Source organism: Pogona vitticeps, chromosome 12 (assembly GCF_051106095.1).
Source record: "Pogona vitticeps strain Pit_001003342236 chromosome 12, PviZW2.1, whole genome shotgun sequence".
Taxonomy (NCBI): Eukaryota; Metazoa; Chordata; class Lepidosauria; order Squamata; family Agamidae; genus Pogona; species Pogona vitticeps.
The window spans coordinates 2,239,175-2,366,827 of record NC_135794.1 but is presented as its reverse complement, the minus strand read 5'-3'; the positions used below and the strand labels follow the sequence as shown (position 1 = coordinate 2,366,827).

Sequence of the window (127,653 nt, the reverse complement as noted above, 5' to 3'; positions counted from 1 at the left end):
TGTAGTCAGGTGGCCGCTAGAGGGAGGAAGGGCCTTCTCAGTCATGACATCCATCTCAGTAGTGCTTTGTTCAGAAAGGGGTGCCTCAGGTTGGATCCTTTTCGTCCTGACCAGATAAAAACATCAAAGGAAAAGAAAGCAGGACTCCATCTATCAGGAGGAGGAGGAAGGATAAGCGCTTGGAAAAGTTTTTTTTTTCTGGATGACAACTCCGAAACCTTTTCAAATAATATCTGAGTACGATTTTATTTTGTGATCAGAATTATCTGTTGGTTCACTATTTGCTATCCTGCAGCATTTCTTTTTGCAGATCAGATTTATGAAAAAAAAAATCTAACCCTGAAAGAAAGGGCCAATAGGGTGGGGACGTACATTTTCCCCAAAGAACTAATTAAGCAAGTGGTTGCCACATAAAGTAGGAAACAGCCCTGTGATCTGATTTACAGTAGGACAAACTCACTGACAGTCTGGATCCAAACAACTGACATTTTTGTTCTAACTTCGGGCTTTGGATACTCAGAATCCACCTGGATCCATGATTAAAGTGCTTTCACATTTAAAGTAAATAGTTAGGCAATGGAAGGCTGAGTCATAAAAGCCTTAATTGGCTAAAGAAGCTACACAAAGTAATTTCTCATCAGAAACGAGTCATATTAAAACAAACAAACAAAACAGCTGCAGTGCTCGGCAGCACACTGGAATATACCAAAGGAATTCCCCAGCATTAGAGATTTACGTAGGGAGGCTAAGAGCTCCACCTGCTGGCCCCTAACAAGCTGTCTCATTTCTCCCTCTCGAACATTTAGCAGGCAATCCTTAGGGTTTCTTCCAAACTCCCCACAATTCACACTATTTGCTCACAGTCATTCCTTTCAGTATGTCCCTTCCCATCATTTCCTCCCTTTCTCCTTGTCCATGCTGTGCTTTAGTATCTTTTAGTGATGCTGCTTCAGAAATAAAACCTTTAAAAAAAAAAAAGTAACATAAACCTGGTTTATATATATGGGGAATAGGAATAAATATTAGATGGCCAAAAATCAAAGCTCTGTGTTTCTGAAGTCTTTACATCCCATTGTAATCCTGCATTTCATTTTAAATATATATTTACAAACCAAAGTGTATTCTTGTCAAAATACAAACTCTGTGTGGTGTGGTGCCTAATGTTCCGCTGGGGTTTCATAAAGGCTAGCTAGGGCTACATGGTGGTGATTTCAGTATGACTATCATGACTTTTCCATTCCTCTTGTTTGTTCCTTGCATTAAGCTCTCTCAACCCTAAAAACCTTCCTTGTGTTTCTGAACAGGCCTCCCAGAACCAAGCCAGGAGACGGGCAAACAGTTGATTAGCTTGTCCTCCAAACATTCCAGGGCAATTCTCGTGTCCTGAAGGCCAGGGATTCCATGTCCTCTGCCTAATGCTGAGCTGGACGTTTTTCACAGAGAAGTTCTAGCTGACCTTAGACAGGGATCCTGAAGCAAAATGGGATTTTTGCCCATGCCTCTGCAAATCCATTTACTCGCCCCTGTGCACAATAGATAAATTTTCCACAGCATGCTGTTAAATCAAATTGTAGGTTTCTCTACTGTGCATAATCTGCTACTCTTAGACAAATTAAAAAAAAAAACACAAAACACATTGACATCACAACACAGGGACGATGGCCCTACACATTATGAGGCACAGAAAAGTGAAGCTATAATGTCCCGTGATCCAGTCAGCTCATAATTGTGCTTCTACATCTAACATTTGAAAAGAGTGTGTGTGTGTGTGTGTGTGTGTGTGTGTGTGAGAGAGAGAGAGAGAGAGAGAGAGAGAGAGAGAGAGAGAGAGAGAGGAGTCTTCTTTCCTATCTTGAACAAGAGGAGGAACTTCTACAACTTTCAGGGCCACTTCTTCCTGCTCATAAAAAGCCTACTGATCCTCAGTTACTAAGACAACGACACTAGCCTTTGCTCAAAGGATATGAGGCAGGAACAGACATGAGAAATGAGAAGTGGAGAAAATGAATGGAAAAACAAACAAACTTGCACCCAGGTCATTACATTTCAAAAGCATACATTCTGTTATGCTTTCCTGGCACATACATTTTGTGCAGAGCTCTACATATAAATAGTCACCACAGCAGACAGCTAACAACCAAAAAGGAAGTCACATTTTTGAGGTAGCTCCTGTAAGGATAGTCCACCTTTTTTCTCGTAGGAATGGAAAACACTTCGTGAAAGCCAAAAAACAAGCACCTCATGGAAACCCATAAAGCAGCTCTTTGGAAAAATCCTCTAAAGAAAAATCAAATTGTGTTCACTCAACACCGGACATTCAGCATCTGGAAACTCAAGAGCCACTGCAGTAGCAGAGTTAGTTTCCAGTTCATCTATAGTCTGCAGCAGGAGGCAGGTTCTGGTCCAGAAAGCTCACCCCAAAATTTCAGGCTGCCCCCTTTCTTTAGACGCAAGCCAACCAAGGTTTACAGCCAGCATAACCTAAATGAAGAAGAAGCCAATGTGGTCAGACTGCATGCTCTTGATGAAGACCCATCAAACCCAGCCCTCTCAACGTAGCAGCTAACCTAATGCCTCTGGGAGACACACATGAGGAAGACCTAAGGGCTCCAACCTCTTCTCCATGTTAGTCCTCCTCAGCAACTGGCGTTCCTAGGCATGTTGATTCTGGGGGTGGAGGAAATGTATACCCATTGTGACAGTAGCTATGGATAACCATTAGCCTTGTCCTCCATGAATCCAGCATTACAGTTGTCTGAGCTGGAGGCTGTTGCAACCTCCTCTGTCAAAAAAATCCCACAATTTAACTGAATGCCACACACAGACGTGTGTTCATTTGTCAGTCCATAAAGATGATTCACTGTTGGTCCCAAAACTATCCTCTGTCATGGTCCTTCCTCAAAGGTACAAACAACACCAGTGATTAATGCACCAGTTTCTAAGTCTCACATTTCCAATGTGTCGCTTTCTTTTTAAGACAGCTTTGTGTAAGGCTCATCTCTTGCCTTGGTTCGTTTCTTGGTGATGAATCCAGGAAATGGCTGTCTGAGCAACATTTCCCCAGCACCATAGGAAGTCCAGCAAATTTATCTTGAGTCATCTGTGTACTTTGGGACAAATGGAAAGCACCCACTTGCTGTGTTATAAACAAGGCTTGCAAATAGAATGTCAAAACACAGGGCATAAAAATGAACCTCATTCATTAGTTGAGCAGACCTTCACAAACCTGGGTATTCATAAGCTAGGATAAGCTGCTGAGAAGAGCTGGCTGGATGATAGTAAAATGAACTCTGCCAGATGGTTCCCCTGTATGCAAGACATGCAAGAAGGACTAGAATGGGGTGAGCCCTGAGCAGCTGCATCAGGTCTGAAAGCTAGCTTTCTGCTCTGGGATGTTCCAGAGGGTGTATAAAATGCCCCAAACTCCAAAACAGGCAAAAGATGGAGCATGAAGTGGCTTTTCCATTGTCCGGTATTTGTTTGTTTGTTTATTATTTTGGGCCATTTAATTGTGCAGGGGTGAGTTATTCATAAAGCAAAATCATCACTCTTGGAGACTTCCAGCAGAAACACTTCAACTTTTTTTTTTGCCTGAAAAAAAGGAGGAGGTGGTGGTGGTGGAGATCCAGGAAGGCCACCCAAATAGTCACCAGAAGAACAACACAAGGCAGAGACCATTTCCTGCAGCCTAAAATGTGGTTTACAAATGCAAAATGGCATACCAAGATGGATTCTACCGCTTCGGATTGCCAGCACTGTTTGTCACATTTTATTGTTTGCCCCTTAGATTTGCCCGTGTGTGCCAAACGAGTCAGATGATCTTTTCATTCCAAACAGGAATTTTTAAAAGCCATCTCTGGAAAGTTTTCAGACATGCAACATTTTGACGTGGTGACCCAACCTATATAAAGTACTGTACATTTGTATATTAAACAGGTCAGTTAAATTCTTCAAGGTGAGAGTGGTATAAATAGGTGTTGTTAAAAAAGGCTTGCTGTTATGTTAAACTAATTAGCCACTAGTTCAAAACATCAATTTCATCTGCTGCATGGTGAAACCAAGCCTAGTATACCATTCCAAAGCCCCACCAGATTTCTTTGTAGTGTCCCCAGTTTATAATACCTTAAAAACTCAGATCAGGATGTGCTTTTCCCACATTGGAGAAATCCAAAACATATCAAAAGGAAAAATATTTCCCCCACCCCATCTCTGCTCTGTTTCCCATTTATAAACATGTAATCTTTAAATGAAGGAAAGCAACAACTACCCTAAAACAACTAAGTTCTTTATGGAGATGTTTTTCTCCCCTCTCAGTCAGCAATCTGAGCAGGTCATCTGATCATAGGCTTGATGCTAATTCATGGGGCCTTTATCTACAGTGAATTAGAAATCCTTCTGGCACCACTTTAATAACAGCTTAGCACACAAGACATCAAGGGAATATTCCACATGCCAGACAGAACCTTCCCAGTAAAGCTTAAGGCCAATTAAGTAAAACTATTGAGCACTCCCTCTGTCCTTTCAAGTGGGCATTTCTCTCCAGGACCTCCCTTAGGAGAATGTGTGGGAGGAATCTGAAAAGAAGCACAGCCAGCTCACCACTTTTCAGTGATGCATATTACCACAGTGTGGGGTGGGGGAATAAGACCTTCCAGAACCTACGGGGGTGAACAGATGTCAAGGAAAAGGTGTGTTTCCTCTTCTTACAAGGTATCCTTCCTCTACTGCCTGAGATCCTTTTACTTTGAGATTTCAGATATTATTGTTATTTTATACACCACCCTACAAGGCTAAAGCATGCTCTGGGTGGTTTACAACATAATTATGCAAGGACAGCTTTGCCTCCCACCAAGCTGGGAACTCACTTTACTGACCTCAGAAGGATGGAAGGCTGAGTAAACCTCAAACCGGCTACCTGAGCCTGTTGGGATCAAACTCAGGTCATGAGCAGAGACTTGTGCCACCAGGCATGGTTTCTAACACTGAACTCGCAGAAGCTCTTCCCTCTGGCCCCCCATCCCAGGATGCCATATTGTCATTTTTCCAGTTTAGAAAGGTGCTCATTAGCAGCCTATTCTTCCTATATAAGTACATACTGTATTGTCATTCCTTTCATGCAGTGCCAGTATGAATACACACCTTTCCACCAGGTGGCATCAAGCAACAAACCAAGCTGTTATGAGGAGAAGCACCATTGATGCCTATCCCAGCTTTTGTTCTTCCTCTAATGTTCTTTGGTCATAGATTTATAAAGGCCAGAACACATTGCATCAGACACTCACTCCCATCTCTCAGTGCTGGTCTGCAGCCAGTGAGAGCCTGGGCTACTCTGAAGGGGGACTTTTCTGGTTCCATTGCAATATTATTTCTGGTATTTCATTTTTCCCCACTGGAGAAAGGATCACTACTGACATGTATTGTGTTAGGGAAACTAAAAGACCCTGGGAGACCATGAGTAGTGGGAGCTGCTGAAACCTTTTCTTGGTCTATGAAAACTGCTTTTACTATATAACAGAACACCACAAGGGCCTGCAGAAATCCAGTAAGATGCTACTAGTCATGGAGAGCTTGAACCTTTGGTATTTTGTTTCAAGCCACAGCCATATGTAGGCTGGGTGGAAGGGAAAGCAGAACCATGTGGTTTTTACTCAGAATGTCCAATTTCTCGAGTCACAAAGAGACTGTTAACCAAGATATGAAAGCATTTTTCCTCTCTCCTCTGATGGAAACTCCACCCTAGCAGAGATTTCCTCTTAGGGTTACTTACAGTTGCTATGTTTAAAAAAAAAGGGGGGGGGAAACCAAATATTTTCAACAGAACAGAAACAGCTTTATGACTCTCAGGGGTCTGCTCTAGACCACAACCTTCAACCTCAATGCTTTGATAATTCTGCTGTTTACAACTGCTAACTCTCAATTCCAGTCTACTCGACAAGCTTCCATCTCTCCCTCTCCGAAGCACTCTCTTCTTCACCACTGCAGAGTAACTGGCTCTCAATTCTGAGTGATAACTACTAATACTGTAGTGGAGTTCCACTGGCATACCAACCATACTAAAACATTTTAAACTGTTCTACGATAAATACTGTGAAGAATGATATATAAATATACTGTATGGGACAGTATTGCATATGAATTCAGGCAAACAGGTATTTTACAAATAAGTTATTTTTATTGAATTGTTATCAGAGCTTCCCCCATTTCAAACAATAGAGAAGGCAATCACACATATTACAGAGCTATCAGTAACTTGTAGAGGTCTTTCATGAAAGAAATTAATTACAGTTTTATAAAAACGGTGACAGTATGTAACCGGCGGCGGGGGGGGGGGGGATTTGAAACAAAAGCCAGATTTAATAACTATTGCAAAAATCTGGTTTAGTGCTTTCATATTTTACAAAACATCAATCCAACTGCTAAAAACATTTTCTTGCACATCTTCTCAATCAAAGAATGGAATGTATAAAAATACTTAATTTCAACTGGAAAGAAGATTGCACATAGAAAAAAAATTCAAGGACACACATACCCCATGAGAAAAGAAACATTCTCTACCTGTCCTTGCTATTCAGTGTTTTTGCTTCTTGTAACATTTCTTTTACAAGTAGCTTAAAACACTTTGACCTGAATCCAAAGAACTGCAGGAGCAATTTCACATGCACTTTGAAGGTCTGGACTTGAGTTTCTCAGACATCAATCACCTTGTGATGCTTCATGGCAAATGTCTTTAGAATTTGAGAGGAGTTTCAGAAGCAGTGTATTTTAAAACAAATCAACACAATGAAACAACAACGATTCAGTTTCACTCAGGCACGTATGTTGGTTTTAAGAGGATGGATCAAGACCTCAGTTTGTCTTCACGCAGCCTCTTGCATTTTTCTGCTTGGCATGGGAGAGAGAGCTTCACTTCTACCCAGCTGAAAGAGGAAGCAGGCAAGATGCCAGCAGAGATCAGCTCCTTTGGCCCTCCCTCTGGTGAGCCCCTCCCCTTGTCTACTGTGTGGGTAGGAAGATGACCACTACAGAATTATCAGAGTATCTGCATAAATCTGGGCCACATGTATTTTTCAAGGGCTCAAGGCATTGACTCTGACCAAGGGCACATTCTGAAGGTAGACAACTCTCCTTTCGATGAAAAGATGTCTTTGCTCTTCACCGAGGATTATTTCTTACGTTTTTTGAAATTAGACTCACCTTGGAACAAACTTCATATTAACTTAGAAATAGAAATCGCACATACAGTTGTTTTGCAAACCACACCTGTATCTAAAGGGTTGTGGAAATGTGATAAGCGAACTACAACGTATGCACTGTTTTGGTCATAGCAAGACATGTAAGGCAAGTTCCACAAGAATTGTTGGAGACAAAGGCTGAAATCCAGCAGTGTAACCTATGCCATGTGAACCTGACAATGTCATCAGCTGCAGTAGAACTTTTGGCATTTAAAAGGTTTCTGATTCTTCCCCCTAAAGGTAATGAGACTCCTATCAGATCCCTTTTGTTATGGAGAAGCCATTATAGCTTAAGATGGGGGAGGGGGGTCTTTAATTTCTAAAATCACTGCTGTGAGGATGACTGAGGTGATGGTGATTTTTCAGAATCTACGATATGCCTCCATCTCATGGTCACCAACAGCTTCTCCCTGATGAAAGGGATTCCAAGGGAACTTCACAATTAGAAGGGCATTGGAAATCTTTTGCATTTCCAAGAAAACGTTGTGGCTAATTACAGCATCAACCTTATGTTATTTAAGTTATTCTGCTGGATTTCAACCTATCTGCTAATAACAGATGGCTCTATCAGCTAATAACAGGCACATGAATTCAGGCATGGAGGTTGGATTCCCCAAGGACAACAATGGTCCTCAACAAGGACGCAGGAGTATCCTAAGCCTTACTCGCAGGATGCCCACGGATGCTGTCCTGTCTAGCTTCCCTGGTGATAGTCCTGCTTTGTTCTCTCACTTTTTCATTCTCCTTTCATATTTAGCATTAGCTACTGTCCCAGAAGTTCTCTCTACCTTTAGCTGGGATGCTCTAACATCATAACACAATACTTATATTAGCAACTTAGTTTTAATTGCATTGATTCCAAGAGGAAACCTGACAGCTAACTTGTTGAAGGGGCTTTGGGAATTGTAGTATCTACGCAATGTCTGTGAAACTCAATTGCATTATCTCAGACATCACTGATTTCTGCAAAGAAATTACAGTCACCAAGACTGAACCAGCTGACAGCAGATATATAATTTTCAAACTGAGGAAGTACATGTGCTCTTGAGTGACTTCCAGAGACAATTTCAGCAAGAGGTATAGCATCAGACTACTTTTCTAATTTACTTTGGATGGCAGTGTAAATATTAGAAAGGGATCACTGGGCCTAAAAAAATTTAATACATGTGGCTCTTCTGGTGTTCCGGCAACCGTCCACATGGGGCCATATTCACTTTGTTCAAAAACGTTTATAAGATGATGACAGAATCTAAGATTAAAGGGAGCTTTTATAATGAGATTCTAAAAACTGAACAGGGATACGTATCTAAAATGATATGTTACATGTCATGTCTAGAGTGCATCTTGCCTGAAGAGGCAAGCCCCCTGCCTCCATTAAAACTCCTCGTTGCCACAGGTCCTCCATTATCTACCTAATTATTATGAGCCCCTTCAGTTCTCTTTCCTTTCATTGAAGGTTCCAGCTGCTCTGACAGGCATGAAAGATCTGTGGGTTTCAAAACCATTTGCCTTTAAACAAAACACAATAAAGTGGACTGAACTGTAATATATAATTAGCCAAACTGTAAGCTGTCTCTAGAAATTTATACAGCAGCATCACAGCCCCCCAATAAAGTTTTAACGTTGGTGAGATCACACTGCTGTAGCTCAACAGAGATGGCCCAAAAGCATATGCACAGCAGTCATTTGTACTTTACCTCCTATCTTCCACATTTTCTGGTGACAGGCTCTGAAAGATGACCCAGTACAAGCTACCTCAAATTCCAGTGCTGCCATTGATCACTTGGAATTTAAAAAGGAAAGTGTGGAAATGGGGAGATTTGTTATCTACTGAATACCAGAAGTAGCAAAAGGAGACCAAAACATAAACTAAATCACAAGCAAATGTAACCATTTCCAAATTTCAGCTTTTTGTGATCTTAAGGAATCCGGGAATATGGATTATACTCCTTTTCTACTTATCTATGGTTTCTACACATAATTAACTGAAATTTTACCACTGAAACTTGAATTCCAGATTTATAACCATTTACAAAATTTACTGTTGTCAAAGAAATAGTTAATATTCCTCATGATTTAACAGCAACATCTGAATTTCTGTACAAGACAATATATCAGTAGAACTTGATGAATACAATCATTAATACTGCCTAAGAGAAATACTTTTGTTTCATTCCACAAATACAGTCCTATATTTCCCTTTCTTTGTGATAGAAGAAATGTTAATGTTTGTTTTCTCCAGGTATCCTCCCTGCTTCCACTTTTTCTTTTTTCAGTAATCTTGTGGTGAGATTTGCAAGCAAATCTTTTTCAATGAATCTGTATTGTTGTGGAGGAAATGCATGTGGAGTCATTCAGAAAGCTACCTGCTCCATGGAGCTTTGTTGTAGAAATTGAGCAGATAAAATGAATAACTAAGATTGAAGAAATGATTGATTTTACAGTGATATGATACAATTCTCCTGGAGAATTGTATTAAAGGATGTCCACGTCCTTTAATTTTATTTTTTTTTACTACTAAAAGATAGTTGCAGGCTTTGAAAAAGTCTGCAAATTCTCTTCACACAGAGAGGATCTGGAATGAAACAATGTGCATGCTATATGTAATATGAATCTATCCAACATATTTAAGGGATAATCCAACAACCCTTTTCACAATGGGGCTGGGAACAGAAGTGATTTCGTTCTATGTTGTTTTGTCTTGGCAAAGTCACGTTAAAAGTCTCCCATAAATTATATGACAAAAATGTCTTATAAAAGATTGCATACAGAAATAAAAAGGGGATGAAGTGTATTTGTACCAAAATATACAGACCACAATATAAAGCTTTTCGATAAAAATCATTCTGTATTCCAACCGTCAAGAGATATTGGCATACATCGATAAAGAGCATTCAAAATGTATTGTAACATTTACAAAGCTTTCTTCACTAGATTAGTACTACCACACTTCCCACATCAACCTACTAAAATGACAATAACTCTATAATAAAGGCGCAAAATATTGCTTTGTAGCATATTTTGAAAATAATATAAAAATAATTTCTGTATTATAATTTAAACTTGGCTTGGAAAATTCCAACATAATACAGCATTTTATGTCTACAAACAGAACACATTTACAAATACCTTTCTTTAGGGGATTTTTGTTTTTTAAAAAAATGTAATATACTACTCCTTTCTTTGTTTAAAAAAAGAACAATCATGTACACAGAAAAGCAAATGTGCAAACAAGTCACTGAAGTCATTTAAATTCTATACCATGTTCTATCCGGCAATACAGTAATTCTACATGATTTGCCATACCTTCAAATGAAAAATAGCACAGTTTAGGTTGCAAAAGGTTTAAACGTGGCCTGAGCTGAAAAGCCACTTACAATCAAGGTCAGCTATTATTTTTCCTCTCTTGCTGTCATCAAAAGAACATGCACATGTCGTTAGAAGGGAAGGTATAAATTCCCCACCTCACAATATAAATAATTCTTTCATGATACAGTTAACTGGATCCAGTGGAGCTTCAGGTCACAGACATTGAAATCAGTGAGACCTAGTTTAGTCAGTCCCACTCAAGTTAAAACTACTCTAAGTATGACTCTGTCGAATCAAACTCCTTATGCATACTTTTAATCCACATTATACATTTTTGGAAATAAATATGTACCGTACATATGCATATTTTTGGGTGGGGACCTATTAAAATGCATGACTGCCATCTAACTTCAATGAGCAAAGAACTTTGTACAAAGGATAAATTATATCATTACAGGGTCTTCTGTTTTGAACACTAATTTCTTTCCCCTGTATTAAGTGTGCCATGGCTTGTCATTATTTCAATCCAATGATCAGCACAGCAATGCCATGACAACAGTGACAAGAAGGTTAAAAACATCAAGCTGCTTACGCTTGAGTAATAACATAGCAAGTAGCAACAATGATGATTAAAAACAAGAAATGCAGACTTCTTGTGTCATTCCTATGAAAACATCCTTTCAAATTTGGATCAAACATTCAACAAAATGTAAGTTTTGGAGAATGGACCCACAATTTATTCCTTTATGAATAAATTATACAAATTGAATAGATTTGCACAGATTCTCTTCATTTGCCTGATTTATTATTCAAATTTAAATTTTGCATAAATAACTCTGGATTTTCCAGTCACAGTGTGTGGCATAGAGTTATACAGCCTTCTCTCTGACTTTTGAACTTTTAGCAGGTATTGCCAGTACACTTTCAAGTATATCTTTGTTCCCTAAAGGTGAAGGGGGAGGGGAGCAAATATTCTTATCAAGGCGAACTGTGTACCTAACACCACATTTCACACAATTATCTTGCACAAAATTGCACCACAGAGAGGGGCCTTGGTGATTAATTTGGAAAAGTCCATGCCTCTTATAAGCATTCTGCGTGTCCTTCACTCATCTGATGATTAAATTTCTTATTTATACTGAGCAACTATTTTTCAGGGAGAGAGATTCATGCAAATTTGCAAGCATAGAGAATTCAGCTCACCAGGAATATTGGTGGGGTGGGGAAGGGCAGTGTGCAAACTGAACAGAGCATTTTGCCTGGACAGTTTCTGATCTTTCTTTCTTTTTTTTTTTGCTACTCATTTTAATGAAAGACATGTCTTTGCTCACCAGTCATCTTATAACATAGAAAAGGTATGTGCCTCTTTTCAACGTAAGAGGAGCACAGAGCTGGACATACCGCCCATTTTACTGGACATAAGGCATGCATTATCTGTATCATATTAGTACTGGTAAGTCCTTTCCTAAAGGCATGATTTAAACTGAAATGGATTGCTGCTGAGTTTAATGAACGTTTAATTAGAGCAAGGCGTTTGCACTGTCTTTGGATTTCAGAACAGAAAGAAAATACCCTGCCCTTGATTTGAAAGAACAACGAGGACCTTGGAGTAATGCAGCAGCAGCAGAGAGAACTCCTGCTACCAAGCCTTAAAGTTTGCTTGCAGTGCTTACGGACATCTGCGAATTTTCTGCAGACCTGCTTAAACCCACCCACAACACACAACACAAGTTATCTGTAAACACAAATATATCACAATTTATGCATTCATTAGCCCTTTTTAAATACTTCTTTTAAACGCGTGACTACAAAGTGTGGGAATGCTTATGTAGTATATATAAGCTATTTTCTCAATAATCTTTAGCACAGACTTTTTGTTCCACAGAAGAGCAAACATTTTGCATATTTTCTTGTCTTTGAACAAGTTTTGGATTAGTAGTTCGAACAATTTAAGTAAAACAGCCTTCTTTCCCAAGCATATATTTTTCCTGATGCCTATTAGTAATACATAGGTATACATTATGTTTACCATAAAGCATTTTTATTTGCAAAAACATCACTTCCCTCCAGAACAATTAGCACATTACACATTACATTCAACTGCTGTTCCATGTTTTGTACTTCCAATGCACCTTAGAATGGGCACAGTCCTGTGGAAGACCTTTTGCACAAGTCCCCTATCAGTTTGCCTGAGCCCTGATGGGCTGTTCTGTGGCTCCTATTCAATTCTATCGAGGTTCTGTAGATTCCCTCAAGAATATCTGCCTATGTTTTGCTTTAATAGAGCCTATGAAACACCATACCTACAAACAAAATTTGTCTTTGCACAGCCCTGCTTTCCTGACTTATAATTACCCTCCCACAAACCCATAGCCCTTTATATACTGAATTGTCTACAATATATATCCCCTATCAAGTGATCAACCCACAAATCACTGGCACAAGCAAAAAAAAAAATGCAAGGCTGATTGAAGGGGAAAGGGGAAGAGAGAATATGAATAAGAGGAAGTTCAAGCAAAATAAATTGGCTTTCAAAATTAAAGGACAACAAAAATATCTCAAGAACAGAAAATTCTACCTATACTTAGTTCATGATGTTGACAACTATACAGTTTTCTCTGATTCCGCCTCTAAGGAACAATAAACCTATCTACTAGAAGAGACAGAGAGGAGCAATGTCTAGAAATGCAGATGGTATGAATGCTCACAACTCCCAATTCCCTTGTCCTTGGCAGGGCCATTTAACAATGAATGCATGAGCCACCAGATCATTGCCTTAGGCCATCTTCTAGCTGATCCTTACTGTGGTGGTTCAGCATAATGATCAGCAATGCTAACTGAGTAGAGTTGTACACAACTTAACGACTAAACAACAACAACAAACTTACCCTGAGTTGGGACCCCACAGGTTTGACCAAGAACTATATATCTGAGCCTAACATATGGTATATGTCTGGATTTCAATGCTTTATTCAGGCACAGAAAGCAATGGGTATGCATCACTGTTCTCTACAACTGGCTAGGTATAGCATGAATATTGGAAAATTGACCTTCAACCCTTTTATGGCCAAAAAAGTAATATCTTCTGACTCTCCACTTCAACCCCATACCTCAGCAAGTTCTAACTCTATCAACCAAGAATGGAACTGGCCTTGGCCTCATGCCTATCTTCCATAGATGAAGTGGAAGGAGTGGTCCTTAAAGCCACATTTTTTTTCTGAGATGCTCTGCTGTTTAACTACATTCTCCTTAGCCTTGCCTTAAGACTTTGTTTGCATGGTGCTACCACATATAAACGCAGATATTTCAATGATTATGCCTGAAGCTAGAATCAGATTAAAGCAAGGCTGCCACTGCACAGTTTAGGTTGCTACTGATTTCAACAGATAATCAGGGCACTTGATAGTCTATTTCAAGGCAGAAGTAATCTTCAGCAAGTTTTTTCTTCAAAATGATATAGTAGAAAGATGTTCAGCTCTGCTCTCCTGATGAGAACCGCTTTATTTAAAAAATAGTATACCACCTTGTGAAAATTATTTTGCAAAAAAGCTTTTCATCCAAGATACACTGTACTTGAACCAAAAGGGAAGCAAAAATTATTAATAGTAAATTCCTCATGTCTACTTTCAGCTAAAGAAGTATTCATAGGAATATGAAAAGCTATTCCTACACTAATATATTAGTAATCACTACTATTTGCTTTCTCCAAACTCTTTTTCAAAATTTTCTTGATTTTTCTCTCTGTAACAAATACAATCACAGGTAACTCCATCTGATACCACAGATTTCTTTGGCCAAAGAAATATAAGGAGCAATTGCCACAACTAACCTCAAATATTTTCAAGACACTGCAGTACTGCTCAAAACTGTAACATCCAAGACACTTATGTGTGAATCACATCTAAGGTAACAGGAAGTCGGATTTACCCAGCAGTTGCCCACCCAGTTGGTTTTGCACCTTGATTCTAAAGTGGAAGCACAGACAGGGCAAGGGAAGAGTCTTTCCAGAAGGAAGGAAGGTGCCCCTTTCCTCTGCTTTGAACTAAGTGGCAAAGCTGGAGACTGCAATGCCAGGCAATGCTAATAACAGCTGACCCACTTTCCTGGAATGACTTCCCATAACTGGACAGGGACCAGCTGAGTTGTAGCATTCCTGTACACACCCTTGTAAGATCATATAGGAGAGTGCCCTTAAGTGTGGTAAAACTACTTCATGGGGTAGGGGTGGATACTAGTTTAGAAAGACCACAAATTTTGTAACATTCCCAGAGATACAGAAACTACAAGCCTGGATTCATGAAGAGCTATCGCCTGATAATAGTCATAAGACTAATATCACCTTGGGGAGGCCTTGCTTAGAAAAGTATAAAAATATTTTAAGAAAATAATAAATAAACAAAGGTACTACATTGAAATTCTTCTTCAGAGGTAAGGAGGAGCAGGTATCGCTTCATTTTGTATTTAGGCAGGACTTCATGGTGGTCCCCACTACAGTTGATTTCAGTGTGAGATGAAGAATTGCAAAACTAAGACAATTACTATGTATTCCAGGTGGTTAAAATGAAGGGCAAAATATGAAGTGAGGAATAGTCATGAGTGATTTTTCCTTCAAGTTTTTATTATGTATAGAAATTAAAAGGCAGTGCCCTAAATACAGGGCATTCCTAGTGAAGAGCTTTCTTAATAAAAAGAAAGCCCATCTTGAGGGGTTCAAGTATATTCATTCATTCATTCATTCATTCATTCATTCATTCATTCATTCATTCATTTCATTCCATTTATATACTGCCCAATTAACGCAAGCACTACTCTGGACGGTTTAAAAGATTAAAACTTTAAAACCCTCAAAAAAACAAAAAGAGTTGGTTATCAGGAGACTAACATATTGTATTACTTCCTCCTTCTCCTTTCATCAGGCCTGACAGGGTCCATAGCAATGCAGTTAATGATGGTGAATAAATTGAAACTGATCCAAATCAGAGAACTACAAAACTGCTGATTGTGGGAGTGACAGATGACATTGGAGGACTTTTCAATATGGCAGGCATATTAGTCCTTGGTGGGCCTTTCTGTTTTTAAGTTTCTGTGTATTCTTTTTATATCTAGGCAGAGTACACATATAAAAGGGAGAGGCCCTTTTTTTCTGGATAATCCTATTTGGTGTTTACACAGGCAGCAAATGGATTGCAAGGAAAAGAAACAGAGAGGAGGAGGAAAGCAAAAAATTGTCTCTGTTCATTCATGCCAGCTCCTAATGAGATGGAAGTACTGTGGATGTGAGCCGCCTCTGTCCAGATAACAAGTTTCAATGAATTCTGTATGAGGCAGCACTCACCCTGAAAGGCCAGATCTACACATTAGGTGTCCTTCTGAACTCTGTGCTGTATGTGGAGTTATAGGTGGCAGTGATGCCTAACAGTGCCTTTTATCAACGTAAGCTGTATCACTTATTTCTGTGATCTTATATTTATGTGATAAAACTTGCCTCAGTTCTTCATGTTTTGGTTAGGCCCAGAGTTGACTACTACAATGTGCTGCATGTGGTGCTGGCTTTGAAGACGGTTTGTGAACTTCCTCTGGCACAGTCGTGGCAGTCTGTGTCACTGTAATATGATCCAGACATTAAAACCACATTACACTGATTCTGTAAATGCTGCATTAGCTGTCTATTACCTTATGGGCCAAATTTGTGGTGGTGACATATTACCTTTCAAAGCCCGTCACATTCTATGATCAGGTTACTTGAAAGACTGCTTATGTTCATATCATTAAGGTCAACGGCCAAGGCTGTGCTCATATGGCCCCAAGGAACGAACTTAGGCTTGCTAAGACAAGACTTCTTCAACACTGTCTCTAAATTTATGAAACTTCTTCCCTCTCTGTCTTCCAGGCAAGCACTAGGAACATATTAATTTCAGACTACATTTAATCAGATTAACTTTGAGTTTAATCCTACTGGCCCTAGGGTTTTGTTTTTTGTTTTTTCACATCTTGGCTGGCAAAAGTGGTCCAAATGTATTCATCATTTCATTCAAGTATATTTGCAATTTGTATCATTTTTCCTACTCAACACTTCTGTGTTGTTACCATTATTATTGCTATATGTTTTTAACTGATTTTACTCTTTATTGCATGCTAACTTGCTAAAGTAGCACATTTTGAAATGGGACTGAAATATTTTTAAATGAACAAATAAATAAATAAATAGATTAGCATTACACTTAAGCAGTATTGGAACCATGCAAAGACAATTCCAGAAACTGGGGATTATTCAGTTTATTTGACTGGTTTCCAAGTCCATTGTGAACACTCTCATCTTAATTTGAGTCTTTGCCGTATCATTTAATTTGAACTTCGATTTAACACTTTTTAATTTCTAGCATTCATTGTGGAAGGCCAAAAAGTGTGTGCTAATGTATGTGCAAATTTACAGCATCCACTTTCCCTTTTCTGCAGAGGAATTAACTCCACATTTGGATCAATGAATAATAAAGATGCAAAGTTTTGACAGCATACATCAACCTGTTGTTTTCAACAAGCAGAGCCATTAAACTGGTCAAAACTGTCAAGACAATGATATGGTCAATGAGATACAGAATGCCCTGCTGTGCAATGTGCATTAAACAGCTGAGGAACAACATGTCTGGCAATTTATGGCTGCAGTTGTTTCCCTGCTCCTCTGTCAAACTGCTTATTTTCAAATATTAGAGATAAAGCCTCATCTTAAAACTAAATGCCCCCTTTCTTTAACTAAAAATTGGCCAGTTTGAGGATGGCCTTTTCATGAATCCAGATCTTCATTTGTGTATCTGTGGAGAAACAGTAACACTAAAATAATATATATGCTTATAGCAAAGATGTCAGTATGTCAGTATGCAAAATTACTATTCTTTCCCCCTTTAAAAAAAGAGGGCAACTATGAAAAGTTAAATTTCTTTAACTGCAATGGCTCTATAGAATGAGGCAGACACAATCTTAATACAACACCAGATCTCCAGTTATTATGACTTTTTCCCTATCTTTCTACTACCTGAGTGATGTCAGTGTAAATTCAGGCACCATTAGTAAAATTTTGACCACACGTACACATAGCACTGACAAAGGAGTAAACAACCTTTCAGCTTACCAGTGTATGTAAAAAAGACAACCACAAAATGGAAAATAATAAACCCTTTATGATAAATTATCCTTGTTTTTTCATCGCTAGACTTTTCTATCCACAGATTCCCTTTTCCTTCCTCCTCTAATCCACTGTCATTTACTTATGTAAGGAAATTGAGGAAATAGTCTTGGAAAGAGCTCCACTGTCTTTAATGCCGGTGGCCTTTATTTTCTCGCTCCCGGCATTTCAGTTCCTCTTTGTAGCAATAGGAGCAATAGTTTTCAGTCTCTGGGCGGCCATAGAAGGAGCAATTCTCTTTCTTGCAGCGATTTTGCTGGAGAGAATACATTGGGCAAACTGTGCTCCTGCCTCGATTTTTATCATTGTTTAACCAGGTCTGAGGTGCCTCTTCATCAGCATATTCTAAGCAGTCTCTAATGTCACTGGTATTAAACCCATTGGTATATGTTTGCGACTTGTGGTCCGTAGGCATGGCATAGGACAGTGACTCCACTGTGTTGACAGTACGAATGCCTGCTATCCGGGCTGGGCTATAACTCTGTGAAGACAATGACCGATTCTGCTGGGGATATGTGGCACATGTTTTTAAGGTGCCAACTACTGGCTTATAAGTATCATCTTGGAAGCTTGATGGTTTAGCATTGACATCATGCAAATGGATGACACTCTGCCTTTGAACAGGGGGTGTATGGCTATAGTGGGCAGATACTGGAATGGGTACACTTTTCTTGGCACCATTACTGGGTGATGAAAATGACCCTGGTATGGGACTACTGCGGTCTTTAAACTTTAAAACCAGTTGAGTTGTATGGCTTTGAGGCAAGACTGGTGATGCCCTTCCCTGAGGAGATGATTCCAGCTTCTCTTTTGAGTATGCTTCTTGTTCTAGTTTCCTACATGAGGACCCACTGAGGGTAGCCTTCTTCTCTGCTTCTTTCCTCTTCTGCTCCTGTTCAGCACTAAAGCGCTCCTGGGCACTAGTCAAGTAATATCCAATCATCTCCTCATGGAACTGATGTCGATGGCTGGTTAGGAGAAGGCCAGCAAAAATGAACTTGCGTTCCCCTTGCATGGCAGCTCTCAAAATGTTGAGGCTCAGCTTCACATCAGTACTGTATTTCCATGGATCTGACTGCTTATCTGAAGGGGATTTAGAATTCATTTTTTCAACAGGGGAGACACTTGCCTTCTCTGTGGGAGAGGGAGTCTTTTCAGAAGGGGAAGTGCTTGCAGACTGTCCAGATTCCTCTTTGCTTCCTTTGCGGAACTTGGACTTCTTCTCCTTCACCTTCTCAATGATCTCCCCATTTTTGCCATTTCCTGAATTTGCTCTGCTCATTTTGCCATGCACTAGTCCTCCAAGCCCACCCATATTCTTCTTTAGCTTGATGCCTAGTGTTTTACTGAAACTCCCAAGTTTGTTAGCAACCGAGTCGGCTCGATTTTTTTCTTTATCCTTCCTTTGTTTTTCCTTCTCCTTCCCATTTCTGCCATTATTGCCATTAGAATTACTACAGATGGAATCTCTGTCGGAGTCCATGGAATCAGCAAGAGATTGAACATCCTCTCCTGCTGATGCAGTAGGAGATTCTGGCTGAGCAAGAGGAGCCTATTAGGAGAAGCAAGTAACAATTAGAAATGATTGGCATTCTTACACAACAGTTTGCCTCTATGAGAGGCAAATATGGTACTATAGATATTTCAGGATGTTAACATTTGAAAAATGAGAGAGCTATTAAAAGCACTGCTCCACAAACTAGATTAATAGACTGATAGACAAAGACAAGAATGTTAATTAACAAGCAATCTGATCTTTGGAGGACATTTTCTAGATCTTGGTTTCCAGTAAAGTGGCTTGCCAAATTTCTCATTGAAGTGGTCTTTCAAGAAATTTTTTGAAATTAGAGCTGATACACAATGTAAATGCCCGAATGCATACAAGATGGTGACAACTGAAAAGGAAAATAGTGAAGAAATTTTGGACAGGTTTTTATATATGAAACCTCAGAGGCCAATGTGGCATGAGGTTAGAGAGAATCAATATGTTCCTCATTATAACTCTCTGAGAACTGATTCACAAGTTAAGAAGGAAATTTCTGCAGTCAAATCAGCTTGTATTCTCAGATATTTCAATAAAACATATTACTTGGTTCATTTGCCTGATGTATCTGAAGACATCTTAAATCTATTATTATTTGTTTGCTCCTGCTTAATGCTTGCAGGGAGATTTTTTTTTTAATTACAGATAGGCTAATTAATAGAAGAGCATGTCTTGATGACCATCTGGCCACTCCAGTGAGATCTATTGTGTGTGATAATGCTCTCAATGTTGGATATATTTCATTTTATTTGTTATTAATATAACAAAATATAACAAAAACATAAATGACAAGAAATCACAACTCAAATATACAGTGTAACCACCATCGGGAATATAAATTTATATATATATATATATTCTCAATAATACATTTCATCTAAATTTGTATCATGTGCCCCCTCTCTTTCCAAAAATATGATGATTCTAGATAAGGTTTCCAAATCCCATTAAAACTATTTTCCTGCAATAATCCTTTTCTGACTTTCAATTCACAAGTTAATTTCTCATTAATAGCTAGATTCCACATCTCATTATACCATTCTTCCAATATTAATTTATTATTATTTTTCCAATTCCTTGCAAAGATCAGTTTCCAAATATATTTAACAATGCTAACACTGGATATCTTCATATATCTGTTTCTAGAATTTCCTTAATCTCACTAAATACATTCATCTATTCCTTCTGTCTCTCTTCACATGCCCACCACATGTGATAGTATGTTCCCCTTTCTTTTTTATGTCTCCAACATATAGATGATAACTTTTTATTCAAGGTATTCAATTTCATTGGTGTTAAATACCTTCTCCATATTACTTTATAAGAGTTTTTCTTTACCCTGACATATTTTTCATTATTCCTTTCCCCCAGATCCTCTTCCGTACTTCTTCACTGATTTCTTTATTTAAATCTCCTTGCCATATCTTTTTCAAAACTATTGTTTTATATTCATTCTCTACTAACATCTTATATATCACACTTATTATCCATTTTCTTTGAATATTATCATCCATCTCTTCCCTCTTTTCAATCATTTCTTCAAATTTAGTCATCCCATATATTCTCCTTCCTTCCCTTCCATCCCTCCATTCCTTGGTCCAGTTATCTAACTGTCTTACATTTAATCAGTGTGTTGGACTCATTTTAATATAATCATATTGGATTTACCTTAGTTTATTTTTATGTTATATGTAAACCGCCCAGAGTAGACATGTTCTAGATGGGCAGTATATAAATCTAACGAATGAATACATAAATAAATAAAATACACAAAATAATCATACACAATCCACAAGAAAAACTGGATTATTCCAGTTGCAATTCACTGGATATCTGGAAAGATATGTGAGGCACCTTCAGAACAAATACTATGACATGGTAATATGGTACAGGAGTGAGTTAGGTTAGTAACAGAAAAATGTGGGGGGAAAATTTAAAGCCAATCTTTCCTGGTCAATTACAACAAATAATTCATGCTTATATATCTTACAATGTGGAGTACAATGTAAGAAATTTTCTTTGTAGCCTTAGAATTTTTCTTATAAATTCAAGCTAAAAAAGCCTGTATTTCTTTGCACAATTCTGTTCACCTATTTACCAAGAGGCAATAAAATTTATTAATACTGTGGAGGGAAAAGTATCATTAACATGTTTTTCTTCTCAAATTCTGTTACTGAAGCACATGCACCACTAGATAGCCTTCCTATCATGCAGAAGTACTAGGAATTACTAGGACATAAACTGACACACAATTATCTGAATTTTGACACTGCTGAGGCAATTGGTCCTAGGGAAACAGATTAGCTTTGTGGTTGATGTGAATGCTCATTTGATGTGACCTATGGAAGTGGGGTGAAATTGTCCTCCCATTTGCAACAAGAGCAGAAATAACTGGCTTATTTTAACATGGCTTCATAATGTCCTCATACAGCCAACATAATTGTAGAGCTATGTATATTGAATATACATCTGGATTTTTATGCACACTGCAGACTGAACTAGATGGCACTGTAATATCATCACACTAACTAAATGAATCCTGATTTGATGAAAGTGTGTATTCAAGAATTAGACCACCATTAAAAAACATGCTACAGTGACTTCTCAGAGGGGTAATAAACAGTTGGAAATAGTGCAAAAGCTACAGCTTTTGAGGGGAGGGATTTTGGAGAACATATTCATAGCCCACAATGCCATTTTTCATGTACTAGTAATATGTTCTTAAAAACCTAAGATGGGCCTTTCGGATCAGATCAAAGGTTATCTAGTCCATCATCTGTTTTCACAGTGACTAAGGAGATGCCTATGGGAAGCACACAAGCAGGACATAAGCATAAGAGCATGTGTCCTACTCAGGTTTCCCAGAAACTGTTCAAGAGAGAAATTTTTCCCCTAATATTAAAAGTAATAGCCATTGACAACCTCACCTTTCACAAATATTTCAAATATCTTTTGAAGATGTCTAAGTTTGGCCATTGCTGCTTCCAACAGGAGTGAATTATACAGCCTAATTATGCACTGTGTGAAAAAAAGTTCTTTAAAAAAATCTGTTCCAAGTTTCCTGGACCCCCTCATTCCACATTACATCTGGTATACATCTGTTTTGTGGAACTATTGGAGTTTTCTGGTATTTGGGCCTGAGCTCACACGTTCCCAAATGCAGAGCAGGACACAGACAAAGAGAAGAACCAACTGTGGTCTATAGCTTTCCCCACAGACCAAGAGTAATAAGGTTAGCTTGTTACTCTTTTGTCTTGATCAGAGCAAGTTCAGTTTGGCTGTCCTGATGGAGCTGGATTGCAGTATCACATTTCCAGCTAAAGCAGGCTGGAAGGACAGCTATTATGGTTCCATAACCTATCCTGCATATGTGGTTGTTAAAGTACTGTATACCTAATAAATAATGGCAACACCTTACTATTGCTAATATGAACATTAGAGATAAGATAGAATTTGCTTTCTTCTGCCTTGGAGAAAGATTTTCCAAGCATGGGTGCAGAAAAGTCTCTTCAGAGGTTTACTCAAAGGCATATGAAATTAGCTACAAGATTAGAAGTAGGAAAAACAGTGAGAAAGAAACAGACTTTTAACATCTCATCGTAACGGACTAGAACTTGTCATTCTTCCTGTTGTTTTCCGCTGTCGTTTTCATATACTTTTTTTACATACAGCCTAATACTATGTTACTACTGTTGTTGCAATGACTGGCACAACAGTGCAGGGGCCTCAGATACTCTCCTTCTTGTACATCTTTCTGTCCCCCAAAGGTCCCTTATAGAGCACACAGGTTTCCCTCAAATGCCAGCACACAGCAAATAATGAAGCACAGATATGACGCAATATTTTGTGTTAAGTGCAGGAAGCCAAGCGCTGGGTCACCTGAGCTCTTTCATTAGTTCTTTTGTAGGCACAGACTCTCAAATTACATATACAGAGTAAAGGGGTTACCCGTGTTTCTGACGGTATGCGTATCCAGGTTACATTCATGTAACTGTGCAGAAGATTAAGTTTTGCCTCCAGAGACAGAATCAAACTGAGAAAAAAAGAAAGAGAGGGGAGACCACACCATATAGTTACTGGAAAAGTACAGCTATAGACCATGCATCCTCAGTTAAGAGAAACAAGAAGGACATCATCTTGATATTATCTGGGCAAGAGCACTTTCAAACCAAGCTCCCCACTGAACAGGGTCTCTAAAAAAAACAGGCTAGGAAAAACAAATCAATTATCTTCCCTCCTGGACTTCCCATGGACAGCAGCCCACCCCATATATATATGGAGTAAAACTATACAATCAATTAACTAAAATCCACAAGCTGTAAAATGTCTCCAAAAAAAACCAAAAAAAACCCTGAATGGAACTATTTCTTGTGGGAGTGCTACAAAGAGGAAGGCTGCCCAGGATCCTGAGTACACAGAGGTCCTGAAGCCAATTTGCTGAATTCTTAATGACTAAAAAAAAAGTCTTACTTGGCCAGCTTGGAATTATCATTGTCATCCTTTCCCCACTCCCAGTCTTTCCCTGGATCAACAGCAAAGTGCAAAGGCAGTAACTTGTGTTCAGAATCAGTCAGAGGAATCACCGCTGAAGAAAAGGAGAGAAGATCAGATGTGAAGTAATTAGTTTATCTGAGAAAGGAAGAAAAATAAGAAAAGCCTGAGGAAGAGAAAAAGAGTATTTCAGACACACAGTCAAATAAATGGCTGTATTTAACACTTATGCTCATGTTGTTCTCCAAACAATGCTCTCCTACATTACTGTTAAAGAAAAGAAGGGATCAGTCACCAGAGTTGGCAATGCACTTATCTTTAACTGACAGGCATTTTGTTGACCAATCTATTGCCAACATTTTCTCTTATATTCTTCTATTCAGCATTATGAGATAATAATGACCTATCTGGCAAATGTGAAACATTTATTTATTTATTTATTTATTTATTTATTTATTTATTTATTTATTTATTTATTTATTTATTTATTTATTTATTTATTTATTTATTTATTTATTTATTTATTTATTTATTTCCATTTCTAGCCCGCCCATCTAGTCATATAGCCTACTCTTCATCAGGCTTACTACTACTCTATCCTAAGCATGTTACAAAAGCAATCCATGTTTTTCTTCAGGATACATATCAAGATAAAGACAGATTCAACAACAACAACAACAACAACAACAACAACAACAACAACAACAACAACAACAACAACAACAACAACAACAACAACAACAACAACTGAAGTTAACACTATATTAAGTGAAGATCCTGCTAGGCAGGAAATGAGTCTGACCTGCCTGCTCCTGATTCAGACACTTATCCCACTTTTTTCACTTGCACCACCACATCTTCACAGGCAATGCTCCTACTGATTCCCATTCTGAGACAGGCCAGAAACGCATCCATCAGAAATTGTGCCTTCTCAGCACTGGCACCAGCCCTTTGAAAAAGGCTTCCAGTTAAGCTGCACCTGGCCCCCTCCCTCTCTACTTTCAATACATTGCTAAAAATTGTGCATATTAAAAAAAGTTATTAATAGCATCTAACTAACTTGCCAAATTTGTCCTACCTGTCTGATCATTGCTGCCACTTGTGGTGTGTTTGTTTTATGCTGTTTTTACTGATTTGTTCTGTTCTTATTCATTTGTGTTTTTATTATTATTTACCTTTATTGTTATATGATTGTATTTGCTTTATCTGTTTCTTAACTCCCTAGAGTAGTGTCTTGCACTAATTAGGTGGTATATAAAGTGGCAGGAACAAATGAATGAATGAATGAATGAATGAATGAATTTTTTACCCCCAATCTCATTCTGATTAGAGTCTGACTCTAATCCAAGAATCATTCCATGAGAAATGAGCCAGAGCACTGGTCTTACAAAAAGAAAAATAAGATGAAACAGCCATTTACCCAAGAGAAAGGATGACAGGCCAGACCTGTTTGGAAGACATGTTTCTGACAGACTTCTACACTTCATCTTTCCAAACACCACTGCATTTGCTTTTTGCTCACTATTGAGTGGGTAATAGCCAATACTTACTTAAATTGTCATCTGATACAATTTCAAATGGTTCCTCATCATTACTCAGAATGCAAAGCAATTACAACAATTGCATAGTGAAAATCACTTTGGACTCAAAATAGACATTTTGTTACTGCCCAACTCCTACCCATACCAAGCACATGCTATGAATTCAGGGTGGAGAGAAAATAAAATCCTGTATGGGCACCAACATTTCCTGGGAGCAAAGAATAATTAATAAGACACCATTGCAGGAAAGCAGTTTTGTTTTTCATTAGATATGAAGAAATCCATTTGACAAAGAGTAGAAAAGCAGCAAAGAGTATCCTTTCCTGTGCTAAGAAACACTGAGTAAAAAAACAACAACATTCTGTATCCAGGTATACTACACTGTTTGGGGGCTTAAAGGCTAAGGAGCAATCTTACACCCTCTAGTAGTTTTTGTAACACTGAAAAAGTGATATAGAGGATAATGTGATATAAACACAAATTTGTGCAAAATGTATTACAATTGAATACTTGATTCTGACTTAAATCTTGAAGTTGGATATCACCCTCATCAAACTATTTTTCAGAAATTGCCACCTATATTGCTAAGATGTTTCCCAGAATTCTTACATTTTGTTTTCATCACAGTTTTGTGTCATGGGTCAACACCATTCTTCATGAAAAAAGACTCAATCAAATCACACTACTGCTGACAAGCACTAAACCAAATAACACTGCTTCTGACATGTGGAAAATCAAGCATCTTACAATCAGATAGAAAAAAAAGGTAACAAAATATTTAACAGTTGGGGAAGAGACAATGATGACTATGTTTACATTTTGTTTTCAGATCTTCAGCATTCAGCATGCATTATATGCATTGAAATATATCAAACAGAAATTTCAGAATTTACAGAACATCCTCTGACAACTCGCACACACAGACTGGTGCATTCAGCAGTTATGACATCCTCTGACAACCCACACAGACAGACTGGTGCATTCAGCATTTTGTAGCATTAACAATATTCCGCTAGGTGGCATCAGAGGACCCAGTTTTTCCACCCACTCTAATTTAGACAGCAAACATTGGGAGGGCCCAACCACTTGTAAAAGCAACTCAAATCAATTGCTTAGGGTGTTATCTGAGACACAGCAGTTTATATGATATAGTAAAAACAATGCAAAAGCACAGTGTAGTTGCTTCAGAAACAAAACTGTTTACTGTTGTGCCTAGATTTACCCAGCTTTTTGGAAAAAGAGGCTGTTTTAGAAGGGTTAAGCAGCAGAAAATGTTCGGTGGCACAGCTTTCACATTAAATGAAATATTTAATCTTTAGCAGACTTTTTCTACTGCCTCCTCTCCTTCAAATACATAAGAGGACCCACATTTCAGCTTCTTTACACCACAATTTAAAAATGCAAATCAGAAAGAAGTGGTATGGGAGGGAAGGGCTACCCAGCCATTTACTTTCCTCATGAGTATCTATCTGACTAAATCATTCTCTTCGCACTGTTGCAACCTCCATCTCCAGCCTCTTCCCAGAAACAGCAGCTGGTGGGTGGCTCTTCCTGAAGAAAAGTCACCAAGGTATGTTTTCTTACCCAGCTGCTCCTCCACTCCAAATTACACTTTTCAATTTTTGTGTTTAACAGAAAATCCATGGGGGTTATTCAAATCCATAGTTTAAATAACAGAAAATGTGTGTGTGGGGGGGGGCAACCTAGAACTTCATGTTCCTCCCAGACTGACACTTTTTTACATCACTAACACTTTATTCACACTTGTGAAAAAGTAATATTTTTATTCAGTCAGGAAGTGAATTTTCAAAATTGTGGGAAATTTTGCACTTGGGGTATGCATGAATCTCATCATGCAGGAAAAGGGCATTTTTCCACAATCTTAATCCCATGTATAAATTTGAAACACTTAAGTTGAAACAGGTTTAAAAGAGAGAGAACGAAGAGAATAAATGTACACGTTCTTGTTAATATTATTTTAATAAATATAATATCAGCCAAAAGCTTTTCAAATGGAAGTCCTGAATTTTCAAGATTCTAACACTTCATTGCTCCATACTTATAATATGAATTGTCCATTCCAAAATATAGGAGAGCATTCACATTAGCTCACTTTAATGTATTGCCATCAGCTATACTAGATGGGCGATTTAGGGAAATTCCATTTAATGACTGAATTTGTCCTTGTGGAAATGGAGAAATCGAATCAGTTGAACATGGTATTTTTCACTGCAGAATGTATGAGGATTGTAGAAAGAAGTAAATCTCTCCACTAATAAGTGTCTCTCTGCACAGTAGCCCCACAAATTTGTTACTGTCATGCTTAGAGGGTGTGTCCACTTATATTACTGACAGTCTAATTTTTTATTGATTGCTATGAGAACTAGAGAGAAAATGAGGAAAGGTCTTTGCCTGCTTGCAAAAGGACAGCAAAGATGGGGCCATCCTGGCCTTCTGTAGGATGGGATTTCAGAGTCTAAGAGCAGCGACAAAGAAGGCTGTCTCCATGTCCCCACCAAATGCACCTGACAGGGTGGCAGGACCAAGAGAAAGGCTTCCAGAGTCATCCATTGAGTTCTCTGGCTCAGTAAGAAGTCAGACCTAGAGCTCAGCCTAACTACTGCCCACCTTGGCATTTGTGATTATTGGTAGAAGTAGGAGATGTGACAAAGAGAGTCTTCTATGCACAGCCATTACAGGAGCACCTCCTTACCTTGAAGTACAGCTGCCAACTACCGCTATGAAGAAGCTGTATATTAAGAAAGCCAATGAAAAAACTATGTCCACTGGAGAAAATACTAGATAGATGGGTAATTAGCAGCCTAACTGTTACCTCCGGGATATTTCCAGTGTGATTCTGAAAACATGTAATATGTTTTCCAGGCAAAGCAATTAGTCAAGAACTTCTTGAAAGTTTAGTTTATTATTATTACTTAAGTTTTAATTCAAGAAAATGGACACAAGTAACAAGAGATATGATTGGACTACAATTCTAATTATCCTTAATCATGGACCATACTAACTGTGGAACAGTTAGTTTTGAAATATCTGGAGGGCATCACTTTGGGGAACCTTGTCCTAGGGATATTTTCTATCCCATTCCATCCCATAACTATGAAATTATTGTCTGACTTACAATGAAACATACTGTATTCTCAATGATGTCCTGTGACATTAAAGCAGTAAAGAGACATTCAAAGAGACTTTTTTAAAATCTGAAAACAAGTGGTATTAAAAACAGGTTCACCTACTATATTTCCAGCTGTGAGGTTGCTGCTAAAATATGCTGGAACACAGCAAGCAAAACAAGGTAGCAGGCAACCTTATCTATGTAAATGTACCTGAAGGTTCATTTGAAACCATGGAAACTCAACAGCAGCTACCAGTTTATCTTATGCATTTATATGTGCCTTCACAGAGGTAATTACACTAATCAGTTAAATACAGTTGAGTAGAAGAATTCTCATCTCTGAGTATTAGCCAACAGTCATAGCTTCAAAGCTGTACAGATCAATGCAGTAGAACTAAATTATGTTACATAGAAGATAAATTTTAGAAGTGCTACATGTCTTTTAGCAAAGCAGTATCAGCGTCAAAAAAAAAGTATAGGCTTATCTATACCATTTGAAGAAAGATACAGTTTGGGATTTTTACTTGAGAGCTGCATTTGAATGTGAGTTGCTGAATACTTTGTTTACTAGCAAGAGATGAACCGTTCCAGTCAAGGCTGAGTTCTCATGAAGACTCACATTCCTAAGGCTGCAAACAGGCTCAAATACATTAGGAAGTACAATGCATTTTCTGCCCCATTTTCTGCTTTCTTTGGCATCTCCCATAACCTGCCAGGAAATATCTAGTCTTCCTAAACAGAATTGGAAATGTCTACTGACCAGGCAACCCACAATCACGCATCTCTTTCATTCATAGTGTCTCCTTGTACTGCTGAAATCAAAGAATGCTTTGAGCAATGCTGGGAGTGCAGCCATCACATTTATCCATTTATGGGAAACCAGTCCCTTGATAGAAAGAGTTACTTGTGCCTTTGAACTGACAAATCCATGAATAAAGGCTTCTAGGAATAAATCAGCTAAAACACCATGATTAAAAGAATTTCAGCACAGCAGTTGCTTACTTCATAAAGCAAGGTTTAGAAATCAAGAGGCTGTGTCTGCTTTGCTCAGGAACTACATCTTCAAAGAAAACAACTAGAAGTAGGTATACAACACCTTAATATAGGATTTCAGCATCTTCTAAAAGCAACAGTATACAGTTATAAACAACAAAATGCTATCTCTCAGTTTGGACTTTACTTTGCAAGATGACTGTGTTCAACCATACTACTGCATGAAACCACAGGGAAGGACAAAGAGGATGCAAGTGGAAGGACAAAGAGGATGCAAGTGGAAGTACTACTGATGAAAATCAAAGACTCACTTTGGTGAGAATCCTACCATGTTTCCCTGACAGGGTCTTTTATTAATTTTTGCTCCAAAAACATATTAGGGCTTATTTTCAGGGGATCTTTCATTTTTATGTACAACAATCTACATTTGTTCAAATACAGTCATGTTATCTTCTTCTGATTGCTGCACAATGGTGGAGGGTAGGATTTCACTTAACTAGGACTTATTTTTGGGGTAGGGCTAATATTACGAGCATCCTGAAAATCATACTGGGGCTTATTTTCAGGTTAGGTCTTATTTTCAGAGAAACAGGTAGTGAAACTACTTTTATAGTCCTAAAGCTTTGACTGGGACACTGTTGGAAAGCATTATTTGATGTCTCACTGTTTGTGTTTAAATTCTCTAAACAAAATCAATCCTGAGCTGAATTGAAACAAAAGGGCTCCTACATCTAGTGCTACATATACTATATGGAAGTGGTTACGAGGCATAGAGTTCCTGAGAATTTAAGCTTTCAATAAGCAAAGAAAAAAGTCATAAAAAAAACTCTTACTGTTGTGAAGATGTTAAAGTAAGATGTTAAGGACCACCTTTTTGTGTTACCTCAGATTAGCCATGCTATGCCCAAGCCTTTTCCCTCATAGATTACTGAATCCTGGGCTAAAGTAAGTGCATACAGTATGCATATCCATCTGCTCTGTTTTCCCCTTCATTGAAAAGCAGTTTCCTTTCTTACATCACATACCTTGTTCCCTCTGTTGATCTTTTTGCTCCATAGACACAAGAGCAGAAAAATGAGCTTGATCGTAGGCAAGGACTAGGGGTGAACAATGACATCGGTTAGGCATGACTTCCAAAGGCAAGTAAATTCCACCGAATGGAATTGGTGCAAATGCTGTGAACAGAAATCAAGGTTTTGGAAATAAGGTTTAAAACTGGGGATACGCAGCCTATAAAAATGTCATGTCCTTTGATGCTGATTTTTATTTATTTATTTTACACCAGCACCTCAAGCTATTCAGTGATGACAATCCACAAAGGAACAAACTAGAACACAATCAGGAAGTCCTTAACTGAGGGCTGAGAACTTATGACCTAACAAATCAAATGTAGTCTTTTGGTTTACCAGGAATATACAATGTGACCCATCACGCTGCTGAACAGTCATTAACATAATCTGGGAAATGATTTGGATATTTATTTTCTTTAAACCTTTCAATGCCAGCACTGAATCCACTAAATCACAACACACACAGTACAACAACAAAGCAACAGCTAAATCCCTTAATTGTTAATAAACATAGGTTGGAATATTTGAGAGAACAAAAATCTTAGCATAGGGCAAGAAGAATTGCAATGTGGATGTCAAAAAAGTCTCCAGAAGGAAAACATTCCATACTATTATTAAGAATACCTCTCTTTTTTTTGCTATATTATGGACCTGAAGGGCCTCAACAGAAGATTCTAATGGACACGGGCCGTTTAGTATGAGAAGAGGCACACCTTCAGATACTTGAATTGTTTAGAGAGGGAAAAGGAAGTTCCATCACTGTGAAGTGGATCCAGAAGCAAACATTTCTTTTAAGAGTGGTGCAGTATACATAAACTTGATCATACCAGCCAAAACTGTAGGAGCTACAAAGCAAAGGTAGGAGCTGCGAAGGACCAAAACAACATGGTCAGGGAGAAACTCTCAAGACAGCACTAGGGGATATTCTACCACAGTTTTAACTATTACTCATCTACACAGTGGCTCTAAATTCTGCTTTCACCATTGTGAGCAAATATTTCATCTACACAGCATTAGATATTTTACCCTTTGAACATTGCAGTTTAACGTAGTTTTCTTGAGAATGGAATGATATGGCTCATATCCAAGAGATGTACTCACCTTCTCCGCCTGAGTCTCGTAACATTGTATCTGCAACAACAACAATTGGTCGCCTTAATATATGCGCTAGGACAAAAACATGGAATTCCTCTAGGCTCTCATACACTGGATCTTCAGAATTGTCAACTCTAGAAAACCGAACATAGAGAAATCAGAAGTGAAGATTTGTTTTTAGTCCTCTTCTTACAGTTACTTATTACACTGAACTATTTATTATCTATATTCCCCACATGCAAAAGGTACATAAAAACATGTAACATCTTTTTACAACACAACTCAAGCACAGACTGAAAATAAAACCACATTTAGCTTGAAAGGCTGTCTCAGGATGGATTTGGATTTTACTGACTACAGCATGCTTGCATTTCTGTGGGGGTGGGCTCTTCATGTCATACCCATAACATTTGCTGATCATGTGGTTCTGTTCTGCATCAATAATCCTTTCTGTAACTCTTCACGAGAAGGGGAAATATCATTTAAAAGCCAAGCTTTGATTTCAACATATACATAACTGACAACTTCCACGTTTCTCAGTACTGGCTTAATTCTTGTACTGTGTTGTTAATATATGAGCAGTGACAGCCAAGAGGAGCACTTCTTAAGCTGTAGGATAAATTCACATGTGCCTATTCATCACTGGACGATTGCATCTGACTATATGGACTGGCTCTACAATGTCTTTGAAATGATATGAGGCTACGTAAGAGTTTTCAGCTGTAGTATCTGATCTGTCATGACTTATTCATGTGTACAAGCCATCAGCAGATCCGGCATCCATCAAGTGAACTGCAGAATCTAGAACCCATCAAGTAAACCATGAATTAACCTTCAGGATCCCTGACTGCCAGGTTTGGGGGAAGAACAGAAAAGAAAAACTATCATCCAAGCTATGGCCTCCATCTCACTGTTGAAACAACTGGATCAGATATTCTTTTTTTAGATAGCCCTAAATTTGACCCAACTCCGAGAGGCAGTGGAAGACAGGAGGGCCTGGTATGCTCTGGTCCATGGGGTCACAAAGAGTCGGACATGACTAAATGACTAAGCAACAACAAATCTTCCTAGTAACTGTGTGAACATCACGCCAAGTCTACTTCTTGGTAATTCCAAACCACGGGGGGGGGGGGGGGGAGGTAGCAAAATCAAAACTCAGGAATGCAATGAGGAAAGCCAATTTGAGATATAACTTGCTTATATTCATGATCATGATACAATTGCCACCAATGTTGTTTCTTTGTATGTTTATTTGTTTTCCCCTGCCTTTTTCCCTAAAAAGGACACAAGGCAGCTTACATCCTTAAAAGACAGTAATTAAAGCTCACAACAGTATACAAATACTAAAAAGGATCAAACAAATACCACACTAAAAAGCAGTAAACAAAAGCAACACCAAAACACATTCAACCCAGCTAGGTACAACAATATATTTAAAAAACCCACACAGGCAGCCAGTCACTAAGGGAAAGCTTGCCTGAACAGTGGTCTTTGAGATAGCTTGGGTCTATGCCATTTAGAGCTTTATAGGTTAGAACCAGCACTTTGATATTATGCCCGGAAACAGATCGGCAGCCAATGGAGCTGCTGTAACAGGGGTGTATGAGCACTTCTATTAACAGTTCATCAGCCAGTCACTTGCAATGTCAGAACTGGGAGATTGACACACAGAAGAATTCTCTAATTCTTCAGCATTCTGAGAGCTGATAATAAATGTATCTTCCTTCCTTTCTTTCCTTCTTATTAAAAACATGTTTTCTCATAGAAACAAAGCAAAACAAGAAGCCTAACACACAATGGCAAGCTAGTTAAGTTCAAAATCCTTTATTCCCTCCTTTTATGCTGAGCTGACTTTGAAGCTAATACAACTTAGGATGCATCAAGTTTGTTCTGGCACCAAAGAAAATTGGCTCATCTATAATTCAAAGGCAGATATGCAAATTCTCCTCAGCAACACTACAGTGAAAGAACTGGGACGTTCAATGTCTAAAAGTGCTCTGGGAACATTCTGTGTTGAGGCATTTCCGTGTCTCAGATTGTTACCATGAATCCTGGCAAAGAACTGCAGTCTCTGGATCAATTTCAGATTTTCTTGTGATATCCACATATACATCCTCAAACATTCAGTTCAAGAATCAACCAATACATGATAGGCAGCAGGTAAGAGAGACAAATAAGGTAAGCAAGCCTCTTCTGAGTGGAAGGATCAGCCAACAAGTGGTGAGTTACTCTAGGAAGGCCTTCACTTCATTCTGATCATAGACTCATAAATAAATTGAGATGCATCATATTTTTTTAAAATCTGGATTAAAAAGTCAACAATCTTCCATATTTGTTTGAGTGTTGTCAGCAACAGATTATGGCTATAAGTGATAGTGAAAGATCTGGCAAAGGGGATGAATGGAGAGAGAAGCCTGCACAATCCCTGGTGAGGGGCAGTTCTCTACCTTAAGGAGAACTACACTTTGAGAATTGTAGAGTTACATAGATGAAATACTGATATATATATATCCGTGAGTGTACCATCACTCTGATTTCTGGAGGAGAAAAGCTGTCAGAAGGGACTTCTTTAAAGAAGAGTTCTAAGTTCTAATTGGAGTACAACTAGCTGTGCAAAAACCTAAGTTCATGAGGCGTGAACTGTCTGAGAAGGACAAAATGAGCCTGAAAGAACTGCTGATAAGGACATGAATACAGAAACAGTATGAATTAAGGTGCCCTCCTCTAAGCAAGGGAAGAAAACCCATAACCACACAGGAAAAAGAAGTAAAATCAAAACAAGGCACAAGGCATTATTTTTTTAATTGATGATATTCATACTGTACATACAGTATTCACCTTAATACACAACTCTTCATACGATATTATAAAACATGTCACTTGTTGTTATTGTTGTTTAGTCATTTAGTCATGGCCAACTCTTTGTGACCCCCTGGACCAGAGCACGTCAGGCCCTCCTGTCTTCCACTGCCTCCCAGAGTTGGGTCAAATTCATGTTGGTCACTTCGATTGACACTCTCCAACCATCTCATCCTCTGTTGTCCCCTTCTCCTCGTGCATTCACACTTTCCTAACTAGCAGACCATTAAAGCAGGAATAGGACTTGTCAACCTACTTACCCACCACCAGTGCCTCCATTTTTGCTGAAATGAGTACGTGGTTCACTTGAAGCCAACTTCAGCAGTTCATTCCATTCCCGCTCCCATTCTTCCTCTGTATAAACTAACCCTGACTAGGAAAGAGAGAAAAAAAATTGAGAAACAAGACAAACACAACACTTTCAGCATGGTCATCAGGCACTTTGATTTGTGTCTTCACTTCTTAATAGATATCTTGCTTAAATTGGTATCAATTTTTTTCCTGAAAACTGAACGCACAGCTGCTTCAGATTATTTATGATATTCCTGTTAAAATAAAAATTAATTGATCAGCTTTAATTAAATATACTATGCTGCTTTAAATTAAGTTTCCATACACAGTCCTCTTAGATGTCTCTTATGAATTTTCTTTTGGAATCAGCATACGAGAACAACAAGACATGCTAGGGTGCAATTTTCTCCCTTCTAATTCTACAAGCTTTCCAGCACCACTTTCAGGTTTTCTTTGAATGATTGTTTGACTGATACCAAACTATAACACACAAATAATCTATATTATGTCTGGTATTTTATGCAGCCTTACACAGGATTACATCAGCTGCACACAGAAGTAATTACATCCCAGAAAATTACACTATCTCACATTTTCAAATTTGTACTTTTCAAAGGAGTGGCCATATTAGTCTGCACAAAGATATTATACCCCAATCCAAATCAAAAACAAAAAAAAGCAAAAGAGAAAAACATAATGGCACCTTAAAGACTAATGGCTGTATTTTAATGCAAAATTTTGTGGATCAAGTCCACTTCCATAAACAGAAGAATGACACTATTTGACTATCATATTTAGATAAGGCTCCATGACGAGGAGAGGATGTAGATAATATACAAAGTGAAAATTGTTTGTTACTAAAGGCTATCAGGCTGTGAATAATGTCAGTTATCAGTCTACAAGGTAACAATAGCAAGCGCAACACAAGTGGCAAACTGTGAATTAATGTAGCATTTCACACTTCATAATGAATTAAGAACCCTTGACTGATATTCAGTCCTTTTAAATGGGTCTCCATATATACCATATTTCAGCTGTTTCTCTCTTTCACGTCTTATTTTGTACTGGTCTTTCTCCCCTCCATTTGAGGTACATTGATGACATTTTTAGTTTCTGGGGCCACAGAAAAGAAGCTCTCGAGAAACTCCATCAGGACTTCAGCAACTTTCATCCTAAAGTCAGTCTCAGCCCAGGCCAATCTACACAATACCAATGTATAAATATGCCAGTCATATAGTCTCACTCTTATGTCTGAGGAAGTAGAATTGATTCATGAAACTCACGTTAAAATGTAGCAGTTAGTCTTTAAGGTGTCACGACATTTTTGTCTCCTGTTTGTTTCTGTTTTTTGTCTGATACATTTTCAAATAACTTACCGTTATACATGAACTATGTAAAATGAATGTTTGTACCTAGAATGATGTTAACACTGATCTGCAGATTCTTTATGTTCTTCATAACTTGAAAAATGTGAGACTAAACCAATAAAATAGATTTCTGATATAAAAACCACAGTAGTATAATCATAAGGGAGAGATACAGTGATCTGGCCTGGTATTTCAACCATTTTTATTTCCAGGTTATGGTGGGTTGCTTTGTGATAGCTAATGATGTACGAGAAAAGCATTCTGCACATACTCAGATATTATTTACCCCTGTTCTCTCAAATTCATCAGTTAGCAACCCTGGCATTTATAAAGGATGTCAAAATAATGCAACTGTAAACACATTAAAAATTAGCACAGGGTTAATTCTCCTCTCTTTATTGTGCAGAAATATAAAGAACACTTACTAAATTCTTCATTCTCAACAGTTTTGGTTGCCTTAACATGAAGTGACATTTCAATGAGGAGCTTTCAAACCATGCAAGATTTTTAACATCTTAGCAAGTTAAGGGGCAATGTTTTGTTTTGTTTTATTTTGGTCTGGGTTTTCATAATTTGTGCAAACTGTCACTGCCCAAAACAGGTGTCCTTTGTCTTTGAGAATCAAAAGAAACACCCACACAGCTGGCACAGAACATTTTGATGATTGTTAAAAGAGTTGCAAACACCTCCTCTGATGTGTCTAATCCTTAAAAGCTGCAACTATCATCTTTTTGCACATTTTGCATTAAAGTGTTATTTGTACGATTTTGCTTAATTTGTGTGCAAATTAGTTCTCTCTTTTCTCATCAAGAGTACCAAACAATATCTTACCCTCGAGTGGGGTGAAAATTATTTTTTGGGTTCTCATCCTCACACATGAAGATGATATAGGAATTCACTTCCCTAGTACTGTACAAACCTCCTTATTCTGCTGCGTCTGCTGCCACCTCCACCTCCTCTTCAAGGCTTCCTTTTCAGCCCCACTTCTCATCATAGTGTACAGTGCTTTCCGTAGCACAAGGTCTCTGTCATGAAACCCCCACATTCCTAAATGAATGGAGGAAAAAAATACAGTGAAGTTACAAATTAAGTACAACCCCTTGCCCCAAACTGCAACTATTGAAAAGAAAAAAAAGAAATGCAACAAGGAAAGTTATATCTGGCTGTGCCACAAATCATTTGCATTCTTCTCCTAATTAGCATCTAATAATTGTCACTATTTTAAAGTTTTGAAATGGATGGATAAGGGGTAACCATTTAACTCAAAGGAAACTAAAGATTCTCCTTAAGAAACTTGCTAGAGAATTAAAATGTCTGTAATGATTCAAGAACCCACAAACTTGCTGTGACCCACAAGAGAGGAAAGAATATTCTTCAGAATCCAGCCCTTCATAAAAACAAACAAACAAAATATAGAATTCATAATATTTAAATTCTAGAAATATAAACACGGTATTTTATGTTCTAAGATAAGGAAGAGAATTATCTCAGTACAATGAAAGAAACGTTAGATTTTGAAATATGCAGTCCCCAAAACTGGAAACAGTGGGGTTTGAGGCACCACTGTATTCAGATCTCTCAGATCCTTGCTAAACATGAGGCTTACAGGCTCCTTCTGGAGTTCAGAAGTACTAAGAGGAACTCTCTTAACAATATCTTTTAACAGTGAGCTATTTCGACTTCCACGCCTTGTCCAGATGAACTTATTTTTTTCTGAAGAAAAAAAGGGTGAAAAGTAAAACATAACTTGTGCTAGTGTTTCAGAGTGGATTACTATATTAGAGGACCTACCCAGAGAAGCTGCATGTAACAGGCAGTTTCCATCACCCGTTGTTGCCAGTGGAAGAAGCCGCTTACAACTTGTACACACTGTGGACCACCAGTTAAGACGACCTGATTTTAAAAAAAACCAAGCAGGATCAGTTTAAATTAAGGGACATACTCCATCCTCCACTAATTAGCTTGGGGTCAAGCTAATTTCAGAAAACAATTTTATGATATAGTGGGGAAAATCTTATTGTGTTTTATAATATGTTATAATAATGTTACACAACATTAGTACCATGCACAAATGGAACAGTGCATAATGATCAGAAATAAATAAATAAATAAATAAATAAATAAATAAATAAATAAATAAATAAATAAATAAATAAATAAATAAATATAATACAAAGTAAATACAAGGTTGCATTTGGTAGGCAGTGTAGTGAGACATGTTTTCCTGTTTGTCTTGTATCAGCTTACAACACCACCAGTGCCTCTCAGGTTACATTTACTTTGCATCAGTCCTTAGTTCTGAAAACACCACTTGCTGAGATAACTAATATCTCCATTTCCTACTGAGTTAATTATTTGATTCTTGATGTATCTAATGCATCCTACGAAAACATTGTTTTAATTCAAGATTAGCTTGGCAAAAAAATAAAATAAACTGAAGAACGTATATCCATTGTAAATGTAATTATTAACAGTTTCAGTTATTAGAATCAGTCTGTAATATCCACATATATTCAAGAAGCATATTCCTTATCTAAATTAGGTGTACACTTGGGAAGCATAATTTAAAAGGTGTTGGACTGCCTTTGGAAACAAAAGATAGCAGTCTAGAATTAAACTAAAATTACAGTCATTGTTCAGTCTGGAAAGATCAGTTGTTAAGTAGAATTATAAATATCGATTATTATATTAATTATTCATCACAAGCTCTTGGCTGTCTTTTTTGCTCATTATATGTATCTGCATCCAATATTTTTATAAGCAAAAAATGAAGGACTTAACATGAATAGTTTATCTCAAAAGTCCTAAATGTTCAACATTACTGTGTTTTGATGCTGGGAAAATGTGTTATTATCCTTTTGATGCTGAAAAAAGTATTCTTTTAAAAACAGTTCTAATCAGAAGTACTGTAATCTAAAGCAATTCACCATTAACATTTTTATGTTTGAATATGATGCTCAGTTCCCTAATCACTTGTAATATGCCCAATACTTAAGACAAAAAAACACCAGTGTGGAAAAATCCTACACCAGCATCACACTATATAGTAAGGACCAGCAATAACAGAAGTGTGGCTGTACTTTACACAAAGACCAAGTAGCATTTTGATATTACAGCATAGCCACTGCAGTCTGACTATGAATGCACATAGTCAGGCTTATCCTAAGCTGCCCAGAGTAGACGTTGTCTAAATGGGCGGGGTATAAATTGAATAAATAAATAAATATAAATAAATAGTGATACATCTTCCACAAAAAGGACTAGCATAGAAAAAAGGCACATCTTTGATGTGCCTAATGAAGTGAATCTAATTCTGCAGCAAGGTTGTTAACTTGCTCCACTGCAAGTGTGTGTTCTGGTTTTTTCCAAAGCAGGTGGTGTCTCCCATATACAGCAGAGAGCAATACTTAATTTCACACTAATTTGTTGAGTCACATCAAATGTTCACTCTAGTTCCAACAGCCTCCATACCACACAAGCTCTCATCAGGTCTCTCCATGAATAAAATCAGGACTGCCATCAGCCAGGCATTAAAGGTCATGACTGGACTATAAGATATCATTGGGATCTGTGCTATCACTATCGCTCCTACACATTTCAGAGGGCTTCTTGGGTGCAGTGAGGGACTTAACAGTACAACAGGTGTCTAGGGACATGCAGTTTATAGAGAAGAGCAAAACCAATGTTATCATGCTATTCTGAACGCACATGGGTACATAGACACTAGGTTTTTTACCATACCATGTTCTGTAGGTGTACTTCAAATTATGTAAAGTAACAAAATTACAGGAAAAATAACAGAGAATCTTATGATACCTTAAAGACAAATGGGTTTTATTTTACAAAATAGGCTAGAGTCCACAAAAGGTTTTTGGTTTTTAAAGTGTCACAAGACTCTTTGTTATTTTTGTAACAATCTACTACATGCTAACAACTTTGTAATTACAGGTCACTTTCTAAGGAACGGCCAAAAATGTATAACTGATTTTGTTCAAAGGTCCCTGCAGTCTTGGCTAGACAATGAAAGGAATTCAGGAAATCATTAGCTATGCCGGAACACAAGCTGTCTCCTGTATCTTGACCTACTGGAAGCTTTTCTAAACTGACCCTTCAACAAACGTTCCTTCTCCATTCCTGGCAGAACTGTTGCCAATAATATCTGTGGCTGCAGCATACTAAGATTTTGCCAAGACAGAAGAACAACATGACACTGTACAAAGGTATTTTAATCTCTTACTTTGACCAATTAAATTATTTAGATATTCTCCCACAATATGATTTTACAAAAACTGCAAGAACATGATTAATTTTTTTTCCAGGGTCCTTCTAGCTTAGAATTTATTTTCAGTCAGGGCCAGACAGATACTTCTGAGATTGTTAAACAGGTAATTAGGACAATGCACACCTACTACTAACTTCCAACATCCAATCCTCTTTAGTATGCTGTTCAATGCATAAGAACTGCTTTGGTTCTATTCAACCATCATGTTAACCCATCACTGTACCACACATCTATCACTAGTTTATTTGGATTCTGGTGAGAGAGGATGCAGCCTTTCCAGCCCCCCATTATTTGACACTAAGGAAGTCTGCAGGAAGTTCTTGTGATGCCATGCAATCTTGAAAACAACATATCTGGGAGGCTACATAAAAATCATTTGTATAGGTTATGCTTTGCATGGCACATTTGTGCATGTGTATAATGACATTTCAATAATCTGATGAAGGAGAAGGAACAAAATGCAAACCACATCGTGATATATTTCCTTAGCCAAAGGAGAGTTAACACTGTGCTTACTACTGCATGGTGAAGAAATTCTTACTCTTGTGAAGAACAGTCTACTTTTAAATCAGATTCATTGTTCATTTTAAGTTCTGAGAAAGAGAGTAAATGAAAGAGGGAATGTGGAAGAAAATGTGTCATCTTCACATTTTCATAATTTTATGAGCTTATATCATATCTTTCTCATGCAGTGGTTTCTTTTTAGCATAGTGAAGGTGCATTTTAGCTGTTCTTTTTTGTATTATATTATTTCAGAAGTGAAATGATACAATTGGTACACAGTATTTAAAACTTCAGATTTGTTTCTACTAGAAGCATCTGGTCCCCAACAATAATCTTACTTTAAAACAGAGTGCACCATAAGTGGTCAAGACATCTAGAAACTCACATCTTCACTATTTACCCACCAGCTTGTTCTAAAGCAATCATGGTTGCCTGCTCAATTAAGTCTCGCTCAATGAAGCTCCTAAAGTCTTCACTGTAAACACTAAGATCAGGGAGCTGGAATGTGTAGATGGGCATCTCCAGTGGAAAATGTTCATTGTTGCATTCACTGGCCACATGGGATCGAGCAAGAGAGACTATTGCTGAGCTGGCATGAGAAATTCCTCTAGAGAGCCTCTTTTCTGTTAAAAAAAAAGAAAGAAAAGATGGACAAAATAAGACTTACAATGCAAAATTAAACAAGTTTACTCAGAAGCAAATTGAATGTAATGTGGGCTTTTTTCAACTAAGCATTCTGTAGCCTCAGGGTATTCAAGCAACCTTTTATTGGTGAAGAAAACTATCTCCTCTTCTTTCAGTTCTATATTTTTAAGTTAGTGAAAAAAGAAGTGGAATTTGCAGCCCTTCAATTTCAGAATTATGATGGGAATTGTAGTCGAAGCACACCTGGATTACCCAAAGTTTGGAATCACTGATTTAGATTGATGCTCAATTACTTTAGGGTAGGACAATGTTAAATCTTGCCTTCCCAGCTAACCTGGAGCCTCCTGCTTCTCTGTTCTTTAAGTGGAAGGCACAGACTTGTATTTTTAAAGGGTTTGGTTTTGACTGGCTGTTTTTATAATATAAGATCATCTAATGCAGAGATTAGCTGGTGTTCAATGACCTCAAAGAGCTGTACATATTGAACTCTGTGATGTATGGTTGTTGTGAGTTTTTTGGGCTGCTTGGCCATGTTCTGGAGGTTCTTCCTAATGTTTTGCCAGTCTCTGTGGCCGGCATCTTTAGAGGACAGGAGCGAGAATTCTGTTTGTGTTCAAGTGAAATATATATATATATTTCCTAGTTTTACTAAGAAAGAAAACCCTCCACAAACACTTAAGCACTCTCTCAAATCTAGCACTGGTGGTTCTGGGAAGCTGTTCAACACACACCATCAAAAATGCTGCTAGAGTTTTTTTATTTTTATGTAAGATGGTGAAGAAAGGTACTTACTTCTGTAAAAAATTGTTTCAAAGAGTAACCATAATTTTCTAAAGCACCAGATACCTAAATCCCAGTATATCTTTAATAATTATACAGTGTTTTCCCTTTCCAACTTCCCTAACAGATAAAATAGAATTCATCACAGAGTACCCCCTGGCAGCACAGCAAAACATCAGACATCAAACAAGCCAAGTTTCACTTTGATGTCTGAATAGTTGAGACAGAAGTAACCATCATACTCAAATCTAGAGACAGGTGCTGAGCTTCTTTCCTTGTTTTGTCACCTTGGATGGCATGTACAAAAACACAGCTTCAGAAAATATAAGCAAAATTATTTGCAGTAAGAGCATACCTGTCGTTTTCTAGCAAAAGCAATAAACCTGATCAACTGATCTTGATTCGTGAAGGCCCAAGTGAAATACTATGATGTAAACAGAGTCTAGCACCACTGGACTTAGCAGCAAGTTGTCTGTGAACCCCTGAATGACTCATTAACTTTAAACACTCCACAGCATGGCCTAAGGCTTTCAGATAGCTCATAACATCAGATCACCTGAACCAATATAACTGAGAGCATGCCTGGCTCTTGGGACCTTACTATTGTACTTTGAGCCAGCAAATGACTAGCTATTAGCTTTCATGGACTTCTATTTATTTCTGCTTTTCTCTTTCTTATCTTTGCAAGGCTGTCTGAATTCTCCTCTCCAGGAAATAAAAAATTTCCTGGAGAAGAGTGACAGCTCAACATAAAAAAATAAACTAAGATCATGGCCACTGGTCCCATCACCGCCTGGCAAATAGAAGGGGAAGATATGGAGGTAGTGACCGATTTTACTTTCCTTGGCTCCATGATCACTGCAGATGGGGACAGCAGTCACAAAATTAAAAGACGCCTGCTTCTTGGGAGGAAAGCAGTGACAAACCTAGACAACATCTGGTCCGCATAATCAAAGCTATGGTTTTTCCAGTAGCGATGCATGGAAGTGAGAGCTGGACTATAAAGAAAGCTGACCACCAAAGAATTGATGCTTTTGAATTGTGTTGCTGGAGGAGACTCTTAAGAGTCCCCTGGACTGCAAGGAGAACAAACCTATCCATTTTGAAGGAAATCAACCCTGAATGCTCACTGGAAGGACAGAGCCTGAAGCTGAGGCTCCAGTACTTTGGCCATCTCATGAGAAGAGGTGATTCCCTGGAAAAGACTCTGATGTCGGGAAAGTGTGAGGGCAAGAGGAGAAGGGGAGAGACAGAGGACGAGATGGCTGGACAGGGTCACCGAAGCTACCAACATGAATTTGACTCAACTCCGGGAGGCAGTGGAAGACAGGAGGGCCTGGCATGCTCTGGTCCATGGGGTCACGAAGAGTCGAAAACACCGAATGCTATGTGATAGCAGTTACACAGAAATAAGATTGTTGTTGTTCTTGTTTAGTCATTGGTTTTTTGATGTTGAGCTTCAGACCATTTTTTGCACTCTCCTCTTTCACCCTCATTAACAGGTTCTTTAATTCCTCCTCACTTTCTGCCATCAGAGTGGTATCATCTGCATATCGGAGGGTGTTGACATTTCTTCCGGCAATCTTAGTTCTGGTTTGGGATTCGTCCAGTCCGGCCTTTCACATGATGCATTCTGCATATAAGTTAAATAAGCCGGGGGACAATATACAGCCTTGTCGCACTCCTTTCCCAATTTTGAACCAATTAGTTGTTCCATATCCAGTTCTAACTGTTGCTTCCTGTCCCACGTATAAATAAGAAATAAGATTGGCACTGATTAATAATAATTATGTGAAATCAAGTAAATTTGAATTTACAGCGACCCTCACATGGTTTACTAGATAGAAAGTGGTTTATCAATCCCTCTTTCTGGCAGTACTCCAACACACTGCAGCTTGTCCAAGGACTCACAGGTGGCAGGACATTTAATCACATCAGCCACATGCATGTTGGGTGATTTTGTTTGGCTCCCCTCCCGGGAGTTACGGTGGGCGATCTCTCCTGATCACTGGCTCCACAGCAGCCCCTCCAACCCACTGAGCCACACCAACATTCTCAATGGGTTTGCACAAGTAGAATTCTAACTTTGTTAACATTAGTAGCAACTAATATTATGACTTTTTAAAAATGTCAGAATTCTGTTTATGGAAATCCACTAATCAGTCACACAGACATAGGCATACTCACAGAGCATGGGGACCTACCCTGTCACACGGATGAATTTGAGGCTTTTGTTAGTTCGTTTGTAAATGTCAATAGTCTATGTATACCACAAACATCTAAGTAAACTGCATAAAACGAAAAGCTCTAATCTTCTAAATAATCTTTAACTGTCTGTCGATTTGTATTTTTATGGCCATGCATTCTTTGCTGAAAAATCTTTGAAAATTAGGGGCAAACAAGGTCTTATATCACAAAATGTAGCTACTCGCTAGCCATATACAAATGTTGGTATCCACACAGACGCACTGTGAAACTTATCAGTTTCCAGTACAGAATGTCCAGATATTTCCCTGGGTCTGAGGGACTACCAGATAGTCATTCATCCCAGCCACTATCTTCAAAGGTTGGACCAAAAAAAAAATAATCCTGCCAAACCACAAACTATAGTAGCTGCATAATTTATATTACAAAATGGTGTATAGCAGCTCTTTGCCTATCAGAAACCCAAAGTAGAAGTGCCTTACCTTGAGCAATATCATCCTGTCTTTGAAGAGATGGCCGTTCATTCTTGTTCACCTGTTGGGAAGGCTCTCTTTCCTGATGCTGCTGCTTGGGATATTTCCCTTCATTGAACACTTGGGGTAGGTTGGCTGTATGAACCTGCCTAAGTTGCTCATAATCACTGAGAGCTGCAGTCAAATCCCAGTTTTTGCCTAAAAACAAAGCCAGAAAGAGTAGCATAAAAAACTGCTAGATGCATACGTGTCCAGGTTTTGAGTATGAATCAATGGGCAATTACAGTGCTCACTACGTAATCTAAAATTAAAGTTCTCATACCAAGACACCAAGTTCCAAACAGACCATTTTAGATTATCATCCAAGTTGTAAATTAATAAACTCATACAACTATTATAAATAGATAGCAAAGCTGAGCACTTTAAGCAGTGCTTGGCTGACAGAGAAGAAGACATACTGGCCACTTTCTGTAAAGCAGTCAGTTCTTTCGTAACTGTCAACTAATTATTGGATGGTATTATTATGGATGGTAAATGGCAGTTCATGGCTTCATAAAGAAATTGTGCATAGTCCATTCACAATATTTAACAAGCCAATTCAGCAAGATCCCAAATGAACAATTTAATTTTTTTAAAAGTATCTATATTATATACACTTACACAAGTAAAAATCCTTATAAAATATGTGAAAAGGGCAAAAAGGTCATGACATAATTTAAAGCACAGTATATTTAGCTTTCATTTCATTCTCTAGTTCATTTTTCTATTTACCTGGTTCACTGTCTTCATACAATTTTATTCAAATATCAAAATAGATTAATTCATATGCTGAAGTTGAACTTTTAAAATGCAGTCAGTTCAACCCTTCTATTGCAATTCAGTGTACTAAAGTACTAATAAAAAAGCAATAGTGAAGTGCTGATTATACCACCATCTTCTTAATTCTTCACAGTGAAATCAGATTTTGATCCTATAAAATGTTTGACCAAATGTATTCTGAACACACAGAAATCATACTGACATGAGGGCAGACTACAATGGCTAAAGTTTCTCTGCACTTTAATTAGAAAATGCACAACTAGAGGTTGGTGGGGAGGAGGAAGAAAGGTGGTGGAGGCTGCTACCTTCATTCCAAGCTGGTCTTCTTAAGTATAAATTTTAGGATGTCTAGTATTTTCTTTAAAAAATTTCTCTGATTCATTGATCAAGAAGAATAAAAAAAGCGGCAACATCTAAAATTCCCAGAGTTAATCCCGTACGTATCCCTAATTTATTTATTTATTTATTTATTTTATTTATATCCCGCCTATCTAGTCGCGAGGACTACTCTAGGCGGCTTACAACAACGTTAAAATACAATAAAAATAAACAACCAATACAAAAACAGGTAAAAGAGAAAAAAGACAATAAAGAGATAAGAAAATCAAAAAATAGTTTTATGAGAAGGCCTGCCGAAACATCCAGGTCTTTAATAGATTCTTGAAAGTGCCCAGCGAGGGAGCTCCGCGAATGTCAGGAGGTAAGTTATTCCACAGGCGAGGAGCCACCGCCGAGAAGGCCCTATTTCTTGTTTTCTCTTTCCGGGCCTCCCTCGGGGTTAGGCTCCTCAGCCTCACCTCCTGGCTCGCCCGTGTGACCCGGGTAGAACTTGGTGGGAGTAGGCGTTCCGCCAAGTATCGAGGCCCTAAACCGTTTAGGGCTTTATACGTAAGCATTAGCACTTTGAAGTCGATGCGGAACCTGATGGGCAGCCAATGCAATGCGGCCAGAGTGGGCGAAATATGTTGGAATTTTTTCACTCCACTAAGTAATCTGGCCGCCGCATTCTGCACCACCTGTAATTTCCGCAGCAGCCTCAAAGGAAGCCCCACGTAGAGCGCATTACAGTGGTCTAATCTTGAGATTACGAGCGCATGTACTAAGGTGGTGAGCGCCCCCACTTCCAGGTAGGGCCGCAGCTGGGCTATCCGCCTAAGGTGAAAAAAGGCGGTGCGGACCACCGATGCCACCTGTGACTCCATGGAGAGCACCGGGTCCAGATGGATCCCCAAGCTGCGTACCCCATCCCTAGCAGGGAGAGTCACCCCCCCAAAAGAGAGGGAGTTACCCAAATCCCCGACTGTGGGGGGGCCCACCCTCAGCACTTCCGTCTTGTCCGGGTTCAGCCTGAGCCCGTTCTCCTGCATCCATTCCAGTATAGTCCCCAGGCAGCGCTGGAGGCACAGGACGGCTTCTCCTGCGGTTGGCAAAAAGGAGATGTAGAGCTGCGTGTCGTCCGCATACTGGTGGCACGAAGCTCCACACCCCCTGATGACCCCACCCAGCGGCCTCATATAGATGTTAAATAGCATTGGGGAGATAATCGACCCCTGTGGAACCCCACAATTGAGGCTCCACGGGGCCGAGACCCTCTCCCCAAGCTGGACTCTCTGGGGGCGGTCCTCCAAGAAGGAACGGAGCCAGGACAATGCCAGGCCACCTATTCCCAACTCGGAGAGCCTCCCCAGGAGGATACCGTGGTCAATGGTATCAAAGGCCGCTGAGATGTCGAGGAGGACCAACAGGGACACTTTACCCCTGTCGGCCTCCCTCAGTAGGTCATCACACAGGGCGACCAAAGCCGTTTCTGTGCCGTGGCGCGGCCTGAAGCCCGACTGGAATGGATCCAGGGCATCTGTTTCTTCCAAGAGCGCCTGAAGCTGATCGGCCACCACCCTCTCGACTACCTTGCTAAGGAAGGAAACATTGGCGACGGGCCTGTAGTTGCCAATTTCGTCCGCCGCCAAACTAGGTTTCTTCCTAATGGGCCTAATGAGTGTGTCCTTCAGGGCAGATGGAAATCTGCCCTCAAGGAGAGACCCATTTATAATAGCCGTGGCCCACTCCGTTGTTAACGGCCTGGCCGCTTTGATTAGCCAGGCCGGGCAAGGGTCCAAAGAGGAGGTGGTGGCACGACAGCGATCAAGCGCCCTGGAGACAGTATCAGACGTAACAGGCTGAAAGGTGTCCAAAATCACCGGGCAAGACGGAGCGCTGGACATCTCAGCTCGACTCACTGTACTCAAAAAGAGACTGCAGTGTTCAATTATGTTCATGCAGCCAGCATTCAGCTATGAATATGTTTGTATACTTGGAAATTATCTTTCAGTTAATACAGCCTCAAAGAGCAAAATATTACTGGTTGTTTATATAAGTGTTCTACCTGCAAGGAACTTTTTCTTCACTGACTGGTCTGCCAAGGAACCCCAGTCTTGTAAATGATTCTGGGGCATCATCTAGGCATACACTCCTTGCATAAGAACCCAACCAGTCATGTTGAATTTCCTCACTGCCCTGCTGGAACTGACAGTATGATGCAGAACACAAGCAACACTTTCCTGCTGCTGTATATTGGATAATATTAGTAAGTTGTATATGCTATTGAACTTAATGTCAATCTTTGGATCATAGAACTGTTGTTATTATTCAATCTGTTTTAAATAACAATGATTAGAAAAAATTCAGACATAATTCAAATTGTGGGTTTTTTTGGGTATCTATTAATCTGAAAATAAATGGATCTTTTAGAAGCATGTCTATGCTATAACAGTCATACTACTACTATCATACGACGACAACTACTACTACTGATAACAACAACAACACCATCATTATCTAAAGCTGTTTTTCAACACACTTAATGAAGGACACTCTATACAGCCCTCCAGCATGTTTTTATTAACACCAAATTTGTCCTTTAGTTGATTTAGGCAGGACGCAGGTCTCAGTCATTCATATTAGGGAACTCTTGTTCACTTCAGTGGGCTATGCACCAGAGTGAGTCCTATGATTTATATTTTATATTTGCAAAGGCTTTTATGATTAAACAACCCCACAGGTGCTGATAATTATGGCCATTTGAACCATGATCATTAATGCTTGGTACTCTCTCATCCTCTGAACTGCAAAATAATCTTATTTTGGACTTTGTGAAGGAGTGAAGAAAAGCACAGCAGCCTGAAGTGAAATTTCTCTGAAGCAAACTTTTTTCTCCATCAACGAGTGGATGAAATCCTCTCCATTTATATGACAGGTTTTTGGAAGGAAAAAACACACACATTGAAATACTGTATTAAAACTATCATCCTTTAATGTTCTCTTCCAGAAAGATCAGATAAGTCAGCAGGGAAGGGGAGATTCTTCTTTCAAAGCCATTGTACCAGAAGTGGCTCTCTTTATTGAGCATAGGGAGAAAACTTGAAGTGTAGGATTGTTTCCTCATAAAACAGTCTAGTGGAGCAGTGCTAGGAGATATATGGGATAAAATAACCTCTGCCAGAAAAGCAAATGACATATGAATAATTCTGGGCTTTGAAATGACAGGATATTAGCTTTCATGAACGCAGAATGACTCTGATTCTCATCTTCTGAACCAGGGCATTATTTACACCAGAAGGATGAAAGAAGTTAACAATCTTTGAAAGGACTGTCAAAAATCACCAAATTTTCTCAGCACATGCTCTTGAGAATGGCATCTTCACAAGCAGGCTGGCAGTGAGGTAATCCACAAGGCCTGTTTAGATTCTGACATTTCTTTCAAATGGCACTTTCTGAAATGGCAGCTGACGTCAAGCAATTAAGTTGCTTTTTCAAGCCATCATTATCCAAAATGTTACTTTCATTTGGATATGGAACTGTCACTTAACCCTAGCTATCACCGCCCACACCAGTTGCTGCTCCTGTTCTTCCTGTTGTTGTAATTGTCATCATCATCATCTTTCTCATTTCTCAGCATTGCTGTTTTGGGGATGGACCAAAGGATCAAGCCTAAAAATTATGAATCAAATCCTAAAAATCTGTGGAGAGATATGTTTGCAAAAATCACTGATTTTTGGATTTCAGGAAGCAGCTATTTGCAATTGTTTTAAATTGGTAACTAAGGGGAGGAGGACAGCCTAATTTTCCCTCCATATTGTTTTAATTCCTTGTCTTTATGTGTGATCGTTTGGCAATTTCTGAACTTTTTGTACTTTAGGGGTAGCTTGTTGATGGAATTGTAACTTCTATAAGATATGTTTTTTCTTTGTTTATCAAAAAGTATAATACTTAGCTTTCTAAAAGCAATGTTTTATCCATGGTAAGTTGCTTTTTCCAGGACAGTACTGTGTTTTCATTTTGTAAAACTGGAGGTGGTTGGAATTTGAAATATGGAGGAAAAGATGTGAGTAATGAAGTAGATTTAGCAAACTGCTGAAAAATGATATTTGCAACTGTATTATGCCTGCACATAGAACCCACTGATGCTTGCTTAGGACATCTAGTTGTGAAATGATGAATTGTTTCTTTGGATTCATGACATGACAGGTCCTACATAAATCACTTATACCTTGTTTTATAATTATTTTTAGATAATATTTACTGCAAAGAGATTGCAAATTGGAATCCCTCAGTTTCAGCCTGAAGATGACCTTAGCCACAAATTTGATTGTTACTTATCAACATCATAATCCAGAAGGTAACTGACATGCTTTCAGTTACAGTTTTGTCATCATCATAATTAAACATGTGGTTCTACCACCCTGGACAATGTTACCATATAGTTGTACTGTATATCATCCTATTGGGTACAGACAACATTCAGTGCACGAACCTGGTAAATTCAGTAAGACTTTTGGTTGTATAATGCACAGATTTAATGCACTACCTTTCTATTCATGCTTTCACATTATTATCTTTAGATAGAATTTAAATGTAACACTATTCAGGTAAGTGTTCAGATATGGGAGATGTGTGCTATTTCTTCCTTTGGTCATGGAGTTCATCTGGGTCTCTAAATGCAAAAACATTTATAGCTTCAAAAATCAGCACCCTTGACTAAGATGTCATGTCTGCTTCTCAAGGGGGAAAACCAATTTATTCTACTTAAGTAGCAAATGATCTCCAGTGTTTGCTATTAATTCCACACAGAGTCATGGGTATATTAGAAAGGTTGTACCTATTAAATATGTATTCATTCAAGAGTATGCAAAGATGGAATATCCAGGTTTAACTATTGTTGAGTCAGTTCACCTGGCTGTGTTCATTTTAGCTCCCTTGTGATTTATGAGCAGCAAACCGGACCTACCTTGATTACACAATATATCAAGCTGGAGGTGGATAGTAATTATTCTGATTAGCAGTAGTGATAGAGATGGTTTAGCACAACAAGAACAAGAACATTAATTTATTTAGAAAAATGTTTTCATATAAAAAATTTAAGAAAGCTTCTATAAGAATTGGGCATTCAATAAGTTTGTCAAGATGTAATATCCATCACAGAACACAACAGGTATGAGAGGAACAGATTACTGACTATAGGCTATTTGGTCATGTGTATACTCACCAATTATGTTGTTATTCATCAATGTATATTCATCAACTGGGGAAAAATTAACTGAATTATTCTGAACTGTATTTTAGCTAGGTAAATTATCACAGTGCCATGAGTGAAATGTAGGGCCAGAGTGCAGGAAACTGTACTGCATTACCTCTGTTCCACTGGAACATACCACAATCCTCTGCACATGGATGAGATATGGAAGGAATCTATTATGGGGCTGGGGAGGGAGACCTTTAAGGAGAAAGGTGGGATAAAACTATTTTAAATAAATAAATAAACCACGCCTGTTCCACAGAATTGTATTGGGCTATTTAACAACTAAGAAATCAATACAAAATACCTGAACTTAAGCACTGAGAACACGGTTCCCTGTTTAATTGATTGTGTCTTACTTCTGAGCTTGTAGTAGTTCACAAGCTCATAAAACTATAAAAAATTACACTAAAACATGCTAAAATTTAAAAATAAATAGTAGAAAAGTCAACACAAGATCAAAACATCAGCCTAAGGACTCAATTTATTAAAAAGCCTCATCAAGCTGGGCAAGCGTCCATAGGTGCAACTCTACAGAAAGCACAATTAAAAATGTAAATGATAGTTTCACAAAAATGGATGATGAGGATATATTGAAAACACTGTGAATCTTGAGCTTACCTTCCAGCAAGTCTCTTGCCAGACCTGGTTCTGCACCTGTGGACTGAACAAAGTCTGACAGGACAGCGTCCATATCAAGAGTCATGGGATCATGTAGAGCTGCTGCCACATGTGCAGCAGTGGCTGGATTGAGCACCAGGCTACAATACATCCATCTGTGAAGAGATAGCAATAAAGCAACCATTTAGATAAAGTTGCTGAGAGATGTCAAAAAGAGCTTCTTAAGTTTCATACAGTGGAAAACCATATGGCACAAACAGTACTACATAACTGCTACTATTAGTGGTAGTAATCAGAGGCTGTAGTTGATGGTACGTAAGAACAACTACTTGTAGTAATGCTACCACTTCTACTTAGCAGTCATTAACAAACACCCCACATTGGTGGGCACTGTATGTAAAAATCAGAAGAAGCTTTGCCCATAGGATCACGATTTCATTATTATTATTCTATTTGGCGCATCCCTGCCTGGAAGTTCTGTTTTCACTGGATTCCAGGTTTTCTTCCATCTCCTCTGAAGTGTGATGATTGCAACCATTTTCCTCTTTCAAAGTAGAATTGCTGCTATAAAATTTCTCACAGGTTTGCTGTGGATCTCCATGGCCTTCCTCAGAAGCAACTGGTGATGATATCTTTTGTGTCAGAGAGCATAACTTCACCACACTACTACAGAGCTCTGTCAGGGAATGTTGTTTGAGTATGACAATTACAGCAATCATAAGAAGGAAAACAAACACTGCTCCCAATGCAATTCCCAGATAGCTGCTTCTCATATCTAGCTTTATATGCTGACCTGCTTCATTAGTTTGGATGACAGCCTTCAGGGGCAAACACTACAGAATCATATTATCTCATTGTAGCATTTATTAGCTCATTTTTTACATCACAATAAAGATCAGGAGTAACCTGACAGCATACCAGGTCAGTAACAGTAATGATAGATACATCCTCTCGCTTCTCTGTCAAAGTGTTCCTACTACCTGGTGATGAAACATAGAAATAGAACTATATACTTTTAAGGCAAAAGTAGCCATTTGTTTGAAAGTCACATTCCGGTGCACTTGGCATGACAGCTCTGCTATGACTCAAGGTCTAACTACTGCCACCACACTGCGTTAACAAATATTTATTAACAAATTCAATACCCATATTGTGTAAAAAGGCAGGACCTTCTTCTTTTACACAGGATTGCTTTCCCATGTTAGAGCAGGGACGCAGTTTAGAGATAATCCTTTAGCCAGCTCTCATGCCTGAAGTCTTGGTGGCTCAGATGGCTTTTCAGCAAGCTTGGCTGCTAATCTGTCTACAACCACCAGTTACATTTAAAGACAGGAAGAATCCAGCTATGGTGATTTATATTTTACAAACCTCCAAACTGGAATACTGCAAGACCAGAACATGAAACTGCCCTTGAAAATGATCTGACAGCTTCAATAAATGCAGGATGTACTTATAAGATTGTTAGTGGATGAGTCCAGATGAGATTGTATCACACCAATTCTGAGGCAACTGATTTGTTTGCATATTTGCTTCTAAAGTAAATCTAACAAACTTGCTTTGACCTCTGAATGGCTAAAAGTTTTGGGGTGATAGTTTGTGTGTACACTTTCTACATATGAGGTGGTCCATAATTTATCTCCTTTGGTTTTACTCATAAGAAAGGGAAATCAATACTATTTATAAACGTTTGTGAAAAATGCAACAGAAAACACGGATAAAAAACAAATGGTATTTCCAGCAATTCATACTTTTAGTTCACTTTAATTATTTCTTTTAATCATATTCACTTGAGACAAATACATTGCATATTGTCTTGATTTGCACAATTTACAGGCAAATCAAACAGATCTGAAAAAATACAATTTTTGATATTTTCATTCGTGCAAAAATTAATGTAATATCACTCTTCCCATACAGAAAGCTGAGAAGAATGCAACAGCCTTGCTGTAGGACTCCAATAGACAATCTAGTGCAGCATCCTCCTTACTGCAGTTGAAAATCAGATGTCCACAGAAAATCAACATATATAGCTGTCCTTCTCAGTGAATAAATATTATAGAAAAGCATAAGTAAGCATAAAACGTCTGCATTTACCAAAAAATGCATAGGACATATTATATGAAATGCAGGCTTGCTAGACTGTTGCATATATATCCAATTAGCTGTATAATGAATTTTGTGCAGATATCGGTCTGAAGAAGTAGGGGATTCTGCTTCTCATCTGTAATGATCTGGTTGTTCACAGCTCAAGCTATGCAATGTGTGCTCAGCAGTTTAGTCAGTTGTCTCTACAATGTAACTGCTGCTGAGAAAGCCAAATATCAGACAAGTATTTGAGAGAGACACACTGGATGTCTTCAGGTATTAAATGTTGTCACAGCCTTATGAAGTGTCAAATGACAAATAGAATTTCTGGTCTTCCTCAGCTAGAATTCTTCTTTTTTACATTCTACTTTATTCTGCCTTTTTCTGAACCTGCTAGACATACCTAACAGGTTACCTAAACATGAAATTAATTGAAGTCAGCATTTTAGTACATTCAGGTTACTAAGGGCTTTGCTGGCAAGAATCCAATTGGTGATTTATCCTTGCTTAAATGAAGTGGCCTACTATTGCACTCACAAATCACCACTAATTAATAAGGTGTTGATACATTCCTGGGCAAGCATATTATCATGCAATTAGATATGCATGCCTAGAAGCAAAACCAACACTTCATTAATTAGTGGCAATCTGCCACACTTTCTTACACCATTTCATTCAGGTAAGCAGAAATCACCAATTGAATTCTGTTTCTCACCTCCAGTTCATATTGTTTTCATGACTATTAGTCTAAGCCCCTTAACAAGAAAGAATGGGATATCATATCTTAAACATTTTTAAAACTTTTTTTAATCTCTATGCCTTAGGAAGGATGTACAAGACCATAATGAACTAAACAAAGTATTCTCATTGATCAATAAATACCCTACAGCAGACTGATATTCTTCCAAAACACTCTGAACTTTGTCATCTCTACAGTTCATTTATCTACCTGAAGTAGATAAATAACAAACCCAGGCACCTTATATCATACTTTAAATCAATGGCGTAACAAATCACTGTTTTATTGTACCTTCCGAACCTAAAACAGTACTAAGCTTCTACACAGAAATATGCATGGAGCCCAGTGCTATATGGATAAAATATAGTTTAAGACAGAAAATTAGTATGCATATATGATGTAAGAAAGGGTACAGGCAAAAGTGCTGGTTCATGAAGAACCTATGTCTGACAAGGTGGACTCGTCCCCAAAAGCTCACATTAAAATATAATAGTTAGTCTTGCAGGTGCCACATATTTTTGTCTTGCTTTGTTTCTTTGGTTTTTACTTGATAAGCTTGCACAAACTATCATGGCTACCTCTCCTAAAACTAACACAGGTAAGGCTCAAGACATTTTATCACAGTTTGTGACCACATATGCATCAAATATCATGTCTTTATCTTCTTATCCATAATTTATGCACTGATATTTTAACTTAAAAACAAACAGAAGCTGTCTGAACCTACTAAAATCAGTGCACTTGTTCAAAGTTGAGCAAAGAACATCTGGAAAAATGATTGAAGCTATATTTAAGTGGTTCGTTTTACTTACTTTAAGTGGATTGTAAGTAACAGTTCTGTTTAGAAAGCATCAGAAAGGCTTCATATCACTGCTTTTCAGTGAGGAAAACAATTCATTCTCATCCCAGCAGAGTAGCTGACTAAGTTGTGTCCCCTGAGAAATCTGTAAAGAAATGGAAGGTTTGTGATAATGAAATTCTACATGTGTCTGAATTACAGTGGTCCTTTCCAGCCAATCTAATGCTTAGTGTATGTAATGTATTTACAGTAACAAATATGTAGGCTACAGGGCCCAGGAACTGACCATGAGAAGTATCTGGAATAGTGTCACCTACGATAATTTTGAAAATCACCAACACTTTCCTATGCACCTACTTCTTTGCTTAATGAAAGCAACAATTAACTGACGTGCCTTTTGCACAGTGAGATAGTACTTGAACAACTTAGACAGGTGAGATAGTGTAAAGCAGCAAAAAGATACAAAAAAGACAACAAGAGAAAACCACATCCCAGCCTTTTTTTGGGTAGCTTAGCTTACATTTATTATAACTGTGGTTCATCAAACTGAAGAGCAAAGAAAATGGGTTATGATGTCAACAGCAGCTCTCTCTCAGTTCCACTGCTTGTGGCTGAAGATATATTGTGGCTGGCTAGCTCTTAAGATGTATAAAGACAAAAATTCATTGGTGTACATTTTTCCTTGCTTAGTTCAGGCTCAGGGTGACTCCATCACTCTGAATGAGCTCGCATGATGTCACAATGAACTTGTTGTGTTCATTTCTGCTCCAGAATGCTCTAGAGATATTTTGATATGTTTGTGTTTTTTATCCTGTCTTTATCCTATATTTGTTTTCTTTACTGGCCCTATTTGCCTGCATTTTTAACGGAACTGCAAGATAAGAATATTTTAATGAATAGATAAATAGAATTATGAAGAAACTTCCCCCCTTCACAGATTAGGGCTGTGTATAATGCCCCTTCACGGATTGCTGCCTTGTTGTGGCAAAGGGGCTTGAGTCATTCAGAAAAGCTATGGGCTATGCCATGCAGGGACACCCAAGATGAAAGGTCATAGTGGAGAGTTCTGACTAAATGTGATCCACCTGGAGCAGGAACTGGCAAGCCACTCCAGTATCTTTGCCAAGAAAACTCCATGAACAGAAACAAAAGGCTAAAAGATATGATGCTGGAAGATGAGCCCCTCAGGTTGGAAGGTGTCCAACATGCTACTGAGGGAGAGCGGAGGACAAGTACAAGTAGCTCCAGAGCTAATGAAGTGGTTGGGCCAAAGCCGAAAAGATACTCAGCTGTGGAAGCATGTGGAAGTGAAAGGAAACTCCAATGCTGCGAAGAAAAATACTGCATAGGAACCTGGAATGTAAGAGCTATGAACCTTGGTAAGCTGGATGTGGTCAAACAGGAGATGGCAAGAATAAACATTGACATTCTGGGCATCAGTGAACTAAAATGGAAAGGAATGGGCAAATTCAATTCAGACGATTATCATATCTACAGTGGACCCTCGACCTGCGAAGGTCCCTACTTACGAAAATTTTGAGGTACGAAAAGCTCTGGTCGCAAAATTTTGGTTTGACTTGCAGCTGGAGCTTCGACCTATGAAAGGCAGGGGGAAAGGGTGGGAAATTCAAAGCTGCCCCCACTGTCCTCTGCCTCCCATTCCTGCTACCTTCTGTCTCCCATCCCTATTGCCCTCTGCCTCCTGTCCCCACAGGGACAGGAGGCAGAGGGCAGTGGGGATGGGAGGCAGAGGGCAGCAGAGGGAGTTTGGAAGCCCAGGAAGCTGAAAGCCAGCAGCGGGCACAAAGCAGCTTTTGGCTTCCCAGGCTTAAGTAAACCTACTTACATTTAAAGCTGCTAGGAAATTAGTATCTCCTTGTATCATTGCTGTATCCTTAAATCAAACGAACTACTGTAACAGCAAACACTGATAGTAAGAGTAAGACAGGAATTAAAACAAATAATAAAGTACAAGAAGAAATTTGTCCACTCAGCCTTACCAATCCATAACAAAAAGCCTGTGCATAACTAAAAGCTTCCATTCTTTATGAAAGGCTACTGCAGAAAAGTAATATGCCAATCTTCGAAATAAAGGCTGCAAATCCTTTCATTCCATTGCTCTCACGTGCAAGCTTTCACTGGTATCTAATTTGAATACTGTCTCCACCCAAGGTCGACAACCACTGATCTAGCTATGTTCTCTCCTCTCTTTCTTTCTAGCATGTGTGATCACCGGTATCAAACCAAAGCAGCAATTGTTGGTGTTCCATGTCACTTGGGTGGCAATCCATTTCAGTGCTATGAAATTAAACTGTCCTGGGGAGTATTCCCCATCTCCCCAGGAGAGGAGGAGACAGGAAAGGACTCTCCCCCCCCCCCTGAAAATCCAGTGCTATGCCACTGCCCAAGAAATTTTTAAAAAACTGATGGAGAAAAACAATTTTGGTTTCCGTTTGTTTTTCAAAGCTAGGCAGTGTTTCTCAAACAAAACCATATGAGGAAAACCTTAAATGGTAGGTCAACTTTCATTACTGACAGCTCTAGTCTGTGACAAGAATTTCACCAACACTCTTCAAACACATCAACTGTGGTGGGAAAGGAAGGAAGATGTGAGATCTTTGAACAATGTATATATTCAACTCATCCATACAGGGTCTTATTCTATGCTAGATTTAGTTGTTAATAGCTGATTTCTTTTGACCAAACTCCGGGAGGCAGTGGAAGACTGGAGGGCCTGGCGTGCTCTGGTCCATAGGGTCACAAAGAGTCGGAGACGACTAAATGACTAAACAACAACAAATTTCTGCCTCCTTGCCCACTCAAGGGCCCAGCTCTGCCAACTGCTGCTCCCACCTATCCAGTACCTAACACAATAAACATATTTTTATATACATATAAATATACATATTTTAACATTTCAGTTCAGAAGTCGGATTTAAATACTGTACTGTATACCTTATAGATTATTTTGCATTCTGCCATGAAGCTTGCAGAATGAGCTTTAGATGCTATCTAAAATAAAATGAAGGCTCACAAGGTACTCAACACAATACAAGATGCTACAGAAATTTTAAAAGTAATGACAAATGCCATAGATTCTGCCAGACTTCAGAACAGCACAGTTGCTTTAATCAACAGGAACTAATAAAAGCAAAAGAAAAATGCATAAAATCATGTTAATTACCATTTAATAAATATCATTTCTTCAAAGACTCCTACGAAATCAACAATTCTCCAAATAAAGGATTACAATGAGCTAAAAGAAGAGGCACAAGAGGATTGCCATTTACCATTTTATTATCAGATGAAAACTGCTATGAGAATATTTGTTTCTTCATTGTGCCTGTTATAATGTGCAATACAACCACCAACAAGAGACTTGGAAGCACAAGGATATCTCAACAGTCTTGTTTAGGAACAAAACTTGAAATACTTTGTAACACTAACACATGAACACAGCAGTTACTATTATCTGGAGAGGTCCTGTGTAAATTCCTGTGCTGAGGGGAATATGACACTCTTCTCAAATATTCATTAAATAAGTGAGTTTAAAAATGCCTACAGTCTGAATGGCCACCTGCTGGAGGAGGTGGGACTGGGAAGTACCTAACACAGATTTAGCTGTTCATGCCCATCTGCAGTGATATGTAAAGTATACAATATTGAATTCTAGACCTGAAATTGCTTCTGGTTTGAATCTTCAATTCTGGGAGCCTAGAGAGGTGACATGGGGAAAAACTAATAGCTATTATCAAAACCTAGCATTTAGTTTACAACCTTCTATGCTCAGTTCATTTTTTTTCCTGATCTGCAAACCTATGATTTCTAATCACTTCCTGGCACTGTATCAGAGGAAGACAGCAAACCTGCTTCATCTGTACTGAAGCTGTTACTGAAGAGATAACCCACTGAATTACTGCTGAGGTCAGGAAACCTCTTCCTAGGGAAGGTAGTCTATTACACGTCAGTGCCATAGGTCTATTGGGCTCCAAAACCACATTTAGAAACTTAAAAAATTCTTATCAGAAATAAGCTTTTTGAGACAGGCAAAAAAGTTTACTACAACAGATAATACAACAATCTAAATGCTGCAGAAAGACGCTTAATGATTCAAATGTCACTTCTTGTGATTACTGCAAAATATTTGTGTAGGACATGATAGCTTCTCAGAGGCACAACCCCCTTTCATAATCTCTTCTTGAGCAATTTAAGCTTGCACTGCTCAAAATGATATATTTCTGATATATGATAGCCATCCTTTGATTTAAAGGTGATACTATGAACACTTCACCATATTAGCCACAGAGTCCTCTGAAACAGAAAGTAGTTGGCATTTTCCTTCTTTTTAATTGCACATAAAAAAACAACATTCCACATGATCAGTCCCATAAAGTTGCTAAATTAAAATAAAATCTTGGTAACATTTGTTTTACTTTACTACATTAATGTAGAGAACATCTAATAAAAACCTGACAGTTGCAGGGGAGAAAAAAAGAAGTAAAAACCATCTACATCTTCAAACACAATAAAAAAAAATTCTTTCTAGTCTTTGTTAATGTATTCAGCCTTCAATGAGAGAAGAGAAGATACAGATATCTTTATTATTCAAAAACTCCATGCACAGTCAAAATTATAACACCACTGACTGGTATTATATAACAGATACAAGTTTTAACCAAATACCTAAGTATCTGTTAAATATTGACGCAGTATGTATGCTCTTCCTAAAATTGCTGTTTTTTTGTAGCTCTGATGGTGTGATTTCTGAGATCTGCAACTGCTTACAGTACTGTGTAAAATTCCTTGAGATTATTTCCAAAGCCCCAATGACTATGGGGACCACTGAAGTGTGATTCTTCCAGAGGCAAGATATTTTGATTCCCAGGTCTCTGTACTCTGTTAGTTTTTCCAATTCTTTATTTTCAACTCTGGCATCCCCTGGAAATGCAATGTCAATGATACAGACATTTCTTCATTCTATTACTACTATGTCTGATGTGTTATGTTCAAGGTGTTTGTCCATTTGGATCTGGAAATCCCACAAGATCTTGATTTCCTCATTTTCTGACACCTTCTCTACCTGATATTCCCATGGGTTTTTGGAGGCCGGCAAGTTATATTTTTTGCATAATAACCAGTGCACTAGCTTTGGCATTCTATCATATCTAACTTTGTAATCTGTTTGTGCAGTTTATGGACATTCACAGATGAGGTGTGACATGGTTTCATCTTTTTCATGGCAGAGTTGACATTTGCTGTTAGCACTAACTCCTTGGATCTTAGCTTTCATCATGTTGGTTTGGAGTGCTTGTTCTTGTGAAAGATCAAGCCTTGAGTTTTTTTCTTAAGGGTCCCCAGTTTTAGCCATGCCCATGTTGAATTATGATCATGCTTTCCATCAATATTTCTCAGGTATTGTCCATGTAGTGGTTCATTTTTCTGGCTGTTTAATTTCTTTTCAAATTGTTTTTTCTTATACTGAGCCTTTGTTTCTGCTGTTTTCAAAAATATTCTCCATTTTCACTGCTTTCAGTAATTTTTCTCTGCTTGTACTGATATAATAATTTAGGCTTCTTTTTTCTTCCCCTACTACCTCCTGTATTTGCAGTAATCCATAGCCTCTGATTTTTCGTGGTATATATAATCAGTCCACATCACTTTTTGGATGTAGTGCATGATACATATTCATAAGTTCCCACGTGTTTCAATCCAGGTTTAATTCATTTTGGGTCCAATCTATTATTCCAGGTGGGTGTCTATTTACTAGAATTACCCATGTGTTTATGGCTTTGATTGTATATCCACCATTGATTTTCCACAGTCTTTTGATATATTCCCTTTCTATCAGTTCTTTTGTGTGCACGATGTTATCTACTTTTAGTATTCCAAAGTATTTATAATTTTCATTACTTGATAGTGGTGTTAAAATATCACAATTTTTAAAATCTATTCTATCCTGGTTTTGGATCTTGCCACGTTGTATAGACAGAGTTGCACATTTGTCAATTCCAATTTTCATTTCAATATCTTCATTAAACAGTCACACTGTGTTTAGCAGTGATGCAAACTCTGTGGAACTTTTTGCATAATGTTTTAGGTCATCCATGTACAGTGGGGTCTTGACTTGAGAACTTAATCTGTATTGGAAGGCGGTTCTCAAGTCAAAAATTTCTCAGGTCAAATCTGCATTTCCCATAGGAATGCATTGAAAACCATTTGATCCGTATCTGCTCTTTTCCGTCCATAGAAACTAATGGGAAGCTGCTATTCTGCCTTCGACCACTAGAGGGGGATATTTTGTTTCTTTTTTTCTTAGGTCAAGAAAGGTTCAGGGAAGGCAGGGAAAATACAGTCCAGGCAGGACAGTACCAGGCAGTCTGAAGACTGTCTCCCAATCCACTCTCTAAACGCTGGGAGGAGCGAGGAAGCAGACAGGCACCCTCTTCACTGGCCAACAGTTAACTGAAAGTTCACATTTTGCACTTTCCCTGCCTCCCACGTGGGTTTTTTTCAGTTCTTAACTCAAATCTAAGTATGTAAGTCAAGTCAATATTTTCCTATGAGAGCGGTTCTTAAGTCAAAATGTTCTTAACTCGAGCCGTTCTTAAGTCAAGACCCCACTGTATAACAGATGACTGATTTTTTTCCTGCTTGCTCTGAAATGTGGTGGCCCAATCTAGTTTTATTTAAAATTATTAATTTGGGGATTTATGAGGTGTTAAACAGCAGTGGTGGCAAAGAATCCCATCAAAACTTTCCTCTTTTGATGCTAACTTTGCCAATTTCTTCACTATAGGCAATTAAGACAGTTTTCCATGTTTTTGAGGAACTTCTGAATATTTTTACTAATCCCAAATTACTACTCCCAAATATCTGTTATAAAAACATTGACTGGTATTATATAACAGATATTTGGGAGTAGTAATTTGGGATTAGTAAAAATATTCTGATTGCCTGCGTGTGGTATTTTTGAATTATAAATTCTTAGATCTTATAATATCCAGCAGGGCAACCATGCTAGTCTGTTACTGTAAAAACACCAAAGAATTGTATAGCACCTTAACAATAAACACATTTTATTTGGTATAAATGTCTGAGAACTGTAGCCCACCATCAGATTCATGTGACTGGGTATCTAAAAGATTATACTTTTCCATAGGAAAATGGAAGATACTTTGATTATTTCTGGAGGACCTCTACCAAGCCCCGCCCCATCCAGCCCATTTTCTTATGTTCAGTAAGTGATGATCATAAAGGGGGATTTCTCAGATGGGTCACCACATAATATTGAGCACTTGTTTTACTGACTGGTTTTATTTTTTGATGACTATCCTAACCTGCAAAACTGACTGCAATTTACATTTTTTAAAAGAATATCACAGTATAAATATAACTGTTTAAAACAGAAACATGGTGCTACATTTCAAGATTTTTCACTGAACCATTTTTCTCCTTTCACTCACCTCAACCACTGCTATCTCCACCTTCATATTTTGATTCCATCTAACTTACCAAAATGTTTTCCAGTTTTCAAAGCTCTTTTAATATTCATGATTTAAGCTTATTACTAAATATATCCACTTTCCCATTAAAAAGCTTGTCATTTTAATGATTTTATTCAAAAGTGTAATTTTGAGATACCATTGTTTAGAATGCAAGGATAAGTCATCACTTTTGTCATACTAATATGTCCTTGCTTAATGTGACAACATATACCAAAATTTGATATTAAATAAATAGTAGAACCTTTCTAAATGCCATGACATAAAGAAAATATGTACATGTATGAATTCATGAAAACACCTTAGTAATTTAAATCAAGTTCAAAGACACTGGCAATTCATCAGTTCCAAACTCAAATGTATCAAATATTATTCAAGTTCATATTTTTGTGAAATGAATGAATACTCTTAACATGATGCATAATTTCCTTTTATATACTTGAAAAATCAACAGTTATGGCTGAACATATGATAGCCTTGTATCACTAAGGTGAGTCAATTTCTGAATATGGGTCCTCAAATTCCTATAGCTCCTCCATCAAAATAAGAGTTTAGCAAAATAACTTCAGGATACAACCCTGTAAAAGTATCAACACTTGTAACTAAGTTCTGTAACACCTTTCAAATGATCATCCAATGAACTGGAGGAATATAAAGGAATTTTAAAAAATAGTAGCAAAACAATTTTCCAACAGAAAGTATTTTGTCAGTTGCTGAGTATTTTCTATCAACAGAGACTGTATTATTCAGTATGATAAAGGCTCAAGATAAACCCTCTTTGGTAGTTTCTCAGATATATACATTTTAAAAATGTACATTGAGACACAGAACTATGGAAGCAATATTATTAAATATTGTTATTTGATTTAGAAAACAACATGTTATGCTACATGTTGAAAACAATATTTTTTCAAATAAAGAATGTGGAAAAACAACAACACCTAATTGGCCAAATGCCTATGTCTATGATTAATTTTTGAGCCTTATATATAACTAAAAAAAATTGCAAGTTTCTACAATTCTAGAATTGCTGTGTCCAGTAATTCTAATTTACTCACATGTATAATCTTATGCAATTGAAGAAACACACAATCATGTTATTTATTTAAGCCTAAGGAACAACACTGGAAAGCAATGGGTAGCTAGCTTCAGATGTAGTTTCATTAGTGGGTGTGAGGGGGAAAAAAACCCAGTTAATATGCCAAGAAAAAGAAGAAAAGTGGCATTATATAAACCAACAAAAGAAAGGATGCAGCTGCAAAGTTGTTATCAAGGAACCTCCTGAGGCGCAAAGATAAAACCTGCCGTAGGGAGCTTGGTTTAGTAGCAACTATTCACTCTTCATTAGATGCATTGTTTTTGGTGTCCGGAAAAGGAACCTTCAACCTTTTCAAATCTGAGAGCCAGTAGCCACTCTACCATGCAATATGGCACCATTTTCACTGCTTTCCCTTCCCATATTTCTCTCTATTCAATATAGGAACCCTGCTCTACAAGAGCAACGATCACTGTAACCAAACATCCTGCTTTCCACTGTGGTCATGACCATGCTGTTACAAAATGGTTGCAGGCAGTGACCATTCTCTTGCTCCTGATTTTTTTTCACACCCTCTGCATCTAGTATTCAATAACACCATCCCTTTTAATATGGGAATTCTATATAGCTCCCTTGGCTATGCCAAATATACTACTATTCTGTTGTTTTTCTCCTTCTCTTAGAAACCTGAAATAAAAAGGAAGTGATGGTAATGACACTGTTGCATCCTTTCAGAATTAATTCTCTGTGTTAAACTCAAATAAACCTTTCCATTAATTACACCTGCAAAGTGGCCTAGTGTCATTTCTGGTTATGCCCTCCTACCCACTGGGATTACATTAACCTAATTTCCAGCCACTATGCAGCACATATCATCATCACTATCATTACCATCATCACTACTACTATACTGCATCTACTAATGTATTTTACCTAGTCTTTCCACCAAAAGACACTGCTCAAGTCAGCTTACAAAGAATAAAACATATAAAGCCAAATCTAATCTAAATGACACCACATTTCCTTCAGCCCCTCAGTCCCAATGCAGTAGCTAGCAGCAGTTCAAGAGGCAGGGAGCTGACAGCCTTTATGTTGTGTACATGTATAATTTTGGGAAACATTACATAGAGGTAAGGAGATTGAAGGTACAGTACGCAAACATCAATATAGCTTCTTAGTTATATAAATTGCAAAAAAAAAAAAAAAAAAAACACCTAGACTACCCAACACTAGGCTGAATACCCATGCAGGGATTGATATACTCTTGTCCCTGGTAGGTGGTAAGATACAGTCACAGCAGCAACCACAGAAACACAGTGATACAGGAATCTTCACCAGCTTACTGCATATGAAAGGAGATTAGAAAACAGCAGTCAAATGTTTGAGCTTCATAAGGGAAGGGAACAAATATGTTTCCCTTTTTGTATACATGATCAAAACCACTGATGTCAGGAACAAAAGAAAGAGAGATCCCAGAACTTGCAAACACCACAAAGCAGTTCTTTGACCATTAAACCAAAGTACTGGTCAAGAATCATACACATTTGCAGCACTCATAATGCTTACATCATAAATGTCCAAGAGTACAGGGGTCTTCAGAGTGCTAATCAAATGAAACGAGTTACATTCACATGCTGGGGGTTTGTATGTGTTCAGGATCAAACTGAGAGTACATTCCCACATTAGAAAAGAATGTGATTTCTCCTCACCTGGCACAAATGAACCAACCAACAAACATGCTGCATGAACAGATACTTGTGGTTCATGAAAGAGCATGCCAGTCTGCCCCTCTGGCCTACATCTTCTCCTGGCAATCACAGTGACTAATCCTCACACACCTCTCCAATATTGTTTACCAAATATTATCCCAGTGTAACCCCTCCCCTTTCAACTCAACCCCTCCCTCTTCAACTGGCTATAGCATCCCACTCAGAGGGCTTATCCCTTCCTGGTTCAGGAAACTGAATGTATAGAAAGAAGATGGGCCACTTGTCCTGCACTTGTCAAATTTCCTGCTTTAGAGTCCCAAAGTGAGGATAAAGTGAGACCAAGATCATACTACAGTGAGGAACAGGGACTGCTTTCTACCAGAGCAAAGCAAAAACAAAACAAAACCTGGGAAAATCAATGTTTTATTGAACTACAATGAAAAGGTAGGATATTCTAAAAGGAAGACACATATAGGAGAGAATAAATAAATAAATAAATAAATAAATAAATAAATAAATAAATAAATAAATAAATAAATAAATAAATAAATAAATAAATAAATAAATAAATAAATAAATAAATAAATAAATAAATAAATGCTTATTTTAAAAAGATATGGGAGACTAAGCACCAGCTTGCAGATAGTTTGGTAAAAAATAATGCATAGCAAGCTGCCAGTACCTTTCAGGTTTTAGGTACAGAATTTACAGTGTACAGTAATCCCAGATATACTTTCTCCCATTTAAACAGATGGTACAGCTACACCACATCACTAAACACTGTAGTAAACAATCAGGTTAAAAACAGCCACACCTATCTACCGATTTCATTATTTTATAAACAAATGCAAAAGAAAATTATCTCCTGGGGAAATCAGTCAGTCTTGCAAAACTGTCTAATTTAATTTTGTACAATAAAAGAAGCAGTCTTTGAGACTGATCTCTTCTAAAATTTTAAAAGTAAAATGCAGAAAGGTATTGAAGTTCCTAGCTGGAACTGGAACTTAGGCAATCAAGCAAATTTGAGATCAAAGGTAACTTGTTTTTATCTTTGTTTTTAAGAACGAACAAAAAAAAAAACCACTTCCTTTCAGGTCACATCCCTTAATTGTGTCTGTGCCTACTATTTAATCTTTGCCTTATTCCATGAATATTTTAAATTCATAACGGCAGCGGAAAGGAACATAAGAACCAAGTGAGCAGGCCTATACTAAGCAGATATTGGTCTATAAAATTCTATCTATATAGTCAACTCTGCACTGGCTACTACAGCTTCCTCAAGTTCAAAGATAGAGGTCTTTCCTAGTCCTACATGGAAGTGGCAACGATATAACACTGGACTTTTTGTATGGAAGGTATGTCTTCTAGCAATGAACTATGGCCCTCACCATTCTTTGGATGTGCAGAAAAGGTTAAAATTATACCTGCATAAGGAAGTCGCAAACAAGTGTGACTAAGTTTTTAAAAGAACACATATATATACCCTGAGCAAAGTGAACTGTAAAGGCAAAACTGTGGCATTATTTGTACAATTGCATTCTCTCCTAGAATACAGCAATTTCTGGAATACTGCATCAATAGTAATTTGCTTTAGCACAAAGGCAAAAGCAGGCTTTGACAATCAATCAAAAAGCACACCCTACAGCAGCAGCAACAAAAACAGCCAAAAGTGAACACCATGCAATTGTTCAAAAGAAAATCAATGTGGACAAAGGAACATTTAAGAGCCATTTCCTAGAATCTACCTTAGATAATTATGATATTCAACCTCACCATGTAAATTCTAAGAGTTTGGTATAGAAGCAAGCCAGGAAGGAAGGGAGATACAGTAAAAGAAATATCTAAGACATACTATCTTCCATATTGCTACGTTTTGAACAAGGGGCCTACAATTCATAGGAACCTAACAGATCATGTGCACATGCAATACAGTATTCTTAATACAATTCACTCCCAGTTTCACTATATTCTGATTTTCAACAAGTCACAGCTTTAAACCAGAGAATGTTTGGTATAAATGCTGAGCAGTCACCAAACTTCTTTAGTAGCCAATATTGTCATTCTATCTTTGTGTAGCATGTAGCAACTTTTGAAAAACAAGATACTGTACTGTAAATCTCTAAAGTGAGGCCTAAATAGATTCTGAGGAAATGTTGCAAATTTCTGTCACTAACTTGCTAAAATGTAATTCTAGAAGGCTAGCAATAAACACAGGAAAACTTCTGTATTGAAAAAGAATCTTTGTAAACCATGCTGCAGATGGAAAACATCCTCGTTTTACATATTTTCCCCTGAGCATCTTATACAATATACACAGTAGCAGAAGCCCATTAATGCATGCAATAATTTCTGTTATCACTGTTACAGATTCTTTTTAGTGGTCTGCTAACAACATCAACATTACTCCATGACATCTTGACGGACCTTGTCTACATGCCCATGATTTAAGGCAGCTATGTTGGCTGATTTTAAAACCATGTATCGGTCTTCAGAGAGTTCTAGAAGATTTCTAAATTAGGCACCAGGTGAAAAATTCCACAGCCAGGTTTGGAAGATTGATTGATTGATTGACTGACTGATTGATTGATTTGCTGCCTTTCTCCCCATATTATGCAAGCAAAGAATTCCAGTATCAACACCTGGCTGTCAAGTACTTCCAACTTTCAGTGGGTTTATCCTTACAACTTGATTCAAAAAACCACTTGTCAACAAACAGCCAAGAAAATCAGACAAGGAAGAAAGGCTTGGGGTTGAAGGATATCCCCAGCTCATCTCCCATGTGAGGCCTATACTTAATGTGATATTTGTGATAGTATCAGGATTTTCAGGTTTTCTTCCCCATAGTCATCTGCTAGACTAAAAACCTACAGAAAAGATTCTCTTAGCTCTCTGAACCAGGTGTTTAGTGCAATGGAGCTGCACAAGGGATGTGTGGAAGCTTCTTCCATAGATGTAATTACAAACTTGGATATAGGCCCAAATCTCTGATTTAAAAACAAAACAAAACAGCATTCCATCATTTTTCTTTTTGCTAAAGAAAAGGCATGAAATCATAGAAGTGCTTTTGCATATCCAAGAACAATAAACAAGCCAATCTAACCCATAATACTTGACAAATACCCAGAAATTAAATAAAAACTAAGAAATGGTGCTTAAAACAAAAATCCACAATATCTTAGAACTTTTGGAATTACCTTTATAACATCTTATTATGAAAAGAAATGTTTTGACATATACATTGTTCAAAAACCACAGGAAAATATGGAACAGTAGTCCTTAATTTTAAATTCTTTGTAAGTCTACTAGGAAGTTAACTTGTCCCTCCCAATGTTTTGAGATCTACTACTGTTAAACTGAGATAGATTTTACAGAACAGAACAAGTTGTACTAATGAGCTGTTCACAGAAATTATAACAGGTTAGTGGTTTTAAAAGTGCTAGAAAGCAAAAAGTACTGCTCTGTGGGCCAGGAAAATACTAGCCATATAAAAGTTGCTTTGGGACTTTCCTGATGCTAAATACCAGCTTTTACTACAACAAATGGAAATCCATTCATTCAAAAGCAGCTCACAACACACTGATAGATAAAATTCACTGGCTGAAATCCTGTTGCACAGCTACACATGTATAACATGAAGCAGTAGAAAATATCATGGTAGGACAAAACATTCATGAAGAACTTCCACAGATGTGTCACACAACAGTCCCACTGCAAACTGCATGATCGACTGTGCAATGCTGGCTGCCTACACATAAGGCACACTTCTGCAGGTGTACCTTTTTGTTACACGAACCTGAACAAGATTTCAACCATTAACTTATATAATGAGGGAGAGCAAAAATGTCCTACAAGTGACAGTGGTGGCAAGAAAGAAAAGGCCAAAATAGATGGATCCATCATTACACGTGGCTAGGGACATTCCTTTTCCATTCACTTCCCCTCATTCCCAGTGAACTTCTATTCAGCTTTCCTTACATGTTTCCTACAAGAAAGAAGAGGTTTGCCATTCACTAAGCCTCAAAAGGAAAGGAAACTGGTGAGCATGGAATAGAATTTGGTGAAAGAATTCTATATTAGAGGGTGGTTGAGATACCAGCAGCAGATCACACTTCCACAATTAATAGGCTATGTGCAATCTGCAAGCTAGCCAAAAGTGAATTAAGGAAAGAGGGGAGGAAAAATTCTCAATGCAAACCAGGATGTACATTAAAACTTTTAATCATCTGCAACTATATTTGAAGAAGCTATTGCTTCATTGGCATGACCATAAATTGCTAATCTTAGTTAGAATGCAATGTATTCACTGACCTAATTTAGCTGAGCAAAAATTGAAAGACAAGGAAAAGTGCTAAATCCAGATGTACCACATTTGTGCATGTCTGCTTCACAGCACCGAACAGAAACAGACCAGCACTGTTATCTTATTAAATCCAATATTATGGTGAGTAACATAACATGTATCTTAAAAACTTCAAGCTCAAGAACACAATGCAAAATGTACTCTGAACAGCTATAATAGTAAGACTTTTGTGTCATGAAAGCCTTGTAAATATATTTTGAGGAGACAAATTAGCAGACTTGCTTGCTTACAGAAGATCTTCACTGTACATCGTGGCAATATACAGTACATACAGTATAGTGATTTGAAATGTTATACATTAGCTAGGTCACATTTCAAATCATCATCATCGGCCCTTCATTGGCATAATAAAATAAAATATTATGCTTCATTGGCACAATAAAATAAAATAGTAAATGGGGAAGCTGTAAACAAATAAAATCCAGAAAGGCGAGGTATACTGTAGAAGATAACATAAACAAGTGTAAGACCAATGATCAAATAAGATGCAGTTGACTAGATTTGGATAGCATCCTTCTTCTCTGAATAATCAGTTTCAAGAAAATTGCTACTTTCTCTGATGTATTAAGAGTCAAGCCTGAAAGAATTTACCTAACTTTCTCCAGATCTTCCCAGCCCTCCCTCTTCTTAAGGAATCGCTCCAAGAAACCAGAAGGAAGGTCCTCATAGAAGGGACAATACAAGATCATATGTTCAAATCAAGCTTTGAAGGAGTATAACTCGTAACTCCAAAAATAAAAATTAACAACCAAAATCATCTTGTGTATTACATTAATTTGGAGGCAAATTATACCAGCTTCAGAAATCACTGTTGCCACTGTCTGTAGCACTGTCTGTAGTCTGTTGCCTCCAAAATGTACAATATTTGCATCACACTGGAACAACCACACAAAATGATTTTGACCATTGTAGTTGATTTAAGGAATAAAACAGTATAGTACGTGGTCACTCACATGACTTTCATTTCCATCATAGTTTGTAAGCTACTTTAACATGTGCCCCAATCTCATAAGGGCAGAACTATAGGCCTCCATTCAACTGAAAGCTCTCACTTTCCAGTTGAAGTTTTTTTTTCCCCACAGCCTTCTGATTCTGGCCTAAACTTCCATATTTATCATGGCCAACATTAGAAAAATATCTCAAGATTTCTAGAATCAATTACCCAAGGAGATATGCACTATTTACGTAAATAGTGAAAACAAAATGGGACTTTTCTGGAAATTCACAGGGGGTGTTTAACTGATAAAATCACTCCTTAAATATTTCATTTACCTTGAAAGCCTTATTGGTTCTAAACTTGACAGCACATAAGAACACATTTTGAGTTATATCTAAAGCCCCAGTCATCACATCTGAAACCACTGATTCACTGCTTATCTCCATGATCCTTCCTGGATAAGATATTCAGGCCTTCTTCAGAATAAAAATACCTACAGAGGCCTATGCTGAAGCTTTTTCTTGTGTTGCTCTAAGATTACAGAATATGTTACCTCAGAGTTTTAATCAATTTCCATGCTCACTTTTCTTAGGAACTGGCCTTTTAAAACTTGTGACTGTTTCCTGAAAATTGCATTTATTTTAATTTGTTTTTACAGTAATGACCCCATGGTTCTATTCATTTTTAATCTGTCTAATATGTTTTAACAATATTTCTAATGTATTTTGAAATCCATCATGAATGTTATCATTTAACAGAAAATCAGGGCAGAAACATCATACATAAATATTTGTTCTCTGCTTTCCTGTGTGTTCAGTATTTTGGATTATAATCTAAAACTACTTTGCATTTAAGCATTTGTTTTGTAGTAACACATAGTCAGGAACTGCTTATGGACAGAGGTGATAAAGCATTCAATTCCTCCTTTGCTGGAAGGAGTGGGCAACCTTCAGATGTTGTTGGCCTGCAGCTCCCATCACCACAGCCAGCACAACCAATGCTGCCAGATGACAGAAGCTGCTGTTCAAGCACAGCTAAAAGGCTGCAAATTCCTACTTCAAGACTTGGTGAAAGCAGTATCCTTTGGGGAAATTTGCTGCTATTGCATGGCCTGGTGCTTTAATTCTGCTTGCTTTGGCCTGTTATATTACAATCACTCTCTTGCTTTTCTTTTATAATTCCAAATGCTTCATTAACCATCCTGCTCCCCTATGATGACTCCATTTTTGGACTCAAATTCTGACAGACTCCAGGGAGAGAGAGAAACAAAATGGCAGCATAAACCAAGAAAAAAAGAATTCTGAAATTCAACCCCAGACATTTTAAAGTGCCTAAATGATTATCCTTTTCTCTAGAACATAATCTTGCAAGATATTCAGTGCAACTCAAAATGAAATCACTATGAATCAGATTAAACAGGAGAATTGCACAGCTGAGTAAACAGTGTCAGCTTCCCACATACCCTTTTTATAAATAAATGAACCAAGGAGTACATTTGAGTGAGGTGCACTGCTTGATCAGATTTCCTACAGCAAAAGGGCTTTTTCTCATGTTTTTTGTACAAAGGAACAGACAGGCTACACAAGACATGTGCAAATGACAGAGCATCTTCAGAAGGCAATGTTATTTTCTTGAAGGAATTAAGTTCAAGTTGGGGCAATACCACTAGGGGATCACTAACATATAAGATGAGCTACATCTTTCAAGTTACATATAGGATGAGCAAGATAACTGCCAATTCTTGGTGTTATTTTGCTGTGGATTGATCACATGGCCATTTTTTTGTATTTTATTTAAGAACCTGCATTTCTTTCAGTTCAATCAATCCAACTCTCTGCTTATGATAGTTTCCTTTTAGTAACTTTTAGTGCCTTACCTTTAGTAACCTTTGGTTTCTTGTTATTTATACAGTGCCATCCCTGTAACTGAAGCATCTTAAAATTAGATAAGGCTCATACCCCAACACTCCTACAGACAGTGCAGCAGCAGGCATTCATAAGATGCACAATAAGGCAGATGATTAGCATTTTTATGGACTAATTATTTTCTTATACCTCTTCTTTGTCAACTTCCATATTAGCTAATCCATTCTTGGTAGATTTATATAGAGGGCAAAACCAGGGAATCGATACTTGTGTAGAAGAAAGCCCCACTGGACCTAATTGGACTTATTTCCAAGTAAGCATGCAGTGTTCAGTCATCAGTCTTGAGCAGACATTAGCTCAATAACAGAAATTCCACTTCAGACTGCAATAAGATAGCTAATAATAGTCCGCAGAAATATACCACCAGTACAATATGCACATATAAAATAAATAACTATTTGCTAAATTTCTAATGTTTAGTCTGCGAGTGCCATTTCTTATGTAACATAAAACAGCATTAGCCATGTCTAAAGGTAACAAAAATCTGAGGGAAGCCAGATTAGCAGAAACATAAAAAATGTCAAGAGCAGGGAAGAAGCAGAACCTGAATGAGCCCAAAGAAGGGTGAAAAGTCTTAGGAACCATGGCATAGGGACCAACAGTTGTAGACTAGAAATTAGATGGGAGGAAAATTCAGTTGAATTTCATGATGAGCATTGTTGACTAGCTAGAAGAATGAATGGAAACAATCCAAATGAAAACATTTTGTACCTCTCTCTCTCCACATACATATATACAGTGTGTGTGTGTTGTGTGTCTGTGTTAGCTAGTAGGCATCCTTCAGTCTCAAAAGACTATGGCAGCGTGCTCTGTATGGAGGACTTGGAACAGCGTCTAGTGTGGCTGAGGAGGCCAATTCGAGAGTTACAATCTCTTCCACACTGAAGACAAATCCAATCTGTCCCCTGTCCAGCTCCCTGGTTTTGCTTCCTTTGTGACTTCCTCTTTGCCTCGGCCTGCTGGACAAGGGTCTCTTCAAATGTGTCTGTGTAGATATAGATATACTGGTATGTTCTGCTCCCCATATGCATATACAATAATCATCAGTGTCTTCAAAATCTTTTTTGGGTTTATAGAAATAAAGTTTTGGGTTTCTAGGGGGGAAAAGAACTTATGGAATGAATAGTCTGTAAATATTTTTAAAAAACAAAAATCCCTAAAAAATGGGATTCCTAGAATTATTTTTAAGCTTAACACTGTAAAACAAAAACTGTTTATGTGACAGTTCTAGCTGTTCTATCTGTATACTACATTTCTGGATAGCATATTGAAAGCACAATCAATAAAAACCCCAAATAATTTGAATTGCAAATGTAATGGTGTAATATCTGACACTTTACTAAGTCCCAATCTTCTTACTAGGCAAGGATGCACAACTTGGGGACACATGTGGCACTCAGCCACTCCTTGTGTGGCCCACATAGCCAATGAAACGAGATTTTAACTTTTTCATCCTTGAACTGCAGTCAGAGAAGGCAGGAGTTTATACATATAAGTGGTGAGAAGAGAACAAAAAGAATATGGATAGGGAGGATGAAGAGTATGAACACGTGCATGGCCCCTGGCTCTTTTGATGACACTGAATGCAGTTCTCAGGACCGAAACACATTTGCCCCCTGCTCCAGGAACATAGTTAAAGATTGATGCTGGCACTCTCATTAAAATCAAGCCTTTCCCCAATAGGTTTCATGGAGAACAACCAGCCTGACAATCTCATATCCACTCTATAATTTAAACTGGAGTCCATTTTAGAGCTAATCTACATATCGATTTTGTACAGGTTTACTGGCATTTTCATTTAATTGTATACTGCCATTTAGACTTTCTTATGTATTCCTTTGGAGAGGAAAGAGAATTTGATGAAGATACAAAACATGTTACCCAATGACATAACTGAAACTAAGCAAAACCGAAGGGTCACCTAAGCAGGAGGACATTTTTCCCCACCCCTGTTGCCTCTCTGTCAGTGAAGCCCAAGGCATCCAGTATCATTTCTCTAGCAACCAGCATCATATTTCTTTTTTATCAAGCCATGTCACCTAACTCCTCCTCTTTTACCTCCTGAGCAGATGGGATGCTCCAGCACTGGCCTGCCTGCCTTCATAGCCTTCAGCTTTAACAAGGTCTCCATAGAAACAATTACAGGTGTGACAGCCCTGCAGTTATCAAGACAAGCTTTCAAAAATATCTTAGGATCATATCTGCTAAATTCTCACAAAACAAAGCATGATGCCCTCCGGTCTTTGCTGCTGTATCATGTTTGACATGCATATTAGAGCTCATTGCACTATGCTCTGGATGATTATTCACTTGGACCATAGCCTGTCTGCCTTCTTCCAGTAGTTGGGGGGGGGGAGGACATATGCCCACCTCATGTGCATTCATCTGGTCACCCATGTATGAACATATACACACACTGGCATTTATGACAGATATGGCTCATCAGGATGGGCAAGACCTCCCCTGCAATGCAAGGTCTTCTTAGCCATTCTCCTTTCCTCACAGTATTTGGGAGGGTTGGGGGGGGGGGAGGGTCTCCAAATGCTTGAACGTCAGAAGCTCCACAACTGAGCATAATTTGACCCCAATCTTCCTCCCCCCCCCAAAAGCACACTTGCGCTGACCTTCCTTCTAAAAGCACCCCCTAGGTCCAAGATGACTTGGGATCCTCTTCCCTTACCTGAGCTGGGCAAAGTCAACCACCGTCCACCATCCAAGGCCAGGAACCAATTTCAGAGCCACTTTCTGGGGAGTGGGGGTGATGGAGGGGGCAGAAGACAGAAAGAAAGCAAGGTGTGGAGGGGGGGGAAGTGAGAGAGAGAGAAATGAGGGAGAGAGATTCTGCAATGCAGACTCCTTCTCCCTTCACAAGCCGGGCTGGCTGGCTCTGGGGCTTGCTGGCCTCTCTTTCCCACTAAAAATAAAATAAAAATGAAAGGGGGCGAGGGATGGGGCCTCCCACCGCAGAAAGGAAGCATTGCTTTTCCTCACTGGAAGCCCACCCTCAGCCTTACCCACTGACCTCCCTTCCCCATTTCAGGGGCGCTGCTGGAGCAGGGGGCCCTCGTGGGTGGGGTGGGGTGGGCACCCCGGGAGGGGGGGTTCTTGCCGCTGTGTCCCTCCCATTCCCCCTTTTTATAATGCGAGCCCCGAGGAGAAGAGGGGCGGGTGGGAAGGCCACGGAGCCGGCGACCCCCGGGGTGTGGCGAAGGAGAAGGGCTTGCGGTGTCCGAATTGGAGGGGGCTGAAGGAGGGGGGGAAGAGTCTCCCCCCTCCCTCTCTCCCCCCTCCCTCCCTCCCTCGTCACCTGCCTCCGCGCAGCCCGGCTCTGTCCACCGCCTCCCCCTCCCCACCTCCACATAAACCGCGTTATCTGGCAAGGGGTGCGGGGGGGGGGAGAAGAGAGAATATCACCGAGAAAGAAGGAAGAGAAGGCGCCTCTCACCTCTCCTCTTGGCGGCGGCGGCGGCGGCGTTGGTGGTGGTGGAGGCCGCCCCCCCGTCCGCTTCGGCTCCTCTCTCAGCAGCAGCAGCAGCGGCGGCGGCGCCGTCGTCGTCCCCATGAAGTCACCACCGCGGCGGCGGCGGCGGCGTCCGTCTTCCCCCCCCCCTCCCTTCCCCTCCCGTCCCGCTCGGCTCAGGCCCTCGACGACGGCGCCCCGCCGAGGTGAGGGGAAGGATGAGGAGGGCGGCGGCGGCACCAGAAGCCGGCTTCCTTGTCGCCTGCCGGGGCTCCACCTTCTCCTCACACGGCAGCGGAGACGTCGTGGTGCTGGAGGAGGCGGCTTCCACACGCGCCGTGTGTGTGGGTGTGTGTGTGTGTGGGGGGGGGTGATGGGGTGGAGGAGGAGGAGGAGGAAGAACAGGAGGAGGAAGGATCCTCTCTGCCTTCCTCCCCGCCTCACATTTTTCACCTCAGGAAGGGGCGCTCGCGCGTGCGCCCTTTTCCCTCCCTCCGCCCCCCCTCCCCCACACCACACACCACCCCACCAGCGCCGCCGCCGCCCCTGCCCGCCCGCCCGCTCGCCAAGGGCACCGAACGCGCGCCCGCGCGCGAGCCCCTGAGGGAAGCGGCCGTTGGAACACCTGGCGTGGGGGAGGGGTGGGGGCGCGAAGCCTGATTGAGCGCGCGCGCGCCCTCCCTCGCGCCCCTCACGGCTCTCTCGCTCTCTTTCCTGAGGGGGCCTCACCTGAGGAGAATTTATGTCGGGATTTGCCAAAGAGGGAACCCCCCCCCCCGTCCTCTCTTCCTCAGGACAGTCACACCATTCTTATCATCATCCTCATCATCATTGGCTGCCCAACACGTGGGCACATGTGAAGGCACCCCATCACTATGCCATTAAAAACCATCACCTCTGGTTTTTGGACGTACAGTACTTCCAAGCCTTCCTTTCCTTTTCTATGTTAGGCTGACCTTGGAAAGATATTTTACTGGTACATAATTACTTTCTCCAGCACCTTCTTTTTCTTCTTAGGAAACAATCAATCATCATCATCATCATGGCCAATTATCATCATGATCATTGTTCGTGGTTGTTCTCCATGAACAAATAAAAGAGGCAAAAAAGGGTTGGCACCTTAAAGACGAATGGTTATTAAAATATAACAGTATTTAAGGTGCCACTATGTTTTTGTCTTTTACTTATTTTTATTTTGCTTTTACCTGTAATTCTAACATAGGTAGGTTGCTTAATGTGAAGGCTTCACTCTGTGTGATAGAAACCATCACTTCTGATTTGGGACGTACTACAACAATTCATTTTTATTTATTTTATATTTTAGGCTTCCCTTGAAAACATATTTTACTGGTAATTATTTTTTACATAGCATTTATGTCCTGCCCTATACCTTGAGAGTGTAATATGAGGTGCCATCAACAGAGGAAAATAAAACATTTAAAAAAAACTATCAAAAACATCTAAGCTGTTTAACAATGGTGCAATTGTAAGAGGACTCCAGAAGCTACTTAAGCCTTAAATCTTAAAAGCTTTGCTGAAAAGTCACATTCATCACATTTTCTCCCTTTCTTTGACAAGAGTTTGTGGTATAGCTCAAACTCCATGAATTTTACTGTAGACACTGTATATTTACTTTGTATATTTACATTGTATCTTTTATTCTCATTCCATCTTGTTTGGTGTTCTTTTGCTATAAACTGTTTATAAATACAGTACTCTGAAAGAAACTAAAAACCCTTCTCCTTCCTTTACAAAATAAAAACTCTAAGTCTGGACTGGGAGGAAAAACCAAATAAGGGCAATCCAGTTGTGGTCTTAAAACCCATTTAATCCCATGGATATTTGTTCTCCGAGTTAGCAGGGCAGCTTGCAATAAATCCCATTGAATTTAGTGGAACCCATTTCTCTAAATATTTCAAGGGTTTGCACTATTAATGAGCTTAATGGCTGATTGGGGAGTCAGGCCTGGATTTTTCCAGCTTCTGATCCCGTGCTCGCTCACTCCCTCCCACAAACAACATTCTTCACAGGAATTGTGTGAGGCTGATTGAGCTGACAAGAAATGGAGGGGACAAGGTGGATGCCTAAGGCTGCAAAGGGCTTTGAACCTGAATTTCTCTCATGTGGAGTCCCACCTGTTAAATCTGTAAGAGTGCACCTGTTTGCTGGAACAACAACAACAACCCAGTGAGGCAGGCTACCTTGAGCAAAAGAACTGGGTGAAAGATCAGCCTGTGAGAAGCACTGAATAAATAAGGAGAGAACGTGAGTTTCCCCTGGTCTGAAAGTCCCTGCAGTATTAGCAAGGAGTATTCCATTTATCGCTTGCTTCTTCAGTAACTTTGGACATCAGCAATTGACTTAATCCCCCCCCCCCGTTCGTTTCATGTTAATCCGGCACTTGGAGTGGAACATGGTAAAACAGCCTGCATCAGCTTATCCTGTCTTAAATTTCTCACATACAGCCGTATGAGGCAGATTAGGAGGAAGGCCGAGAAACAGGGCCTGGCCAAAGTTTGCAGTACTGTAAATTTGCATCTGTTCCCTCAAACCACAATAATTTATTCTGGAACTAAACCATCTCTTTTTATATTCAGTCTACAGGATCACTATGCTGTACCATCACTGTCGTGCTACTGAGTAGTAACTTTACTTTAATTTGTTCATACTCACAAAAGTGAGCTACCTTACTTTTGAAGAAAACTAGAACTGGGTGAAAGGATGGGTGCAAACACAGCCACTGTAAGTTTCATGGGTGAGTAAGGATTTGAATCCAGACTTCTTTTGCCTACATGTGGCTTGCCATATATAGCTCAACAAGGAACATAATTGGTGGCTGAGGTGGGGAATCTTAATGAAAAACCAGTGGATATGATGGGAATCATAATTCTAAAAAGTAACATTTTTTATCAGTGGGTTTTGGATATGGGGGCAACCTTGCCCTATGTTGTGGAGCAAACCACCCATTCATTTCACCAGAAAATCTCCTGGTGGATTGTGCCCCATGAAGCTGAGCTCCAGCTCAGCCTCCACCAGAGGTGCCTTAAACCTGCCATATGAGGTGGCCAGTGCAAAGTTTTTTTTTTATTTTAGGCCAGCCTCTCGACTTACATGGTGATCAGCCACAGGGATTTCCTTCAAATTGCCCCAAACTTTCGACAAGTGTCAGTGCAGAAAAAGCCTACAAGTGGCTGCATTTTGAGTAAGCAGATTGGCTACAATTTTGAAGGGAGCACATTGCCATGTGTCTAGAAGAGAGGTACCTGGGTGCCACCCTATCCAAATATTTTCAGCCAGCTGTGAATGTTCCTTGGCTACATGTATGTCTCATGGTCTCTGTTAGAAACATTAAATGTACAATAGCTATGCATTCCCACAGCTTGAATGCTTATATTAAAAAAGAAAAGAAAAAGAAGAGGAGGAAGACTGCCACACAACCAGTGTTGATAACAGTGCTATAGCTATTGTAAAGTATTAAATGTGACCACAACAAACGCTCTAGAAATACACTCATGTATGTGTCAATTTATGTCTTGAATATACAGAAAACATCTCAGTTATTCTTGTTCCTTCTCTCTGGTTTTACTAAAACCTGAAGCAGTAGCCCTGCAGACATACTTTCATGAGCAGAGGTGAATGTCATGAGAACGAAACCAATTTAAAACTGGTTTAAATATGTCATGACTGGTATCTTAAAACAGCAGTGGTTTCTGCATACAACTGTGTTAAATTATTTATGTTGTGTTTCAGGGCAAATTTCACAGTAAGTTCAAGTTGTTTCTAGTGTTACCAATACCATTTAATGTCTGAGGAAGACTGTGGCCTGCTTTTCCTACTCTGATGTTTTAGCTGAGCACCCTGGCCTACTTCTGGTTTTTCAGATCTTCTGAAGTACAAAAATATAAAGCAAGACTTCACAGTTCAGGCCACCTCATCAACTCAAAATGGATAGCCCTCAAGCTGAAGACAAGACCAGGCAGCTGGCTTTTCTAATGACACATGTCTAGAATTTAAAAATTTTGTGTAATTGTGGAAAAGAGTAGGTTTGGGTATGAATTTACCCATTACATTAGAATAACTTTATAAGAGGGACAGCCTTCAAAATAATCATGGACAGCAGTTCCCATCTGCTCTAGCTAAGTAGTAGTAAGGGATGATGGGAACTGTAGTCAAGTGATATCCAGACAGCCGCATATCACCTGTTGCATAGCTTTGGTTACATAACTATAAAACTGACAGCAGCAGAACAGGAAGGAAGGAGAGAGAAGGTTCATTCAAAATTAGGATAAAGAGATCTAGGTCAATAAATACCAGAGGGGACAACACATAAGATTTCAGAACAAAATGGGCTTCTTTGTGTGTATCAGACCAAGCTGTGCTGATCAACAAACTGTCTATGGTAAGATGCAAACAGAATGCTTTGGTTCCAGCACCATGAACAGCTCCCTAGCATCAAAGCATCTCGACTGTCCAAAGATCATACCAGTCTTAAGTATGGGAATGAGTTTTTGAAGAACGGAGCAGTATTCCCTCTGCTGAACGACACATCTGCTAAGGACAAGGTGGTGAGTTAGTAAGCAAACGAACAAATCACTCATGTAGCTAGCAGTCTTTAAGCTGGTTGCTGCTAGGATCAGATTCCAGATTCCTGGAGAGCAACCAGTCTTGCAGGTTGTTGTCTGCACTAAACAAGTGTGCCAGGAGATGCAGTTTTTGTCAGGGCAAGGGCCAATCAATGGCTGGTTGTGAATCAGCAGATCATGACTCACCGGATCTTGGTACTTCTCTTGAAACTAGAAAAAAGTTTATTTTTTAAAAAAAATATAAGATGCTCATTAGTTTGCAATGCCTTGTCCACATAGCCTGCAGGGTGTGCAGCAAACAGAAAGATTAGTAAAATTGGGTGATAATTTTACTTGATTTGTGTTTTTATTAAGAACTTTCCAGCATTTGCAAATTTTCAGAAATCGTCAGGAAAAAACAGAAAAAGTGTTTAGATCTAAATAGGAAAAGCAGAGTTGGCAGATCTGCTCATGGACTGGAAGATTTCAAGTGTTTAGTTCTCAGTCTGGTCTGTATTTGGATGACCCCCACCCCCACCCAGTCATGTCTCTGAGGCTGAACTGGGGTTGCCACCTGTTCCCCACTGCTGCTGTCTTTTTATCTTCTGCATTTAAACACAAAACAAGTACAAAATGATTCTTTGGAAAATGGAAATAATTGTATCCATTGAATTTGGCCAATACAGATGGCTGAGTATTTAATATGATGATTTTTATTTTTGTAAACACCAAAATTCAGATTTTTTAAAAAATATATAGATTTGATGAAAAGAACTTGCAAATGAGTAAACAAAAATTGAAGGTAGGAAGGAAAGAAAACTGACATATTTATTTATTCCTAAATACTATATCCAAGCATTGAGCTCAATCACCCTAGCTGCTGGTGGAAGTTCTGAGGTAATGGCTGGGCATTTTTCAGTGTATTCAGGGCCACAGAGACACTAGCTAGAATTTATGGCATTTTCCAGCAGCAGGCAAAGACCTTCTAATTCAGACAGGCTTTCAGCAGTTCAACTGGCTGCTGAGAAAGGGGCTTTTAATGGATTGGGGCTGTCCCTTTTTATTGATGAACTATTTAAAAGGCATTTCAATTCAATAGCATGTTTTAGCATTATAATTCAACCATGTTCCTAACTGTACAATTTTTCGCCTGCTTTTAATCTGTATCAATTTTTATCTGCAACCATATGAAAGCCATCTTTAGTCCCATTCAATAAATATTAAATGAAATGTAGCAAACCTACCATATTGAATATAGAAGGGGCATATGATATGGCTGTCAGACCCCCGCCCTTTCATTTAATGCCTCCACTGAAGGAGGAAGATGTAAATGAATAAATTATGCTTATAATGCGGCTTTTTGGATTTAGTTTTTTTTCTCTGCCTGATCCCAAGTAGAACACAGATTGAGACCCAGGGGTAACAGTTTGAGATTTGTATTCTTTCCATGAAGTAAATAGTAGGGATGGATGCCTTGTTGAAAATAATAAAAGGGATCCTTAAATGGTCCCCAGGGAAATTGCTGTGCATACATACTTGCGTAGGAAAATGAGCTCTGTCATCCCAGAGGCTTTGATGTTGAGGGAAAGGAGAAACTGTAGAGATGCCAAAGAAATTCAGTAGGCATTTCAGTACAAAAAGGGCAGATAAGGTGTGGCTTCTCCATGCTGTTCTGAAGAGATAAGATACAGGTGAAGAAAGCTGCAAGAATCCAGTTCCCAAACTCTGCATCAAGTTGGTAGGCTAGCAAATGGCTCCCTTAAAAAAAAAAAACGTATGGAGGGGGAGTCCAGTAAAGGAAGTGAAGATGCATATTAAAACCTGAGAACAGTCCATAACAGGGTGTGGGAGCCTGTACAAATTTAATTCTACCATGGAAACTCGCAGCTAAAGTGAAAATGCTGTACCACCTGAGGCCAAGCACTAAGATCAGTGTCATCAAGATCACTGTTTATTTAATAAATTTTAAAAATCACCTTGTGGGTTAGATAGTCCTACTAAAGCCATACGCAAGAGCTAGGAAAAGAACATTAAAAAAACACAATAAGATTACACAGGGGGGAAAGGCAGCACATTAATAAAACTATAATCCTGTAAATCATCTAAAAGCTGAAGGATGCAAAAAGATCCTTTGAATCTGCTTGTACAACAATAAGGAAGAGACAAAATATTTCCCTTTGGAGAATATTCTAGAAATGTGGAGCCATTGCTGAAGAGGCTTCCCTTAAAGGGCTCATGAAAGAGACAGAACCTCACCAAGTGCTCACCAAGACAGGCAGCTTGTAGTACAGTACTGCAAATCATAAAGCATTATGTGTCTGTTTCAAAGAATTTGGGGGGAATAATAATAATAATAATAATAATAATAATAATAATAATAATAATAATAATAATAATAATAATAATAATAATAATAATAATAATAATAATAATAATAATAATAATAATAATAGACTGAAAAGCTGACAACAAAATAGAGAGAGTTTACACACAGGACAATTGCAGTGGGTAGAAACGGTTCCTTCCCCACTAAAGTTCAGTATTAGAACCAAGGTGATTCTGCAACAGGAAGCTTTCTCTTGGGAAACATTTTAGGATACTAGTGCCAAAACCTTGTTCTTTGTGTCCACTTCTCAGGCCTTGTCAGATACAGTGGTACCGAAGCAGGATGCTGAATGAAATGTATGGGGTGTCCTTGGGAAATGGAAAGGGGAAGCAGTTACATTAAATAATGTGAGACTCAGACCATCATAGAATAGAGGAATTTTCTCGCACATAGGAGGAGAAAAGAGAGCAATAATGATGTGCGTACCTAGCAAGTTAGCTAGCTCCTCTCCTGGATTCTCTCCCCCTTTCTGCTGAGTCCAAGACAGGTTTTCCCGCATTAAAAGATGAAGAGAAAAGAAAATACATGATGTTTTGGTAGCTCTTGTCATTTAAACCCTCACTGTTTAAGCATTCATACCTGGCAGGGACGAATAACTAATCCCTTCATACTGTAACATCTTTCATCCAACCCAGAGGCTTGAGAGCTCTACTGAAAAAGCAAATAATATTTCTAAATAAATCAAATCTCAAGTCTTGCATCTACAGCATGCCAAAAAAAAGGGGGGGAGAGAAAAGCAAAGAGGGATGCAATCATGCGTGAAAGTAAATGGAAAGGACGCATACTAATCAATTTATGTTGCTCTGTGATGCAAAAGCAGTGTTTGCCAACATTCTTCCCTAACATTGCGAGGGCCTAGTTAACAATGTTATTGTCCCTATAATTTTATCTTCATAGATACTACGATAAGGAGAGGCAGCATGTTGCTGCAGACGCCTGCAAGCAGTGAGCGTTCAGGAATGCTCAAGCATACTCTCAAAGCAACCTGTACATCTCAGCAAGAGATCTTGGCTTTCCCCACCCCACCTTTCCTTGGAGCCTCCTTTACAGTTATGTAATTTAGAGAACAAAAAGGCTTGTCAGTGTGCACTTAAAATCAAAATTAGAGGAAAGGCAAGCAGTGGGAGAGCTCAGAGTGAAATCTATTCCCCAAGGCTGGCACGGGGAGTCTGTGGCCCTCTGTCCAATTTCATGTAGGCTGGTACAGGGCGCAGGACTATATGAGAGAAGAAAGCTAGGCAGTGCTACCAACCACACAGACTTTCCCTTTGGCTACACCCCACCCTGAGAGCCAGGGTTGTGTAGTGGATAGAGGATGGACGGCAATTCAAGAGACCAGGTTTTTAAACTCCTCCCTTTGGCCATGGAAACCCCCTGCGAGCGAGGCTGGCACTGGTGAGACCACTCCTACAGTGTCTCCCTTTCCTTCAAAATTCTGTTAGGGTCAAAATAAGTCAGATGCAACCTGACCACATGGGGCAGCAACAATCACTCCACCCGGCTATAGAGCTTTGTTTTCTTTTCCTTCAGTCAATAAACCTTTGTAGGAAGAAGGATCTCCACCTGTAGGCATATCCAAGAATACTCCACACAAGCATGCCCACACTAAAAAAAGAAATCTAGTTGAAAGCAGAAGGAGTAGCCATGGTGGGCAGTTCAATGGTTTGGGTATCTGGCTGCAGAGCCAGAGGTTGGGAACACAATTTCCCACTGGGCCTTCTTGACAGGGACCAGACTCAATGATTCATAGGGTCTCTTCCAGCTCTGGAAATAAACATGGCTTTCAGGGTTTGACAGACGGAAACAGAAATATGTCTCTTAGTAAAATCTGCCCCACATACAACAGGCTCACCAAGTTTTTATTTTGGGATTTTGGAAGATCAGCTTCCCCGCATGCCAGCAGTTCCGCAACACGATTATGATTTTATTTTTGTTGGGCCTGTGATGTCAATGGAAGGAACACGTCTCTCAGGTCCAGACAGTCTGCAATTAGGAGAGGGTTCTCTTGGCCTAATTGCTCCCTAAGGCATTGTTATCATTCAGGGACTGAGGACACCTGTGTGCATTGTGCCAGTCGTGGCAGCACTTGCTTAAGCACACAGGATGATGGGAAGCGGTAGACCCAGTTATCTTTCTGCATCTGTTGACCAAACTCCCATGTTTCTTGTTGCTGATTTTGGGGAAGGGGTGAAGGGAAGAACTGGTTCAGATGTTGTCTGTTCAGTGATCTTCAAAGCTTGCACAGGTCTAGTCTAAAGCACAATGACCACTGCTTTATTCTCAGGAAAGTGTAAATAGCCTTAGTTGATTTATTATAAATGTGCATATAAGTAAAACCAATCATTCTGAATCAAGTTGTAGACCTTTTCCCTACTAGAAAAGTGTGGGTTTGTGCAGGCAAGAGTTTAAAAGACTTATTCCCACTTTTGTTAGAGAAAAGACACACTGTCCCTTTTAAGTATCTACAGCCTGTCTGGGTGCTTGCATTTCAAACAATACTTATTTTTTAAAAAAGTTTTTAGTGAGGTATTATCTTGGCCAATCAAAAGATGGTTTAATCAGTTAGCATTATTACAATTACAAAATATCAAAACTGTATTCATAGTTCTTTTGATCTCATTAATTCAGGATGGAGTTTGTAAACAATGCATCATTTAACCTGCATATTTTAAGTGCTCCGAATTACAGAAGAACTGTTGAAAAGTGGACTGGTCTGGAAATGGCAGTAATCAAGCATGTGAAACACTCTGAACCTGACATAAATGCTAAGTACTCCTACTTTTATTTTTAAGATGGTTTTCAGGTATCTCATCTGTTCCTCCCAACTCTCTCATTACAGGGCAAAAAAGCCTGCTGAATAACAAGACACTTGGGTTTCACCTTTGATCATGGAACTCAGTAACACAACACTCAGAAGCTGCATCCCACACTATCTTTCTGTATGGAATAAAAAAATCCAACTTGTAAAGAAAAGACTTCAGATGACTGTAAACAATGATCTGTTGCTTTCATCCTGCAAGGCAATTCTTATGTTCTTAATAACCATCATCAATTAAAACCCATCATGTGTATATACAGTAGTATATATCTCACAGAGCTTGACAGTTGATGTGACCGTATTTGGCACCAGTGGATTAATGAGCTGGGGACAGCACGCTACTATACAGGGAGAAAGAGGACTGGGCTGATGGACTTCGTACACTTGCAAGTCCATCAAGCCCAACTCCACTCGCCCATTTTGACCCTTCATGACAGCAGGTTAGGATGTAGGGAATCCCCGAATATACAGTACCTTTTTTTTTACCACTTTTACTGATTCTTAGCTTAATTGCCAGTCTTGAGCTGCTAGCTTCCACTTCATCACTGACTATAATTTTGTTCAGAGAGGCTCCAAGTTCCCCCATGAATTTGAAAAAGGGGACCTTCCATAACCTTGCTATTGGTCTGACTGGGAAAGAGCCCCCACCAAGCTGGATGTGATATGGAAACCTCCCTGAACCAGAGTGAGACCAGGCCAGTGACTTTTGGTCAAATGGGATACTATAGTTAGTATGCAATTAGAAGAAGAAGAAAAAAAGGTGATTGTTTCAGCTGTGCAGTCCCTTCCAGGCATACTGTATGTCTGGGCAATCAGAATGCCAATGGAGCTGGTACTTAGCTCCTGCTGGCCAATCAGAAAAAAAACCAAACCAAGCTAATTTGCAAGGTATGCGCAGTTATGATAGGAAGGTTTTTAATGCTGAGCCCTTTGCAGCAGCTAGTTTGACCTTTTGCTTTCTAAACAGGGAAGTGCTATCATTCAAGCTGCTCAGAAACCCATGCCCTTAACTAGCAATGGACAGAGGTGTCAAGATGCAGAAGGAGTTCAGGTAAGAGGGACTTATTAATGGTGAAGCTGGGTAGTCCTTAAGGTTCAGATCATTTCCGCACTCCTTCAGGTTTGGAAACGAAACTCATTTTGCCATGTCCCGTCATTAATAGAGAATACCATTTCCATTAGCAGAAGTGTGATTGGAAGATCAAACGTTCACATTTCCTTTGGCAGAAAAGGCTGCTTTTCTTTTACAGGTAGCCGCCTTCCTAACGTCTCCATTTAACTTAGCAGCAGGCAGGTAGGTGGGCGAGGAAGCTTGAAGCATGCAAAGCACAATGAGCTATTTTAACCGGGAAAACAAAATCCGTGGCCAAGAATATCCTTCTCCTACATCTCCTGCTGAAATTGGAATCTATATTTCCAAATGTATCCTACCCTGCAAAGGAATCACAGAATCAATTTCCGCCACACAATATTTAATTACCAAAATGTTTGTCTTTGTAACTGCTTGTTGGAAGTGGAGATTTTACAAGCTTTAAACTCCACTTAGCTAAAACAAAGCATTTGAATCAATTCATTTAATGGGTTCTGTGCTTGCTTTTTCCGCTGGAATCTTGCTGTGACTTTGGTATACAATATCTGTCTGTGCAATAAAATGAGGCTATATTCACATCCCAGCTCTGGCTTAAACTGACTGGGTTCTACCTCTCTCAGAAACCACAGCCTCTAAAAACAAGTTATCTATGACTAGATCTTTGGATAAGTTACTTTTTAAGCTATGATTCCAGAATATACCTCAGCCACTCAAGCTTATATTGCCAGACTCCTCATCTCTATCTTTTTAAAGTTTTTAGCTAAGCTTTCCTGAACTGTTGCCAAATACAGTCATATCAACTGTCTTTTCTTTAAGGAAGCTCAGATTACAAAATGCCCCAACACGGTCGATTTATCATTCTTCATTGCTGGCTGCTTTGTGCAGGGCAGTTAGACCTATTTACTTCAATAAGATCTTTCTTCGTGCTGACCTTGAATTCAGATTTGTTTCTGATTTTCATTTATTTAAAATATGTATGTGCTCTCTTTTGCTTAAAAAAACCCCAATCAATTCCAGCATACCTCATCATAATGCAAATGTTTTTAAAATGACAACACATCAACACCAGCACAGAGGCAAAATGAACAGATAATTGGCTACATACATAAAATATTTTGCAAGCTTGAATAAATGAAAGTGGGTTAAGACGGTGCAGACAAGCCCACAGGCTGGGAAAGAGCATTCTAAGAAAGAGGGAACCACAGCCGACCGAACTCTCTGGGCTTCTACCTCAATTCTGAAGACTCAACAGGGAATTTTAAAGTATAGGCAGACTTTAGGACCAGGGAGCCTGACGCCAACGGTGCTGGAGGAATGCTTTTATGTGTTGCTCCTCAGTTTTATAAATAGAGCCTTTAGAAAAAGGAAGCCTTTCTGTAATCTAACCTGATGACTGTCGACAGAATTCCAGAAATTCTCTATTTGTATTATAGTCAGATGCCTTGTATTCAAGCGGTAGCTATTTTGTATGCATTTTCAGTATCCTGCAGTTTTTGCTACTAGCAGGGATTTTTTTTTAAAAAAATTGGGAACTTGGTGGGGGGGGCAGGAGGAACTCAAAGCCCATGAAAGGAAAGGAGAAATCTAAGGTGTTTCTGATATAAACTCTTGATGGGTGCATACAGTTCCTGCTGTAGACACACATCCCAAATACTACAGATGCCACTATATTGCTTTTCTGACCATGTGAATCTTGTGTGGGGTAGATGCTAAATGAGGTAAGGCCTGGTTAGTATTTGAATGGGAGACCACCGGTGGACACTAGGGATCACCAGAAAGGAGGGGGGGAATCAAACCTACCAGCAACACTAAAGAGCCACTGCCAGTTAGACCTGACAAAACAGGACTGAAGGGAGCAATGGTCTAACTCACTACAGGCAACCTCCCCTGTTCTTATGTTCTGGTCCCTGGAGGTGCATCCACAGAAACAGAAAGGATGAAAAGTGAATTCCATTCTTGTTTGGAGCAGGGAGACAATGCTTGATCTCTACAACTTCAAAAAGAGCCTCCCAGCCAATGCTGGGCTGCAGACTTCATTTGTCAGAAACTTTCAGCTTTCAAACAAACAAAAAAAAAATGGCAAACCTGAGAAGATGTTTGACTGGCGTTATGGAAATGAGTGAATACTGGAGTTGGCTCCAGCGAATTTCTAAGCAGGTGTGCATCCTTCTGCATGGGGAAGTTTCCTTTTCATCAACCCTTCCAGCAGCCAAATTTTCTGACATCCTCAATAGTGATGGCTAAAAATAAAACAAAAAAAGTGGTACTTTTCCATACCCGAACCCCTGACTGTTAAATCCCACAGTGCTTCACGCCATGTTGATGACTCACCTCCCCTTTTGTTTTCATTTTAATCTCTTTTTTCTTAGAACTGAGGATGGGAAGTTTCAGCAGTTTCTTTGGCAAGTGTTCTTTCTTTTCTGTTCCTGAGACACCCAGGGCTAAATAAGATGATTTCCACACAGAATTCTACCTGCAGCAGTTGGAAGACTGAGTCAATCACAGGGTTTAGCCTTGTGGAGTTTCTTGGGAGACTAAGTTGAGGGAAAAGCTGTCACAACCAACTTCAAGCTCTCCTAAGAGGAGGAAAAAAAGATTTTGAAGTAGAGCTTTCTTTTACTTGAGTTTCTCTGTCTCTGGCAGTTCTAAAATTCATTCCTTCACACCCAGGCATTTAATTCTATCCTGGAAACCACCAAGACCCTGTCTGTGGCATGGTAGATATACTTCATGAATGGAAATCTTGGAAAACTTAAGGCTGGAGATATTTGGAACTGTAGTCCACCAAAGCCACTTCCCCACATTTTACATGGATCTGAAGGTTAGAGGAAGAATGTGCAAAAGGTAAAGGTAAAGGTTCCCCTTGACAATTTTTGTCCAGTCGTGTCTGACTCTAGGGGGCGGCGCTCATCCCGCTCTTCAAGCCCTAGAGCCAGCGTTTGTCCGAAGACAATCTTTCCGTGGTCACATGGCCAGTGTGATTTAGACACGGAACGCTGTTTACCTTCCCACCGAGGTGGTCCCTATTTATCTACTCGCATTTGCATGCTTTCGAACCGCTAGGTTGGCGGGAGCTGGGACAAGCGACAGGCGCTCACTCTGTCACGTGGATTCGATCTTACGACTGCTGGTCTTCTGACCCTGAAGCACAGGCTTCTGCGGTTTAGCCCACAGTGCCACCACGTCCAAAAGAGCCATATGGAAATCCTACTAACAGTACAAGTTCACCCTTGGGATGATGTTCAAGCTTTGTTTCGGCAGTTCGTTTCACTGCAGGGGCAACAGGGCATCCGTTACTGGTTTTAGTGCAGACAGATGTGAAGCATAGTGCGCCCTCAGCTAAACTGTAGAAAGCCGAATATCACTGTAGGCCCAGACTTAAGAGAAGTGGCTTTAATAATAGAAGCCATTCAGCAGGAATTCCAAGAAGAGTGAATGCTTTCAGTAAGAGTGGTTGCTGTTTTGTTTTGTTTTTAGCTCAGATCAAGCAGGAGACAGCAGGTGTGCCTGAACAGCCCAGCAGACAGGGGCTTGAAGAAGTTCCTTTTTTTGAAGATTATAACTTCCAGACTGCCCTTGACAAAGCTATATTTTGAGAAAACAAATAAATAGTTAAATAATAATTGATGATGATGGTTTGATTTAATAAAGTCATTTGCTAGTGGACATGGAAAGGACAAGCTCTCTTGTTGCAAACATCTGCCCAGTCTTGAAGTGACAAGAAATAGTAACTCAGGGGGAAAAACAGCCAATAGTCTGAGCACTGGAATTCCCATTTCTGGTTCTACTGGAGGATGGCAAGCCTATGAGAATCTAGTGTCAGCAGTATGGCTGGGATTCAACCGGAGTCATCAGATCAGGGGCCTCAAGGCAGGTGTAGTGCCTGCCCTTTCATCCATAAGAAAGAGATTCTAATCCTTCTTGGAGAATACTTTGTGGATAGTCCTGTGTCACATTCATAACCATCTATGACCCAAGCTTCTAATTTAGAGGCTTATAATTTAGAAGGATGCAACATGGAGACTTCTACCATCATTAGCCCACCACCACTGGCCAATGAGTTTGGGGAGGACTATCCCAAGAGGAAGGATGCTTTGCAGTGACTCCAAGAAGCTCACGTGCTTCTAATACCTTCCATTCCTCAAGGAAGGGGTAGAAAGAATGATCTGGAGGCATTAAAAAATTAAGTCCATTCCCAGACATCAGGGTCAAAAGCCTCACGTGGAGCTCTCCATGGTGCTGAAGCAGCTGTTGCTCTACCTTTCCCCGCGACATCACCAGTTGCTTACCCCTCTGCCACCCCTTCATGGAAAGAGCAGCCTGGTACGAAGAGTAGGACTTAGAAGAATATCCAGAGATGGCAATCTTGGCAATCTTGAAAGCCCAGCAAGGAATCATTATCTGAGTCATTTAAATATGAAGGTCAAAAGTTTGTAAAAAGTTCATCAGGAGCTCATGTGGTCAGACCCTCTGCTGAGACATCATTAAGGAGAGGATTGTTGAGGGTCTATCCTGTACAGCATGAGCCTAGATGACCTGAAAGAGCATATTATCCCATACATGCCTGCCCAAGTTTTGAGATCTGCCAGGAAAGCCTTTCCCGTGGGCCGACTGGTATTGACAACCACACTACCTCTGAACCTGGAAGTAGCCCATAATTGCAATAATTAGCAACCATTATCATACTCTTGTAAAACAAATTGGCAGCCATTACTGTATCTGGGGATAAAAAATTCCATCATCTGCTTTTGTCCCAGGAGAGGTTATTTCTTTTTGTGCTTTTGGGAGACAACCAGCATTTAGTGTCACTGGAAGAGATTTGTTTTTTCCCCACCACGTTCTCCATATCTATGCCTGTGCAGGAGAAAGGAGTGGAATAACCCACATTCGCATAGCATGTGTATGAACAGGGTGCTTGCTAGTGGAACAGATGGAGAGAACCCACTCTGGATCAAATTAGAATGTCAATGAGTTTGGTTAATGGACTGTGGCTTCCAGAATCCCCTTGCTTCCTGGGGGATTCTGGAGGTTCTAGTTTAGAAAGCTAACTTTCCCAAACTCTGAGTTTTTGTGTTGGTAAAATACTGTAGGAGCCCCTCCAAAAAATAAGTCCCTTATCTAACAAATGGGAAGAAGGTCTGTAGCATCTTAGATGAGACACAAGAAGTACATAGGAGTCAAGTGGAACCCTCTGCCTGCAGTCACCTCTCCTCTCTTCTCCATGTTCTTTCTTTCACCGTTTGCTCAGTAAAAATGAGCAACGTTCTGTTACTAATTTTCCACCAACAAACATGCCGACAGCAAATGCAATCCTTTTACCTCCTTAGCGTTAGACCTTTTCCGCTAAGTGGGAGCAATCTCACCTGGGAGCTGCAAAAGGTCTCGGTCGTTTATGGCACTCCTTGAGTTCCTGGGAAGAAGTCAAGTCCTTTCTTGCATAGAAGGATAATCAAGAACAGAAATACAAGCAAAGAGAAGCCCTATATTTTATCCCAGACCTTTCTTCCCCCACCTTCTCCAGCAGCAAAGAACATAAAATGTCAGGTGACTATCCAGCTATATTTAAACCGCCTTGTTTTGCTTTAAAGGAAAACATCCTATGAAAGAAAAAATGAATTAGGTTGCCATGGGATCCCCAGCGCCAATTGAAAGTGGAGTGCAAAGGTTTTCTTACTGAAAACGAAATGTGTTATATACATGCACACAAAAATCAATCCACCTGGGAGATTTCCTGGGTGGGGCTCATGAGTGTCAACCATTTATTTGTACGGCTGAAAAATCATCATCATCCTCATCACTGGCACTTGGGACCAGCAGTTGCAGTTAAGCAGCATTAGATTCAGAGAAAAGAAAGTGGTTCTCCAAACAACGCACGATGAGACTGCCGTTTGCTGATAGGGTGCAACTGGAGTCAACTCGGTCTCTTCAACAGCATGAAATCACACAGTGGATTAGGTTTTTCTCAATTTGCCATTAGTTTTCTGGTCTGGTCACTGGCCATTTGATGAGGCAGTGATGCCTGTGATCGTTCAGCAGCAGCTGTGGAGTTATTGCGGCTTTTAAATTGGCAAATAAAATACAGTGGAAATAATAATGGTTGTTGGGCAAACAAAACTGTCATATGGCAAGTGGTTGGGGAAATGGAATAAAAATGCCAGAGTTAGTCTGATGGGGACCACCCATTGCCATTAATTAATAATATTGTAAAGCAACAGTTCACAACCGTGGATCCCCAGATGTTCTTGGACTAAAACTCCCAGAAGCCTTCGCCACGAGCTGTGCTGGCCAGGATTTCTGGGAGTTGTAGTCCAAGAACATCTGGGGACCCCAGTTTCAGATCCACTGTTATAAAGGAAGAGCCCATGGTCTGAGAAAGTGAGGGGGGCCAGTCCTGAAGTTGAGAGTGAAATGCACCCCAGCTTCAGTCAGAAGCCAGTTGGCAATACCAATAAATGCACTTTGGTCTTTCCCAGGAATGCTTGATCCCATTGGCAGTGAGCTATCTTCTAAGGCTCACACAGATGTCTCTCCCTTCACCTGCTACTGCTGGAAATTTAAACTGGGATCTTCTGGTGCAAAACTGAGTTCTAGCATTAGGTTCGGCCTTTTTACCAATGAAGTGGGGGATACAGATCTTTGAGTCTTGCTTCTGCAAGATAAATACTGAACCGTACAAATAACTTCCATGTTGTGGCAACAGCATCTTTGATATGCAGGTCTTTCATTGAAGCTTGTGTTGTACAGAATGGGAGAACCTCTGATAAAATAACAATGATACAATAACACAAATGTTAATTAGATTGGCTATTTACAGTCATTGGTGACCTTTCCCCCTACCAGTTTTCCTTTGTAATCAGTTGCAATAGAATTTGAACTGCCCCAAGCAATATGAGACCACAAGACCAGTGTCAAGAATCTGTTTTAGCACAACATTATATTTTTTGTTGTTGTTTAGTTGTGTCCGACTCTTCGTGACCCCATGGACCAGAGCCCGTCAGGCCCTCCTGTCTTCCACCAAATTCATGTTGGTCGCTTCGATGACACTGTCCAACCATCTCGTCCTCCATCATTCACTTCTCTTCTTGCCTTCACACTTTCCCAACATCAGGGTCTTTTCCAAGGAGTCTTCTCTTCTCATGAGAAATAGCCAAAGTATAGGAACCTCAGCTTCAGGATCTGTCCTTCCAGTGAGCACTCAGGGTTGATTTCCTTCAAAATGGAACAACATTATATACCCACCGATTTTCTTAACAATCAACCACGATCTCTGTATTTAATACAGTATCTATATTTTGATGTATAAATATTTGCCATGCTGAATCTCTTTCTCTTATGTCTGATGAAGTGGACTTGTCCATTAAAATTCAGTCTTTAAATTGCCACTGTGTTGTTGGCTTTTATTACCTTTTATCTCTATTTTGCTTTTAACTGTAATGTTTGCACAGACTAACATGGCTATCCCTTTTACAAATACAAATAATGGTGGAAAAAGAGCACGGGGGGGGGGGGGGAAGGGAACCATGTCTCTAAATGACTGCATTTGTGGAGGCAATTAAAATGATGAGTAACATTTTACATTGTGTTGCAGCAGCACCTCCAGTCTCACAGTGAAACCAGCCCCCAGTATTCATCAGTGAACGCCAGATGGGGAAACCCTGGCCATGCCAGGTGAGAGGCTCTAGGAGTTATCATCACTTTTCCAAGCGAGGGCCAAGACCTCATGCCGAGGTTGTGACCTTGGTCTCAGTTCCCAGTTATGCATTTAGGCAAAACCTCCAAACACCGCTCAGTCATTCAGCTGGGAAAAGACTTCTACTGATATGACTGCAACACCCTAAATTAAGGTTATAACTAACTCCTATTGGATATTACTCTACTGTGACTGGAAACTGTGCACTTTGAGATTTTTAAATATACATTTAGAGAAGGCTTTCCAGTCCACGGTATAGTTACAGGGAGAGGCACATGAAGGCTGACCCAAGGAAGGAATGGGAAAGAAGGGCGCCATTTCAGCATCATGGTTAATGCTATGTTTTGACTGAACAGATGATGGGATTTCCCATGGACATCTATCACTGCTGCCTTTGGCTCACAGCGAAACAGCACTCTGAGTCTTCTGAAGATGTACCGCAGTCTTGTCAAGGGGGCCACCAGGGAGACCGCAAGCTCTTTAAGCACCATTTTGCCCGTCTTAAAGGGACGTGCTCACATATATAATCCTGTGTTTTGCTCGCTGAGAGAAAGGCTGTGATGATTATTGCATGGGAAAGAGAGCAGGGGAAAAAAAAAAGACTCCAGCTCCCTTTGAACATCCACTGCTACAAACGAGAGCCGCGCTGCCTCAAGCAGCACCACATCAGTTACAGCCCTGGGGTTGCGGGGGAAGCAGAACGCGGCACGAAGCTCTTGACAGGAGGCTTGAACAGTGAAAATGCATTAGCAAGGACTCATCATCATGCTTTAATGGTTGACTGATGACCGGGCAATGCTTGGGCAAGTCAGAGCAGATCTTGGGAAGTGCACGGATAAGATGCCCTGGATGCCTGCAAAGAAGCTGTGTTTCAGTTTGCAAGGTCACCGCGCAGGAAGACACCCGGAAGGAGGTAGGTCCCGCCATGAGCCTGCCTGCCTATACTTCCCCTCAGCAGGCAGTCCTGTTTGGAATGATCGTCATAGGAATATTAGTGCAGGAGCGCTTGTCGTCTTCCTGTTCAACCACCGTATCACCCTGAAAACAAACCTTCTTATTGGATTACAGACGGGGAGCCAAGAGAGCCACTAGGGATCTTTAGATAGGGCTATTTATTTATTTTTATTTATTTATTAGATTTCTATCCTGTCCTTTTAGACAAAGTCTACTCCGGGCGGAGTACACATTAAACAGCACGCATTAAACATTGTAAACTAAAACAGTTAAAAAACAGTTCAAAGAATAATGATTAGTAATGCTTAGTAATGCTCAAGATGGGAAAACAGAAAATTATAATAAAAGATAAAGTCAAGTAGTGACAGGAGGGAAGGCCTGCCTGAAGAGCCAAGTTTTAAATTGGCTCTTAAAAACACCCAGCGAGGGAGCCCGGTGGATCAGTGATGGGAGGTTATTCCAGAGCCGAGGGGCCACTCCCGAGAAGGCCCGGTTTCTTGTTCTAGGAAAGGAGTTCTGCCCAAAAGCCTAAACAACTGTTACCAGTGACATTTGACATATACTGGGCTAGAGATCCCCAAGGCTGGACTCACTACAAAGCATCTTTTATTGTCCGTGTGTTCGGTTTCAGTCCTACTGAAACTAGGGAGCCAGCTTTCGTTCTCAAGAGTTGCAGGTCTTGAGAAAAGCTGAAGGTAGCGGGCCTTCCTACGAAGCAGAAACAACAGAGTTAAAGACTAATGGAAGCATCCACTTTGGAAGAACGTTCTCCACTTCCCCACATGGCAAGAGATGCATCCAATGAAGTGCACTGTGGTCCACAAAATTCTTAGACCAAATAAAGGTTGTTACTTTTTAAGTGGCGACAAGAGACTGTGACCAGAGAGGGTAGCTTTCTCCAGTTTGGCACTGGTTTGGTATTGTCAGCCATGGAGAAAATTAAAGCAGTTGCTTGGGACCTCAGGCAACGGTGGCCCTTTGAAGTTGTTTTGAGTCATGAGACATTCTGGGATCGAGAGTCACCTGAAGAGCATTGAAGTTGGTGTTGAAAATGAAGAGTGTTGAGATTTTGTATTTTGATCTTGGCAGTGTCACCACAAGGATGTCATTGTTTACTTACCTTGTAAGTCTAGACTCTGGGTGACTGAAATGGCACACCTGCCATGGCCAGTGACAAGCTGCTAGGTGCCACAACCCAACCTTTCTCCCTGAGTTCAAAGCCAACCGTGGAGCAATCACGGAGCAATCACACACATTCACCTGCCAGAAGCCAGCCATGCTAGAGGCAAGTGTAAGGATACAAGGCAGCTAAGGGATCATCCAGGATAGCCTCTCTGTCACCGTTGGGCTCTGACGAACATCCAGAGTGGGGAAGAGGCAGAACTTTGTTTGATCTGCATTTTTAAGCAAATTGGCAGAATTCACTGTTCCATGACTAATCAGCAGAGCACAGCGCAGTTACCCGATGAACTTCCCCCACATTTTCTTCAGTGCCATTCTTGGCTCAGAAATCGTGTACAAGAATGAATACATGGGATACAAATGGCATACAAAAACACATAAGCAAAGGTTTGCATGAGAATAAAATGACTAATTTAGTTTACCTCGTGGCTTGCACATGAGTAAGACCAGGAATACAACAGCAGACATCAAAATGAAAAACAATTGGATTCCGTTCAGGAATGCTATAATAAACAAGGGTTGGCATCCAGATAGCTTGCTTCCAGACACTAACAGCAGAGATACCGTGTTCTCGCCTTCATGAAATGGTAATTACAAAACCATTAAAGGTTCATATAAATGACTTTAGAAGTTGTCATGGAAATATTAACCGAAAGCAAGAATGCACACCATTCCCCAATGCTCCCTTCGGTCACGTCAGAGCTCATGGCAAGCAAGCCAGGGAAGGCGCCTGGAGTTGAATACGGAGGAAAGAGATTCCACCATTGCCTCAGACGACACAGACCCTGGGGACGGTTCAGAGCTGTTAACACTGACCAAAAGGGCAGCCGTCCTTCCTAGCAGTCTAAGAAAGGATGGCTGCCCACAATCTGAGCTAGGGGTTTATTCCTATCAACTGAGGTCCAGGGCACTGAACACCGGATTTGTCCGTGCACCAAACAGGGAGGAGAAAGCAGACCTCTGTTTAAAAAAAGAAGAATAAAAATTCATACTCTGCCTTGGTAAACATAAAATAAATCAACCTGCTTCAACAACAATAGCAAAAGTAACCAAACAAACAGCAAAGAGACTTGTTCTGCCTTAAAGGCTGTCCATTTGTATTTACACACAACCTTTTGCAGACTATGGCCTGTTTCCAAGCCAGACAAAGAGGAAGAAAGATTAAGTTAATACCCTCCACTGGCAACCTCAGGGAAGCTACGCAGACCGCAACAAGCCCTTCCTTTTCAAAAATTGATTTCTCTCTAGATGAAAGCACAGCTCTCTGCTGCTCCATGTCGGTGAGCTGGATGCGAGGTGGGATCTGCAAAGGAGCCAGATGTTTCTCTTGGGCATGGACTCCAGCTCCTTCCTGCCTTCCCCCCCTCCCCTCGAGTCCAATAAAAGTTCCTTGGCTGATTTCTCAGAGACCGATCCCTCCACCTGGTAGGGTGCCTAAGTGGTCTCCCAGAAATGCTTCAGAAGCTTTGTGGCAGGCTAGACAAAAGATCGCCTTCTCTCCATGTCCTGCATGAAATGCACCCTTGCCTATGGAATACTCACCTTGACAGGGTGGATCCACCTTGGAAAACTTTGGAAGGTGAAGCTGCTTTGGAGAAGGCAAAGTGCCAGATGTCTGAGGCTGGTCAGCGCATGGACCACAGGACCGTTGCCGCCCATGCTGGCTGGGGATGATGGGGAATGGCAATTCAATGCATCTGGAGGGAACCGGGTTGAAGATGGGTGTATCCTGTCTTGAACTCACATCTCTGATTGCTCTGGAAAGATACAAGGAAATCCATGGGATGCTCTTAACTCTTGTCAGTTTATAACATGATCTGCAGATATTTTCCTTATGGTCTGCCTGCATGGAGGCAGTCCCCTCGCTTTGCCCATGCCATAAAGGGAATAAAGGAAAAGACATTCCTTCTCCCAAAGCAAGAAATGTCAGTCCTATCAAATGTACCAGGGTAATCTGTTTTCCCTGAATGCACTGTTAAGGTGATTCACTTACCACCAGATGGTGCAATTCCACAAAGCGTGTTTTACCCAACGGTGCAAAGAACAGTTTAGAGGAATAGCACACCCTTGCACCGATGCTGTGAATCAAGTGCAGAGCACACTTCATCATAATTCTTGCAACAGCGTTGCAAAGAATATCTGCGTTTCTATCCTTACATCGCAGGGAGGGTAGGGGGCCGAACCCTCTGTAACGGCTGGAAGCACACCTGCTTTCATGAAACCCTGCTCTCGGGCTTCTGCAAACAAAGGAAACAACTACCTTGCCCAAATAATCTGAGAGTTGCATCAGGGTATTATGTTGTCATGTGCTCTTTGTGTTGCCTTCGCCTTCCAAATGGGGCAGCCTCAATTGCACTGGGTTGATTCTTCATCGTTATCATCATCTTAGAACTGCCTAGCTGGGACCCAGTGGATCATCCAATCCAGCCCCTGTCAGTGAGGTGCTGTGGGGATCTGTGCTATCCAGAAGTTCATGTTTCGGCGCAGAGGACTGCACCACTCTTTAAACGGCCTTAAATCGACCCAGGGTTCGCACTCTGATCTAACCATAGGTCTCTCCGCATTCTGCCTGCCTTCCGTCCTTGACCATAACCATTTCAAACAGAATTAATTTTCCCTCTCTTTTAATTCTAAGTGGCATAGCGCTGCATCAATGTTACAGACAGAAAGACTCCAGTGCCTATCTAAAGCAGCATGCTAATGCAGTGCTAAGGTTGAATGGATTATTTTTTAAAAATTTTTTTAAAGGAAAACAGTTCAGACAGCAGACATGGTTTCCCAATGGGACAGCATCCCAAACCACCTCAAGCATGTCACCAAGATGTCAGCACGGGGAATACCCCCACATACAGAGTACAATGACATGGCTGCTCACACAACTACATAATGTAGAACAATTTAAGATAAACAACCTGCCAATAATTTTTTTTTCAAAAAAAATTGACAGTTCCTCAAAAAAAGGTGCACATTTCCCCGGCACTTACAATAACATTGTGTAGTCGGGAAGTTTTAAATTGATTTGCATCATGCTAAACCCAGAGTAACTGGAGGAGTATATTGCAAGGTAGTCACACACCTTCTGATCGCTCCCTGTAGAGAATTCAAGAGACAATTAAACATACATTTCCTTTTCTAAACATTTGCTGTCAGAGCGATTCCCCACCCACCCACCCATTGTCAATAGATACAAGCTCAGCTGCTACTTTGACCATCCAGTATTCCAGGTATGTTCTCATCACAACTCCCAAGTTTTCCTTTAATACCTATTTCTTGGATCAAAGCTGTCGTGAGTCTATGGTTCAACAGAGGAAACAATTCAAAAGAGTGCATTGTCCAATACAACTCAGAGACTGCTTCTTCCCTTTGATCCTGGGGCAAAGCACCCAGAACACCCTCTTGCTTGCACCCCCCCCCCCATTGTGTCATTGTCCAATACAAACAGGAGTACGGACCGGAGGCGCCTGAGTCCTAAAGGGTTGGGCTGGTGGGAGAACCCATCCGTGCTGAGAATCCAGGAACTGCCCTGCAGACACGGATCTTTCTCCTAGAAGCAAGCATGCCCAGGCAGTGCGCAGTGTATGACACCCCCAGGATTAATGAAGCCATGGAGAAACATGGAGAAACATGACAATGGACAATGGGAAACTGGGTGTAGAAAGCAACTCAAGTAAATAGGGGAGAAATAGCTGTGGGGCTCTGGTTTGGCAACAAGTGTGATGAGTTTGGTTAACTTTCTCAATGCAGGGATCTCTCTCTCTCTCTCTCTCTCTCACACACACACACACACACACACACAAGGTCTGGGACGCCTCTCAGTTTCCACTGATCGTCCAAGCTGTTTTGAGTTGCGATTCCATTCCTAGCTACCAGGTTCATGAGATCAGCCCCAGTGAATTAGGCTAATGCTCCCGTCCCTCTGGCCCCTTGATCCCGTTTCCAGCGGTGGCTGAGTAACCAGATGCCTTTGGGAAGCCCACCAGCAGAAGAAGAGGGCCGTACATTTCTGGGAGTCGTGGTCAAACAAATTTACTTTTCCAGGCCCTGATATGGAGAACCAACAGCCATACTTTCCATCACGAGAGCTGAATGGCAGCCCACCTGGAACCTAAGACTGCAGAGCCGTCTAGAAGAGGAGGATTACTAGCAGGATATTTTAATTAATTATTGCACAGTAAAACAAGCAACAAAGGCAGGCTGTAACATTTGGAAAGTCAATACAGTATTCACAGTGTGTTTAGGATTCCAGTATCACTGTTCCATTTCATACCACAAGGATTTTACACGTCTGAGGAGGACCTATGGAAACACTTGCAAAAGGATGCAGGAAGCGTAATGCAGGGTCAACTGTAAGAAGTTTACTGGGGCACATATCAGATAGGATAGGATATTTGCAAAGCTCAGGAGCCATAAAAAGAACTTTTTCTTTCCCACTCCTTTTGCCAATAATGAATCACTCCTTCAGGATTTTTATCACCCTGGGCAGGGGTGTTGCACACCCAGATTCCACTGCAAACGTCACACAACTGTTGAAACAGGACACTTTAATCTCCCTCCACGTGATTGTAGCTTGTAGGGTGGATGCTGGAGGAATCCTGATCTGATAATGGGGTGAACAGGAGCAGGAGCTGAAACGTTCAAAGGGCTTTTTGCCACAAGCTTTCAGCACAGAAGGGAATGGAAAGGAAGAGAGGGGAGGGGAGGGGAGGGGAGGGGAGGGGAGGGGAGGAGAGGAGAGGAGAGGAGAGGAAAGAAAGGAAGGAAGGAAGGAAGGAACGAACGAAGTGGGAGGGGGAGAAGGAAGGAAGGAAGGAAGGAAGGAAGGAAGGAAGGAAGGAAGGAAGGAAGGAAGGAAGGAAGGAAGGAAGGAAGGAAGGAAGGAAGGAAGGAAGGAAGGAAGGAGCTGATCATGGTTAGAAGGAAGGAAGGAAGGAAGGAAGGAAGGAAGGAAGGAAGGAAGGAAGGAAGGAAGGAAGGAAGGAAGGAAAGGGCTACCTGGAGCATTTGGATGTTGCAGTCCAACACAGCCATCATCATCATCATCTTAAAACTTCAAAGTTGAAAGGGACCTTATGAATCCTTGAGTCCAGCCCCTGTCCATGTTTCCGAGTTCTGAGTCTACCCCTACTTTTTCCCCCCCGATTTTCCAAATAAATTACAAATCGTAAGCCTCTGCCTACGTGCCTAATAAAAGAGAAACTCAGACATGTACAGTTAGGGCTGGCGTTAAGTAGACCTGCTCGCTAGACATCTGCCAGATTGGCTAAGAATTTCAGCTGCCAGTAGAAACAAACAAAAAAAGGAGAGCAAAAGTGGAACAACGCAATCCTTGGATGTGTTTATGATCTGCCCTTTGGTAGGGCATATGATTAAAACAAACACTATAGAACGGCTTTAATGGTGCTGGCAGCACATAGCCGCCCCTGTTATGGTTACCTGCCATGGGTGAAGGCTGGGAGGGGGGATTTCAGAATGAGGGTGAAAATCCTCTGCTTTTGGTTTTAATTTTTTTTTAAGCCCCAACTTTGCTCCAAGAATCGAAGTGACCTGTTTAATGTCACCTCTAAGCTAAACTTGCTTCCTTATTATGTACATACCATGAGTACCTGTATTATCCGGCTCCCATCTATTGTAGGTCATTAACTCCACCGTTATTCTGCCGAGTATTTTCCAGGAGGCTTTGATAAATCATATACGTATATTTGCCCACTCAAACAGCAACATTTTGGGCATCCATCCATGCAGCACTGTTGATGGTGAAATACTGACAGACATTGGAGCTGAAAAAGGCTAAGCATGCCTTGGAAAAATAATGTGCTCATTGAAGGTTATAATCAGGTCTAGATCTTGAGTAATTCATTAACACACCAATTTTTTTTTTAAAAAAAACCCAGCTTGCCTCATTAACCAGGAAGCTTGGGGTGGCTCTGTGCAGTAATTCCACATGCTGAAAATGAGAGAAGTTAGATTTGCACTTACTGGAGCTGCAGAGCTGTTCCGAGCAAGCCATTAGATTGATTGATTTTAAGACTTATTGATCCATTCCCCAAAGGTGTTCAGCTAATCAGGTGCCAGACTCAAACACATACACAGAAATTTTCATCAAGCAGCTTACAAAAACTGTAGCCAGGAATCGCTTTCCTTTTCCCTTCATAGAAATGGAAATACTTATGGGCATCTCATTATGTAGATGCAACACCTCTTCCTCCTCTGGTCCTCATTCTGAAAAGACCCAGCGCCAAAACGGGCTACGGGTAAGATCCAGGGAAGTCAGACGCAACCTGGATTGAGCCACATCCCTCTCGCCCTCCACCTCCGCCCCACAGCGGCCCTTCCTTTCCACCCGTCCTGCTGCCTGAAGAGCGTCTGACGCCAGCGGTGCCCCTGCGCCTGGCGGAAGGCCCAGGAGATACCCATCATGTTGGCTGTTCGTTTTCAATGAATCATAGGGACAAATCTGTGAGAGGCACAGTAATGTTCGCTAGGATCAGAGCTTGGAAAGGTCACTTGGAGGGGGGCTGCAGATCTCACCCCCGGACAGCTAGCCTATCCCTGTGGCCATGCTGGGCATTCTGGGTGCTGTAGTCCAAAATCAGTACATGTCCAAAGCTTCAACGGGAAGTTTTCCCACAGTCTGCACCACAGCAGAAAAATGTTACCTTATTTTTGATTCTTACTCCCTAGAATTGCCATGCCAGCCAGGCCACTTCAGCCTCCTGCGTGGTATAGCCCTCCTCCCACGAAAGGGGTTGGAGAGAAGCTTTGGAATTTCTGCTGTCAAGCGCTATAGCGCTATGCTCTAGAGAAAGAAAGGCAGGCTTTGGTTATTATTCCTTTATTTATTCAATTCATATACCGCTCCCATTAGTGCCGAGGCACTAATCTGGGCGATTTACAATAAATATAGTATAAGACCAGAAGTGAAGATAAAAACACTCAAAGCAGTTAGCCAATTGCCGTTAAAGGCAGATGGCACAAACCAATCATACAGAAATCAAGGTGGATGAAAAAACGAAAAATGGGCAGTCAGACAGGGTCTGTGTGGAAAGGCTCCCCAAAGAGCCACGTCTTTAGTGGCCTCCTAAATATCCACAGGGAGAAGGGCTACGCGAAGCTCCTCAAGAAGCTGGCTCCACAAGGTCAGGGCCACTGCGAAGAAGACCCTGTCTCTTGTAGAAGACTTACGTTGCCTCCCTCGGGGAGGCAACCCGGAGGGGCCTCACCTGAGATGATCGTGTGGGTCCTGGAAGGTGACACTGGGAAAAGGAGGCTCTGACGGGTAACGTGGTGCGTTGCCCTTGAGGAAGAAGGCCAAAGTCCTTTGCTAACCCATTAGAAGAATGATAAGGGGGAACAGGTTTGACCAAAAGGCAAAGGAAATTAAACGATGCCCGCTCAGATGAGCCCAGAGACTTGCCATCTGTTTTGGCTGCCAGTTGTTTCCAGGAAGGCCACAAGCAGGATTTGAAGATAAGAACTCTTTATGGGTGTCCCTGTTGATTGTGTATATCCAACAACAGGGAGTGAACGTACATGCCACTCCTCCTAGCAAAGCCACAAATTGGTCCGCATGCAGCCACCAAGAAGGTGCGGAGCGGTCTCATTGCATTTCTGAGCTGCTCTCATCATAAGACAGGGGTTAGAGCAATGGGTCAGAACTTGGGCTTTTAGCTTCTCTTCCCCCCCCCAAACAAAGCTGTTATAATAACAGGAACATTTGGAAGTTGCTGCTAGGGTCAGCCTAGGTTGGAAGCAATTGGATAGCACAGAACAAACCACCACCCAACAGCCCTTCCACTGAGCCATGAAACTCTTCGAGTGACCTTGGGCCAGTCACACTTTCTGATCCTGACCTACTTCGCAGGGTTATTGGGAGGATAAATGGAGCGGTTGAGCCCTTTATTATGCTGTTGAGCTCATTGGAAGAACAGTGGGACTGAAATATAATGAATACTAAAGTAATGCAAATTAAGACAAGTTCTAAGTGTGAGTCTCCGCGAGAGTAGACCCAGTGAATAGATTGCTGAATAGTAAGCTGATACTTAAATAGAGCCCATGATTCCATGGATCTGCTCTAGGTGGGACCAGGGATGAAAACCTGTGTCACGGAATTCACTGTCAAGTTGGACTAAAGTTGCACTGGTGACTCAACCTGGGTCCCCCCCCCCAAAAAAAAAAATAATTTGGACTCAAGTCACAACTCAGAACACACCCACCCCTCCTTTTTTTTTCTTGGTGAAAAATTTATTTTTAATAGGGATTTGAACTCGGGACTTGGTACCAAAGCCTCAGAGTCAGACTTGGGAGTCGGGCCTAAATACTTGCCCAACATCCCTGGCTGAGACTAGCAGCTGGATATAGTGCTACACATTCCCCCTCACATTTGGAGATGGTTGCTTCTTGCCCACCGGCAGTGCTCAGAAAACCTGGGGTGGCCAATCCCTCTCCTAGAGAAAATACGATTGCACGTTGGCAGGGAGGATGTACACATTCATTCCTTGAGCATCACTATGGGGGCATTGGTGCATGTGACCTTTCGCACCTGGGTGAGATGGCTGAATTACACTTCATGGAACTTTTTCTTTTCTTTTCTTTTGGCAGAGGCTGACAAGTCTGTCACTCCTGGCCAAGTGAATATGGAGGTTGTGCTTCCTGAGAACTTTGTTTGCTTACTTGCTTTATATATGCTTTATTTATAAGTCTTATTTATAGGCTCACGAGAACTTTGAGTGGTCGGGCGAGATTCTGATGTCTTGGAGATGCTGCGGGTGCAAAGAAAGAAGAAAGCAGCAGAAGGAGGAGAACTGTGTGGCCGAGGCTATGGTTAAAAGCCAAAGCAGAACATAAGATCCTGATACCGTCCGGAAACCGAGAAGAGATGAAGGAAGAAGGTTCTCCCCAGCAACTGCCCAGGCTGAGTAGGGCAGCAAACCTTGGAGTTCTATTATATACAAGGCAGTAGCATAGGATCGGTCCTGCTGGGTCTTCTGACTCCTGAGACCTGGCGCCTAATGCTTTGCTTCCTTCTCAGAGTTGTGTTGTAGGGATAGACGAGGTGCCATGTCATTGACTGCATGAAAAGATTTCCGGCCACAGATTCACAGTGTGTGCCATATTTGACTTATAGCCACCCTAATAATGTTTTTCAAGGTATGTGAGATATTAAAGGAGTGGTTTTACCATGATGGCACACCCTTCTGCAAATTTCCATGGCCGAGCAGGGATTCGAACCTGGGTCTCCTAAGTCCTAGTCCATGACAGTGATGAAATCACGTTCTTCCGCCTTCAGCTCCTGATCTGGCTATGGGAGTAATAAGAGCCAGTTCAGCAGACATTTGCCACAAGTTGCCAAGTGCATCGTTGACTCCATGAGGTCTAGAAACACTTGAAATGAAAAGAGAGAGTCCTATCTCCCTTGGATTCTACAAGCATCCCCTCCTCCTCCTCTCGCCATGCTCACACACCTGCATCTACCAGAAATTCAGGTTACCTGTCAAAGGTCACCTGGAGGCGAATGCACAGGGCGAAACTTCCTCTTTTCGGCTTCATGCGTTATTTCTCCATCCGTTTGCTACGAACGGTTGCGACACCTCCGGGGGTGGGTGGGTGGGTGACGAGACTCTACCGGCAGCCAAGCCTCTTCCAGCTCCTCCCAGCCTGGACTGTACCTGTCCCAGCCGCTCTCAGGTTACATTTGCATGCCATCCAGATAGGAGGAAGCAGCGAACCCAGGGAGAGAGGCCACTCCAGCGCTGAAGCACCTGCTGCCTCGGAGGAGATGCTCTCGCCCGCCGGGGACCTTTGAATCAGTTCTCTGTTGACTCAGCCGTAAGCAGACCTCGGGAGCCCAAAGAAGCTGAAGGTGAAAGTTTCTCCTCCACCTCCTGCAGCAGAAAAAGAAAATGCATTTCTCAGAAAGGAGGCTCTTCACCCAGATGTCCCGTTTCCTGGCGCTGGGCTTCTTGATGCTGTTTGCCACGGTGGTGCTGAAATACACCCGCTGGGAGTGCGAGTTCAGCCACCTGGGCGAAGACACAGCGGATCCTAGAAGCCAGTCCTGCAAGGACAGGCTGTACCAGACCCTCAGCCTTTCCCCCAACCAAGGGGGCCTCAACTGTTCTCGGGTCACCCGGGGGGATCCGGATGCCGTGGAGGAGGCGCTGCTGAGCAGGCTGCGCCGCGAAAACAGGAGGGAGCCTTTAAAGGAGAAAGACTACCTGAACATGACGAAGGACTGCAGGCTGTTCAAAGAAAGCAGGAAATTCATCCCGTTCCCGCTGAGCAAAGAGGAGGAGGACTTCCCCATCGCTTATTCCATGGTGGTCCACGAAAAGATAGAGATGTTCGAGAGGCTCTTAAGGGCCATCTATGCCCCCCAGAACATCTACTGCGTCCACGTGGACAAGAAGTCGCCCAAAGCCTTCCAAGAAGCGGTCCTGGCCATTGCCTCCTGCTTTGAGAACGTCTTTCTGGCCTCCAGACAGGAGACGGTGGTGTACGCCTCTTGGTCCCGGGTGCAAGCGGATCTGAACTGCATGGAAGACCTCCTTCGGAGCAACGTCCCCTGGAAGTACCTCCTGAATACCTGCGGGACCGACTTTCCCATCAAGACCAACGCAGAGATCGTCCAAAGGCTAAAACTTTTGAAGGGGAGGAACAACATGGAGTCGGAGAGGCCGTCGACAGGAAAGCAGAACCGCTGGAAATATCACCACGACGTGACGGATTCCGTGGTCCAAAGCGCCACAGAGAAGAGGCCTCCACCTCAGAGCTCCCCCATGTTCACCGGGAACGCCTACATCGTGGTCACCAGGGAGTTCGTCCAACATCTTTTCGAAGACCCGACAGCAAAACAGCTCCTGGAGTGGTGCAAAGACACTTACAGTCCGGATGAACACCTGTGGGCTACTTTACATCGGATGCCCGGCGTTCCAGGATCAGTCCCTTTCAATGCCAAATTTGACCTCACAGACATGAACGCCATTGCCAGGTTGGTGAAGTGGGTTTACAGCGAAGGAGACGTCAGCAAGGGGGCCCCGTATCCCCCCTGCACGGGGGTCTCCCAGCGGGCGGTCTGCGTCTACGGGGTAGGGGACCTCCACTGGATGCTCGCTCAGCACCACCTCTTTGCCAACAAGTTCGATCCCCAGGTCGACAACAACGCCATCCTGTGCCTGGAAGAGTATCTGCGCCACAAGTCAATCTACGGGAAGGACCTCTGAAGGATCCGGTGGGGGGGGGCCTTCCCAAAGGGGGAATGCAACGGAGCTGGCATCCTGCATCGCACAAAGGCTATAGACCCTGTAGTATTTCTGACAAACTGCAAAGCCAGAAAGGTCTCCTTCTCGAGAAGACCCAAACTCCAGCGATTTTGCAAATGGTGAGGTAGGGAGATGGCCTCGGTCCCTGGGGTTGAGGAAGGAAAGTGACTTATGGACTGGATTGTGCCCCAGCTTCTTCAAAACCGGCAGGGACGGCCACCTTTCTTAGACATTTTCCTACCTTACGTGTTTGCCTGCAAGAGACAAAAAACCCCTCCAGTTCAGAAGTGGTTTATTTTTCTAAGAGTTTTTATTTTTATTTTAAAGAAGGCATGTGAAGGGAGAAGTGTGTGTTTTGTTGTTCCTTGAGTTTCTCTGACTTAATTCCCCTGCCACCCTGTATGATTTATGTCTAAATGCCGGGCATTGTGCATCAACACAGATGACGTAAGAAGGGGAAGCTGTGATAACCATCGTTTGGCAGCGCCAGGTTGACGATTTGGCCATGGGCCCCATTTCTTCATCCGTCCCCAGACGGGTTTGTGTAAATTACGGCAAGCCCAACCTTATTTGTCTCTCTCTCTCTAGCATATTTCTCAATACTGGAATAGAATTCCACTCTCCCCTTTTCTTGAGTGGAAAGTTCAACAGTAGATTTATTTTTTTTACAGCGCCATCTTTCCTTACGGAAAGAAGAAACCAGAAAGGCTGTAAACCCCACTTTCAAAAGAAAGGAGAGAAAGCGGCTCAGATTTTTATTGCTAAACGTAGGGCACCGTCCCTCCCCATCGGCCTGCGAGAACTCATAGGTCTTCCTTCCTGGCCGTACTCCAACTTACTCAAGGCCTTGCTTTGCAGCTCCTGCTCCGGCAACAGGGGGAAGGGTTAGGCCCCGAGTCGCCACCCGCTGATCCATTGAAGAAACCCGCTCAGAGTCCTCCGCTGGGGAAGCAGGTTTCCCCAATGAGCAAGCCGAGAAAAAGGGGGTGGGCTGTAGGTAGCAAAGCTCTTTGCCACCCCTGCATCTCCATGATGGAAAGATAAAAAAATTGGTAACTGTTGGGCTGGGACACGTAACAACATCCTTTCCAGGTGGGTAGTGCTGAGAAAAGTTCCTCTCTTTTTTTCGCCATGACTGCTGGACTCTCTCCACCAACGTGGACGGGCTGCTACACAAGAGGCAGGACGGAGTCATCGGGTAAGGGAGAGGAAGGGGTGCAAAGGAAAGATGGGGCTCGAGATTTTATTTGGTCCGGTCTTTGGCTTGCACGGTCGGAGTGACTTCATGTTTAATTTTAAAAGGCTGAAACACTGCCTGTAGCCTCTCCTGTCTCAGGTCAGGATTCGTTTTTGGTTTGATGCCAAGTGCCCTGGACTTTCTAAAACGGCTCACGAGATGAGTAACGGAAACTCGTAGGCCAGGCTATGAACAGCATCGAGCCTTGTTATTCTGAGGGGGCCCGTCTCACCCATAACAATTCCCCCCCACGCCCCCGGCTGTTATAATAACAATCTCAGAACGGCAGAGCTGGAAGGGACCCCCCTGGATCCTGGCGTCCTGCTCCTGACAAGGAGGCACAGCAGAGAACTGAGCTCCCGACCTCGGGCTCCCCGGTCAGGTGCCTCAGCCTCCAAGCTACCCAGGTTGTGAGCCTTGGACTTTGAGGTCAGCAGGCCAACAGACGCCTCGCTTTTCTGACCTAGCTGTTTGCCAAAGTCCTGGAGAGAGAGAGAGAGAGAGAGAGAGGAAGCCAGCTACAGCAGTCAGGGCGCGGCAGTGGAGACAGCGCCAGACGCAGGTTCAAATCCTCGTTTGGCCGCAGGAATTCACTGGGGGGATGGCAGTCAGAAAGCCCACTCCTTGAACATCTCCATCTCAGAGACGTAAAAAACCCTGTCCAGGCCACGCTAAAAGGCAAGGGACTCGAGAGCACAGACCAAGCCATAAATCTAAGCATTCGCATTTATCTAGGGGCATCGGCTGACGGTGCTCTACTCTTTTTTAATCCTTTCTTGGCGATTTTATGTGAGGTACAACATATTCTCAAGAGATGAGTTTGCTCAGCTGCCTCTCCTCCCCCCCCCTCATTGTGTGATACTACCAGTGTTTTATTTATCAACTGTGTGTGTTTGTTTGTAAAGATGACGCAATGCTACTGCTAACCATTCAAAAATAAAATGGAACAACCCACTTCCCTCTGGTTCGCCTTTCGGTGGTCACGCTGAGCGAGTGCTGCAAAGGAAGGAGGATCACCACACCAGGGACCATTTCTCCTGACATTCGCCACATCGAGCATTGCGCCGGCGGGTTTCCAATCACAAGTGGTCAGGGTAGCAACAGGCATTTCCACCCTGTCCCTTGTCCCTCTCTCTCTAAGGGTGTGGCTTTTTTTTTTGATCTTCCCAAGCAGACCTTTGGCCAACACCCCTGTCCGCATTTTGTTGGCTTGCATGCAGACATTTTGTCATCCTTTTTGTGCAGATTTCGAGCCTCTTCCCTGTTAAAACCATGGCTGCCTACAGTTTTTGCAGCGAGGACATGACAGCTCAGTCAGAGCGGAGAAAAGCAAGGCAGTCATAAACCAGGGATTGATGCCATAAAAGGTATATGCTTGAGATGGCTCATGGAATCCAAGAAAATATGCCAATGCCAGTTTTGGCCCCAAATCTCCGAGAGGCTTTTTGCATTCTGTAGGGCCGGGCACACTTGTTGTGTGCTCCTCTTTCCAGGCACAGGTTCTCGTCTCCTCTCCTTTGCGTTTGGCTTACAGAAAGCTCCACGCATGGCACTCAGGTGCCGGGGAGAGAACTTCAAACTTGCCTTCACATATTTGCCTTTCCTTGTTAAAGATCAGGAAGGTTTGCAGGGTGTAGACAGATTGGTAGATGACCCATCTAAAGAGGAAGGTTACCTAGTCAAAGAATAAATCCTTTGGCTTATTCTTCACCGCCTCTCATTGTTTTCTAGGCACACATAATCATCCTGCCTCAACTGCAGACTTTTCCAGGAGGAGGAGACCAAGTTGCCTCCTGCGTGCTCCCACCATTTTCTGCCGACTTTCCCCCTTTTTCCACAAAGCAAGCTGTTAGGAAATAAAAGACGGCATGTCTTCGGACTGGCGACGCCAAGAGGGGTTCTCTAGAAGCATCTTCTCTTCCCTCGTTGTTTTGATTCGACTCCGGAGGGCAGAAGATGAAATGAGTCATAAAAGTATTCTGCAGAGCAGAAAATAATAGATAATTCAATCCAGTGAGTAAGATTCCATCACTGTGGGTGTAACCTGTTGCAAAACGGTAACTCCTGGTGATGAACACATGCGTCAAAGATCCATAAACGCCCAAGAAAGGAGAAACAGGTCACTCCCGGAGTTTGCTGAGACCAGGTTTTGCAGAAAAAAGGTTCTTTCACATGGGGACTCTTCTTCAAACACTTGCAGTTTGGGAAGGAAGTAGAACAGAAGGCCCCTGTTTTCTATTTCTTTCTTCCAAAGCAAAGCAAAAGAAAGCTCCCTGCTTCTATATGGCCCCATAATGCTTAAAGCTCTCTCTCCTGGTGGTTTACAACATAATTTTGCAGGCTACACATTGCCCTCCTTGCTCTGCGTCTTCATGTTCAGTTTACCGACCTCGAAAGGACAGAAGGCTGAGTCAACCTCGAACCAGCGACCTGCGCCCATCGGGTTGTGAGAAGAGCCTCCACTGCTGCACAAGCACTTTAACCACACTGCGCCACAAGCTACGGCTTATCTCCCCCCCAAATCCCTGAACACCATATTTAGCAATGCATTTTTTTCCCCTAGGCTTTTCAATTTATGTTCACCCTTTAAAAAAAAAAAAAAGTAGGAGGAGAGAATGCTTTCTGATGTGGCAAGAGACAACTCCCTCTTTAGAAAAGAGGAAAATAGAATTAACTCAACAGTAGTACAGTGGAAGAGTTACAGCACCCTCCCTACCTATCCTGAGGTGGTTTCCAGGTATGAAGGCAATTATTAATAATACAACACAATTTTTAACGTTCTGTTTAACAAGGTGGCCACCTTTCCCATCCACGTAAGTTCCTCAAGGGAGGTTGTAAGAAGAGAAGAAGCGCCTTGCTGGATCAGGCCAATGGCCCATCTAGCCCAGTTTCCTGTATCTCACAGTGGCCCCAACCCGATGCGTCTTGGAGCACACGAGACGAGACACTTCATCCTTTCTCCCCAAGATTAACATGAAAGTGTTCGGAGTCTGGTTTTCTTGCCCACTGTTGATATAGTGGACACCCAGCGTGATGTAGTGGAATAGAGTGATGTACCAGACCTCGGAGGATTGGGTTGAAATCAATGCGGAAGTGGAACTAGTAAAACCACTCCTTAAATATCTCGTTTTCCTCCAAAGCCCTATCAAGATCACTATAGGTTGGTTTCAACTTGACAGCACAGAACAATTCATGCATGACCAGAACTGAATAAACCTGTTCTGGGGAGTACAATAGCCAGAAACAGATTTTGGAGTTTGCAGTTTAAAAAAAGTAACTTTTCTAAGCATTGCACACGCCGTGCTTTTTCTGAGCTGCCATATTTATAAAGTAAATTTTTTTTGAAAGCTTTGAAAATGTTTTAAAATTGTTTTTAATCTTGATAGATGCTTAATCTTGATAGATGCTTTGCAACTCAAGCCCCCATCCCTGCTCATCAGTAATGAATGGGTACCGGATTCAAAGCATCCTTCACTCCACAGAGCAACAGGGATCTTCTATAAAAGTTGCCCCTTAGGATGCGTTTGCAAGAACTGAGCTTTTAGCTGGCTGCTGCAAAGGCAGGCTATACATGTAATTTGAAAAACACCATGGTGCAGAATAGAACACCACGTGGAGAAGTCAGTTTATAGGTTTATCCATCACTAGGAAGGTGATAAGTTAGTGAAGAGCAATGTATGGTATGACACAGGACTAGAAGAGAGTTCAAGTCCCCTCTGGGCCCCACAGAAATTCAGGGGGTAGGGATGGTAAAACCACTCGTTAAATATCTCACATACTTTGAAAACCCCATAGGGGTCACCATAAATCATATATGACTTCACAGGACAACGTAAGAAACAAGGAAAGTGATGGGCCTTCTTTATACTCTATGGTTCATCAGCTGGCCGCTCTTTCTCCGCACGAGTAGGGAGATATGATGAGGGATATATTTGGTCCTGATTGGTTTAAATCAAAGCCCAGAAAAGCTATTTTTTGGACTACATACCCAGAACCTCCCGGGCACACTAGCTAGGGGATTCCGGACTGGTAGACACAGAGAATTAACATGGGAAGGGCAGGGGCTCTCCAGAAGCTAAGTCAGTCACCACTCTTGTATTAACCAGGAACTGCAGTTGCACATGTCAAAATACATTGATATACATTTACTGTACAACGTTGAAAGGTAACTGTCATTGTGGGGCCTCATGCGTGTTTCCTGATGCCTCTGTTGCTATGTAAGCATGCAGCTGGCCAACACAGAACACCTTCGTAACACTCAAATAATCAACTGATCTCTAAAGTCAATGTTTATTTTACATGATATATTTGTAAGACGTAGACAGCCGAGGAAGTATTCTCATTGACTGGAATTCCCTACGAGAGCTATCAAAGGCAGTCAGCATTAGGCAACATTTATCAGTGTCAAGTTTTTCCGAAGTATCGAAAAGTAAGCTTGCATATGATATGCTCGAGAGCAAACTCAGTGAAGCTGAGCTGTAGCACCACGCGCACTTTAGCGCTGCATTAGGTCGGTTTACCTCTCTTCCAGTTGTCAGATGCACTTGTATCACTGTGACGCTGGGGTCACATTGCTTCTTACTTTCTGGTCTCTTTTTAAAGAGTAACTCCAAAGAAATAAATGCATACACAAAATCCAACCGTATTAAGGACTAATGTTACTATTACCGTAACAATATACTTGTATGTCACCTTCACCTTCTATGACACACAGGCAGTTAACCCCCAGACTTTGACCCCACGGGAATTAACCGTGGGAGTTCATAAGAGTATTCAGACACCCAGCTGACTGGAATGGCCTTTCAACTCCTTGCCCTTCTAAATTATAATCAGTCAACCATTACTGAAGTTGCAGAGGGCTTTCTCAGCTGGACTGCTCCAGCTGCAAAATGGAACCTGACATATTTATTTTTGTCCCACCTTTCTCCTTAAAAAGGACGCAGGGCGGCTCAAGACATACACAGATACGATATTTTCTTTTGGTGCCCCATTAAAACCCTGCTGTTCACATGACCAAATGGGGACTTACGAGATCACAGCTTGATATCCCATCTATCTGACAGTGGGTTTCCTTTTTCGTTGGCTACTGCACTGTTTTAAATGATTCTAAGCCTCGTGGTGCAGTGGTTAAACTGCTGCACTGCAGGCAAAACTGTGTTCACGACCTGGGGTTCAATCCCAGGTAGCCGGCTCAAGGTTGACTCAGCCTTTTATCCTTCCAAGGTTGGTAAAATGAGTACCCAGCTCGCTGGAGGAGGGCAATGTCTACCTTGCATAATTAAATTTGTAAACTGCCCAGAGAGTGCTTGAAGCACTGTGGGGCGGTATATAAGCAGCACACTTTGCTTTGCTTTAAAGGGATTTCACTGACTGTATACCGCCTTGAGATCTCCTGATATGAAGGGAGGATAAAAGTTGATTTCAAATTAACCTCGACCATGCCAGCCTCCAGGTGCTGTCGTCTTGCTGAGTTTTCACCCTTTCAGGGGCCATGGCCAGCACTTTGGATGGGAAGGGCTTGGCTTGTCCGACCCCCTTCATTCACTTGATCCTGATCCCCTTTCTGAGCAATTCCGAAATTGAATCACATGCATGAGCACGGGGACCAGAGGGCCACCTTTCCCTTACCACTCTGCACAAATATCGACACCCAAAGAGGGTTCCAGATAATAGAGAAGTGTACTTTTGCCCTCCGTGCTGGATCTAATACACTGTGCCTGCCTCGGCTGATAGCTTAAGGATTCAAGGAGACTAAAAGTCCAAAATAAGTGTAATTTTCCCCCAAGCCTCTAGTTATAAGGACAAGACACTTCACCAGGTTTTTAAGATTGCACTAAATTCTGAGTGTTGCTGGAGGACTGAGCTTGCACTAAATCTTCCACTTGGTTTAAGTGAAGTTCCTGAGATTTTGCAGGCTGCCATGAAAGCAGAAAGCCGCGACAGACAACGGTCTTTTTGATTTTCAGCCTAAACACGGGTCACTTCACTGAAGCGAAACCAAGACACCTCAGAACAAAAGCTTAGAGAACAAACACCAGCGGAATGCAGTTTGTTCACTTGGCCATTTCCTGCAGAAAGGAGATCCAGGAGGCCGTGGAGGGACAGGTCCCGGTAGGGTCAGGTAAATGGTATGGCACAAACACTTGCAGTGTATTTAGTGTCACAGAGTTTTTAAATGGAGGAGACAGATGACTCGGAAACAAAGCCGCAGGGCAGTCTGGAACTATCGTGAGACGCCTCTCCCAGCCGGCCTGCCTACAGGTCTGCTTGTCCAAAAAACAAAAGCAACCAGGTAAAAACAAAATGAAAATAAAACAACAAATAAAAAAAGACCAACATGTGGTGGCACCGTTATATTTTTTTCATGGACAAGTCCACAGAACCTCGTATAAAAAAATTATAAAGTTTGTCTTGAAGGTACCACCAAGTTTTGGTCTTTTTTTTCTCTTTCGTATAACGCTGGCATTGAGCACCACAGCTACCTCCTTCTACATCTAAAACCAACCCAGTCTGTGACCAACAAGGCAAAGGATCGACTGAGGTGGTAGTGCCGGATGGAAAGGGCATCAGAAACAACGAAGAGTCCCACCTTTTAGAAGGAAATAAGACTATCCCTCTTTTGTGGCAGCTGGCTTTTTCAATTTGCATATATTTATCCGGGTAAATCATTCTGAAGCCTAAGTATTCTGTCTTTTTAAATCAGGTGGACAACTTTAGAGGACGTGTGGCTGTTTTCCACGACCCGCTCTCCCAAAATGCCACAGACTCTTATCAGCTTCTCAATTCAAATCGGTATCTTTATAGACAATTCAAATGCCGCTTTTTCCAAGGCATGCTCTGTGCCGAAGAAGGGGACCCCCTGGATGCTGCTTGCCAGACACCGTGTTAAAAGCTGTTTCTAATTAAAGATTTTTTTTCCCCAAAACTCTGCTGCCTCCTTGATCAGGACACGTTTTCAACCTCCACTGGGAGGGGGGATACCTGTGATCTCTTTGCTATCATAAAAAAGCATTAAGAATATCTTTCACAGCAAAAACCATTATTAGTGAGTACTCAACAAGGGAAATGAGCACCTCATTTTAGAAATCGAACTAATGACCCAATTACGTACGCTCACGTTTCTCTGAAATAGCTGGGCATTTAAACAAAATCAGCTCATCAGGGAAGCAAAGATGGAGACTCAGAGAAGTTTATCCAGCCTATAGGTTGGTTTCACAGCACCGAGCTCAGTCTCATCATGCAGAGCATTTGAAGGAACAGGGATAATTTCTGGAACTAAGAAAGCATCTTAGGCTTATATGAAGTAACCACCGTTGTGGGTCTCTGGGTGCACGAGAAGGGGACGGAAGAGAGGGAGGGGAACAGAGAAAGAGAGAAAAAAGTTGTGTCAGTAGAGGGGAACACATTATACCAGACAAACACAATTATTGGGAACATACCCAGACAGGGAGTAACTTGGGCGGGTTCCCATGGTAGTAAATATCGGCCTTCAGTGACATCCAAACTTCTAGAGGTTTAAGTCTTAGATTTCAACATATTGCGGGACACGACGTAAGCCATGTTTAGGTTCTGTGTTTGTTTCTGAGTACAAATTGTCTCGCCCTTGAATTGACCTTCAACCTACCAAGTACACACGCATTGGCAGGAAAAAGACACAGTTGGAATCATCACTCACTTAAAAAGTTTTACAGAAGGTTTATTAACACGGGGTTGATGAACGAAAATAGCAACGGCGTTTGTTGCATCTTTCTCCTCCTTTTTTCTTTAAAAAAGCAAGGTTCTTTGCTTTCCAGCCTCCAAGAGACCTTTGCTCAGGTGGTTCCCTAAAGGTGCTCCAGCATGGACCACTCCTGCTCACGTCATTAAAAGAGTCCCGGGGAGTCTCTGGCCCTCCTCCTCTCCAGGAAGGGCAGCCTCTGACAGACCATGCTGGCACCGAGGCCCGGTTTCCTCTTCACTCGGCAGCATTGGAGCCAGTATCTGGGAAATGGAAAGGAGGACGCGGCATTAATGAAGGTGGAAGTGCAAAGGATTCCAGACCCTACAAATCTCACGGTCAATCCAGGAAAGGAAAGTGTCAGCTGACCCTCAAGGAAAAAAAAAATCCTGGATCATGTGATCTGATTCTAGAGGACCTGCAAGAACCCACAAGGATTCCAAGCGCCTCTGATCTTAAGACACACCGGAGACAGGGCTAGGGAGTGGCAAAGCAATTCAGAAGGGCAAGGTGACTGAGTGCTCTGCTAGGCTTTTCGCTCATGGCAGGAACCGGGGATTTGCGACACCTGCCACTTTACCGATATTCTTGAGTTCTTTACACAAACACTGTTCAGGAAACCAGAAAACCCACATTCAGAATTGTGCCAATGAAGTGTGTTTACTTTACAACATTTATAGTTCTGCCAAGATTTAGGCTTCCAAAAAAATTGAGAGCTGGGATTGAGGGACGTGTGAAAAATATAACAGACAGAAGTATAGAAAGGTAGGCTACAGCTGGACAACAGCATAGGTGACAGACAGACAGGCAGCCGTGAACTGCAAAGGGAAACACACATGGGGAAAAGATGAACTTTAAGGGGGGGGGCTTTCATATCCAGCCAACACAGCTTTTCTTTCCAACTGGCTTTTTTGTGTGTGTGTGTGTAAAGAAAATGTTTCTGAAGTCCAAAATGCTCAGAACAGTACAGAAGGAGTATTGTTTGCTGTGCCAGTTAACTCAGAAATGAAATGCCCCAATCATGCCCTCGTTAATCCAGTGACCACATGCTGCATGTCAAAATGGACCCTGAGCTGCCTGCAGCTCCTTCTGCCTTCATTTTCTGGAGGAAAACCACACCCTTTGTGACAGCAGCTCACTGCAAGCCCTTTGGGGAGCCAATCTTGGTGGGCTGGTGAGGCACAAAGTAGGACAAATAAACGCTTGCCATCTGTTAAGTCAGAGGGAGTAGCATGTTATTTGCCTACAACTCTCGTGAGTCCCAGCCAACACAGACAAGGGTGGGGGATTTTGGGGAGTTGCAGTTGAAAAGCTTCCAAAGGGCCACCGTTGCCCATGCTGCAGGTCTGGAAATTAAGTAAATACAATTTGAGATGAAGAAGATGCAACGTATTACACTAGAACATAAGAAGAGCCCTGCTGGATCAGGTCAAGGGCCCCTCTAGTCTGTGGGTGATCATGGAACAAAGGAAGGCTAATTGCCTTAGAGAAAGAACAAAGGAGTCGACAGCGGATGTCTGAGCCAGCGGAGCCTACTGGCAACGTCCTGAGAGCTCCCTTTATTGACTTAGCATGGTTTACATAGTATGCTGTGTGTGTGAGAGAGGATACTAGTTACCTAATCATATTCAGGACTGGCTGAAATAACCCTTTGATCTTATGCTCTACCTCTAAGCGAAAGGGCAGAATAAGGGGCTAACCCTGCCTGTGGGCAGCTGCCACTTCCAGCCGGGAGTGTATGCACATCCCTGGAACAGAATGCAGCTACAACCTTGAAGCAGAAGTTTCCCACATAGTCCAACTCCCTGTCTCTCCCAGTGGCCCCGCCAGATGCCTCTGGGAGCCCCCAACAGATACCTGTTCTCCTGATCCCCCTCCCCTGCATCTGGCATTTTGAAGTACCTTCCTTTTAAGACACTATTTTGACACATTTTTGTAAAATAAACCATGACATGGCATAATATGTCGCATGCTGTTTGTCTGAGGTTGCACTTATCTAATATTCAGACCTGCTAAGGACCAGATGGTTTTTTATTACGTCCTGACATATAAAACCATAGCATTCAAAAGGGTATATATTCTTTTTCACATGATTGTACATTTTCCAGTTCTCATGCAAGACTTCCTTTAGAATCTTGTTTCTGTTTAGAGCTACAGTTTGCATATCCTTTTTTAAAAAAAGAATTAATTAAAAGCAGCACAGCTCTTCTGCATTTTGGTCTCAGCATTTGCCAGCAGCCCCGAGTTCTAAACTTACTTTTGCCATCGCAGGCGACTATTTTCACTTTATCCACCTTCACGAGCTCTGTGACCTCTCGGAACTCGACATCATTCAGCACAAAGGTCCAGACGTTGTCACAAAACCGGTACGTATTCAGAGAGCCCTTTTGGAAAGAGAAATACAGGGAGAACCTATCTAAGCCGATGCAGGCAGAGGCGCTACGAAAAACCTCTCTCAATTGGCAAGGCTTGGACTCTGTGGACTTTAACCTATTTTCTCCCTTTCTATCTATCCCTCACTCATCCTGAAAAAGGATCAAATTATACCGCCCCCCTGTGGAAGAGGAGGAAACAAACAGCAGCTTATAAATGGGAAATCTCAGAAGGATGGCAGTGTCTGCAGGTTGTTCATGACAGCAAAAACAACAAGAGTCTTCCCGAAGCCACAGGCCACACACCTTGAGTCCAGGAAAGCTTATGGAAAACACGAAGCGTAATATCTTTAAGGTGCCACAAGGCTCCCCAATAGGTTTGCTGCGATACAAACTGGAGAACAGGACGAGGCCCAAGTCAGGCTCAAAAGCACCACCAGACAGAATGTTTCCATCACGGTTCATCTGCTTTAGGGGGGTCTGCATGCTCTTCCAGGCTTCTCTTTCTCTGCCTCTCTCTTCCTGTTCGCGGCTGTCTGGCTCACCTCTTTCAACGAAGGCAGGGAGCAGAGCTAGGCTTTTCAGTGCTTCTAAGGTTATACATCTTCAGCCTTTTTCTGGTAAAAGGACTAATCAGCCAACCAAACTGCCCTGCTGCTAGGCATCAGCTGTGTTTCATTTTATGAATGGAGTGTTTGTGTGTGGGGAACTTGGCCAGCCAAGCCAGGCTGCCAAACAGGTGAGGTTTAATAGCATAATATTCTGAACTATGGAATAGCCTCTCAAGAAAAGGCTGCAAGGACTGTGCCCTCTCCCTGCTATCTACTTTTGAAGAGGCCACATGGGTTGTTCTACTCCCTCCATCATCTCACATTTTCCCCCCGCTGCTGGAACCTTGGTGGTTTTAATGGTGCCGTTCCTTTTTTGTGTGCTGTTGTCCACCGGGTTTTTAGATTTTTATCAGGGATGCAAAAGAATCATCCAAAACTAAAAATAAAGTAAAATAAACCACAGGACATTCTGCTCTGGGGTAGACAAAAAATATCTAGCCTTAACTGGCTTTCTCCAACCTGGTGGTGCCCCTTCCCCTATGCATCAGACGATGACTCCCCTCATGCCCTGCAGCACCTCTCAACCATTAACACACATTTTAAACCTTCCTTTTAATTGTGAAGGTTAGGATGCCCTGCAAAAGGGGGGTGACCTGACAAGACCCAGGAAGGCCTGCACCAAAGACAACAGTTCTGGCTTCTGAAACCCCAGCCCTTCTGCTGCTCATATCCTAGAAAAATCGCAGCACACAGCTAGCATATACCTTGTTTCCTCAACTAAACTGCAATCCTGCTGTATCTGTGTGTGATTGTTTTAAGAAACAAGGCATGACTTCTCCGTGCGCCATATTGTTTTGCTGAGATTTGGGCAGCCGGGGCCACAGAAGCACTCTGGAGACCAGGATCTGCACCCGGAATGTGGGTCTCTCCCTGCGACCCCCGACGTGTTTGGATGAAAAGCGTTGAAGGAGGGAGACGGAGACGGACTCAACGCTCCTAAGCCAGGAGGGGCTGCACCCCACACACAAGGCATCTGGGGCTTCTAATTAGCCTTTACCTTTTCTTACCCTGAAATTGACTCTGTTCCTGACCCGTTGCGCCAAGGCCGAATTGATGGCTTTGTCAAACTGAAGCAGGACTTGGAGGGCCAGCTGAGGAGTGATCTGCTGAGACTGAAAGCAGAAGGCGTGGGAGGGAGAGACAAGAGGATGCAAGATAGTCAAGAGAGGCAGGCTCGTCACTTCAGAATCTTTAAACTATAATTTTAGGTTTATTTATTCACATGCTATACTTGTGTGGTAGAAGCTTTGCGCACCCCCCACCCTGAACATTTAACCAGAACCAGGTATCACCCCCGCCTACAATTTAACAATGCTGCTAACCAGGGTTTCAATTTCTGTTTTCAACTGTGACTTGGTTTTTTCATCTAAAACACAATTTTTCAAATTCTACTGGTTGCAGTGAAATTACTGGGATCATCTTCCTTTACAAACAGCCCCTGATTCTCACACGGTTGTTATGATCCTTATTTACATCACCAAATATAGTATAGGAATACAAATGCATTGGGGGAGAACAACATTGTTCTCTTCACCCAGTGAGAGGCCAAAAGAGTGCTTTGGCTCGAAGCATTTTGTGTAGCTCATGCAATTGATGAAAGTTGCATAAACTCAATAAATTCCTATTTCTCAGAGTGGTATCTGTTTGTTCCTTTTAAAAAATATTTGCACACTTATTGTTTTTAGCTTTAATATTGTCTTTCTATGATGTAAGCTGCCTTGGGTCCTTATAAAATATTTTAAATAAATAAATAAGTCACACAAAACCAAGGTATTTGCTACATTTCCTTTTACAAATTTAGAGGCAGTAGAGAGGTAGCTTGTATCTTTTTAAGCAATCAGCTGGTCATTCTGTACTTGCCATGTAGCTCCCTTGCTTTTAAAAGGGAAAGGGCTCTAGTGTTCCACAGAGAAAGTCTGCATAACACGACAGAGGCCGTGATGAGGAAAACCATCTTTCTCCCCATCTATAGATGAGACATTTCATGGAGCCAAAAAATTCTCGGTCAAGAGGGCTTAAACCAGCGGCCCCAGATGTTCTTGGACTACAACTACGAGAACCCTTCACTATGAGCTGCTCTGGCCAGGATTTCTGGGAGTTGTAGTCCAAGAGCATATGGGGACCCAAGGTGGAAGCAAGGAAGAAATAAACACTACATACTGAACCACTGACACACCAGTAGGATGTTCAGATTTACCAAAAGGACAAGGTGGGACCTGCATCTTACCTGTATGAGCTCATCCAGGCTTTCCTGAAGACTGTTCCCCAGAGTGGTGTTTCTATACAGTTGATAAGCCATGGTTCAGGAGAGTGAGAAAGCCGTGGGAGATCATCCACAGGTTGGAAACCATGCAGTTTCACCGAAGACCTAGGAAAACCAGTGTTACATTTATCCAACGAGCCTGGGAGGAAGGATGTTTGTAACTGCACAATTATTGAGTCAGAAACAAACATTTAGAAGTCCACAGACTATCTGGAAGAAGATGATAAGGAAGAAAAGGAAGGCAATATAGAAATGCTCAGTCTGGTGACAGAGAAATTCTTGATCATGCAGTACTTTTCACTTCTTGGATGTGAAAAAGAAAAGGCAAAACACAGCAGCACTTTAAACACAGATTTTTTTCAGTGTCAGTTTTAGCTAATCAAAATCCCTTCTTCAAACCACAAGATTCACATTCAGACCTCAAAAAAGTTCATATTAAAATATATCTGTTAGTCTTTAAATTATTACAATATTTTGCCTCCCCCCCTTTTCTTCTTCTTCTCCCCCCCCCCAAAAAAAATGCTGAGACAGAGTAAGCTTCTTTGCAAATCTGTTTTGCTCTCTTTTCTGTTTCAATAAGTAGTTTGGATCCTCTTGGCTTTTTTCTGCATCCCTGACCACTGCAATTAATCACTAAAAACATACTCGTAAGAATGTATGTTTTGCTCATTATTCTCTTACACATTATACACACATGCCTATTCATTTTTAAGTTTACACATACATACATGCATATTTTGCAAATGCATAAAAATATCCTCATGTATATCAAGAGATGAGAAATCATCACCATCCAAGCCAAAAAAATTTTTTTTCTGCATTCATTGAAAGGGCAGTTCAACACTATAATTTAGGCTGCAAAAAATGATTTAACAAACAAGAGGGGCTCAAATCCTCCTGTTTGCTATTTACTCTTATAAAGTTTGGGTAGATAAACAGAGGGCAGTCCTTTTGAGGATGGAGGAGGGCATAAAACGGCTAGCTAGGGTGGATAAAAACCAAGGACTTTTTAAAAAAAATTAAATCAGTTTAAAGCACGATTTAAAGAACAATTTTCCCCACAATTTTAATTGGCACGCCAAAAAAAAAAATCACGATTTTCATCAAATTAAACTACGATTTGAATCACGATTTTTCATCGATTTAGATTACGATTTTAATAACCGCTTAAATCCAGGAAGAATTTAAATGAATCGTGGCTTCCCGCCCACCCGAGTGGACTCCAACCCGCCCTTCCAGCTGCTGAGGGGAAGGCCGGATTCCCTTCCCTTCCCTTCCCTTCCCTTCCCTTCCTCCGGGTGACCGAGCCGCCCCCCCCTTTCTTCCCTCCTGGAGGCGGCCGTACCGGAGGGCCGAGGAGGAAGAGGCGGCGAGGGGTGGTGGTGGTCGCAGGCCCTCTCCTTCTCCTTCTCGTCTGCCGGGCTCTCCCCCCTCCTCGGTCCCCCCCCCCAAGCCCGGAAAGAGGAGGCGGAAAGGCGCCTCGGGGGCCGCTCCTGGGGAGGCTTGAGGCGGCGGGTGCTTCTCCTCAGAAAACCCCCTTCTTCCTCTTCCTTCCCCCGCCTAGCGGGCTTGACCCGGAAGCGGAAGCCTGCCGGGAGGGGGGCGTGGCCACGGCGACGCTGCGTGCGGGGCGAGGCGCCGGAAGTCCCGCCGAGGCCGAACCGGCCACGCCCCGTTTCCTTGGGAACCAAGCTGGGGGAAAAAGGCTCGGTCCCTGAGCAACGGGCCGGCGGGGGGGGTGGAGGGGGAAAGAGGGCGAGCCAAGGCACTCTGCACACGCGCAGGGGCCGCGCAAGAGGGAGGCGACCGGGTCTGTCCCGAGGACCCAAGGCCGAAGGGCTGCCCGCCGGTCGCCGAGCGCCTCCTCCTCCTTCTCGGGGCCGAGAGCGCGAAGGACCCGCCCCCCAATTGGACACGTGTCCTCCTTTGCCGACGTGCCCGCCTTCCCGCGAGCGTGGGGGAACCAGCGGCCTGGCCGTCGCTCCCGCGCCTGGGCGACCGAAGGGAGAAGCTCGTCGCTTTTTTTTTCTTCCCGACAGAAAATGTTCCATCATCCACAACACGAGGCACGTCCAGGCAGGTTAAATCAAACCTGGCAGGTCAAGAAGACTGAAATCTCTCCCCCCCCCAAAAAAAGAGCATTTTTCTGGTTTTAGAGGCAGTTGGCAGGCGAACCTTTTCTGAGCCATAAACGAGAACCAGGAAATGTGGACCCAACAAAAGGACCCCCGACTCGCCGGGCAGCTTCCAACGGTGCCCGTCATGAAATACAGTAATAAAAGTTATTGTGAAAGAAATAAAGTTCCTTTGCAGATAATGCCCCCCCCCGCGTGGATGAAGAATCGGTAGTTTCTAGCAAGGAAATAACGAGCTCTCATTAAGACAAACACTGAATTAGAGTCATTTCTCTTTCTATAAAAACACTATTTATTGATTATGTTATAAACCAACATAAGGACATCATTTCTCCCCAAGTAAACACGGTTTGGAGGTGGGGGGAAGTACTGTATAGTTGTGATTCGGCTGCTAACAAGTGAGACAAATATTAAAAACAGGTGAAAATATATTTTTTTCCCCCAAGTGTTCCTTCCAGCCAACCAGGTGCTCTGTTTTGGACACCACCTACTATAAATCAACTTCTCTGATGTCTGACTCACAGGAATTAGTGCTTATGAAAAACCCACAAGGACACCAAAGACAAAAGAGCAATTCAAGCTACAGAGGACAGTAACACATTTCTGCTCACAGGTGAAGGAGCTTGGACAAACAATTCCCCCCCCCCCCAAAAAAATATTTTAAAGAGACTTCTCTTTAAAAAAGTGTTTAAAGTGAATTTAGTGCTTGTGAAAGGTGCTGGGTCAAAATGGTAGGCTACAAGAATTTTTCTGGTTGCAAAACTTCAGTGCTACTGTATACTATCCCCCCCCCCCCCCCCCGTTACTAGCTAGAATGAGAGTTTCACAAGAACGCATGACTGCAAAGAACAGCCCTGGGTCAATTTTTCTACCTCATCCATGTTCTCTGCTACCACTATCTCGGGCATCTCTCTCCCAACTTCTGGTGGACAGGTATACCCAGAGAAGGACAACAAGAGATGAAACAAAGTGTACAGTGTGTTGTGGAGGTGGAATTCCAAGATGGGGGTGTCGTTTTGCCAGAAGCCCCAGTTTTCTGCTAACGGAGAAGTAATCTCCATCCTGAAACGGAGGCACATATGGCTCAAACGGTAGCTAACATAGGCTAGTATGGTTCTGTCTGAACCCTAGGCACTTGGCGTGTGTAGAGCTAAACATTAAAGAAAGGCTTTAAAAAATTATTTTCCCCTTACTTGAATCCTGATGGAAAGAACGGCTGATCTGAAATTTAAAAAGCAAAGATTTGAACAGAATCCACTCTGCCAGAAAACACCTTTCCAATCAGGACATCCAAGTATTTGGTAGATTCCTCTGTGGGAAACAGCAAAGAAACTTTTTCAGTTCATAACAAGGCGGCTGATTAAATCTTGCTAGCAATAGTTCTATTTCATTTGCTGCTTAGCCTAGAAGTGTTCAACCATTTCTAAGAAATTGGCATGCACTTTATTACCGGATAAACGACAGAGGTCATTTATGGCCTGGTCTACCTGTGAGGGTTTTTGCAGATAAACATTATAAAATATTGCTTTGAAAAGGCATAAAAATATATATATATATTATCTCTTTCCTTAACATTTAAGCATATAAATACATAATGAATAAGCATCATTTAGGATAAAAAAAAACCCATAGGTGCCTCCTATGACACTTTGCGACACTGCAGTATAAAACAATTACAAGAAAGGCAGCTATTAAGGGTGTCAACAGCTAGCCTAGGCCAGCACAAAACCCATTCAGCAGCAGAGAGTCCGTTGGGCAAGAAGTCCAGAGGGCGGGCTCCTCCTCCGAATAGGCTCCGATCAACGCAAGACGTCATTCCGTTGGCACAACCTTCAGTCTTGTCTCGAATCCAAACACGGGAGAACCTTCTATGGTTCCGTCTTCTGCTCCTGTTTTCCATTCAGTTCCTGGTCAATTCTGTTCATTGGAAAGGGGATGGGGGAGTAAAACACCAAAAAAAAACCCCTAAACTTTTTGTGCCATGGACGGGGGGGGGGGGAGGAAACCATTTTTCCCTTAGCAAGTTGCGATGAAACTGTTAACGCAGATAGAGGAGCATGTTTCCCCTACAAAGAACTGCGAGTTAGAACTTGTAAGGTGGACAGAAGGTGGACTTGCTGAACAACGCGGGGTTAAGATGAACATGGAAACACGCAACACACACACACACAGAAAAGGTATAGCCTCGTTCATTTATGCACAGTTTATCCAGACAGAGCCCTACAGCATGGGCACCACACAGAACTAAGGTGAGGCACCTCCTAATGAAATCTCTAGACCATTGTGTATATTTGTTATGGACAGCCCAGTGCTTTAGGTCTCTGGCTACGGAGCCAGAGGCTGAGAGTTCAATTCCCCCACGGTGAGCCTCCAGGGAGAAGAGCCAGCCTGGGTGGCCTTGGGCAAGCTGCACAGTCCCAGGGATCCCCTCCCCCCTCCCCAGAAGAAGGGAATGGGAATCCACTTCTGGGTATTCTCTACCTGGAAAGGTTGCTGTTGGGTCGGAATTGACTTGAGGGCACATAATTATAATGGTATCTCCATAAGTTGACTTTGCACACACCTAACATCTGTACCTCTATGGCATGCACAGACCAGGGAGGTCCCCATATGTAGACTTAGTCGCCCATGTATCATGACCACCACGTAATGGGTGAAATCACCCTTGCAACTCAGGGCCAGCATTCTTCCCTGGGACCCCGGGAGAGGTGCACCACCTGCAATGCAACGCCACCAGGAAGCCTGCGCCTTGTTCTTGCATAGAGCTGTCATTCCCGGACAGCCCCAGGACCACCACCCCCACAGCAAGAAGGAAGGGAGCCGT

The 127,653-nt window shown here is 41.1% G+C and overlaps 4 protein-coding genes and 3 long non-coding RNA genes across 9 annotated transcripts in view; 2 read left to right on the top strand and 5 right to left on the bottom strand.

Moving 5' to 3' along the window:
• Positions 1-6,152: 6,152 nt before the first annotated feature.
• OTUD7A (OTU deubiquitinase 7A) lies at positions 6,153-76,892 on the bottom strand. 2 transcript variants are annotated; one of them, XM_020784739.3, is made up of 13 exons: positions 76,540-76,892; positions 55,639-55,770; positions 52,003-52,157; positions 45,000-45,188; positions 41,292-41,510; positions 37,893-37,994; positions 37,021-37,148; positions 34,704-34,816; positions 31,591-31,718; positions 30,445-30,594; positions 23,735-23,849; positions 23,213-23,297; positions 6,153-19,273 (listed from the first exon to the last, which is right to left on the bottom strand). In XM_020784739.3, the coding sequence occupies exons 3-13, from the start codon at positions 52,151-52,153 to the stop codon at positions 17,852-17,854; spliced, it is 2,802 nt and encodes a 933-aa protein (XP_020640398.1). In that variant the 5' UTR covers positions 52,154-52,157; positions 55,639-55,770; positions 76,540-76,892; the 3' UTR covers positions 6,153-17,851. The 2 variants fall into 2 exon arrangements, with proteins under 2 accessions (XP_020640398.1, XP_020640396.2); XM_020784737.3 differs by lacking the exons at positions 55,639-55,770; positions 76,540-76,892 and adding an exon at positions 52,471-52,526.
• LOC144584580 (uncharacterized) lies at positions 40,227-51,817 on the top strand. The gene is made up of 2 exons (XR_013538927.1): positions 40,227-40,321; positions 50,378-51,817. It is a non-coding gene; the product is annotated as an uncharacterized LOC144584580 (long non-coding RNA).
• Positions 76,893-83,766: 6,874 nt separating the features above from the next.
• Positions 83,767-84,024, bottom strand: LOC110074491 (uncharacterized). Its single transcript, XR_002299810.3, has 2 exons — positions 83,929-84,024; positions 83,767-83,810 (listed from the first exon to the last, which is right to left on the bottom strand). It is a non-coding gene; the product is annotated as an uncharacterized LOC110074491 (long non-coding RNA).
• Positions 84,025-96,641: 12,617 nt separating this feature from the next.
• On the bottom strand, positions 96,642-100,321 carry LOC140702391 (uncharacterized). Its single transcript, XR_013538976.1, has 3 exons — positions 100,221-100,321; positions 98,779-98,993; positions 96,642-96,762 (listed from the first exon to the last, which is right to left on the bottom strand). It is a non-coding gene; the product is annotated as an uncharacterized LOC140702391 (long non-coding RNA).
• Positions 100,322-105,109: 4,788 nt separating this feature from the next.
• GCNT3 (glucosaminyl (N-acetyl) transferase 3, mucin type) lies at positions 105,110-109,209 on the top strand. The gene has a single exon (XM_020784743.3). It carries the CDS (start codon positions 107,136-107,138, stop codon positions 108,453-108,455), a length of 1,320 nt encoding a protein of 439 aa, XP_020640402.3. The 5' UTR covers positions 105,110-107,135; the 3' UTR covers positions 108,456-109,209.
• An 8,197-nt stretch (positions 109,210-117,406) lies between these two features.
• GTF2A2 (general transcription factor IIA subunit 2) lies at positions 117,407-124,183 on the bottom strand. The gene is made up of 5 exons (XM_020784744.3): positions 124,040-124,183; positions 122,659-122,799; positions 121,439-121,543; positions 119,706-119,832; positions 117,407-117,711 (listed from the first exon to the last, which is right to left on the bottom strand). The coding sequence occupies exons 2-5, from the start codon at positions 122,728-122,730 to the stop codon at positions 117,686-117,688; spliced, it is 330 nt and encodes a 109-aa protein (XP_020640403.1). The 5' UTR covers positions 122,731-122,799; positions 124,040-124,183; the 3' UTR covers positions 117,407-117,685.
• Positions 124,184-125,097: 914 nt separating this feature from the next.
• The window catches only part of BNIP2 (BCL2 interacting protein 2), a 15,174-nt gene continuing 12,618 nt past the window's right edge, over positions 125,098-127,653 (bottom strand). For both annotated transcript variants that reach the window (XM_072982292.2, XM_020784746.3), the window contains one exon: positions 125,098-126,746. In XM_072982292.2, the coding sequence (XP_072838393.1) occupies positions 126,698-126,746 (49 nt within the window). In that variant the 3' untranslated portion in view covers positions 125,098-126,697. The remainder of the gene's footprint in view (positions 126,747-127,653) is intronic.

Coding starts and splice junctions, on each gene's coding strand:
- OTUD7A (XM_020784737.3), bottom strand. CDS start 52,511: ATGGAAGAAAACCTGGAATCCAGTGAAAACAGAACTTCCAG. Junction 37,995..41,291: donor GATTGCTTTAGAACAAGCTG/GTGGGTAAATAG, acceptor TTTTAAAATCAG/GTCGTCTTAACTGGTGGTCC. Junction 19,274..23,212: donor GCATACCGTCAGAAACACGG/GTAACCCCTTTA, acceptor TTCTCCTAATAG/GCTCCTCTTGCTCAGCCAGA.
- GCNT3 (XM_020784743.3), top strand. CDS start 107,136: ATGCATTTCTCAGAAAGGAGGCTCTTCACCCAGATGTCCCGTTTCCTG.
- GTF2A2 (XM_020784744.3), bottom strand. CDS start 122,730: ATGGCTTATCAACTGTATAGAAACACCACTCTGGGGAACAGTCTTCAG. Junction 121,544..122,658: donor GCCTGGATGAGCTCATACAG/GTAAGATGCAGG, acceptor TTCTGCTTTCAG/TCTCAGCAGATCACTCCTCA. Junction 117,712..119,705: donor AGTCGCCTGCGATGGCAAAA/GTAAGTTTAGAA, acceptor TCCATTTCCCAG/ATACTGGCTCCAATGCTGCC.